Source organism: Muscardinus avellanarius, assembly GCF_963383645.1.
Source record: "Muscardinus avellanarius genome assembly, chromosome: 8".
Classification (NCBI taxonomy): Eukaryota; Metazoa; Chordata; class Mammalia; order Rodentia; family Gliridae; genus Muscardinus; species Muscardinus avellanarius.
In genome coordinates this window covers 3349236-3477752 of record NC_137794.1, presented here as the reverse complement: position 1 = coordinate 3477752, position 128517 = coordinate 3349236, and the positions used below count along the sequence as shown (strand labels likewise).

The 128517-nt window shown below is 49.1% G+C and overlaps 7 protein-coding genes across 13 annotated transcripts; 4 read left to right on the top strand and 3 right to left on the bottom strand.

Annotated features, from left to right (window-relative positions):
* Positions 1–5146: 5146 nt before the first annotated feature.
* Positions 5147–12908, top strand: GTPBP2 (GTP binding protein 2; the record flags this gene model as incomplete). 4 transcript variants are annotated; one of them, XM_080700705.1, is made up of 12 exons in its annotated part: positions 5147–5332; positions 7853–7879; positions 8163–8347; positions 8688–8796; positions 8942–9139; positions 9427–9601; positions 9774–9948; positions 10740–10875; positions 10976–11034; positions 11617–11788; positions 12369–12533; positions 12732–12908. In XM_080700705.1, 12 exons carry the CDS (start codon positions 5147–5149, stop codon positions 12906–12908), a joined length of 1764 nt encoding a protein of 587 aa, XP_080556831.1. The 4 variants fall into 4 exon arrangements, with proteins under 4 accessions (XP_080556831.1, XP_080556829.1, XP_080556830.1 ...); XM_080700703.1 differs by having other exon boundaries at positions 9729–9948; XM_080700704.1 differs by lacking the exon at positions 7853–7879 and having other exon boundaries at positions 9729–9948.
* A 5568-nt stretch (positions 12909–18476) lies between these two features.
* On the bottom strand, positions 18477–40312 carry POLH (DNA polymerase eta; the record flags this gene model as incomplete). 2 transcript variants are annotated; one of them, XM_080700600.1, is made up of 10 exons in its annotated part: positions 18477–19362; positions 23118–23287; positions 24590–24655; positions 26444–26567; positions 28159–28278; positions 30360–30463; positions 32887–33056; positions 37252–37469; positions 38562–38696; positions 40176–40312. In XM_080700600.1, the coding sequence occupies 10 exons, from the start codon at positions 40310–40312 to the stop codon at positions 18477–18479; spliced, it is 2130 nt and encodes a 709-aa protein (XP_080556726.1). The 2 variants fall into 2 exon arrangements, with proteins under 2 accessions (XP_080556726.1, XP_080556727.1); XM_080700601.1 differs by lacking the exons at positions 37252–37469; positions 40176–40312 and having other exon boundaries at positions 38562–38679.
* Positions 40313–44982: 4670 nt separating this feature from the next.
* Positions 44983–90184, top strand: XPO5 (exportin 5; the record flags this gene model as incomplete). Its single annotated transcript, XM_080700354.1, has 32 exons — positions 44983–45087; positions 46768–46889; positions 48490–48562; positions 49757–49894; positions 50053–50235; positions 54519–54545; positions 55061–55246; positions 56293–56369; positions 58260–58359; positions 60081–60164; positions 61720–61845; positions 62809–62899; positions 65129–65257; positions 67069–67202; positions 70049–70204; positions 71031–71072; positions 72027–72116; positions 73085–73284; positions 73400–73499; positions 74293–74474; positions 77947–78047; positions 82508–82604; positions 83324–83460; positions 84995–85092; positions 85898–85944; positions 86265–86362; positions 87021–87083; positions 88146–88228; positions 89195–89302; positions 89434–89571; positions 89713–89877; positions 90047–90184. The coding sequence occupies 32 exons, from the start codon at positions 44983–44985 to the stop codon at positions 90182–90184; spliced, it is 3618 nt and encodes a 1205-aa protein (XP_080556480.1).
* Positions 90185–92579: 2395 nt separating this feature from the next.
* On the bottom strand, positions 92580–97533 carry POLR1C (RNA polymerase I and III subunit C; the record flags this gene model as incomplete). Its single annotated transcript, XM_080700766.1, has 9 exons — positions 92580–92698; positions 92785–92901; positions 93720–93869; positions 93965–94117; positions 94206–94325; positions 94798–94930; positions 95101–95208; positions 97320–97391; positions 97465–97533. 9 exons carry the CDS (start codon positions 97531–97533, stop codon positions 92580–92582), a joined length of 1041 nt encoding a protein of 346 aa, XP_080556892.1.
* Positions 97534–97750: 217 nt separating this feature from the next.
* On the top strand, positions 97751–102099 carry YIPF3 (Yip1 domain family member 3; the record flags this gene model as incomplete). Its single annotated transcript, XM_080700590.1, has 9 exons — positions 97751–97831; positions 98145–98342; positions 98508–98614; positions 100837–100882; positions 100992–101084; positions 101222–101353; positions 101477–101590; positions 101756–101879; positions 101951–102099. 9 exons carry the CDS (start codon positions 97751–97753, stop codon positions 102097–102099), a joined length of 1044 nt encoding a protein of 347 aa, XP_080556716.1.
* A 1715-nt stretch (positions 102100–103814) lies between these two features.
* LRRC73 (leucine rich repeat containing 73) lies at positions 103815–106089 on the top strand (the record flags this gene model as incomplete). Of its 2 annotated transcripts, XM_080700598.1 has the most annotated exons (6): positions 103815–104086; positions 104511–104671; positions 104961–105083; positions 105443–105543; positions 105654–105873; positions 106019–106089. In XM_080700598.1, 6 exons carry the CDS (start codon positions 103815–103817, stop codon positions 106087–106089), a joined length of 948 nt encoding a protein of 315 aa, XP_080556724.1. The 2 variants fall into 2 exon arrangements, with proteins under 2 accessions (XP_080556724.1, XP_080556725.1); XM_080700599.1 differs by lacking the exon at positions 104961–105083.
* A 1097-nt stretch (positions 106090–107186) lies between these two features.
* TJAP1 (tight junction associated protein 1) lies at positions 107187–111951 on the bottom strand (the record flags this gene model as incomplete). Of its 2 annotated transcripts, XM_080700501.1 has the most annotated exons (8): positions 107187–108284; positions 108877–108960; positions 109046–109153; positions 109737–109766; positions 109921–109987; positions 110185–110346; positions 111059–111087; positions 111832–111951. In XM_080700501.1, the coding sequence occupies 8 exons, from the start codon at positions 111928–111930 to the stop codon at positions 107187–107189; spliced, it is 1677 nt and encodes a 558-aa protein (XP_080556627.1). The 2 variants fall into 2 exon arrangements, with proteins under 2 accessions (XP_080556627.1, XP_080556626.1); XM_080700500.1 differs by lacking the exon at positions 109737–109766 and having other exon boundaries at positions 111832–111930.
* Between the last annotated feature and the right edge of the window lie 16566 nt (positions 111952–128517).

Genomic DNA, 128517 nt, shown 5'->3' with positions numbered 1-128517 from the left:
AACTTAGTGAGAACCTGTTTCCAAATAAACAAAATAGGGCTGGGGGTGTAATTCGGAGGTAGAATGAATGCCCCTGGGTTAAAAAAAAGCAGTAGAAGACAAACTGGAGCCGGACCTTAAAGCAATGTTAAAGTTCATACTCGACCCTGTAGGGAAATGGAACATTCTTTCTTATTCTCCCCCCCCCCGTGCTGGTGATTGAACCCTGGGGGCGTTCTACCTCTGGACTACACCCCCAGCCCTCTTTTTTTTCTTTTTCTTTTCTTTTTCCTTTTTTTTTTATTTTTTGCGGGTCTGGGAATGGAATGTAGAGGCATTGGACCTCTGAGCTACACCCCCTGCCCAATTTTTTCTTCTTTATTTTGAAACAGGGTCTTACTGAGTTGCGGAGGGCCTCACTAAGTAGCTGAGGCTGTCCTTTGTTAACTGCGATCCTCCAGTCTCAGCCTCCGAATGATGGATTACAAGCGTGCGCCACCAGGCCCGGCTCTTTTTTTTTTTTTTTTTTTTTTTTTTTCAGGTCTGGGGATGAAACCCAGAGGCATTCGACCTCTGAGCTACACCCCTGCCCTGTTTTTTATTTATTATTATTATTATTATTATTATTATTATTATTATTATTATTATTGTGGTACTGGGGTTCCTGGAAACCCTTCTACCTCCGGGCTACACTTCCAGACCTATTTTATACTTTTTCTTTGAAAACAGGGTGTCTTAAGCCAGCGCGGCTGGCTTCGAACCTGTGCGATCCTCCTATCTCCACCTCTCAAGCCCGGGGATTACAAGCGTGCGCCATGCCTGGCCTTAGTCTTTATTTTTTAAACAGGGTCTCACTGATTTGCGGAGGGCCTCACTAAGTAGCTAAGGCTGGCCGTGAACCGCCATCCTTCGGGCTCAGCCTCCCAAATGCTGAGATTACAAGTGTGCACCACCATGCCTGGCTTGGGGCTTGGCAACTTCATGAGGCTGTCAGCAACTTAGCAAGACTTCTGTTTCAAAATTATTTATATATATATATACATATGTATATATATATATAATATACATACATATATATATATACATATACATATGAATGATATGGCTGGGGGGGTAGTTTAGAAATAGAACACCCCTGGGTTCAATACATGGCACTAAAAAATAAAATAAATAAAAAGCTGAGTTAGGCACTGTGGTGATGGCACACATCTGTAATCTCAATACATGTTGGAGACTGAGACAGGAAGATCATAGGTCCAAGAGTGGTGCTCAGTAACTTAGCAAAACCAGTTCAAAATAAAAAAAAATAAAAATAGGGATGTTCTACCTGCATCCCTGGCTTAAATCCCCAAGACCACAAAAATAAATAAATAAATAAAACCAAAGTACTAGCTAAGCATGGTGGTACACACTTGTAATCCCAGTATTTAGGAGGCTAAGACAGGAGGATCACAGTTTTTAGATCAGCCTTATCAGCTTAGCCAAACCCTCAGCAACTTAGTAGGACCCTATTTCAAATAAAATGTAAAAAAAAAAAAAAATAGGGCTAGAGACGTAGCTCAGCAGCAAAAGCCTCTGGGTTCAGCATCCAGTACCAAAAACAAAGTACCATGGATCCAGGCAAGGTGGCACAAACCTGTAGTCCCAGCTGCTCAGAAGCCTGAGGCTGAAGGATTGCATGCTAGAGGCCAGCCTGGGCAACTCAGATGACCCTATCTTAGCCAGGCATGGTGGCGCACGCTTGTAATCCCCACCCACCCCACCTGGGAGGCTGAGACACAAGGATCACACAGGCTCTAAGCCAAACTCAGCTACTTAGTGAGGCTCTCAGCAACTTAGTGAAACTCTGTTTCCAAATAAAATATAAAAATAGGGCTGGGAGTATAGGCTGAAGGTAGAAAGCCTCTGGGTTCCACCCCAGTACCACCACCAAAACAAAACAAAACAAAAAATCTGAGAATGTAACTCAGAATTTGAGTAACATACAGAAGGCTCTGACACCACGGATATTATCTCAGAAATAAATGGAAAAGAGTCCAGAAACATGTAGATCTTAGTATTTGACGATGATGGTGTGTGTGTGTGTGTGTGTGTGTGTGTGTGTGTGTGTGTGTGTTTTGTTGGGATTGAACCAAGGAGCTATCTCTGAGCTACACTTCCAGCCTTATTTTCATTTTGAAACAAGGTCATGCTAGCTTGATGAGAACTGAATCTCACTACTTACTGAGGCTGTCCTCAAACCTGCAATCCTCCTATCTCAGCCTCCCAAGCATTGGGTTTACAAGAGTGTACCACCATACCCAGCTCTGATGGTGACTTTTTTTTTTTTTTGGTAGTACTGGGAGGACAGGAGGATCGCAGGCTCGCGGTGAGCCTCAGCTACCTAGTGAGGCCCTTCAAATTTTAGTAAGATCCTGTTTAAAAAAAAATAGAGCTGGGGGTATAGCTCGGATGTAGAATGCCCCTGGGTTCAATCCCCAGTACCACACCACACACACACACACACACACACACACACACACACACACACAAACACACACCTCAAGCCAGGCATGAGATGGACACTTGTAATCCCAATACCTGGGGAGACTGAGATAGAAGGATTGCAGGCTTGAGGCCAGCACGCAGTAATTTATTAAGACATACCAGCTCCTTTTTTATTTTCTTTCTTTATTTTTTAATCTTGTGACAGAATCTCACTAAATTGCCCTGGCTGGCCTTGAGCCTGTGATCCTTCTGCCTCCGCCTTCGGAGTAGCTGGGATTGTGGGTGTGCACCGTTGTGCCTAGCAATGGTACAAGAATGTACTTAGCATGTACTATGGCCCCGAGTTCACTCCTCAAGGGCGAAAAGACCTATAAGAAATATTGGGGGATTTCAGAATCTAGAAGTGGGGTTGACTTGGGGATGACACAAAACCAAGAAAACAAAGGGGAAGGTTGCCTTATTTGAGTTTAAAACATAGGCAAAGTTACTATACACAAAAATAATTGACTAATTACAAGCCAGGAAAGATATTTGCATGTGATGTATGTATGTACCCGTGCTATATATATCCCGAAGCTGACCACCTCATAAGCAGCCTCTCCAGGAAATTAACCACATCTACCACATCCCATCCCCAGGACCCTGACTCCCTGGACAGACATCTGCATTCAGCCTACCCCTCTGCCAGCCTGCGCTTCTCTGTGGTAGGCCAGGGTGTTGGGAATGGGCTATCAAAATGGGTTATCCCATGCCAGGCATGGTGGCGCATGCTTGTAATCCCAGTACTTGGGAAGCTGAGACAGGAGGAGCCCACATTTGGGGCCAGCCTTAGTGAAGCCCTCCATAACTTGGTGAGACCCTGTTTCAAAATAAAGGATAAAAAATAGGGCCGGAGGAGTGTAGCTTGAAGGTAGAATGCCTAGAGCTTCAACCCCCCCGTACTGCAAAAAAAAAAAAAAGGGGGTTATCCTCTGCCATCTCTTAAAACAAGTTCTCCACGCAGGAGACAAGGGGTGAGACGATGGCTGGAGTAAAATGATGTGTATTGGGCTTGGCTACTGAAAGAACTATGGAGATGAAAGGCAGGTGTTATCAGTCAAGTGCAGTAACCCTGTTTAGGTTATCAAGAGGCCCAGAGCTGGTAGTAGTGAGCGTGCTGGTGAGTGGTCTTGGGAAAGTCGCATGTACTTTTCCAGGAGGCACTTCAGACCCACAATGGGCCCTTTTGCAGACTCTGGTCCTTCGGCTCTCACTGCTTAGGGGAGTTATGCCATCTGGACAGAAACTGAACGATCAGTAGACCTGCCCCTTCCCTGTGGCCCCAGGAAGCAGCCATGGACTCCTCCACCAGGTCTCAACTCCTGCAGGGATCGCCGGAGGTAAGCCTGCTGCTGCTTCTAGTTTGCCCAGGAAAACTGAGGTCTGGAGGCAAAGTCTGTGTTATTTCTTGGCTGTGTATGAACACCTCCTTGTTTGTGAAGAGGGACGTGTGAGCGGTGAGTCATGAGACAGCCATGACATTGGGAATTGAACCCTGGCGTCCTGACTCTCAGCCCAGTAATTCTAACTGCTTCTCCACCCTGCCTTTCTGGTGTTTTGTACACTGGGATGAATGTGTTTACTCGGCTGACTGCAAAAGCTCTAAAGTACAGGAGAGATGGCTTGGCAAGAAAGCCAAATGTCAACAACCCTCGGGGGCCTTTGGCCAAGTTTCTATTCGCACTAGCCCCGCCCTCCCGGAGGTTGATGTAACCCGAGCCCCAGCCCCGCCCCAAGCAAGGGCCCGCCCCTCCGACAGCCCTGACTGTTTTAAACCCGAATTCAGTTCTTCAGGATTGGTTGGGCGTCAAAACAAAGGGGAGGGGGCAAGCTCGCGGCGGGCCTCCGGCAGCTGGCTGGTTTATGGGTTCGGGCCTCGTGTCGGGGCCACTGCGGTGCCTGAGGCTGCTAAAACCAGCCCCTGGACGGTGCCAGCCCGGTAATAAAGCAGTGACTACTGTATATAGGTGGCGTAATTATCGCCACAAAACATCCGTAATTAGTCTAACCACCATCTGCCTCCGCCCTGGCGTTCTCCCTGACTCACCCCGACAGCACGCAGGTCATCGGGGAAGAAACTGAGGCAGAGGTGGGCCTGGCGGGCTGGAGGGACCAGTCACCCTACGTCCTGGAGTTCGCCAGGTCCCGGACCTGTTGCTGGGGGTCCGCGCTAAGGGGCCTAAGCCGAGGGCGCCCACGACGCTCGATTCTGATGTCAGCCCTGCGCCACAGGCCACCGTGCCCATCCTCAGCCGCGGGTTCTCAACTGCGCCCGCCCCGAGCCCTAGAAAAAGACGGCTCGGAGCGCGGGGACCGGAGCGGACCACAACTCCCGGCGGCCCTTGCGCGAAGGCGCGCTCCTGACCCGCGCCCCGAAGGTACCTGCGGCTCCTCGGCCGCGACGCCTGCTGGGAGCTGTAGGACGGCGGCGCGCGCTCCCGAGCGCGGCCGCGGGCGCGCGGACTCCATATCCCGTGGTGCCCCGCGGCTGTTTCTGACGCGCCCGCGCGGGCGGGGCGTGGCCTGCGCTGGGCCCGCCCTCCTCGGCTGGCGACGCGGCGGTGGCAGTAGGGGCAGGGGCGGCGGCGGCGGCGGCGGCGGCGGGGGGGCGGGTCGGGCGGGGGGCCGGCGGCGGCGGCGGATGGACTCGCGGGTATCTGAGCTGTTCGGCGGCTGCTGCCGGCCCGGAGGGGGGCCGGCCATGGGCGGAACCCTCAAGGCTAAGGGGGCCGGCGGCAGCAGCGGCTGCGGGGGCCCAAAGGGGAAGAAGAAGAACGGAAGGAACCGAGGGGGCAAAGCCAACAACCCCCCGTACCTGCCCCCCGAGGTGAGCACCTGAGAAGTGGCTGGGCGAGGAGAAACCACTCCTTCCCGTTCCGGGACTCCAGGCAGAAAATTAATTCCCCCTTCGACGTCAAGACCCCAGGGAGGAGGGGCCCCGGAGCAGAACCCCTCCTTCCGGTCAGGGGACCCAGCCAGGAGGGACAGAACCGGGACCTCCCCCCGGGGGAGCGCGCTCACCCGCCTCTCGTTAGTTCCCGGAGAAGTGGGGAAACGGGATCTCACCCCCTTGGGAAGAGCTGAGTAGAACGCCCGACCCCTTCCAGTGCTGCGACGAGGGAAGGGACATTGCATCCTCGGAGGAGGAGGCGGCAGAGTTATCACGACTTCTCTAAACTTGCTCCTCAGGAAGGAGGGGAGTAGCCGAGAAAAGAGCCGCTGTTCCCTCCCCATCCCGCAGTGTACATACACATAAAGCCAGAGGACAGTTAGACTCTGCCCTTTGCTCATCCTATGAGGGTGGGGAGAGAAGAGCCTCGTATACTGCTCCGTCTGTCCGAGTGGCAGAAAGTGCCTTGTCCCTTCCTCCTAAGATAGGACGGCGCAGGGCGGCTGTTACCCTTCAGCATGCACTCTGCCAGGGTCCCCGGATTGCTGGCCCACTTCGAGGATTTTTGATTCTGTGGGTGAGGGCTGGGCCTGGGAATTTGCACTGCATACAAGTTCCTGTGTGGTGCTAATGCTGCTGATGGCGGGAGCTTACTTTGAGAAACACTGGCCTAGACTCTTATCCCTTGGTCACACTTCTGAAGCTAACCATCCTAATTCTCCATCCACAGCAAAATGATAAAAAGGTTTCTGGGAGGTCTTTGTTGATGGGAAAACATCTCCCTTGCACTCCATGAAGTGGAGAGTGTGGGTAAAGCCCACCTTTTAAGGCTTTGAAGGGATGGAGTGGTAGCAGTCAGGGAAGAGAAGAAAATGGCTAGAAAGGAGTCCAGAAAGATACAATGGAGAGCAAGCAAAGTCCATAACCTTGTGCACCTGAGGGGGAAGGCTTAGACAAAAGGATCCTTCCGTGGGAGGGAGGGAGGGAGGATTCAGGATATCACCTCAGCTGAGCCATGATGATTAGGGGTCATGAGGTAAAAGCCACAGTGAGTCTGGTCTATGGAATCTGTCCTCTTTATTGTATTTTCTGAATAAAGAGAGGCGATTAAGCCAGGTGTGGTGGCACACACTTGTAATCCCAGCATTTGGGAGGCTGAGACAGGAGGATCAGCCTCCTGCAACTTAGTGAGACCTTGTTTCAAAATAAAGAATTAAAAAATAGGGCTGGGGGTACAGCTCTGAGATAGAATGCCCTTGGGTTACATCCCTAGTTAGTACCGCAAAAAAAAAAAAAAAAAAAAAGAGAGAGAGAGAGAGAGAGAGAGAGAGAGAGAGGTAATTACTCCTCAATCAGTTGGGGCTCCTCTCATAGCCAGCTTGTAGTGACCACTGCTGAGCTCACCTTTTGGCCCCGATCCAGAACCTCTTGCAGCCTCCAATGCTTAGTGACATCAGCCGAGAGGGGCGGGCAGGAAGGAAATGGTGTCTCCCAGGTCGATGGCAAAGAAAGGCTTCAACAAGACAGGCATGGTGGCACATGCCTGTAATCCCAGATACTCTGGAGGCTGAGGCAGAAGGATTGCAAGTGTTTTTGTTTTGTTTTTGTATTGGGGATTGAGCCCAGGGGCATTCTACCTCTGGGCTACACTATACCCCAGCCCTTTTTTTTTTTGTGGGGGGTTATTGGGGTTTCTGGAAACCCTTCTACCTCCGGGCTACACTCCCAGACACCTATTTTTTATATTTTTATTTGGAAACAGGGTTTCTTAAGCCAGTGCAGCTGGCTTCGAACCTGTGCGATCCTCCTGTCTCCGCCTCCCAAGCACAGGGATTACAAGCATGCGCCACCAAGCCTGGCTACTCCAGCCCTTTTTATTTTGTTTTTGAAACAGGGTTTCTCACTCCCTTGCTGAGATTCTCGTTATATTGCTCAGGGTGTGCTCAAACCTGTGATCCTCCTATCTCAGGCTCCCAAGTACTGGGATCACAGGCATGTGCCACTCGTAGATTGCTAGTTTGAGGCCAGCTTTGAGACTCTGTCTCAAAAAGGGCTGGGGATGTAGCTCAGTGGTAGAGCATCCCTAGGTTCCACACCCACACACAAAAACCCTCGATCGGGCACAGAGGAGGCCTAGGCATCTGGCATCTGGGGACGGCTCTGTAGGCCTTCAGGTCAAGGAAGGGTAATCTTGCAACCTGGGAGAACGCGCTGCCAGTGAACCAAGAGAGGGGCTCAGGAGTCTGCTCCTGGCTCAGGGAGCTGTGTTGTCGGCCTCTCCTTCTGAGGGCCGCGGTACGGCTGAGCTGCGGGCTTGTCTGCTGCTGGCCTCCTCAGGAACTGGCCTGGGCAGGTGCCACTGAGGCCTCCTGCTCTCTGCCTGGGCCCGTGGGAATGGAGGGGAAGCAGGGATTGGGCGTGGACGGTGTGTAGTAAACATTCCTCGTTTCTTTTCAGGCTGAAGATGGAAACATCGAATATAAAGTGAGTCTTGGGCTGAGGAGGAACAGGGGATGGGGTAGGTTCCCCATGCCAGCGCGGGGTGATTTCTCTGAGATCCTTCTCACCTCGTGACCTGTAGCAATTTCGGGATGTGGTTCAGCGTAAGAGCTCTGGACCTCTTTTCTGTGGGGAGGACCCCTCTTAGGGGTCAGGAGGAAGGGGTTTAAGGGGAAAGGGGAGGTCCTGGTCCTCGCAGTAGGATGGGGGACCACGTGGGTTTGAGGGAACACCTCTGATTTCACCTTCTCATGATACCCCACCTAAGCTGAAGCTGGTGAATCCATCCCAGTACCGCTTTGAACACCTGGTGACCCAGATGAAGTGGCGGCTCCAGGAGGGGCGCGGTGAGGCTGTCTACCAGATCGGGGTGGAGGACAATGGGCTGCTGGTGGGGCTGGCTGAGGAGGAGATGCGGGCCTCCCTCAAGACCCTGCACCGGATGGCAGAGAAGTACGCTTCCCCCTCTCCCACGCCCGCGTTCTCCTTCACCCGACTCCGGGATCTACAGGCACCCGGCCTTAAGGACCAAGGTGCTATGGTCTCTTGGCAAAGGGGTGAATAGGGTGGGTTAATGTTTTGTGCTTACGCTCTCTGGCTCCTTATTTCAAATGTGTTTGCTCGTTTGTTTTAGAGGAGCTGAGGATGGGGAATCGGTTAGAGGGAGGTAGAAAGTATAGCATAGTATAAGGCGGCGGGAGCGCTGTGCAAGGTGCAGGGAGGTTGGTGTCTGCGGCCAGGCGGTGAAGGACAGTACCTGTGAGATACGGCAGCCGCGGCCTTGCTGTGACAGGGTCGGGGCAGACATCACGGTTCTCCGGGAGCGAGAAGTGGATTACGATAGTGACACGCCCCGGAAGATCACAGAGGTGCTGGTGCGGAAGGTCCCTGACAACCAGCAGGTGAACACATGTCCTTCCTGCCCCATGCCTCCGCTCCTGGGGAGTGCCCTGGCCTGCAGTCCTGGGGTGTCCACAGTATTCCTTGACCCAAACTTCCATGAGAGGGAAGGGACTGGAGCCCTTACCTCTGGCAATTCATCCACAGTTCCTAGACCTCCGTGTGGCCGTCCTGGGGAACGTGGACTCGGGGAAGTCGACCCTGCTTGGAGTCCTGACCCAGGGAGAGCTGGACAACGGGCGGGGCCGGGCCCGGCTCAACCTTTTCCGCCACCTGCATGAGATTCAGTCTGGCCGAACCTCCAGCATCAGCTTCGAGATCCTGGGCTTTAACAGCAAGGGAGAGGTGCATGGGACCAACGGGACCCTGTGGGCCAGACTGTTAGGGCAGGGATGGTGGAGGTGAAGGCGGAGGCTGGGGACCGTGTAGAGACTTTCCAGAGTAGTACAGACGGAGGCCCTGAGAGTACTGTGGACAAGCTCTCTCCTTAAAAGAACAGATGGGGAGCCGCCTGAAGAAAATGGGGCTCAGGGTTAAGAGGCAGGGCTACCCAGGGACTGGTGTAGGTCCTGGCAACTGTTTTAGGGTTGGGGAGGCTCGCAGGGGCACTGAGAGCCCTGGGCCTGGGCTAGGTGGTGAATTACAGCGACTCACGGACCGCAGAAGAGATCTGTGAGAGCAGCTCCAAGATGATCACCTTCATCGACCTGGCAGGACACCACAAGTATCTCCATACCACCATTTTTGGGCTCACCTCCTACTGCCCCGACTGTGCCCTGCTCCTCGTCAGCGCCAACACTGGGATTGGTAAGAGGCCACAGGCAGGGCAGGCTGAAGGGAGGTGCCGACTCTCCTCCCTTCCGGAACCGGCATCAACTCTCTTCTCTCCCACATTCGCACTCGTCTCCTGCTGCCTGCCTTCTTTCTGAGGCAGCTGGCACTACAAGGGAACACCTGGGCCTGGCCCTGGCGCTGAAAGTGCCCTTCTTCATCGTGGTCAGCAAGGTGGACCTGTGTGCCAGGACCACAGTGGAGAGGACGGTGCGCCAACTGGAGCGGGTCCTCAAGCAGCCCGGCTGCCACAAGGTCCCCATGCTGGTCACCTCTGAGGACGACGCTGTCACCGCTGCTCAGCAGTTTGCTCAGTCACCCAAGTAAGCCTTCCTCACCTAACGCCCGGCCCACAGGGCCTGGAGCAGCGTGGCGTCCCCCTCCAGGCTGGACCAAGTCTGGTTCAGGTCTCTGGCGTTTTCAGTTGGGTTTGTGGGAGGGAATCTTTGTGAAAGGCTAGCTTGGCTCTCCCTGCCCCTAAGCCATCTGGAAGGGTTTTCTTGTTTTGTTTTGGTGGTACTGGGGTGGAACTCAGGGGCTTTTCTACCTCCAGGCTATACTCCCAGACCTATTTTATACTTTATTTGGAAACAGGGTCTCACTAAGTAGCCGAGGCTGTCTGAACCCGTGCGATCCTCCTGTCTCAGCCTCCCAAGCACAGGGATTACAAGTGTCCGCCACCACACCCAGCTCAACCTGAAGTTTTCCCTGGGACCCTGGAGACATTCACTATCTCCTTGGGCCTTGAGATGGGCCTTATTCTTTGGCTTGCGCAGTCAAAAGGAGGGACTAAGCTGGACGTGGTGGCGCACTCTTGTAATCCCAGTACTTGGGAAGGCTGACACAGGAGGATCACAGGTTCGTGAGGTCTTCTGCAATTTATTGAGACTGTTTCAAAAATAAATAATAAAAATAGGGATGGGAGGGTAGCTCAGAAATAGACTGCCCATGGGTTCAACCCTAGTACTGCAGAGAGAGAGAGGGAGGAAGGGAGGGAGGGAGGAAGGGGGCTCTTTGCTGCCCAGAGAAAAGTTTCCCTTTCTGTATGTGAGCCCCTGGCTTCTGCCTCCTGCTAGGACTTGCTCATGTCCCGACTCCATGCCTCCCTCCGTAGTGTCACCCCTATCTTCACGCTGTCCAGCGTGTCCGGGGAAAGTCTGGACCTCCTCAAAGTCTTCTTAAATATCCTGCCACCGCTCACCAACAGTAAAGAGCAGGAGGAGCTCATGCAGCAGTTGACGGAATTCCAGGTAGCGGGCCTGACGCGCTGGAGGCGGGCGGAGGGCTGCTCCGGGCGCGGGGCCTGCCAACTCTGCCTGGCAGGGCGCTGACCGGCTCCTTTGGCCCCAGGTGGATGAGATCTACACAGTCCCAGAAGTGGGCACTGTCGTCGGAGGGACCCTCTCCAGGTGAATGCCTTGTCTGCCCCACCCCACTCAGCCCTCATGTCCCTGTGTTGGAAGATGACCTGGCCCAGAGGAGACCTGGAGTTGAACGGAGCCCATCCACAGGATGTGCTTTTCTGCAGATTAGGCTTTCACTGGCAGACGCCATGGAGGAAGTTGTCTGTTGACTCACTGCCACTTGCTGGGACTCCAGGCCCCTGAGGGAAAAGTGTGTGTCATGGGCCCCAGGAAGAAACCTAGTATACTCAACTGACGACATCTCAAAGTAGGGAAATGAGAGAAACTTGAGGACCTAGGGTGAAACCCCAGGGGTAATTTGCTCCTTCCAGGGTCAGGTATTCAGTGTCATCAAACCAGCTCACTGAAAAAGGGCCCGCCAGCTGACGGCTGGCCTTTCGTGACGTTAGCCTTCTGATTGCTGGACGGGCTAGGCAGGCATCATCCCTGCCTCCAAGTGTGAAGTTAGGGCTCCTTTCCCCGACTCGAGGGACTCCATCTCAAAACGGAGAGTGCTCTGGGCGACCCTAGCAGAGGAGCAGGTAGGAAGCCTAGGCTGACGCGTGCCACCTTCCCTCTGGGCTGCAGTGGGATCTGCCGCGAAGGGGACCAGCTGGTGGTGGGTCCCACGGACGACGGCTGCTTCCTGGAGCTGAGGGTATGCAGCATCCAGCGCAACCGCTCTGCGTGCCGCGTGCTGCGAGCCGGGCAGGCCGCTACGCTGGCCCTTGGGGACTTTGACCGTGCGCTGCTTCGCAAGGTGAGGTGCATGAGTGAATGGGGGGGCAAGAAGTGCCCCACAGCCGGGCACCTGGATGAGGAATGGCCTCCTGTACTTGATCTTAGCCCAGGGGCTGAGAAGCGATGAGAAAGTCAAAGGAAACATGGTCTCTAACCCAAGAACCTTAAGGTCTGGATAGAGAACGCATATGAAAATGGCTTAGAGCCTCATCAAGCGCAGATCACTAAGTACGAATCACTGTGGTGCAGTGAATGTCCAGGGCCTTAAGACTACAAAGCTTTGAAGGGTTAGAGGACACGCGTGTCTGTGATTCCAGAGACCTGGGAGGCCGAGGCGGGAAGATGGCCAAGTTGAAAGTCAGCCTGGGCAATTTAGCAAGACCCCGTCTCAAAATAAAAGGGCTAGGAATGTAGCTCAGTGGTAGAGTACCCTTGGGTACAATTCCCACTACTGAAAACAAAGGGTACCTCTCAGGGGAGAAAGTGGAGAGTTGTCTTTGGAGTCTCCGCATTTGGTCATGTAGAGAAGGAAATGCAGGAGCAGGAACAGCTGTGGGGTGGCTGGGCAGAGAGGCTAACACCAGGGCTGCCCCCCCCAGGGCATGGTGATGGTGAGCCCCGAGATGAACCCCACCATCTGCTCAGTGTTCGAGGCAGAGATCGTCCTGCTGTTCCATGCCACCACTTTCCGACGAGGCTTCCAGGTGACAGTACACGTGGGCAATGTACGTCAGACAGCAGTGGTGGAAAAGATTCATGCCAAGGTGAGAGGGACCTGCCATGCCTCCAGGGCAGTCAGATTCTGACTCCAGAAAGGAGGGAGGCCCAGCGTCAGGCTTGGCAGAGCTCCCCGATTCCTGGGGCCATAGCAGCCCACCCAGAAGCCCTGAGGGTGGAGAGCCACGGCTGGTGGAGGATGGGAGGGAGGCTATGGCCAGAGCAATGACACGTATCTGCCGCAGGACAAGCTGCGGACAGGGGAGAAGGCAGTGGTACGCTTCCGCTTCCTGAAGCATCCAGAATACCTGAAGGTGGGCGCCAAATTGCTGTTCCGGGAGGGCGTCACCAAGGGCATCGGCCATGTCACCGATGTGCAAGCCATTTCAGCAGGAGAAGCCCAGGCCAACATGAGCTTCTGAGCCCTCCAGGCAGGAACAGCTCTGTTGCTGTCCCTACAATATAGAAGGTGACTCTGGCCATGCTGCCCCCTGCTGGCGGCCTTGTGTTTTAATAGGCTAGGGAGAGGGGTGCTCTCTGCCACCTGCTTCCTGCAGCCTTTCTGGAAAGGCGTCAAGCTTGGTGTGGCCAGGGAGGGCAGTCCTGAGGGAGAAGACTGAATTCAGGGCCATGCTCAACCTTGGCAACCCCATGTCTGGTCCAGCGGAGAAGCCGACTGCAGCCACCTTGCCATCAGGACCGGGTGGCTCACCAGTGAGGTCCTCAGGAATCGCCGCGGCGCAGGTGGCCCTGGAAAGCGCTCCTTTCTCTATACCTCTTCTCAAGGCCACATAAGCCGCCCGTCTACCCGACTGGAAAAAAGACATTGCTCTGGCCACCCATCGGGGGCCAGGGCCTGGAGGACGGACACAGGGACGGTGAATGGCAGTCTTCCGCCCTGCGCTGAGACCCGGGGCCTGCTCCTCAGCCGGGTCCCCGTTCTTCACTCAAGGGCCCCACGTCCCCAGCTCCTCCTCAAGGCCCCACAGGTGCTACTTGTTATGCTGGCCATGCCGAAGGCCAGCTGTGCGTCCGTCTGTCCGTCCGTCTGTCCTTGCCTCTGCAGTCTTTTTGGCTCCCATCAAATTGTTTTACTTTCCCAGACTGGTGGCCGGGGAGGCCTGACCCACAGCTCCGCATCCTGCCATACACACCCTCCTGCTCCCACTAAACCTTGTTTTAGTAAGTTGTTGTGACCATCCCCTTCCCTCCATTGCAGGGAACCAGGAGGAAGGGGAACCATTGCCACACTCCCCAACCCCTGGGCATGGGCGCTCTCCTTTCCCTGTTAGTGTCCTGGGTTCCCGTGGACTCAGGGATTTGTTGGTTGAGATTTCTCTGCATATATGTATGTATATGTATATATATTTAAATGCACATATATATTGTACAGAATAAAAATGTTTTATTGAATACACTGTGCTATGCTTAAGACCCGGCTTAGTTTCCAGAGCTAGATTCCTCTCCAGGATTAGACAAGTGAACCCCACCACTGCTGACCTCTGAATGGGGAAGAACTCGCCCCGGGCTCCCTGGCTTTTCTGGCACGCCCACACATGGACCAGGGTCAAGTTCTTGCCGTGCACATATTTCACAGTTCTAAGCAAGCAGAGCAAGGTGAAACCAAGGCCTTCTCAGCTCAAATAGCAGCTACCCTGCATCTGAGGAGACAAGGCCCTAGCAGACTTGGACATTTGCATTCCAGCCACTTAAAGATAAGTGGTAATCTGGTTATCATACTTTTCAGGTCTCTGTAGTCTAAACTGGACTCTCAGGGCTATTAAGGACCACTTGGCCAAATCTAAGTCCCTCTGTGTTCAGGCTACCCGATTATTACTTGTTACAGGTGCAGAAATAGGGCCCAAGACTACCGTTAACTGCAAAAAATCGAATGCATATTAAGCACTGACCCTGGCAAAAGAAATACAATACTCTAGCATTCTGCCTCTAGAGAATTAAAGTGATATCCTCCCTACCACTCAGGATCAGCTACTTCCAAAATACCACCAGTTTAACTTGTTACTAAGAACCTATGGTTAAAAAACTTCCTCTCTTAGGAGGTGTTTTACTTCCTCCTGCACAGTTGCTGATACACGGCTGTGAGGAAGGAAAGGATATACGCAGCCAGAAGAGACTAGCTTCCACCAGCGCTGACCGTGGCGGGTTGCCCCTTCAGGTGTTGGCAGTCTGCTGGGGTAGGCCTGGCAGTCCCAAGAAAACAGAAGGGCTGCTGCTGCTGGCTTTGTTAGCTACTAGCCCCTTGCCCCTCCCCTCACTAGTCTGGGCCTCCAGAGCCCCCAGATTTCCCCCACATTACTTTTCTGTACCACTCCTTTGTCCTCAGTGTCAAAAATGTATTCAACTTGATCTGCTGAGCAGCCAAAGATGGTAAATGCGTCATCCAGTTTCTTACTTTTTGAAAATAAAGGAAATGTTGGAAGATCACATCTCAGTACTTAGCCATCTTCAGGAATTGAGAGTCACACCGCTGCACTGGTGGAACTCTGAGGATTAAGGCATATAAAGCAGGCTCCCAAGGATTTTATCTTTTTATTCAGTTTTGATAGTCAGACTTAAATTTTTTCACTACATACATTTAGTCAAGGATTATCAAGCACCGGTTGTGTGCTGGGCACCGTGGAGAACTCTTGCTTTTAAGCTACAAGGCTAGTAAAGGCCATGTGCACGGTGGCTTATTCTTTAAGTGCTGTCAAAGTGGAAAATACTTTTTTTGGTACTGCTGAATTGAACTCACAGGCATTCTACCTCCAAGTTATGCCCACAGTCCGATTTTATTTGGAAACAGGGTCTAAATTGTGGTGGGCCTCGTTGAATTGCTGAGGCTGGCTTCTAGCCTGTAATCCTCTTGTCTCAGTCTCCCAAGTACTGGGATTACAAGCGTGCACCACCACACCCAGTGGGAGAAAATACTTGCGGGCCTGGGGGTGGAACCCAGGGGCATCAACCACTGAGCTACACCCCCAACCCTATTTTTTACTCTTTATTTTTTTGGTGGTACTGGGGTTCCTGGAAACCCATCTACCTCCGGGCTACACTCCCGGAGTGTTTCTTTGGAAACAGTGTCTCTTAAGCCAGGGAGGCTGGCTTCAAACCAGCGCGATCCTCCTGTCTCCGCCTCCCAAGCATGGGGATTGCAAGCGTGCGCCACCACGCCCGGCTGGGAGAAAATACTTTTGAGGAATAAAATAATTTCCTGCTAGACCCAGGGGGTATGGTTTTTTGTGTTTGTGGTCTTGGGAATTGAACCCAGAGAGCATTCTATCTTTAAGATATAGTCCCAGCTCTATTTTTATTTTGAAACAGGGTCTCACCAAGTTTTTGAAGCTGGCCACAAACCTGTAATCCTCCTGTCTCAGCCTCCCAAGTACTGGGATTACAAATGTGCACCACTATCCTGGGTTCCCAGTGGTTTTCAAATCATCCCCCACTTCTTCAAAGTATGTACAAACCTAATTTATAAATTTAGGCTAAAAAGCAGAAAACTTGTACATATGAGAAGAAAGATAAGGTACACTATTTCTCTCTACTTACTTAACGACCATCTGGCTTAGTTCATCCGTTTCAGTTGTTCCATGTGTAATTCAAGGATTCCCATGTGAGGACAGCCCAAAGAGTTGGCTTTCCACACATTAGAATGGAGATTAAAAAACAGTACCAGGACTGGGGTATGGCTAAGAGGTAGAGTGCTTGCCTAGAATGCTCAAAGCCCTGGGTTGGACCCACAACTCCCCTCCTCCACCAAAAAAAAAAAAAAAAACCAAAAAAACCAAAAAAACCCAAAAAACTAACAGTAGTACTATAAACACAGACAAGTGCAAACGATACAATAATGAATTTAAAACTGTAAACTAGATGTTCAAATTGCAATAAAGCAAAGAAAAACATACCAGTGGCCCTAAAGTCCCAAGCACTTACTCACCTCCTAAATTGGTGTTCATATTCAGTTTAAGAAAATGTCCTGTACAGACCTGGCCTTTAGGATCTTCTAATTTGATGTCTCAAAAGTTTTAAGTTAAACATTGAGAAGTATTGCTAAAATAGAGATTTTTTTCCCCTAGTACTAAAGTTGATGTCTCTAAAAGTTTTAAGTTAAACATTGGGAAGTACTGCTAAAATAGAGATTTATTTTCCAATTCTAGGGATGGAACCCAGGGGCATTCTACCTTCGAGCTACACCCCCAGCCCTATTTTTTATTCTTTATTTTTTGAAACAGGGTCTCACTGAGTTGCAGACAGCCTAAGTAGCTGAGGCTGTCCATGAACTGCGATCCTCCCATCTCAGCCTCCCAAATGCTGGGATTACAGTGTGCGCCACCACGCTCGGCTACTCCCAGACCTATTTTTTATATTTTATTTGGAAACAGGGTCTCACTAAACTGCTGAGAGCCTAAGTAGCTGAGGCTGGCTTTGAACCTGTGCGATCCTCCTGTCTCAGCCTCACAAGCGCAGGGATTACAAACGTGTGCCCCACGCCCAGATTTTATTCTTTATTTTGAAACAGAGTCTCACTGAGTTGCAAAGGGCCTCATTAAGTAGCTGAGGCTGGCCGCGAACCAGGATCCTACCATCTCAGCCTCCTGAAATGTTGGGATTACAAGCATGCGCCACCACGCCCAACCCTGAGCTAACTTTCAGGTTAGGTCTATAAAATGTAATTTTAAATCTTCAGTATCTGTAATTATATCAGTTTTACAGAAGAAAGTGACTAACTCAAATGAAGGGAGGTCTGGGATCAGGTCTCTTAGGCTCCAAGGTCCGCACACTTTTTATTACGACACTGCCTCCCTATACTCTAAAGATTAAAACAATCATCTGAGCGTGGTGGTAAAGGACTGTAGTCCCAGTACCTGGGAAGATGAGATAGGAGGATGACAGGTTGAAGGGCAACTTTAGCAACTTCATGAGATTCTCAGCAACCTAGAAAGACCCTATACCAAGACAAAAATAAAATAGGGGTCAGGGTGTAGCTCAGAGATAAACGTCCCTGGGTTAAATAACAAAAATCACGCCGGGCGTGGTGGCGCACGCTTGTAATCCCCGCGCTTGGGAGGCGGAGACAGGAGGATCACACAGGTTCGAAGCCAGCCTCGCTGGCTTAAGAGACCCTGTTTCAAAAAAAAAAAAAAAAAAAAAGTATAAAATAGGTCTGGGAGTGTGGTAGAAGGGTTTCCAGGAACCCCAGTACCACCAAAAAGCAAAAAACAAACAAAAAACACAAAAACAATATAACAAAAATCAATCCTTAGAGGATAGGTTTTATAATTCTATCAGAAATGAGATTAAAATCCAAAGGGAATAGAAAGGGTCTTAGCCCAGTCTCTAAATGGATTATGACATGTACTGGGATTGAATCCGGGAGCATCCCATCTCTAAGCTCCACCCCAGCGTGCGTGCGTGCGTGCATGCGTGCGTGTCACTGGGGAATGGGATTGAACCCAGGGGCATTCTTTCTCTGAGCTACACCTCAAGCACTATTTTATTTGGAAAGAGGCTGGACAAGAGTCTCACTAATTGCTGAGGCTGCCCTCAAACCTGCCGTGGTCCTGTCTCAGCCTCCCACGTAGTCATACTTCGCCATGCCTGGCCCCTTCCGAATCAGAGTCTAGCTAATTTACTGAGCTTGGTCTCGAACCTGTGATCCTCCTCTCTCAGCCTCCCAGGTACTGGGACTACGGGTATGCACCACCAGGTGCATTCCTACACCTCCAGTCCTATTTTATTATTTTATTTTGAAACAGGGTCTCATACTAAGTTTACAGAGGGCCTAAGTTGCAGAAGCTGGCTGCAAACCTGTGATTCTCCTGTCTCAGCCTCCCAAGTACTGAGATTACAAGCATGGGCCACCACACAGGGCTGGATTATTTTTATACTAAAAATTTCATACTATGGATTTCCTTGAGAAGAACACATTTTAACCCCCCAGGTTTTAGATAGAGTATTAAAGCCTGACAGCAAGACTGAGGGCAGCACTAATGTGTTACTGGCTTAAAAAATGATTCCAAGGTCTGCATGCCCTCAGGCCTAGGGCGTTTATTACTGGAGGCTGAAGGGCTCTTGGGATTTCTTTTACCTTGAGGAGACAAGGCAGGAACAACCTGAGGCTTCGAGGAGTTGGGCTGCAAAAAGGATTTCTGCAACTCCAGGGCAAAGTGATAGTCCGTGTGTTCTGGCATCTCCCACGCTAGGATGAGGGAGCCGCACTTCTCACAGGGCACCTGGTCCTCGGCCGCTAGAAGGCTCGGGGCAGAAGCTGCCTTTTGGGCCACCTCCGGGGACATGGAAGCCGACCGTGGAAGCCCGTCCGGCACACTCTGGGCCAAATCGCTCTCGGCAGGAGCTGCGCTGGAGGAGCCGCGCGCCGGTGCTCCCTCACAAACAGTGACGCCGTCCACATGTGCTCCCCGACAATGGCTTGGTGGCCCTGGAGAGTTGGCCTGTAGCTTCTGTAGCGGGAAAGGGACTGAAGAGTTAGGCCGTTTCTGCTTTAGAAGTAGACTTTTCTGCTTAAAGAAGGGCTTGGTTCTGGTAGCTTGCCTGGTTTGGAAAGGCAAGGGCTTGGATGGTGAGCTGCTCGTGGAGGCCTGAGCAGGGGCAGCAAGAGCTGAACATGAGGCTTCTTTCCCTTTCTGCTTCTCCGCAGCTTTTTGGAAGAAGGATTCCAGGAAGGTGGTTGCTTTCTTGGTGGCTGTCACTGCCGGGCCAGTTCCCTGGGTCTTAGCTTCTGAGCTGGCAATTTGCACTTTTGGCAGAGAACTTGAGTCGCTGCTCAAGAAGCTGGTAATGTCTGTGCAAGATGAAGGGGCAGAGGCAGAGAATTTGGTCGCACAGAGAAAAAGCATTGTGAGGGGAGGAGACCTGTACACAAAGTAAAAGAACAAGATCAGCAACAGGTAACAATTTCCTAGTTCAGAGCTTAGATACAGTTAATAAGTGACCGAGGCTCTAGTTTTGCCACAAGAAGAAACTATTCCCTAACATTGTTTCTCAAAATTCAATGTATATCATGTTAACATAGTCAGCTGGGAGGCAGAGACGGAGGATCGCAGGTTCCAGGCCACCTCAGCTACTTAGTGAGACCCTGTTTCCAAATAAAACATAAAATAGGTCTGAGAGTATAGCCCCGAGGTAGAAAGCCCCTGGGTTCCACCCCCAGTAACACACACACACACACACACACACACACACACACCCACAGTCAGTAGACCTAGGATGAAGAGATAAGTTGTGTTTCTACCAGTTTCCTAGGTGATGCTCAAACTGCTGGTCCAGGGCTGCCTTGAGAACACTGACCTACCTTTCAACAGCTAGTATTCTTCTCTTTCTTAGTGGTACGCGGGATGGAACCCAGGGGCATTCTACCTGCGAACTAAGTTGCAGATGGCCTCACTAAACTGCTGAGGCTGGCTGCAAACCTGTGATCTTCATGTCTCAGCCTCCCAAGTACTGGGATTACAAGTGTGTGTCACCACACCCGGCTCTCTACAAGTGTGTGTGTGTGTGTGTGTGTGTGTGTGTGTGTGTGTGTGTTTCCTGGGAATTAAACCTGGGGACATTCTACCTTCAAAGTAGGAAACAGGGTCTCCTTAAGTTGCCGAGGACCTCACTAAACCCACGAGACTGCATTTACACTTACGGGGATTACAGGTGTGGCGCCACACCACCCTGGCTTGTCAGTATTGTTTTTATAAGATGGCATTGTAGACGTTGCTGTAATTTGAGATCAACACAAGAAATACTACTCAGAGCAAAAGAAAAACTAAAATATTTAAATTAGAAAGACCTGAAAAATAAAAAAAATAAAAAGTCTCTTCTTCTGTTTTTAAAAGGGCATTACCTAACTATAACCCAGAAAAAAGTTCCTCTCTGTAATTTCTAGACAATGAAATACTATAAATGCTCTGGTTACTCGTTCTAGTTTCAGAAGCATTTGGAATCTCCCATACCAGTAACACTACCATACAGTTTATCAATGTCTATTACCTGAATAGAATTTTCACATGAGCAGAATTTCAGGAAACATGTTTTTATATAGATCAATTCCTCAATCAGACAAAGAATAATTGCTATTTTATTTTTCCTTTTTTTTTTTTTTTTTTTTTTGCGGTACTGGGAATGGAACCCAGGGGTATTCTACCTCTGATCTATACCCCCAGCCCTACTGTTTACTCTTTATTTTGAAACAGGGTCTCACTGGTTGCAAAGGGCCTCACTAAGTAGCTAAGGCTGTCCACAAACCACGATCCTCCCGTCTCAGCCTCCCAAATGCTGGAATTACAAGCATGCGCCACCACGCCCGGCTAATAATTGCTATTTTAAAGTAATGGCAGAAGCTGGGATGTAGCTCTGTGGCAAAGCACTTGCCTGGTAAGTGCACTGCCCTGCGTTTGATCATCAGTCTAAAAAGACAAAAAAAAAAAAAAAAAAAAAAAAGACCCCCTTTAAAGTAACGGCAGTGTCTCACTATCTGAGGTCTCATACTTTGGAACCATCTGAGGTCTCATACTTTGGAACCATCTTATAATCAGATAATATTGATGGTTCTCCAATAAATTTCACAGTAATGGTGAGGAATATCTGTTACAGTCTGTCAACTTAAGTTTTCAAAATCTGTTCAAAATTTGAAAATAAACATATTAAAATTAAATTAAAGTAAAAGTAAAAATAAACTAAGTAAAGAAGACTCTATTTTAGAGACCAAATCAAGTTACAGGTCTGTACATACAGTAATAGTGTACACACACACACACAGACACACACATATAGTTTTTTTGGGTGGTACTGGGATTCCTGGAAATGCTTCTATCTCCAGGTTACACTCCCAGACCTATTTTATATTTTTACTTGGAAACAGGGTCTCTTAAGCCAGCAAGGCTGGCTTCAAACCAATGGATCCTGTCTCCACCTCCCAAGTGTGGGGATTACAAGTGTGCGCCACCACGCCCGGCAATAGTACCAATATTTTATCTTTTCTGCAATACTGGGGAATGAACCCAGGGACAGTCTACCTCTGAGTTACACCCTCAGCCCTATTTTTTATTCTTTATTTTCAAGCAGAGTCTCACTAAGTTGCAAAGGTCTCACTAAGTAGCTGAGGCTTGCTTTGAACCTACCATCCTTGTGTCTCAGCCTTCCAAGTACTGGGATTACAAGCATGCACCACCTTCCCTAGCTTAGCAATAATATATATATTTGTTTATTTTGTGGTACTAGGGATGAAACCCATGGGGGCATTCTACCTCCAAGCTAAACCCCCTGCCCTATTTTTAATTCTTTAGGTTTTTTTTTTTTTAATATTCTTTCATTTTTCAAACAGGGTCTCACTGAGTTGCAAAGGGCCTCACTAAGTAATAGCCGAGGCTGTCCAGGAACTGTGATCCTCCTGTCTCAGCCTCCCAAATGCTAGGATTATAAAGCACGTACCACCACGCTCAGCTTAGTACCAATTATTTTTTTTTTTTTTTGGTGGTAATGGGGGTGGAACCCAGGGGCATTCTACCTCCAGACTATACTTCTTCTAGACCTATTTTATACTTTATTTGGAAACAGGGTCTCACTAAGTTGCTGAGAGCCTCACTAAGTAGCTGAAGCTGGCTTCGAACCCGTGTGATCCTCCTGTCTTAGCCTTCCAAGTGCTGGGATTACAAGCACAGGCCACCATGCCTGGCAATACCAATATTTTTAGATAAAGAGTAACATACAGGATGAACTGAACTTTTATATTTTTCATAATTTTCACTGTATACCCGTAAGTAAACCAATTTGTCTGTCTTTCATAATTTTGAATTTTTTTTTTTTTTTTGTGGTACTGGGAATTGAACCCAGGGGTATTTTACCTCCAAAGTATATTCCCAGCCCTATTTTTTATTCGTTATTTTGAAACATGAGTTGCAGAGGGCCTCGCTAAGTAGCTAAGACTGCCCTCAAACCGTGATCCTCTGTCTCAGTCCCCCAAATGCTGAGATTACAAGTGTGCGCCACCACACCTGGCTTGGAATACTTTTAAGAAAATGTACCAGGATGTATCGTGTGTATGCCTCTGTGTGTGTGTGTGTGTGTGTGTGTGTGTGTGTGTGTGTGTGTGTGTGTGTTTTACTAGGGATTAAATCCACCCTAGCCTGATTTTATTTCTTATTTGAAAACAGAGTCTCACTAGGTTGGTGAGAGTCTCACTACTTGCTGAAGCTGTCACTGAAACTGTGATTCTCCTGTCTCAGCCTCCAAGTACTGGATTAGAAGCCTGAGCCACCATGCCCAGCACCAGGCTGTGTATGCATGTATGTATATATGTATGTATGTATCATGGTACTGGGGATGGAACCAAGTGGCCATCTCCTTGGTGAGCACAAGCTGACATGGGCAGAGACAGTACTGGCTCCCTGTGCCTACTCTACCTTCCCTGAGGATCTGGAAATGCCAAATGTAATCAGAGAAGCTACAGCTCTGCTGGCCTGGCCTGGGGCTCTTCCCTGAGTGGTCGCCTCTTCCTGCTGTACCAGGCTGCTGGTCTGAGTCACAACAGCCTACCCCTTCTGAAAGCTTGGCTGATGACTAATTTTAGAGTGAAGACAGAGATGTCTCTTCTGAGAAGATGAGCTAGAAAAAGAACTCACCATTCAGTTTGGATCCCAGAAGCGTTACAGTTTCTGATCAGAGCAAATGCGTCCTGGCTCATCTTGTGAGCATCGTAACGGGTGAGGGGACAGCAGCGGCGCAGACTGCTGAGACGTTTGTCTCCCTGAACACGAACGCTGACCACCAACTGGCAGGCCACTCTGTCATTCTGTGGGTAGGAAAGGATTGAGACCAGAAAAAGCTATGAGGAGCAGCTGGATTCTGTGTACTAAGCTGCAGGAAAGATATGAAAGGAACAACAGTGACAAAATGGTTTGGAAACACTGAATTTCAAAACCAAGAATATATGATCAGTAAGCAAAGAATGAGCCTATTTATTCTATTAATCTATAAAAATCAAACATTTACCAAGTACCTGGTACGCACCAGGCACTGGGTTTAGTACTACAAAGGATATAAAGATATTTCCTGTTTTCACATAGCTCATGTGTTAACAGTAAAGATTTTATTGCTGCTTTGTTTTGCATCAGAAACGGTAACACTTTTGGGATCCAAACTGAATGGTGAGTTTTTTTTTCTAGCTCATCTTCTCAGAAGAGACATCTCCCAGACCTATTTTTATACTCTTTTTTATTCGGAAACAGGGTCTCTTAAGCCAGCGCGGCTGGCTTTGAACCTGAGCAATCCTCCTGTCTCCGCCTCCCAGGCACGGGGATTACAAGCGTGCGCCACCATGCACGGCATGATGACAATATTCTAAAACTGTAGAATATATAGTTATACAACTCTAGAACATTCTAAAACTGCATACTTTAAATGGTTGAATTTTATTGTATATATAGCATATAACAATAAAGCTATTTAAAAAGAGAGAAGAAACTGATGTCTAAAGTCTGGATTTCTATTCTGCTTTAAACTGCCACTACTCTCATGGACTACGTTTAAGTTCAATCTCTCAATGTCCCATTCAACAGCTATGCGCTCTGATGAAGGGCCACTACGTATTCATGACTGCATAAGTTTGATAAGAATATCTATAAAAGTAGAGAAAAATGATATTGAGAAAGAGTAGAGGGGAGTCAGATCTTAGGTCACACAGCCAGGCTTTCAAAGATCAAGTTGAGCCGGGTGTGGTGGCACACGCTGGTAATCCCAGTGCTTGGGAGGCTGAGACAGGAGGGTCGCACAGGTTCGAAGCCAGCCTCAGCTACTCAGTGAGCTCTCAGCAACTTAGTGAGACCCTGTTTCCAAATAAAGTAGAAAAGAGGTCTGGGAGTATAGCCCAGCACTTGGGGTAGAAGGCTCCTGGGTTCCACCCTCACCACAAACAAACAAACAAACAAACAAACAAAGATCAGGTTGAGTTTTCTGGGCCTATGTTGAAAGAAGATAAATAATATTTTAAAATGTCGTAGGCTCAAACTTTTTTCTGTTCCTGCTCCATAATGTGAGAAGCAGCTGGTATTTCCATCCCAAAGCCCACCAAAGGAATAAAAAAAGAAAATCTTACGTCACTTCGATCTTTGGTCAGTCTCTCTTCTAGTTCCTGGGCTAATTGCAGAAGCCACCACTGTACCTAAAAAAAAGTATTAAAACATGAATCTTGAGCTGGACATGGCAGCACACGCTTGTTATCCCAGTATTTGGGAGCCGAGACAGGAGGATGGCATGTTCACACACAGCCTCATCTATCAACTTATGAGACCCTGTTTCAAAATAAAGAATAAAAAATAGGGCTGGGAGTGTAACATGGAGGTAGAACACCCTGGGATTCAATCCCCAGTACCACAAAAACAAAAACAACTTTAATCTTTGTTTAAATACTCTGGGGGGTTAGGAGCATACAGCTTAGTGGTAGAGAGCTTGCCTGGTGTTTGCAAGGTCTTAGATTCGAACCTAAGCACTACAAAAAATAGTCTTTCAGTTTCTTTCTTTTTATTTTTTTGTGGTATTGGGATGGAACCCAGAGGCATTGTACCTCCGAGCTACACCCTTAGCCCTAAGTTTTGTCTTTTTTATTTTTGGAACAGGGTCCCACTGAGTTGCAAAGGGCCTTGCTAAGTAGTCGAGGCCGTCTGCGAACCGTGATCCTCAGGTCTTAGCCTCCAGAACGCTGAATGTTGAATGCTGGGATTACAAGTGTGTGCCACACCTGGCTTAAGTCTTCGTTTCTACCCCAGAATTGTGCACCAACAGCTCCCCCTGTGTACCATGTCCTGGAAACCTCACTATTCTGTGCTGCTCTAGGCTCAGGATTTTCATTTCCTTTTTCTGTTGGCATGCCATCCTGATGGATTTCAGTTATGTCCCAGCTCTGAGAAAAAAGGCCCCAAATTGAGGCATAGTAGCAGCACATGCTTTTAAAGTCTACTACGAAAACAGTAAGAAACTTCATTTGTGTGTGTGTGGAGGGGTACTAGGGGTGGAACCCAGGGGCTTTCTCCCTCTGGGTTATACTCCCAGACCTATTTTCTATTTTATTTGGAGACAGGGTCTCACTAAGTTGCTGAGAGCCTCACTAAGTAGCTGAGGCTGGCTTCAAACCCGTGTGATCCTCCTGTCTCAGCCTCCCAAGCGGGGAAACTACAAGCGTGCGCCACCACGCCCGGCTAAGAACCTTCATTTCGAACTACCTCCCAGCATCACAGGTTCAAGGACAGTCTCAGCAAGTAGCAAGACACTGTCTCCAAAGAAAATAGGGCTGGGGGTGTTGCTCAGAGGTAGAATGGTTTGTGGCCAGCCTCAGCTACTTAGTGAGGACCTTCACAACTTAGTGAGACCGTTTCAAAATAAAGAGTAAAAATCAGGCTAAGGGTGTACCTCGGAGATAGAATACCTCTGGGTTCAATCCCTAGCACCAAAAAAAAGAAAAGAATAAAGGGATATAGAATGCCCTAATACCAAAACAGATGTGAGTATAATCACTTGATTTTGGTAACATTGGAATGTTTACTATCTAAGACCTTTACTGTAAAAATTCTGAAGGAAGCCAGGCGTGGTGGTGCACGCTTGTAATCCCAGCATTTGGGAGGCTGAGACATGAGGATTGCGGTTTGCAGACAGCCTCAGCTATTAGTGAGGCCCCCTACAACTTAGTGAGACCCTGTTTCAAAATAAAGAATAAAAAAATAGAGCAGGAGGTGTGGCTCAGAGGTCGAATGCCCCTGGGTTCCATCCCCAGACCTGCAAAAAAAAAAAAAAAAAAAAGATAAAAAATTAAAAAGGCAGGGGGTATAGCTCAGAGGTAGAATGCTCCTGAATTCAATGCCTAGTACCAAAAAGAAAGAAAGAAAGAAAGAAAGAAAGAAAGAAAGAAAGAAAGAAAGAAAGAAAGAAAGAGTATCTATCAAGAATGCTTGCTTACCTGTTCCCGGGTCGCCAGAGCTGTTTTTCCTGGGAAGTTCTTGCTACAGCCAATGGTTTTGGGTAGTTGCCTGGGCTTAACTGGATCATGTTCAATCCCTCGACACATGGCATATAGCCATGACCTAACAAAACAAAACAAAAAAAACTTTATGCTTAAAGTAAATAATTATTCTTATTGAAACAAAATGAACTACTTATATTATTACCCCTTTATCCTTTTCATGAAAAAACACTCCCAAAATTTAAGTGTACCTGGCCTGAGAGAACCCTTGTCCTTCTCAACGAAGTGCATCAGCAAGAGCAACACTGACTCTACTTTGTTTTTCTTCAGTACTGGGGATGGAGCCCAGGGGCATTCGACCTCCGAGCTACACCCCCAGCCCAACGTTTTTATTCTTTATTTTGAAACAGGGTCTCACTGAGTTGCAAAGGGCCTCACTAAGCAGCTGAGGCTGTCCGCGAACCGTGAGCCTCCTGTCTCAGCCTCCCAAATGCTGAGATTACAAGCGTGCACCACCACGCCTGATTTTTTTTTGGGTGGGGGGGCAGGTCTGGGGATGTAACCCAGGGGCATTCGACCTCCAAGCTATACCCCCTGCCCTAATTTTTATTCTTTTTAATTTGAAACAGGGTCTCACTAAGTTGCAAAGGGCCTAAGTAGCTGAGACTATCCATGAACAGTGACCTTCCTGTTTCAGCCTCTCGAACGCTGGGATTACAAGCATGCGCCACCATGCCCGGCTGATTCTGCTTTCTAAAACCAAGTTCTCATTGGTGTTTTTGGAAAAGTGCCAACCAGGCCACCAATTCATATCCCAATACTTTGTGTTTAGTAGGACTGAAACAGAAGCATTTTTAAAGGGAACATCAGTAAATTAACATGAGTATCCGCACGTGAGCACACCACACACACACACACACACGCACATTATAGTAGATACCCAGGCTTTAAGGTAATAATTTCTATCTATCAACCACCCAGATATATGAAAATAAAAATACTTTAGAATGGTAGGTCATAGTGAACTAATATTTTATTTTTTGTTTTGTGGTACTGATAATTGAATCCAGATAAATTCTACTTCCAAATTATACCCTCAGCCCTATTTTTAAAATTTTCTTTTGAAATAGGGTTTCACTAGATTGATAAGGGTCTAACTACTTGCTGAGGTTGTCCTTGAACCTATGATCCTCCTGTCTCAGCCTCCCAAGTATTGGAATCACAGGCATGTGCCACCATGTCCGGTTTATTTTTTTTGTAGTGCTGGGGATCAAACGCAGGGCTTTGTCGGTACTGGGCAAGAAATCTACCACTGAGCTATACTACTAGCTCCACTGACTCAGTGTTTTAAAGAAGGACTAAGAGCTGGGCAGGGTGATGCACAGTTGTAAGCCCAGTACTTGAGAGGCTGAGACACAAGAATCACAGGTTCTCGGCCAGCCTCAGGAATTCATGAGGCCCCCGGCAACTCACTGAGACCCTGTTTTCAAATAAAGAATAGAATAGTGCTGGGAGTATAGCTCAGAGACAGAATGTCCCCGAGTTACATCCCCAGTACCACACAGACACAAGAACGATCAACCAGAGTGAAATTACCTCAAAGAACAAACATTAACATAAAGATAGATAATGGATTTTACTATTTTTGTCTGTTTGAACTTAACATCTCCATAGAGATTACTTATGATTGAAAAATAATACAAACGGCTTACCCATTCCTCTCTCCAAAATGATGCTGGAGCTGGGCTTCTGTGAACTGAGTCAGTTCACCCATGTATTCTACCCCTAGGGTTTCAATGACAGAGGCCCCCAGCTTTCCTCCAAGACTACGGCTGAGAACAAGAGGGACAAAGGAGTGAGAGGCCGTATTAAGTCATATAATAAGTATCTAGTTACCAGTAGACCTGAGTCACTCTGCTGCTACAGACAGCTTCTCCCACAAGGTTAAGGGCAAACGAGAGCATGCAGTAGACCAGAGACTCCTAACTCCTCAGCTGACTAGACTCTGGATTAAGATACTGTTCCCGGTTAGGGCCTGGGAAGAAGATTAGCAATAGCACAAACAAAAGATGACTCATTAATTAGCTAACAACACAACCATACATAAAAACTTCAATCCTATGTAGTCTGCTGATTCAGGGATTCAAATTACCTTTTATATTTTAGATACAGTCAAATCCTTCAGTCTAGCCTTTGAAGCACCCCATCTTTAAAAGTATTATTTCCATTACTTGTTTTCATTTACGTATACTACTTCATATGTAAGTTCACTGGAACTCTCTTACACTTCCCTGTCTTTGTGCTAAAAAATTCTCCAAATCAGCCAGGTGTGCTGGCACACACTTGTAATCCTAACATTCTGGAGGCTGAGGCAGGAGGATCACAGTTAGAGGGCAGCCTCAGCTACTACTTAGTGAGGCCCTTTGCAACTTAGTGAGATACTGTTTCCAAATAAAGAATAAAAAATAGGGCTGGGGGTGGAGCTCAGCTCAGAGGTAGAATGCTCCAGGGTTCCACCCCCAGGACCACACAGACACAGACACACACACACACAGACACACAGACCTCCAAATCAGCACTGCTTTTCTATTTTTAAATTCTCTCTACATTATGCCAAACCCCAAAACAAAACCCACAGCCATTTTCACAAATCTCTCTCTTGCTTTCTTTCCTTGTGAGTTTCGGTGACTGCCTGCACAGTTCATTAGCAATACTCCTCCTCGTACTGTGCTTGTGCTGCTCTGAATTGTCCTACCTGTCTCTTCAACAATACAATCCCTCGTAAGAACACAGTGGCAGGTACAACTTAGTCAACTGATTTATCTTCTTTCATGCATAGTTGGGGAGCAATTCAGCTGTTCTGAATACCTTGATTTGATATTAAATGAAAGAAAAGAAGTAAAATTCCTATCTGTTACTTATAGACTTAAATAAAAATTCTAGAGGGAATTTAAACATACGGCTGAAGCCCAGTTCTTTTTTGTTTATTTATTTTATGTACATGTGATGCTGGGGATTGAACTCAGGGGTGTTCAACCTTTCAGCAAAACCCCCAGCCCTATAGTGTGTGTGTGTGTGTGTGTGTGTGTGTGTGTGTGTGTGTGTGTGTGTGTTTATTTACGGCATTGGGAATTGAACCCAGGGGTATTCTACTTCTCAGCTATACCCCCAGCTCTATTTATTTTGAAACAGGGTCTCACTAAGTTGCAGAAAGCCTAGCTAAGTTGCCAAGTCTGGCTTCAAATTGGCAACTGTCCTGTCTCAGCCTCCCAAGTACTGGGATTACAAGTGTGCACCACCATACCCAGTTCTATTTTATTTTTTACCTGGAAACAGAGTCTCATTAAATTTCTGAGGGCTTCACTAAGTTGATGACGTTGGCCATGAGCCTGCACTCCTCTTCTCTTGGCTTCCCAAGTTCTGAGATTACAGGCATGAGCCACCATGCCCAGTTGTTGCTTTTTTTAATTTGAGGAGTAAGTATCTACCACCAATCACCCAGAATTGAAAATTTACTAAGAAAACAGGCAGTGTGTTTTCAAAAATTTCCACCTTGCCACTGTCTCTCTCCTAACTGAATTGGGCATCAATTTTCCCTGGCTCCAGTTCTTGTTTTTTTTGGTGGTACTGGGGGTAGAACCCAGGGGTTTCTACCTCCAGGCTATTCTCCCAGGCCTATTTTATACTTTATTTGGAAACAGGGTCTCACTAAGTTGCTGAGAGCCTCACTCAGTAGCTGAGGCTGGCTCTGAACCTGTGCCTCCTGTCTAGGCCTCCCAAGCAATGGGATTCCAAGCATGCACCTCCTCACCTGGCTCCCAGTTCTTTAAAAAAGAGGAACAAAATAAACTACACCCAGAGGACATCTTCACACGGATATGCGTAACATCTTCTAAGTTCTCTAAATACTTACATCTTGCGAATGGGCACCTGGCTGAAGAGCCGTGGGACTGACCCGTGTGAGACCAGGGTCTGGCGGTTAGGCTTGTTCAGCCCACAGGCCAGTTTTGCCAGGACCTGGAAACATAGCAAGTATGAACATCTGAGAACTGTCAATGCACCCACGTAGAGCTGATGAATACGGAAACACACACACACACACACACACACACACACACACACACACACACACACGTAAGCGCCCGAGGGCTGTAACTAATGGTTTCCACGTTAAAAACCACAGAAAACCAGAAACTCAAGAAACCTTTAAAACCCTGTTCAGCAAACACGAGCCACTGTCATGATCCTCACTGTTCTTTCTCTCTTCCATTCTCATCCCCTCTCCCCGTGCCGTCATTTTTTTCTTCCTTCATTTATTCCCTGAGGTCTTCCCATTTCAAGAGGTTTAAAAACTGGTAAGTTGCAGAAGAAAACCAAGATGAAATTCTCCATATTAAATATGCTGAAATTGAGCAGGGCATGGCGGCACACGCTTGTAATCCCAGCATTTGGGAGGCTGAGACAGGAGGATCGTGGTTCACGGACAGCCTCAGCTACTTAGGCCCTTTGCAACGCAGTGAGACAAAAAAAAAAAAAAAAAAGCTGAAATAAACTTGTTCTTTTTTTTTTTGGTGGTACTGGAGATGGAACCCTTCTACCTCCCGGCTACACTCACAGACTTATTTTATATTTTATTTGGAAACAGGGTCTCTTAAGCCAGGAGGCTGGCTTCAAACCTGCGTGATCCTCCTGTCTCTGCCTCCCAAGCGGGGAGATTACAAGCATGAGCCACCACACCCGGCAATAAACTTGTTATTAATTAATGATCAATTCGAGTTTCATCTTTAATATACATTACCATGATTTACTATTTGTAATAGAGATGAACTAGAAATCATCCTTTAATAGTAAATACTTTGTGATCTATAAGCAACACTTGAAAATAAACTAAAATCCTTAAGAACTCTTCAAATAGGCAGGTCAGTGATATCCTTTTAGAAATTATTAATTAGTATAAAAATACAAAATCTAAGCTGGGCATGTTGGCCTATGCTGTAATCCCAGTACTTGGGAGGCTGACACAGGAAGCACCTCAGCAACTTAGTGAGGCTGTCAGCAATTTATGAGACCCTGTTTCAAACTAAAATATAAAATAAGGCTGAGGGTTTAGCTCGGAGGTAGAATGCCTCTGGGTTTAATCCCTAGTACCACAAAAAAAAAAAACAACCAAACAACAAAAAATTTTTCTCTCAAATGATTTGATTCATTAAAAGTTTGTATTAAGCAACATTTAGTCTGGCTTAAACTACATTGGGCCAGGTAGTACTTGGGAGGCTGAGATAAGATTGCAGGTGTGATACCAGCCTCAGCAATTTAGTAAGATTCTTAACAATTTAGTAAGACCCTGTTTCGAAAAACAAAGAGGAATGCCTGTAATTCCAGGATTTGGGAAGCTGAGACAGAAGGATTGCAAGTTCAAAGATAGGCTTAGCAACTTAGTGAGACCCTGCTTCCAAGTAAAAAGTAAAAATAGTACCGGGGGTGCAGCTCAGAGGTAGTACTGATACCCTTGGGTTCAATCCCTAACACACACACACACACACACACACACACACACACACACACACACGTGTATGTGTATTTAAAACAAAAAAACCCCAAGAAGGTATGGGAGTTTATAGCTCAGAAGTTAAATGCCCCAGGGTTCAATTCCTATTACCACAAAAAAATATTAATTTTTTACTGGGTCTGCTGAGATTGAGCCGGGCATGGTGTTTCTCCTCCCTCCATCCAATCTGTAAAGCAAACATTCTCCTGGGCAGCTTGGTGTGTCCCTCCTCTTAGTGGGAGAAGGAGAGGTGGCACCAAGGACGCCCGGCCTCTGCCCAGCACCTGATCTTGCTCAGAAGAGTGCGAAGGCCCCATGCCCTCACTGCGCTGTCCTCAAGAGTTCCTCAGAAAACCAGTTTTTCTGTCCCAGGCCTATTGAGAATTGTCTGTTTCCTAAATTAAAACACTAATCCAAACTAATAAAAGATTACTCCTGTGGTTATCTCATTGCTCCCATTAGGTGGCACATGCCTGTAATTCCAAGACTTTGGAGGCTGAGACAGGAGGATTGCAGATTCAAGGACAACCTCAGCAACAAAGCAAGACTCTGACATTTAGCAAAATCCTGTTTCAGAAACAACAAATAAAAGCTGGGAATATAGCTCAGAAGTAGAATGGCCCTAGATTCAATCCCCTCTACCACAATAAAAATGAAAATAAAGAAGCCGGGTGTGGTGGCGCACACTTATAATCCCTAGGCTTGGGAGGCAGAGACAGGAGGATCGTGCAGGTTCGAAGCCAGCCTCCTGGCTTAAGAGACCCTGTTTCCAAATAAAAATATAAAAAATAGGTGTCTGGGAGTAGCCTGAAGGTAGAAGGGTTTCCAGGAACCCCAATACCACCAAAAAAAAAAAAGAGTGATGTTTCTCTTTGAAAGCTACTATTAGCACCTTATTGTGTGAAATCCCAGCTGAACACTGAAAACCAGTCTGCTTCTCGATGGCTGCCCTCATTTCTTCCACAATCACTGCCCCCACAGTGAGCTGCAGGTCTGGAGAGACGGGGTCATCAAGCCGAAGAGAATCTAGCCATTGAAGTAAGCCTTGTTTTCGCATTTCCTCTGAAAAGAATCAAAAGGTCACATTTAGATATTTTTTTTTATTATTATTATTATTATTATTATTATTATTATTATTATTTTGCTATACTGGGGATGGAACCCAGGGGCATTCTGCCTCTGAGCAACACTCCCCAGCCCTATTTTTTACTCTTCATTTTGAAACAGGGTCTCGTTAATCTGCAAAGGGTACCTCGGCCTCCAGGAAAAGGGATTGCAAGAGTATGTCACTGCATCTGGCCCACCCCGTTTATTTTTTGGCTTTAAATGTGGTGCTGGGGTCCAAACTCAGGGCCCCACAAACACTACACATGCACTCTACCACAAAACCATACCCTAGCCTCTCAGAGATACTGTCCATCTGTCTATATATGTTTTGCCTTATTCCACCTTACTACCTCCTCCTTAAGACAATGTGTCTTTATTTCCTTTGTTCCTACTCCTTGTATATATTGATGTTTATGTGTCTTTTCAGGCCTGTCAATTGTGAATAATTCTAAATTAGACAATATTTTCATATCATCATGGATACTTAATAGCATTCTCTATACACATTTTTCCACCCCCAGGTTACACTCCCAGACCTGTTTTATATTTTATTGGAAACAGGGTCTCACTAAGTTGCTGAGAGCCTCACTAAGTAGCTGAGGCTGGCTTTGAACCTGCGCGATCCTCCTGTCTCAGCCTCCCAAGTGCTGGGATTATAAGCGTGCGCCACCACGCCCAGCTCAAATTGTGCTATCTTATGGTTGAACTTATGAGTACATGTAAATCTTTATCTCCACAGTCAGGTGTGGAGGTGCATACTTGTAATCCCAGCATTTTGGAGGCTGAGACATGAGGATCCAGGTTCGTGGTCAGCCTCAGCTACTTAGTGAGAGCCTGTTTCAATATAAAGAATAAAAATATAGGGCTGGGCGTATAGCTCAGAGGTAGAATGTCCTGGGTTCCATCCCCAATACTGCAAATAACTAACTAACTAAATAAATAAATCTTAATCTCCAAAATTACTAAAGTCTAATCTTTTACCTCCTATATAATAACTTTTATTGAATATTTCATTGTACAAAACTTCAAACTGAACATAACTAAAATCAAAGTTACTCTATCTTGTCAGGTACAATGGTGCACACCTATAATTATTCTCAGCTAAAGAAGCTGAGGCAGGAGGATTGCAAGTTAGAGGTCAACTGTAGCAATTCAGTGAGACCCAGTCTCAAAACCATAGCAATTCAGTGAGACCTAGTCTCAAAAAAAAAATAAAAAATAAAAAAGTTTGAGCCAGATGTGGTGGCACACACTTATAATCCCAGCACTTAGGAGGCTGAGACAGAAAGATTGCAGGTTATCCATCTGCATAAAAATCAAGTTAAGCCGGGCGTGGTGGTGCACGCTTGTAATCCCAGCATTCGGGAGGCTGAGACCAGAGGATCGCGGTTTGCGGACAGCCTCAGTTACTTAGTGAGGCTCTCCGCAACTCAGTGAGACCCAATTTCAAAATAAAGAATAAAAAATAGGGCAGGGGGTGTAGCTTGGAGGTCGAATGCCCCTGGGTTCCATCCCCAGACCCGCAAAAAAATAAAATCAATATCAATAAAAATCGAATTAAACCCCAACCTTTCACCCTGCACAAAAGTCAACTCAAGATGGTGCAAAGACCTAAAAATTAGATCAGAGATTTTAAAATTTCTAAAAGAAGCTGGGAGTGGCGGCGCATGCCTGTAATCCCAGTAGTTGGGGGTTGACACAACAGGATCATAAATTGGAGGACAGCCTTAGAAAGTACTAAGACTCTCATCAACACAGTGAGACCCTGTTTAAGAAAAAAGTAGGGCTGGGGGTATAGCTCAGAGGTGAATACCTCTGGGTTCAATTTCGAGTAACACACACACTGGAAGAGGGCATAGGACCAACATTCCAACATATAGGTACTGGCAGAAACTCAATAAGACACCAAAAGCTCAGGAAATTAAAACAAGAATTAATAAATGGGATGGCATCAAAACAATGAGTTCCTATTAGCATAGGAAACCATCAAGAGTCTAAGGAGAAAGCCAGGCGTGGGAGCACACACGTAATCTCAGCATTCGGGAGGCTGAGACACGAGGATCAGAGTTCGCAGACAGCTTCAGATACTTAGGTCCTTTGCATGTTAGTGAGACCCTGTGTCAAAAATAAAGAATACAGCATTCCGGAGGCTGAGACAGGAGGATCGCTGTTCACGGACAGCCTCCACTACTTGGCAAGGCCCTTCATAACTCAGTGAGACCCTGTTTCAAAAATAAAAAAACAAGAGCCAGGCGTGGTGGCGCACGCTTATAATCCCTGCGCTTGGGAGGCTGAGACAGGAGGATCACACGGGTTTGAAGCCAGCCTCAGCTACTTAGTGAGGCTCTCAGCAACTTAGTGAGACCCTATTTCCAAATAAAATATAAAATGGGTCTGGGAGTATAACCTGGAGGTAGAAAGCCTCTGGGTTCCACCCCCAGTACCACCAAAAAAAAAAAAAAGACAAAAAAATAGGGCTGAGAGTGTAGCTCAGAGGTAGAATGCCCCTGAGTTCCATCCTCAGTACTATAAAAAAAAAAAAAAAAAAATTCAAACAACAACAAACGCTGAAGGATGTGGGGAAATAGAAATTCTTATACGCTGTTGATGGGATTGGAAACTAATGCCAACTGCTATGGAGGTCAGTGTGGACATTCCTCAGGAAGCTGGGCATGGATCCATCATACGATCCAGCTACACCACTCCTGCGGATCTTGCCAAAGGGACTGAAATTATAATATTATAGAGATACACATATATTCATGTTTAAAGCAGCTCAATTCACAACAGCCAAATTAGTGAATCAACCCAGGTGTCCATCACAGATGAATGGATCACAAAATTATGGGATATATACACGATGGAATTCTACTCAGCCACAGCAAAGAACAAGATTATGTAGGAAAATGGATAGACTGAGAGAACATTATGTTAAAAGTGAGATTAGCCAGTCACAGAAAATGAAGGGTTATGTTTTGTCTCATATGTGGAAGCTAGGAGTAATACAAAAGGGACTCGAGATAATGGAGGAGAAATCCCAGTGGAGCGATGGTGGGGATCTAGGGGAAGGCCTCACTTAATTGCTGAAGCTGGCCATGAACCTGTGATCCTCCTGTCTCAATCTCCCAAGTACTGGAATTACAAGCATGTATTATCATGCCAAAAAAAAAAAGATAACTGTTCTTCAGGGGTATGCTAAGTGGTAATGTGTTTTGCTTAACATGCATGAGGCCCTGGGTTTGAGCCCCAGTACTACAAAAAATGAAAAATGTACTAAAGATTACTATCTTCACCAAACACATAAATTCAATAAATGTTTTGAGCAATTAAATTAGTAATCAGAAATTGTCTTTGGCTTCCTTCTTTCTCTTGGCCAAGAGTTTAGCACACTCTGCAGCCTCTAGTTCTTCTTGGTACCTGTTTCTTCAGAACCATGCGCCAGCGTTTGTGTTGCAAATCTAGCTGGGTGTGTAGTGGTAGCGCACACTAGTAATCACAGTATGTGGAGGCTGAGACAGAGGATTACAGGTTCAAGGTCAGCCTCATCAGTGCAGAAGCCTTCTGAAATTTAGTGAGACTGTTTCAAAATAAAATTAAAACAAAATAGGGCTGGGGGTGTAGCTCAAAGATAAAACATCCCCGTGTTCAATCCTCAGCTTCAGTATCGCAAAATAAACACATAGATATGTAATAGCATGCGTGCTCACACGCGCGCGCGCACACACACACACACCTCTAAGAAAATATAACAAATATATCATTGAGGAGGGAGTGGTAAACACTGAAGGAGAAAAGTAAAATAAAACAAGTAAAGTCTCGCATAGCCCACTGAGAAGGAGCTATAAACTGAAGACAAATTTTAAACGATCCAACTCCTTACACCTGAGGTTTCCCTTTAAAAAGTTCACCGTTTACAGATGGAGAAACTAAGACTGCGCTATGATAGTAAAAATGAACACACAGATGATTTCCTTCGACCTATGAATCTGCTCTAGTCATAGAGATGTTTACGCATACAGACTTCACAGCCTCTCAACATGCATATACCTGGAGAGATAAGAGAACGTGCATATTCGTCCACGTGAGTCAGCGTGACCAAGCAAAGCAGGTTCCAGAGGCAGGAAGGAGCAATGTGACGCTGTGGAAGTACCTTTCTCAACAGTGTCTTCAGCTGCTGGAGGGCTCTGGGGCAGTCCTTCAATGTAAGTGCTTGGTAACAAGTCTGCCGAGACAGGCTGACCTTGCAGCTTGTGCATCCGCTCTTGAACAGCACTGGTCAGATCTATGTACGCTTCATCGATGCTGGCACGCTCAATCACAGCAAAACGAGACATTATTTCCATCACTTCAACACTGGCCTCCCGATACCTAAGAAGAATAAGGATCACACATGTAGGAAATAAACGAAGGCAACCTTAAGACTGCTGGCCCCACCTCTCCCTCTCAGAACACAAGAGCAACAGTAACATACACAGGAAGGGACAGCTCGGGCAACACACTACAAAGGACCCCAACTGAGTTGGTGGGCAGGCAAGGATCAAGAAAAGAATCAAGGAAAAGGAAGAACCATGGAGGCCAACACTTTAGAGCAGCACCACGACTGCTAAGGAAGAAAGCATGATCGTTATGCTTTCTACATTTCCACAGAGGAATCTCTCCACAAGGAAAGAAATGCTTCACCATAAAGCATCTTCTTAGGGTCACCCATTACTTTTGTTACTTTCACATACCCACCACAGTCTTTTGCTTCTAATTCTGTCTTCAAATAAGAGCTAACTTAGAGGGAACCCTGCACTGATCAGCAAACTAGAGTATCTGGTCTTTCTTAACACTTCTCATTAAAAATTAACAAACTGAAGCTGGGCTTGATGGCACACTATTTGGACAAGGAAAGAAAGAGCAATACACTAAGTCAGAAAAGGACATTCTCTCGTAGTTTCTTCAGTCTCTTCACTAAATTACAAGGTATTCTGAAGGATACTTGAAAAACATTACGTATAGTATTTAGTGTATATGTGTTTGTTTTTTGTAATGCTGGAGATTTAACCCAAGGGCATTCTACCTTTGGGCTATTCCCCCAGCCCAATTTTGTATTCTTTATTTTGAAACAGGGTCTCACTAAGTTGAGGAAGGCCTCACTAAGTAGCTGAGGATGGCCGCAAACCAGGATCCTCCTTCTCAGTCCCCCAGGTACTGGGATTATAGGCAGGCACCACCACACCTGGCTTAAAATATTTTTAAACTGCCCAAGTCCTATTAATTTTCATCTATACAGAGCTTTCTCTTAAATTTTCTAAGTCTTAAGCTGGGTGTGGTGGCGTACGTCTGCAATCCCAGTACTTGAATGCTGACCAGTACAAGATGCTGACCAAAGAGCATCTTCAGTTGTTAGAAAAACCAAATTTGAAACAACAGTTCAAATCCCTCTGCAATCTTGTTCCCAAGGCTCCTCTTTCTTACTTGGTGAGGTTGGCTTTCCCACGGCTCTCACGAACTTGTGCCAGCAGAAGATCTGGACATAACTTCTTAGCATCATCGGCCCACATGTTCCTAGTGACCCCAAATGCACGAGCTTCATAACTCACTGCGATTATTCTAAGTAAAAAGAGGGAACAGAAAAAATATTACATGCAACATCAATTAAAATTTAATAGGAGTAAGTGTTAACTACACATAAAAGTGGAAGAAACTGCCGGGCGTGGTGGCACTTGTAATCCCCGCGCTTGGGAGGCTGAGACAGGAGGATCACACAGGTTCGAAGCCAGCCTCAGCTACTTAGTGAGGCTCTCAGCAACTCAGTGAGACCCTGTTCCCAAATAAAGTATAAAATAGGTCTGAGAGTATAGCCTGGAGGTAGAAAGCCCCTGGGTTCCACCCCAGTGCCACCAAAAAAAAAAAAAAAAAAGTGGAAGAAACTTTCAATCATCACAGGTGCCACATTTTAATCCCAAACATGGAAGTTGAGAAATCTCAAAAATAAGGCCTGTCACAGCACCACTGTATTCCCATTGATAAAAATAGCAGGAAGCCAGGCGTGGCGGCGTACCCTTGTAATCCCCGCGCTTGGGAGGCGAAGACAGGAGGATCACGCAGGTTCAAAGCCAGCCGCGCTGGCTTAGGTAGAAGGGTTCACAAAGAGAGAGGGAGGGAGGGAGGGAGGGAGGGAGGGAGGGAGGGAGGGAGAAGGTCGAGGCCAAAGGATTGCTGAGCCTAGAAGTTTAAGATCAACCTGGGCAACATAGTGAGACCCTGTCTTAAAAATCAAAACAGAGCCGGGCGTGGTGGTGCATGCTTGTAATCCCCACGCTTGGGAGGTGGAGACAGGAGGATTGCGCAGGTTCAAAGCCAGCAGCACTGGCTTAAGAGACCCTGTTTCCAAATAAAAAAATATAAAAATTTGTCTGGGAGTATAGCCCGGAGGTAGAAAGGCTTCCAAGAACCCCAGTACCACCAAAAAAAAAAAAAAAAAAAAAAGCAGCTGGGTGGGTGTGGTGTCGCATGCTTATAATCCCAACATTTGGGAGGCTGAGACAGGAGGATAGTGGTTCGTGGCCAGCCTCAGCTACTTAGTGAGGCCCTCTGCAACTTAGTGAGACCCTGTTTCAAAATAAAGAATACAAAATAGGGTTTGGTGTAGGTCGGAGGAAGAATGCCCCTGGGTTCAATTCCCAGTACTAAAAAAAAAATAATAATTTAGCCGGGCGAGGTGGTGCATGCTTGTAATCCCTGCACTTGGGAAGCGGAGATAGGAGGATTGTGCAGGTTTGAAGCCAGCCTCACTGGCTTAAGAGACCCTGTTTCCAAATAAAATATAAAAAAGGTCTAGGAGTGTAGCCCTGAGGTAGAAAGGTTCCATCCCCAGTAACACACACACACACACACACACACACACACACACACACACACACACAATATATATAGAAGGGGGGAGATAGTTCTCCACAGACTGGATGTGGTAGCACATGCCTGTAATCCCAGTACTTGTAAGAGGCTGCGACAGGAGGACTGCAGCTTCAAGACCAGCCTCAGCAATTAAAAAAAATAGCAGGAGACTGGTATAGCAATGACACATACCCACCGCCTTTCCACGATTTATACTGTACAACTGCACAAGGTTTATTCCTCAAATGAGGATTCTGCCGCTGCTCCACTTGAACAAAAAAACAGTCCATGTCCACCAGAGCAACTACTCGATCCTGTCCAGTAGCCATTTTTTCTGTAAAACAACATTTTTGAACAGTTAGAAAGATACCTAAAATGCAAGGGAAAATTTTATTTTCTTTCGTTCATTTACGAGTTACCATAGCATGGGAACATGGAACTTAATAAAAATAAAAAGGATTTTTATATACTGCTGACAGGAGAATTAGAATTTTATGAAGGTGAAGCAAGGCACAGTGACACAGGCCCATAATCCCAGAACTTGGGAGGCTGAGATAAAAGGATTGCAGGTTTGAAGCCAGCCTCAGCAACTTAGCGAGACACTGTTTCCAAATATAATATAAAATAGGACTGGAAGTGTAGCTTGGAGGTAGAATGCCCCAGGTTCAAACCCCAGTATCAAAAAAAAAAAAAAGCTGGGCATGGTGGCACACGCTTGTCATCCCAGCATTCGGGAGGCTGAGATAGGAAGATTGTGGTTTGTGGCCAGCCTCAGCTACTTAGTGAGGCCCTCTACAATTCAGTGAAACCCAGTTTCAAAATAAAGAATAAAAAATAGGGCAGGGGGTGTAGCTCAGAGGTCGAATGCCCCTGGGTTCCATCCTCAGACCCGAAAAAAAAAAAAAAAAAGAATTTTATGAAGGTAATAAGTAGTAAATGCTTTAAAAATACTTATCTCCAGCAGAGCATGGTGGTGCACACCTGCAATCCCAGTACTTGGGAGGCTGCGACAGACAGGTTTGCAGCCAACTTCAACAATTTAGTGAGGCCTTCCATAACCTAGTGAGACCCCGTTTCAAAATACAAAATAAATTAGGGCTGGGAGTGTATGTCAGAGTTAGAATACCCTTTTGGGCCTCAACCCGCAATACCCCCAACCCCCCCCCCAATCCTCAAAATAACTGAACATTTCACAAAAGAACATAGGATTAGTGAACAGGTGCATAAAATGGGTTCAGCATCACTAGTCATAGGGAAATGCAAACTAAAACCAGTGTAAATCACTAGAGGAAGACGGCCAACAGTAATTTAGTTGATAGATCTCAAGCATGTAAGTTTAGGGGGAAAAGAAAAGCAGAAAATTGTATATTGTTAGCCCCACATTATCAGAGAGTTCCACACTAACCAACCTCAGAAAGAAAATATTCGGAAAAAAACGCACGTGTACTGAACATGTACAGACTTTTTCCTTGTCATTCTCTAAATAATACAGTATAGCAATAAATACATGTTATTTAATATAATTATTCTCTAAATACAGTATAGCAATTAATATATAAGACATATCAATATATAAGTTAATATATAACATGAGTACATAACATAGCATTTACAGACACTATAAATAATGTGGAGGTGGGGCTGGCTGTGGTGGCACACATTTGTAATCCCAGCATTTGGGAGATTGAGACCGGAAGACTGCAGGTTCAGGGCCAGCCTCAGCTACTTAGTGAGGCCCTTTGCAACTCAGTGAGACTCTGTTTCAAAAATAAAGAATAAAAAATAGAGCTGGGGGGGTGTAGCTCAGAGGTAGAATGCCCCCTGGGTTCCATCCCGCATACTGGGGGGAAAAAAAAAAAAAACCCCCGAGATGTTCCGAAGTACTTGGGAGGGGCTGTAGGTGTCCTTCAGTGGAATAAATTTGCCTAGCATTCTCAAGGCTGTGGGTTCAATTCCCAACAAAGAAAGACACAGAAAGAAAAGGAAGGGAGGCAGGGAACGTGGGAGGTCTATGCATAGATCACATGCCAATACTATGTCATTATCTATTGAGGACTTGAGCATCTTGGCTTGGGGAAGGGGGTGTCCTGAATCAATCAATCTTCAATTCTCCAGTGGATTCTGAGTAAAAACTGTATGCCATGATAGCATCCATGTCAACTTTCTATTTTGAAATCCTTTTCGATTAAGACCCTCCGGCACATCTCGTCATGTCTCCTTATTCTCCTGCAATCTGTGATTCTTACTCCATCTTTCCTTGTTTTCATAGCCTTTTTTTTTTCTTTTGGTGGTGGAACCCAGGGGTGTTCTACCTCCAGCCCTATTTATTTTATAGTTTGAAACAAGGTCTCACTAAGTTTGAGAGCCTCACTAAAGTTGCTGCAGCTGACCTTGAACCTGTGATCTTCCTTTCTCAGCCTCCCAAGTCCTGGGATTCAGTGTGTGTCACCATGTCCAGCTACCTTGACAGTTTTGATTGTACTGGTGACTTATTTTGAGACTATTTCTTAATTTGTGTTTGTAACATTTTCTCCTGATTGAGAGTATGCATATTTGGCAAGAATATCATGGAAGTGATGCTTTCTTCTCACTGTATCATATGAGAAAAGGGGTAGTGCCCTCAATATGTTTTACTATTGGTGATGTTAACCCTAGCTAATTGGTTAAGATAGTGTTTTGTTAAAATTCTCACTGTAAATTTGCTATTTTTCATTTTTTAACTAGTAAGTACCTAGGAAAAGGATACTTTGAGACTGTGTAAATATCCTGTTTAACTGTCTACCACTGAGCAACTAGCAGTGGATTCTGTCTGTAACAATTAGCTTATAGTTTTTTAATGGTGATTTTCCATTCATGTAAAATCTTTAACACACACTTGTGGTCTCAGTACTTGGGAGGCTGGAACAGACTCAGCTACTTAGTGAGATGCTGTTTCAAAATAAAGAATAAAAAATAGGGCTGGGGGTGTAGCATGGAGGTAGAATGTCCCTGGGTTCCATCCCTAGTACCACACACACAAAAAAAAAGTATTAGTAAAAAAAAAGTATTAAATAGTGGCTCCCAAACTTTGCTACACATTGGAATCATTTGGGAACCTTTATTTCTTTTATTTTTATTTATCTATTTTTGTGGCACTGGAGATAGAACCCAGGGGCCTTCTAGATCCAGGCTACACTCCCAGACCTATTTTATTCTTATTTGGAAACTGATTCTCTTAAACCAGCGCGGCTGGCTTTGAACCTGCTCGATCCTCCTATCTCCACCTCCACCTCCCACGCGCGGGGGATTACAAACAGGCGCCACCACGCCCCGCTGGGAATCATGATTTTTTAAAAGATTTTCAGGCCAATTCTAATATGCAGCAAAATTTGGGTGCAACTAGCCTATGTAAATAAGACATTTATGGAAACACCAGAAATTCATGATTTAAATATGATAAACACAGGTTATACAGTTGAGTGGGCATCCACCTGTTTTCTAAAATAAGTTTTTCAAAAATCAACATTCACTTTGAAAAAAGTTTTATACAACACAAAGGTAGATGATTAGTAGGAAGAAAAGTATTTAAGAAAATCACAGTATTCATGACAAATTCCTTATAAATTCCAACTGAACACTTACCTAAAACAGGCAGCATGTGATACTTTAAATAATAAGTTAAAACCATAACATGTCAGAAGTCCCTTTAGTGGAATAAATAAGGCTAGAAAATAGTAAATGTATTGTCACAAACGACAATAACACAGGATAGGTACTATATTAAATACAAATATCAGAGATGAAAATAGGAAGCCGATTTCAGGGCAGCAACATCCTTACTAAGCACAAAAATCACAAAACAGATAACGCAGATTTAAGTCGTAATAAGGCTCCGGAGGTTTTCAGTTTATGTATTTATTGGAGAAGACAAGAGTTTTGTAAAGATGGAAAATAACCTATTTTCTGGCAAAACCTTGCTTTCAGATAAGGATTACGTTACTCTGAAATCTAGCACTTGGCAAATTACCTCAACTGTACAACCATTCAATACCTGCGATTAATCGTGCTTAAATATCTTGATTTGGGGCACTCTGTGTATTAAACCTACGAGCATTCTACCTCCGAGCAACACCTCTAGCCCTTTTTACTTTTATTCTGAAACAGGGGCTCACTAAATTCTGAGGCTGTCCTCGAACCCGCGATCATCCCGTCCCGCAGAAACCCCTGGATCTGTCCCGACCTGCACAGGCAAGCCTGACCGGTTCACGCAGGGACACGCCAGGCAAGCAAGCACAGGCGAGGGGAAGTGAAGGGAAAATGGGAACATTGAAGGGAAAATGCCGTCTTTTCAATTTCCTTGGAGCGCCCTCAGGGCCTCGTCTCTGTCAGCACGCTCTTCACGTACTCCGGGCCAAAGTGTCACCGGCCATGACCTATCAGAAAATCAATCGCCAGAGCACACCGCATCTGCACACCGACACGGATCGCTTCTGAGGCTTGCTCACCAGGACCGCGAACTGGCCACGATGCTGGGCTGAGGGTCCCTGAACGGAAAGGGAAGGCGCCTAGGACGTGTCGTCGCTTCCCCGGGGGCAGGCCAGTGGGCTTCCGAAGAGGTCTAGTCCCGGTGGCGACGGGGAGTCCGCGCGGAAGGCGCTCGGGACACCGCCGCGGGAGCCGCACCGGCGCCCGCAGCCAACCAGCGAGTGAGGGCCCACTGCGCGCGCGCCGCCGGGGGCCGTTGGCGCGCATGCGCCCCGCGGCGCCTCCGCCCGCGCCCCGCCCACCGGAGGCGGTCACAAGGGCGCCGCCACTTCCGGCGGCGCGTGCGCAGTGGCGCGTCGGGCGCGTGCGCAGCGCCGGCTCCGGGCCCCAGCTCGCGCGCCTCCTCCCGCTCCCCGCCTCCCCCTCCGTCGGCCCGCCGCGGCCCAGGACTGGCGTGTGGGTCCTCCGAGGGAGCCGGTCGGCCTCGCGCTCCCGGGACGCCCGTACTTTGCGCTCGCGGCGCGTGGCGTTAGCCATGGCGATGGATCAAGTGAACGCGCTGTGCGAGCAGCTGGTGAAAGCGGTGACGGTCATGATGGACCCCAGCTCCACCCAGCGCTACCGGCTGGAAGCCCTCAAGGTAGCTGGGGGCCCCGGGCCGGCCCCGAGGCCCTCCCCTCGACCCGGGCGCCGCCCCGGCTGGCCACGGCCCTCGTCCACCCACGCGGCGCCCGCGCCGCCCTGCCAGCTCCCCGGGCCTTTCCTCGCGGCCCGGCGCCCCTTCTGCCCGCGCTTCCCGGCTGGCGTTTCTGCCCTTCGCCCCGGACTCTCGGGCCGCTGGCGCCCGGCTCGTCCTCCCTCCCCGCCCCTACTCTTCACCGTTGATGGGACCTCGGGCCTCCGCCCTGGGTGCCGCGCTCAGCCTCAGCCCGCAAGTCCTGGCCTTCCCTGGGCGCACGTGCGGGTCCCGTCCCACGCCAGCTTCGCGCTTCACCGTCTTCCCTGCTCACCCTGGACCTGATTTGTGCAAATCGACCCCCAGTCGCGCGGTCCCCTTCCATCCTTACACCTCAGTGATCTCAGCTCTTACACGCCTCCCAGGTTTTTATCAGGATGCGATGCTCGTGGGCAGTTCTGTGAAAGATGAGCTTCCACCACTTGCTTTGCATTTTCACAAAGGCGCTGTGGTTTCCTGAAAGTCGTTTTCTAGAGTCCCGGATGCTCTGCTCAGGGAACTGGTTCACGTGTTGCGACTTGGGAAGGCTAATACAAGTGGGGATGCTAATGACAATAGAGCTTATTCCCCCTAAACAGTGTCTCTAGGGTATGACAAAAGGCTCTTTAGGGGAAAATGCTCGTTTTGCACATATTTTAGGTGATGTAGCTTCATAGAGTGAGCGCCCCTTGGAGGAAACTTTTCAGTAAATACACTACGCTATACTAGTTGGTATCAGACACAATTAGGTTCTGATTCGCTTTTAATTACCATATATTTGAAGTAGACACAAGTAGAACGAATACTACGGTGATCTTGCATATGCGTGTCATCTACATTTAGCCGGTTATAAAGATTTTGCCACCTTTGCCCTTTTCGCTCTCTACCCCAAGTTTTTAAAACAAATCCCTAGAATTGACATTACATCCTAGGAGTTTATCTCCAAGAAACAATTTTACTCCTTTAGACCTAGGATTGAACCAGGGGCATTCTACCTCCAAGCTATACCCTCAGCCCTATTTTATTTTTTTTATTTTTTTATTTTTTTATTTATTTTTTGAACAAAGTCTCACAAAGTCGGGGGAGGAGGACAGGGGGAAAGACTCACTAAATTGCTCCTGTCCCAGCTTCCCCAGTACTGGGATTATAAACCTGCCTCACCACTCCTGGCTGGCCTAGTTTCTTTTAAATGTTAGTAAGGCTGTTATTGGCCACAGCATGACAAATTTTAAAGTACTCAAGGGCCCAAATGGAAAGAATGATTTATCAGTGTTTTGTTGTTGTTTGTGTGAGGTTCTGGGGATGTAAACCAGGGGCATTCTACCTCTGAACTACACTCTAGTCCTATTTTATTTGATATTGAAATAGGGTCTCACTAATTTACCTCATGCTGGCTTTGAACCTGTAATCCTCCTGTCTCAGCCTCCCAGGTACTGGGATTACAGGCAGGAGCCACCACATTTGATATTTATCAATTCTTCAGGTGTATAATGCTGATCTAGGTTTTGCAACTTAAAAATCCAGCTAAGGTTGGAGTTTCCTCAGTCTCTTTAGTCCCCACCCTCTCTTAGCTCCCCATGGTAATACGAACTTTTCTTCTTTCAGTTTTGTGAAGAGTTTAAAGAGAAGTGCCCTATCTGTATCCCCTGTGGCTTGAGGTTAGCTGAGAAAACACAGATTGCCATCGTCAGACATTTTGGTCTTCAGATCCTGGAACATGTTGTCAAGTAAGGAACTTTTGGAAATTAGCCACTAAAGTTTGTGAAAGTACAAGTCTTTAGCTCTTGTCTTACCTATAGAGATTTTTTTTTTTTAGGTAGTAGAAAACAGTAGTTCCTAGGAAAAAGGAATGATGCCATCAGAACCTCACAGGAGTGCTTGTTCAGGACTTTTTTGTGTGTGTGTGTTGTGTGTGTGTGTGTGTGTGCGTGTGTGTGGTACTGGGGTTTAAACCCAAGGACTTCTACCTCTGAGTTACATCCCCAGCCCTACTTCATTTTCTTATTTTGAAGCAGAATGTCACTAAGTTGCAAAGGGTCTCACTAAGCTGCTGAGGCTGGCAGCCAACCTGTGATCCTTCTGTCACAGCCTCCTAAGTACTGGATTACAAGAGTGGGCTACCATGCCTCGCTTCATTCAGGATTTTTTTTTCTTTTTTTTTTCTTTTGTGGGTCTGGGAAAGGAACCCAGGGGCACTCGACCTCCGGGCTACACCCCCTACCCTATTTTTTATTCTTTATTTTGAAACAGGGTCTCACTAAGTTGCAGAGGCCTCACTAAGTAGCTGAGGCTGGCTGCGAACCATGATCCTCCTGTCTCAGCCTCCCGAGTGCTAGGATTACAAGCGTGCGCCACCACGCCTGGCTTCATTCGGGATTTTTAACTGTTCAGTTTCTTCATGTAAACCGTATGGTACATGCTACACATTGAACAAAGACTGAGAACCACTTCCCTGTTTGTCCAGAGTATATTAAGCTCCTAGTATATGGTGGAAAACCTCAAGACCTTTTTAGAATATTACCGTGAGTAGGTAAATAAATCTTTTTTTCTTTTTGAGTGAATCTTTCTAAATGTACCTGCAAGGCAGGACTGTATGAGAACAACTGAAAACCCCTAACTTGAGTCTCCTACCTTCAAAGTCTAGTAAAAGAGTCAGCTTTTAAGACTTAGTCACAGTTTTTCTGGAATTATATAACCTTGTCAGCCTGACAAGAAGAAAATTAATAGTATTGAGATTTATATTTTCTGAGAAGTGGCTGCTTTGTTGCAATTGTCTTAGATGGATATTTGCTTTTGGCATATCAGTAAAATTTGGGGGAAATGCTCATTTGTGGGTACGCATCTGGTGAGTTCAGTAAGTGAACCACAGCATATATAAAGCCTTTTTCCAAGTTTTTTTTTTTGTTGTTGTTGTTGTTGTTTTTTGGCGGGTCTGGGGATGGAACCCAGAGGCATTCAACATCCGAACTGCACCCCCTGCCCAATTTCCAATTTTTTATTCTTTATTTTGAAACAGGGTCTCAGTAAGTTAAGGAGCTCCTCACTAAGTAGCTGAGGCTGTTTGCAAACTGTGATCCTCCTGTCTCAGCCTCCCTAATGCTGGGATTACAAGCGTGTATACCACACCCAGCTTCCAATTATTTTTTTGTTGTTAGTGTTTTGGTTAAATGTGAGCTGTTCTTGTCCTTTCTCTGAAGGATACACAATAAAAAATATAACATAATGAAATCTATGGCATAATAAAATGCAGGAATCAAAGTTAATCTCTTGTGAAAAGAAGACTTCTAATGTGTTCTTTTGATTTTTCTTACCTGTTTTGGCGGCCAGGTTTCGGTGGAACAGCATGTCTCGATTGGAGAAAGTGTTTCTGAAGAACAGCGTTATGGAGCTGATAGCAACTGTAAGGAAGGGGTAGTTGGGAGGCTTGTGTTGCTAAGGTAGTTTAAACAAAGTGTGATTTCTTCTGTGTCATATTTGTGTAAAAAATCACTGGTACAGATAGTATAACGTATGTTATCTGTACAAGCATCTCAAGAAATAACCCCACATTTTTTTTCCTGAGTTTAATGAATCACCCTTATGTTTTGACTTCTGCTTTTTAAATTATCAAGACAGGGCAACGGAGAGTAAATACTTTTCAGAAAATGAATAAGATGGTTAGATCTAAATTATATGGAAGCACTGTCTACTTGGTTTCCTTTTATCCAAACTCAACCATTTTGTGATACTTTTGATGAAAAAATGCGGAATGAATTTGTTTTTTGTTTTTTTTTTGTTGATACTGGGGTGGAACCCAGAGGCTTTCTACTTCTAGGCTGTACTCCCAGACCCATTTTATATTTATTTGGAAACAGGGTCTCACTAAGTTGCTGAGAGAGCCTTAGTAAGTAGCTGAGGCTGGCTTCGAACCAGCGCGATCCTCCTGTCTCAGCCTCTCAAGCTCAGGGATTACAAGCGTGCGCCACCACGCCTGGCTTGGAATGAATTTGTTTTGAATGTTAGAATATGACTTTAAACACGTTTAAAATCCAAAGCCTTGTTTTTGAACAGAGAGCATGAAATGAATGCCTCCCGTTTTCCTGCCTTTAATAGGAAAGAAAGGATTTGATGTAAAATTTTTAATTCACTTAGCTAGCTAGGACTTCTATTTTGCCTGTTCTGGGGAGACTAGAAGTCATTAGTCTTGACATCGAACTTCATAAGAGGAGTCAATGATACTTTCTTTGTATCCTCTGTTTCTAGAATTAATGACCAAATGGTCAGTTGCTCTGCTATACTCTTATTTTATCAGCCTTTGAATGTACACCTTATTTCTATACTCTTTCACGCTGGTCCTCTTTAAAAAATGAAGCAACATGAGACTTCAGTTGCTAAAAGAACAGTGATGGTTTCCTGACTCCGGGCCAGCCACTTAATGCCACCTCCACCAAGAGGAGTGGGAAGAACAGTGGGTGGGAATGCAGGACCAGTGACCCAGGGTGGAGAACAGGTTCGCTGGTTCTGTTTGGTTCCAAAGCAGGCCTCCTGGTGGGTTTTACAGCTCAGTTTTATGGTTTCAGTCTTGCAGACCTGTTTGTCTCTTGTCCTTTTTCAGGGAACATTGAACATTTTAGAAGAGGAGAACCACATTAAAGATGTTCTGTCTCGAATCGTGGTGGAGATGATTAAGCGAGAGTGGCCACAGCACTGGCCTGACATGCTGATGGAGCTGGACACTCTCTCTAGGCAGGGGGTACGGAGTGCGGCTGTTGTCAGCTCTGTGCGCTTGTTCTGGGAAAAGACTTCAGGGTTTGCTTTGTGGTAGTGTTGGTTTGTTGTTTCACCAACAGAAAATAGCCTTTGTTCGAAATACCTGCACGTTTAACCAGCTTATTTCTGTTGCTGGTGTAGGAAACACAAACAGAACTAGTGATGTTCATCCTTTTGCGACTGGCAGAGGATGTGGTGACCTTTCAGACACTTCCGCCCCAAAGAAGAAGGGATATCCAGCAAACGCTCACCCAGAACATGGAGAGGATCTTCAGTTTCCTACTCAATACGCTTCAGGAAAATGTAAACAAGTACCGGCAGATGGTAAGGATCCCCAGCTCACAGTCCTGTTTTTCTAATAAGAATGTTTTTTGGTTTTAGTTAATTTGCTCTTTCAGCAAGTTACTAGGGTGTTTATCAGTAAAACAAAAGGCCATTTTATAAGCAAAAATCTGGGAAATGACAGGAGAAATTAGAACTAATTTTCTCATGTAGTTCAATGGAGTTTTTCTAGAAAAAGTTGTGTGTGTGTTACTGGAGTTTGAACCCAGGAGAATGCTACCTCCGAACTATACCCCCAGCCCTTTTTTTCTTTTATTTTTATTTTGAAATAGGAAATGGAGTCTTGCTATGTTTTTGAGTCTTACCAACTTGCTGAGGCTGGCCTCACACCTATGATCTTCTTCTCTCGGCCTCCCAAATACTGGGATAACAGGCATATACCACCTTTTTTGGTACTCCGAGTGGAACCCAGGGGCTTTCTACCTCTGGGCTACACTCCCAGACTTATTTTATACTTTTTTTGCAAACAGGGTCTCACTAAGTAGCTGAATCTGGCTTCGAACCTGTGCGATCCCTCCTGTCTCAGCCTCCCAAGTGTGGGGATTACAAGTGTGCGCCACTATGCCTGGCTCTTAGTTTTCATTTTGAAACACCATCTCACTGAGTTGCTGAGGGCCTTGCTAAGTTGATGAGGCTGGTCTGGAACCTGTGATCCTCCTTTCTCAGCCTACCATGTATTAAGATTGCAGGTGAGTGCTACCATACCCAGCAAGTAATAGCTTTTATAAAAGGAAATTTTTTTTTTTTTTTTTTTTTGTGGTACTGGGGATTGAACCCAGAGGCATTGTACCTCTGAGTTACATCCACAGCCCAGTTTGTATTTTGGTTTAAAATAGTCTTAGGTTGCCGAGTCTCACTGTGTTCCTAAGGCTGGTCTTGAATCTGTGATCCTCCTGTCTTAGCTTCCCAAGTACTGGAATTACTGGCATGCACCACCACATTTAGCTTAGAAAATTCTTAAAATAGCATATAGGATAATAGTTGTGCTGGGATTGAACTCAGTGGCGTTCTACCTCCGAGCTACACCCCTAGCCCGATTTTTTATTCTTTATTTTGAAACAGGGTCTCACTAAGTTACAGAGTGCCTCACTAAGTAGCTGAAGCTGTGCTTAAACTGTGATCCTCCTGTCTCAGCCTCCCAAGTACTGGGATTACAAGTGTGCACAACCACGCCTGGCTAGAAGAACATGTTTTCATTGGAAAACCTATGTGTAGTTAGGCATGGCAGTGCATTCCTATAAAGTACTTGGGAGACTGAGACAGAAGGATTACAGGTTCCAGGCCAGCCTCAACAACTTAGCAAGGCCCCCTGCAACTTAGTGAGACCTTGTTTAAAAATAAAATAGTGCTGGGACTGTAGCTTAGAGGTAGAATGCATCTGGGTTAAATTCCCAGTACGAGCCGGGCGTGGTGGCACACGCTTGTACTCCCCGCGCTTGGGAGGCTGAGACAGGAGGATCGCACAGGTCAAAGCCAGCCTCAGCTACTTAGTGAGGCTCTCAGCAACGTAGTGAGACCCTGTTTCCAAATAAAATATAAAATAGGTCTGGGAGTATAGCCCGGAGGTAGAAAGCCTCTGGGTTCCACCCTCAGTACCACCAAAAAAAAAAAAAAATTCCTAGTACAACTAAAATAAATAAATGCATCTGTGAAGGGGATACACAGTGAGTGGGAGGGCTCTTTTCATTTTCCCTTAGAAAGGGAACAATTGTTCCTAAGGGGAACAATTGTCATACAGTAATGACCTGCCCATACCGTCTATGACATGGGTCAATTTTTGGAGGAAATGGGCAGAAACTCAAGTATATTCTATCCCTACGTTGAGTTATTTAACTATAGGAGTCAGGACAATTTTTCCTGAAGTACATATGTTTATTATCTAAGAAATGATAGTAGGTTAGTGGTAACTGTCAGTGTGTAAATATATATATTTTTTAAATTAGAGAAGAATCATTTTCATTGGAAAAGATAGCATTGCACAGGAAAGATGGTGTCTCACCTTTGTTAGGATATCAGCATCTACATAAAATCAACTGAGAAACTGATCTTAGGAAGTTATGAACACTAAAGCTGGGCAAAATAGTTCATGCAGCAACTCAGAGGGTTGAGACAGAAGGATTGCAATTTGTGGAGATCCCAAGAAAATTAGATTTTGTCTCAAAATAAAAATATCATAAAAGAGGCCAGAGGTGTACCTCAGTAGTAGAATGCCCCTGAGTTTAATTTCCAATACCTTGGAATAAAAGTTAGGAACACTGGTACAATGTTCCTGAATATTGAGGTAACTTTCTTGGCTAAGTTAGGACCTTTACACCTATACTGTAAGCATTTAGTTATTTGCATCTTAAAAGATGCCCAGCCATGTATTTTATATGAGAAGCATTATAGCACTGTATCATTAAAAACAGTCTTCTGGCTAGGCACAGTGGCACACAGTTGTATTCCCAGTACATAGGAGGCTGAGACAGGAGGATCGCAACTTTGCAGCCAGCTTCAGCAATTTAGTGAGGCTCTCCGCAACTTAGACAATAAAGAATAAAAATTAGGGTTGGGGTGTATCTTGGAGGTAGAATGTCTCTGAGTTCAATCCCCAGTACTGCAAAAAAAAAAAAAAAAAGCAACAGCAACAACAAAAAACTTTATGTGCTTTTTTTGTTTTGTTTTGTTTGCGGGTCTAGGGATAGAACCCAGGGGCATTCTACCTCTAAGCTACACCCCCAGATCTATTTTTTCTTCTTTATTTTAAAACAGGGTCTCACTGAGTTGAGGAGGGCCTCACTAAGTAGCTGAGGCTGTCCACGATCTGCGATCCTCCTGTCTCACCCTCCCAAATGCTGGGATTACAAGCGCGCGCCAGCACACCCGGCAACTTCAATGTTTTTTGTTTGTTTGTTTCTGTGGTGTTGGGAATGGAACCCAAAGACATTCTACTTTCAGCCTTATTTGATTATTTTTTTTATTTATTTGTTTATTTATTTATTTATTTGCAGTACTAAGGATGGAATCCAGGGGATTCTACCTCAAAGCTACACCGCCAGCCCTATTTTTTTATTCTTTACTTTGAAACAAGGTCTCACTAAGTTGCAGAAGGCCTCGCTAAGTAGCTGAGGTTGTCTATGAACCCAGATTCTCCTGTCTAGGTATATATAGTACTGGGTTTGAGCATGTGCCACCATATCTGGCCTTATTTGATTTTTTATTTTGAAACAAGGTCTCAGAATTAAGGAGGGCCTCACTAAGTTGCTGAAGCTGGTCTCCAATTTGCTGTTGTCCTGCCTCAACCACTCAAGTGATGAAATTATAGGTGTGTGCAACCACACCCAGTTCATGCAGCATTTTTATGGAATTTGTAATACAAAAATAAAATTCAGTGGCGTTTGTACATATTTATATTAAACAGCTGAACCGCCTTTTTTTTTTTTTTTTTTTTTTTCTTGTGTGTCTGGGGATGGAATACAGGGGCATTCAACCTCTGAGCGACACTCCCCTGCCCTTTTTTTTATTCTTTACTTTGAAACAGGGTCGCACTAAGTTGCAGAGGGCCTCACTAAGTAGCTGGGGCTGGCCACGAACCATGGCCCTCTGGTCTCAACCTCCTGAATGTTGAACGCCCGGCTAACAGCCATTATTTTGATGTAGTTAGCATCTCATTTCTTTGTGTATGTGTTATTTGTATAGTTTTTGTGGGGTTTTGTGTATGTGATTTCGTGTAGTTTTTTTGCAGCCCACACTTGCATGGTAATAAATTGTACTCATTTAATTTTGCTTCTTACTCTAAACTGCTCTTAGGTTCTTAGTAAAGTTGTCTTTCTCAAGGTTAAAGGTTGCATATGTCTTTTCATTGTTTTTGCAGTGTTTAATGGTTGAACCCCGAGCCCAGTGTATTCTAGGCAAGCACTCTACCCCTAAATTATACCCCAGGCGCCTTAAAGGTTTGCTTCTGTAACTGGGCATTGTGGCTCATGCCTGTAATCCCAGTATTTGGGAGGCTGAGGTAGGAGGATCAAAGCTCCCAAGCTAGTCTCAGCAATTTAGCAAGACTTCAGAAGCATAGTGTGACCCTGTTTCAAAGTAAAATAGTGAGGTGTATCTCAGAGGTATGTTGGTACTGGGAGCTTGTTACTGGGTTCAATCCCCAGTACCAAAAAAAAATTGCATTTATATTTAACAGTCATTACTCAAGGCCCTTGACTATTGGGGTAAAAAGTTATTATGTAGCTTTTTGCTCATTAAACACATTGAATCTTTATCATTTATTTTTTCAGAAGACAGATACTTCTCAAGAGTCAAAGGTAAGAGTTCTTCCTGCAATTGGAAGGTGGTTTCTTGAAGGCTTTCAGGTATGGGGATGCAAAGACTTAGTGACCTCAGCCTTTTTTTTTTTTTTTAACTGAACTATAATGGATGGGAGGAAAGGGAGGTAAATTAGAATATTTAAGATATTTGGAATTTCTTGAAAAAGATAAAATGGGCATGTATGCCAGTATGGTCTTTTTGAAGGATACTGAGGAAATGGTTGCATAACAGAATATTTTGGGGGAGTGGTGAGTTGGCCCGGGCCACCCTCCCCCCCCCCTCATGCCATTTTGGCATGGGGCTGTAACTATTTTCTGTATTTCTGTCTTTTTAATAAACTTCTTTAAATCTTAAAAAAAAAAGAATATTTTGAGTTCTCTGTCAGCATCTGTTATATGAATACAGTTTTTAGAAAAAAAGTCTTTTCCAAATTAGAAAATCCAAGTTCAGTTATAAGCACAGTATCCTTAACTTTAGGACTTCATGACCAAAGTGATTTCTTTTCAAGCAGGCTCAAGCAAACTGTCGAGTAGGAGTTGCAGCACTGAATACCCTGGCTGGCTACATTGACTGGGTGTCTATGAGTCACATCACTGCTGAAAACTGTAAACTCCTAGAGATACTGTGCCTGCTCCTGAGTGAGCAGGAGCTGCAGTTAGGAGCAGCAGAGTGCCTTCTCATTGCAGTCAGCAGGAAAGTAAGTTACACTTCAAACTCTTTCATTCAGAGGCTCTGAGTTAGGGAGTGTGTCTAATACATGTTATGGTAGGAAGACATTGAAAGGCTTGGGATTTAGTCTTTGAGGCCAACATACTAGCTGCGTACAACCCCTTGGGACAATAGTTTGCAACATTCTAGGGGTCCATTGACAGACCATACGAAGATTTGTCAGACTACTTTGTTCTTTAAACAGCCATGATTCTTGGCACTTTGCACTTAGATAAAAGTAATATTAGGCTGGGCATGGTGGCACACACTTGTAATATCCTGTACTTGGAAGGCTGAGACAGGAGGATCACAGGCTTGTGGCCAGCCTCAGCAATTTATCGAGGCCCTGTACAACTTAATGAGACCCTCTTTCAAAATAAAGAATAAATAGGGCTAGGGCTGTAGCTCAGCGATAGACTGCTCCTGAGAAGCCAGGCGTAGTTGCACACACTTGTAATTCCAGCATTTGAGAGGCTGAGCCTGCAGGATTGCAGTTCGTGGGCAGCCTCCACTACTTAGTGAGGCCCTCTGCAATTCAGTGAGACCCTGTTTCAAAATAAAGAATAAAAAATTGGGCTGAGGGTGTAGCTCGAGGCAGAGTACCAGTGAGTTCCATCCCCAGTACCACAAAAAAAAAAAAAAAGAATGCCCCGCTCCTGGTTCAATCCAGGAGTTCCAATCCCCAGTTCCACACACAAAAAAGAAAGGTCATATTAAAGTTTAAAGCTCATTGTTATGTCAAAGAATCTTAAATGGTGGCTTTACTGGCATAAATTGTCTTGGCTAACAAATGGGACTGTGAATCTTGTCTCCATAAGAATGTTATCTTCAGATGTGATTTACTTTGCTATCGTATTAGCATTCATCGTATTAGCATTCTTGCCCAGCACATTTAAAAATATAAATTTTATCCAGTCTTGATTTTAAACACTTGGCTTTTTTCCCGGTGTTCAGTAGCCCTATAGAAGATGTTAGTACTTTGAGGCTTTCAGTGTTAGTATGTAATGACTTGTGTTTCCCTGAACTTGGGTCTAGGGCAAGTTGGAAGACCGCAAGCCCTTGATGGTCTTATTTGGAGATGTTGCCATGCATTACATACTTTCTGCTGCACAGTGAGTATCTTTTACCTTTCAGTGTGATGTGGCATGTTGGGGGTTGGTTTGGTTTGGTTTAGAGATGAACCCAGGGCATCCTAAGCACTGACTCTACCACTGAGCCACACACCTCGCCCTACAGTGTTTTCTAATGCCTTCATTTTTATATCTTATTTGGATATGCTTTAAATTTCTACATAAATGCCAGCAGTTAGTTAACAGTGTTTATGGATAAAGTCAGACAATCTTAAAAGGACTGTTCAAGCTGTTTGAAAACTTTTCTGGACACAGGCTGTGGCCCCTGACCCAGGCCTTCACCTTCACACTCTCAGAGAGCGGCGCTCCTGCACTCTTCCTCTGCTTCTGGTGTTGGCTGGGCCTCTGAGCACCTGGCCCCTAGCCTGACGATGTTTTGCTCTCTGGGCCAGCGTCCGTCCTCGGGCCATCCTGAGTGCACGGACCCAGATGCTCCTCCCTGCTCTCCTCAACACAGTCAATGCACAGCGTGCTGAGGCTGAGGAGGCAAAAGTTAGAGATGTGTACATGATACACATGCTGTGTGCTGAAGTAATGGCTTTGTCTCTTTTCATCCATTTGCGCTGGGAAATATGAAAGCATTTCCTGGTATGTGCTTCTTACCACAGAGTCAGGTAGACCTGTGTATTGCATGTAGTTGAGGTTGTCGCGACACCCTCTTTTGACCCTCTTCATTTACTCTTGGTCCCAATGACTAGCGAAAAGGTGTGTGAGGCACGTGTCATACTTAGTATCTCTGGCCAGTGACACTGCATTTTTTATGACCTTCTTTTCTAAGGAGAATAGCTTATCTTTTGAGCAGTCACGGTACTCACTGCTTCTTAGGTCCAGTTGGTAGTTCTGTAGAGGCCATGAGATTCACCTGAAGTGTCCTGCCTCCATTGCACCGTAGGCACGTACCACACCCTCGGTTAGTAAAGCTATATGATCCAAATCCGGAGAATCAGGTTCCACAGCCTGCAGTGGAAGCCGTAGCATTGTGCCACCTTCAGTATCACTGCTGGGCGTGTTGACCCTGAGGCCGCTGCAGTCTATTATGCTGCTTTGCGGTGCCGGCCAATATGGCTGCCCTTCACATCTGTAATCATTTCTCTTAAGTGAATAGTCCTATGTCTTTTCAAGTCAGGTTTTGCCACCAAATAAGTTACATTTTTTATTTATTTGTTTATTTTTTTGTGGTACTGGGGATGGAACCCAGGGCTTTCTACCCCTGGGATACACCCCCAGCCCTATTATATAATTTATTTGGAAACAGGGTCTCACTAAATTGCTGAGAGCCTCACTCAGTAGCTGAGGCTGGCTTTGAACCTACGCGATCCTCCTGTCTCAGCCTCCCAAGTGCTGGTATTACAAGTGTGCACCACTACACCCGGCTACACATTTTAATTTTTTAATTTAGCAGACCTGTTTGGTTTCTGTAGGGCTGTAGGCCCAAACCAAATGATGCGGAAAAGTGAGACACAGTCTGATTTTTGTTTTAGTCCTTTTTACTTTTTCGGTGAAACAAGGAATGGTTACCTGCTCCTGAGGGATCTCTCCAAGTCTTCCCTGGGTATCAGAGTCTTTGTGCGTCTACTCATAAGGAGTTGCGATGTTTCATGCAGTCATGCAGTAAGCTTACAATGTTATGCTCAAGTATGGAGGACGATGTGGTGCGCAGAACTAGAGGGTCCAGTGACAGAGAGGATTGCACTGAACCAAAGACTGGTTCTGAGTCTTTCAGTGTAAGGTTTTTGTTACTTCTTGCTGTATGCGTGTGTGTGTGTGTGTGTGTGTGTGCCAGTATTTGAATGGTGAGGCACAAAGCAGACAGCTGCGTTTAATGGGCATCCCACTGCTTTTCTGGATTCACACTATTCTCTCATTGTGCAGGACTGCTGATGGAGGAGGCTTGGTAGAAAAACACTACGTCTTTCTGAAGAGACTCTGTCAGGTGCTGTGTGCTCTGGGCAGTCAGCTGTGTGCCTTGCTGGTAAGTGAGTGGCTACTTTCTGTAATGTTTCAGGCTATTTGGGGAGAGTATTTAGAAAATGGTATTTTTAAAGGAATCTGTAGATTTCATTAATGGGTTAGCCTGATGGGACATTGCCTGTGGGTTATTTCATATGACTCTATAGATTAAGTTATTTTAACATAATAAGGATTTAATGGTGGTGTGTGTGTGTGTGTGTGTGTGTGTGTGTGTGTGTGTGTGTGTGTTGCTGAGGATTGAACCCAGAGGCATTCTACCTCTGAGCGACATCCCCAGCCTTATTTTTTTATTTGGAAACAGGGTCTCCCTAAGTTCCTTTCTGAGGCTAGCTTCAAACCTTTGGTCCTCATGTCTCAGCCTCCCAAGTACTGCAGTAACAGGAATGCGCCACCACGCCCAGCTAAATGGTAAAAATGTAACTAGCCCATTATTAATATCAGCAGCGAACAGCCACATCTGTTGTGTATAAAATGAGTGTTGCCATTCTTGTGAAATGTGGTACTTATTGGATATGTTTCCTGATTGCACTGCCTGTTTTTCTAAAGTTGGCCCAAGAAACATGGCTTAATTAAAATACTCTTCCCAGTCTAAAGGAAATGTTACTGGATCATAGAAGAAAGCTTTATTTAGTCTGATTGACCTTGAAAAATCTGCCATTAGGGAATGTTATTTTATCTTATTTATTTATTTATTTATTTATTTATTTATTTATTGGTACTGGGAATGGAACCTCAGGGGCAATCTACCTCCAAGCTACACCCACCAGCCTTTTTTTTTTTTTTTTGTAGTACTAGGGATGGAACCCAGAGGCATTCTACCTTCGAGCTGCACCCCTAGCCCTATTTTTTTTTTTTTTTTTTTTAGTCTTTTTGTTTTTTAAAACGATCTCACTGAGTTGCAAAGGGCATTGCTAAGTATCTCAGGCTGTCTGTGAACCGCAATCCTCCAGTCTCCTAAATGCTGAGATTACAAGCATGTGCCACCACTAATTTTTAGTCTTTTTTTTTTTTTTTTCCCCAGTACTGGGGATGAAACCCAGAGGGATCTTACCACTGAGCTACACCCCCAGCACTATTTTTTATTCTTTATTTTGAAACAGGATCTCACTGAGTTGCAAAGGGCCTAAGTAGTATCTGAGACTGTCCACTAACTGCAATCCTCCTGTCTCAACCTCCCAAATGCTGGAATTACAAATGCGCGCCACCACGCCCAGCTTTTTGTTCTTTATTTTGTTTGTTTGTTTATTATTGGTGGTGCTGGGGGTGGAACCCAGGGGCTTTCTACCTCCGGGCTACACTCTTAGACCTATTTTATATTTTATTTGGAAACAGGGTCTCACTAAGTTGCTGAGAGCCTCACTAAGTAGCGGAGGCTGGCTTCGAATCTATGGGATCCTCTTGTCTCAGCCTCCCGAGTGTGGGGATTACAAAAGTGTGCTACCATGCCCGGCTTATTTATTTATTTGTGTGTGTGTGTGTGTGTGTGTGTGTGTGTGTGTGTGGTACTGGGGGGTGGAACCCAGGGCTTTCTACCTCCGGGCCATGCACCCAGCCCTATTTTATAATTTATTTGGATACAGGGTCTCACTAAGTTGCTAAGAGCCTCACTAAGTAGCTGAGGCTGGCTGCAAACTTGTGATCCTCCTGTCTCAGCCTTCCCAGTTACTAGACTAAGAAACGTGTGCCACTCTGCCTGACTAATATATCTTTTTTCTCCTACAGGGTGGTGATTCTGATGTAGAAACACCAGGGAACTTTGGAAAATATCTGGAATCTTTTCTTGCTTTCACAACTCACCCAAGTCAGGTAAACTTTATGCAGATAACTTCAGGTCGTTTTAATTAGGTAAACCACAATCAAGTACTATGCCCTTAAGTCTTAGTACCTCCTAAGTCTTAGTACCTCCTATTTATGATGTGACTCCTGCTGGGCGTGGTGGCGCACGCTTGTAATCCCCGCGCTTGTGAGACGGAGACAGGAGGATCACGCAGGTTTGAAGCCAGCCTCGGCTGGCTTAAGAGACCCTGTTTCCAAATAAAATATAAAATAGGTCTGGGAGTGTAGCCCAGAGGTAGAAGGCCCCTGGGTTCCATCCCCAGTACTACCAAAATAAATAAATAAATAAAATGTGACTCTTTAGGCCCTAGAGAATGCCATAGGGATCATCTCATTAGGAGAATTACTGGGTCTTCTCCCAGAGCCACACATTGCGGTAGGTGAGCAGCCCCCCTGGGTAGTAGCCTGGTAATGCTTAGTGAGGTGTGACTGAGTACTCGGGATTTTTGTGGGGAATTGAATCCCATTACTTTTCCCCTGAGCTGTGTGCTCCCTAGCCCAATACTTTTTACTTTTTATAAAAATTTTAAGTGTGTGTGTGTGTGTGTGTGTGTGTGTGTGTGTGTGTGTGTGAGAGAGAGAGAGAGAGAGACAGACAGACAGACAGACAGACAGACACTGACTTGAGGTTGAGGCCAGGGGCTTTCTTTTCCAGCTACACCCCAGCCCTGTTTTATTTTTATTTTTAATACAAGATCTCACTAGGTCAGTGCTACCTGCTGAGGCTGTCCTTGAATCTGCAATTCTCCTGTCTCGGCCTCCCAAGTACTGGAATTACAGGCATACACCACCATACCCTGCTATATATTTTTACTTTGGAACAGGGTCTCATTAAGTTCCTGGGGGCCTCACTAAATTGTTGAGGCTGGCCTTGAACCTGTGAACCTCCTGTCTTAGCCTTCCAGTTACTAAGATTATAGGTATTTGCCACTATGCCTGTCTTATTCAAAAGACTTTAAACAAAAAGATTTGATTAATTATATCATTTTTATTTGTTTTTGTATTTTTTTTTTTCTTTTGGCAGTGCTGGGGATGGAACCCAGGGGCATTCTACCTCCGCGCTACATCCCCAGCCCTATTTTTTATTCTTTATTTTGAAACAGGGTCTCACTGAGTTCCAAAGAGCCTCATTAAGTGTAGTAACTGAGGCTGTCCTCAAACCGTGGTCCTCCGGTCTCAGCCTTCCAAATGCTGGGATTATAAGCGTGTGCCACCACGCCCGGCTGATTAATTATCTTATTATAAAATTAATGTCATCAGTTAGTGGGTTTTCTTCTGTCACACTAAGATTCTAGTATTCTTTTTTTGCATATAAGAGAAAGTGGTAGTTCAGCCCACACTTCAGGAATTATACCTGACCACCGGCCTGTCCTATTAACAGGGATGCACTGAAGTAGAGGTGATTTCAAAGTGCTAAAGAGAATTATTTCTCTGAAAAATATAGTTGATAACTGCATGGCTACGTGATAATGTTAGTTATATAGAATACAAGTCTTTAACATTTTGTTTATTTTTTTTATTTTAGTTTCTGCGCTCTTCAACTCAGATGACATGGGGCGCCCTGTTCAGGCATGAGATTCTATCTCGTGATCCTTTGCTATTAGCAATAATACCGAAGTATCTTCGTGCCTCTATGACTAACTTGGTCAAGGTATATGACAGGAATCAAACCCTGCGGTGTGGGTGAATACACACAGTCAGACCTTGGCATCATTAGCAGCCCTGTACTGGTCACTGATATTTCTTCCTTGGGCAAATTTTCTTATTCTTCAGGGAGAAAGCAATCCATACTGGTTATTATAATTGCTCTCGCATATTTTAGAGCACTTACATACCAAGTACTGGTCTAGACACTAGGAAAACAATAGTGACCCTGCAGATTGATAGATGCTCTTCAGGAATTTGGCAGAATGCTTTGGAAGTACGTAGGCAAGTGGAGGTGGGAAGGTTCTAAAAGGAGGTGACACCTAGCGATCGTTTCCAAGGTCAGGTGCAAAGTCAGGAGGGTGAATAAACAGGCAGCAAGAGTGGGAACAAAGATTGTTCCTCCCTCGGTAGGAACTTGATTGTGAGTCCTCTGGGAGCTCGGGAGCTGCTAAGAGCTTTTGTAGCTGACAGACTCTTCATCTTGATTTGGAAAACAAGAGCATGGGACCCATCAGTGTCACCATTTTTTGCTCAAATAACTCGACACATACAGTATTCTAATTATCTACCACGACTATGGCCTTTAGCATGTTTTTAATAAGACGTGTAGTTCACCACATTTATTCCCAGTGTGCAGCGCCTAATGCCAAACAGGTAGTTGTCAGTATTTTTCTTACTTATTGTGTGGTGAATTATTTTGTCTTGGGATGTCTTCATAGACCCTAAACAAATCCCAGAATTTAATTCTCCCTAAGTAACTTGGAAGAGGGTAGCAACTAAAAGTGTTTTCTACCACTCTTGGGAATATTGGAGATGGGAGCAAACTGTAGGTTTGGGGTAGAAGAGAGGTAGCTAGTTATGAAATATCTCACACAAGCTTTAACTCCCTTTAGTCCTTGGGTTCCTTGACTTCAAGCACTCTTAGTTTTGCTTCCGTCTTCTACCCTAACTGCCTTTCTCTTTCCAGATGGGCTTTCCTTCTAAGACAGACAGTCCTAGCTGTGAATATTCTCGATTTGATTTTGATAGTGATGAAGACTTCAATGCTTTCTTCAACTGTAAGTGGTGTACCAGCTGTATAAATCATTGTGCATGGCAGTTGGTTTCTTTTGTTTTGTTTTGTTTGTGGTACTGGGAATGGAACCCAGGGACTTTCTACCTCCAGGCTACACTCCCAGACCTATTTTATATTTTATTTAGAAACAGGGTCTCACTAAGTTGCTGAGAGCCTCACTAAGTAGCTGAGGCTGCCTTCAAACCTGTGCGAGCCTCCTGTCTCAGCCTCCCAAGCACTGGGATAATAAGCATGTGCCACCATACCTGGCTGCAGTTGGTGTTCTTATTAAAGATTCCAAGTCTGGATGGCCACCTGATAAAATTTAACTTCTCATCAGAAGGCTGCGGGGACTGATTTTAACAGTATATTTTCTCTTTTCACCCAATTAATACACTGATGCAAGAATTTGAACACTCATGCTTAACGACAGTAACCATACTCAAGATACTCTTGAATTTTTTTCATACTTAGAATTAAATACCAGAGCCAAACATAGTGGCGCACGCTTGTAATCCCAGCATTTGGGAGGCTGAGACAGAAGGATCCTGGTTTGTGGCCAGCCTCAGCTACTTAGGCCCTCCACAAGGAACTAAAAAATAGGGTTGGGGGTGTAGCTCGAAGTTAGAGTGCCCCTGGGTTCCATCCCCAGTACCACTAAATTAATTAATTAATTAATTAAATACCATCTTACCATTGAGGTTTTTCTTCTCAGAAGGAGTGGAAAGATCCAGTGTATTCTGGTGTCCTAATTGTGTTCCAAGGTTTCTATAGCCTGCTTTGCTTTTCCCCCCCCCCCTCTTTTGTATGGGATTGAACCCAGAGGCATTTTACCTCTGAACTACTCGCTCAACCCTTTTTTATTTTTTGTTCTGAAAAGAGGGTTCTCACTAGGTTGCCAAGAGTCTCACTAAGTTGCTAAGGCTGGTATTGAACCTGTAATCCTCCCATTTCAGCCTCCCAAGTACTAGTATTATAGTCATGAACCACCATGCTCAGCTTCTTTCTTTTTAAAATAACTTTATCAAGATAAAAATAATTTACCATATACTCTGCCCACTTATATAACAGTTGCTTTAAAATATTCACACGTTTGTACAATCGTCACCACAAATGAATTTTAGAATATCTTTATAACTCCTGAAACTCTGAATTTATTAAGAATTATGAACCAGTCTCTTCATCCTTAAATCCCTAGACAACTATTAATCTCCTTTTTTCTCTATATTTTGCCTCATCTGAACATTTCATAAAAACAGAATTTTTTTTTTTTTGTATCTTGAATTGAACCTAGAGGCATTCTACCTCTGAGCTATATCTCCAGCTCAGTTTATTTTTAAATAGTCTCACTAAATTGCCTAGAGCCTTACTAAGTTAGAGAAGCTGGCTGCAAACCTGGGATCTTCCTGTCTTAGTCTCTCAAGTACTGGAATTACAGGCATGCACCACCACTCCTGGCTCAGAATCTTAATGTACAATCTTTTGTGACCGTTCTCTTTCACTTAGCATAATATTTTTAAGATTCAACTATGTTGTAGCATGTATCAATACTTTATTTTTAAATGCTAATAATATCTCATTGTATATATATGCCACATTTCATTAATCTGTCAGTTAATTGACATTTGATTTATTTTCACCTTTTGACTTATGAATAATGCTGTGGTGACCATTTGTGTACAGGTTTTTGTGTGAACAAAATTTAAAAATTTGAGGAACTACATTCTTACCAACCTGATTTTCGTGTGTGTGTGTGTGTGTGTGTGTGTGTGTGTGTGTGTGTGTGTGTGTGTGTTTTGCTGGGAATTGAACCAAGGAGCATTCCGAGCTCTACGTCCCCAGCCCTATTTTTATTTTTTACTTGGCAATAGGGTCTCACTATGTTGATGTGAGCCTCACTGAGTTGCTGAAGCTGGCTTTAAACCTGTGATCCTCCTGTCTCAGCCTCCCAAGTACTGGGACTACTGGCATGCACCACCATGCCACGATCTGATTTTCTTTTAATTCCAATAGAAATGGGAACCCAATTTTAGTTTTCTACTTATAACATTTAGGGTAGGACAGCTTTCAGAAATCTTTTTTCTTTTTTCCTAGATTGATTAGCTTAGCAAAACTGTCAAAACACAAGTCCACAAAACATTTTCTTTGAAAATCCCCCTGGGGTGGGTAAGTGAATCAGCATTAACTAAGCACCTGCTGTATGCCAGTTACCAAGTCCCATCCTTTCCCGCAGCCTCCCGAGCCCAGCAAGGAGAGGTGATGAGGCTGGCCTGTCGCCTGGATCCCAAGACTGGCTTCCAGATGGCGGGGGAGTGGCTCAAGTATCAGTTGTCCAGTTCTGCTGAAGCTGGGTCTGTGAACTGTAAGTTTTTTTTTTGTTGTTTTTTGTTTTTTTCATTATTAAAGATTAATGAAGTAATGTATCAAAAAGTGTACGTAGGAAATAAACCTGAGTCACGGGTCAGGAAAATATACTAATAAGAGAGCTGTGTTTGCTGCCTAATCCATTCTGTGGAGCTAGCGTTTTCATTTGCTCCCCCAGACCAGATAACCTATACTGCATTGTAGATCTGTTAGATAAGGCCAGTCCATATAGATGTAAGCTTTGCCTTCGTTTTATTTTTCTAAATGTCAGTTCGTTGTTTGTTGTTGGTTTTGTTACTTCATATCTTAATAATTGCTTGTCTAGACATAAGTTTTGAGAACTTTTCAACCACGTATGCATGGCACTATTCCTAAGTTCAGGAAGAATCTCCTGTTAAGCATAGCAGGAAAAGTATTGGGCTTTCCTGTATTTTCCAGACACCTTAGAACCTCCTTCTACCCAAATGAATCAGTCAGTTAACTTCTCTCTACTCATTAATGTGTTTTGTACGTGACAGGATTGACAAAGCAGGAAACAGTAAATTAACTAGTAGTGCAAGTCACTATTTAGAAAATCTCCGTTTCCAAGTAGACCAAATGTTTAACCTTTGTGGGAATTAACATTCAATTGCATACTACTTATAATCAACTCTGGATGTCTTTTACAGCTGGGTTTTTGTTTGGTTGTGTTGTTGTTGTTGTTGTTGTTGTTGTTGTTGTTGTTGTTGTTGTTGATTGAACCCAGGGGCATTCTACTTCTGTGCTACACCCCAAAGCCATATTTTTTAGGGTTTTTTTATTTTTTATTTTTGGTGGTACTGGGGTTCCTAGAAGCCCTTCTACGTCTGGGCTACACTCCCAGACCTATGTTATACTTTTTAAACAGGGTCTCTCAAGCCAGCGTGGCTGACTTCAAGCCTGCGTGATTCTCCTGTCTCCACCTCCCAAACGCGGAATTTACAAGCTGCCCGGCTGTAGGCTTTATTTAGAAACAGGGTGTCACTAAGTTGCAAAGGGCCTCACTAAGCAGCTGAGGGTGGCTGTGAACCTGTGATCCTCCTGTCCTCTTTTTAGCCTCCCAAGTGCTGGTATTACAAGCGGGCACCGCCATGCCTGGTGACATCGGGTATCTTGAAAGTGTCCGTGTGCCCCAGCGAAGCTAGTCAGTGGCAGCGCGGATGGAGCGAGGAAGTGAGCCCGTCGCTTTCTTGGCGCCTTGCTCTTGCTCTTGCATTGCTGCGCTCTGGTAACATCTCCACACAGAGGGTGGTGCCGTTCACTAGGCGTAGCCCTAGCCTGTCCTGAGGCTCTTGTGACACAGGATTTCGTAGCAATCGTTTCTCTGTTGAAAGAATTCTTGTGGTCTTAAATATCTTTATTATTTGAATTCTCGTGAATGGGTTTTAAAGTGGGAGGAGGGGAAAGTTAGTATTACCAAGCGCCTCTATTGGGCCAGGCACCGCTTGATGCTTACGTGCCCATTCTCAACAGCACAGTTTATATGGGTGAATTCACATAGTTCATTTTTAGAAGCAGGAGCCCTGCACATGGTCTCTCTGCTCACGTTAAAAGGTTAGATCGTGCAGGTGTGGTGGTGCATGCTTGTAATCTCAGTACCTTGGAGGCTGAGACAGGAGACTCTCAAGTTCAAAGCTAGCCTTGGCAACATAGAAAGACTCAAAAACCTGATGAGACCCTGTTTCCAAATTAAGAAATAAAGTCAGGCTAGGGTGCAGAGCTTGCAGGTAGCATGCCTCTAGATCCAATCCCAGTACCAAAAACAAAAACAGTGTTGGTGTGTCTCAGCAGCCTGTTCTCTTACAGCTGGAACAATAGACAGTGGCCTCTGCTCCATCTTCTCGCCTTCATTCGTGCATTGGGAGGCCATGACCTTCTTTCTGGAAAGTGTGATCAACCAGATGTTTCGAACACTAGAAAAAGAAGTAAGTAGCTTTTCCATGCTGACTACATAATTCCCATCTTTTGTAAATTGGTAGAGGGATAGGAAAATCTGTGGGTGTGTATTTTATAGAAGAGGAAATTGAAATTTAGAGAGATTAAATAACATACTCAAGTTCAAACTGCCAGTAAATGGCAGCGCTGAGGTTAAAATTCGGTGCCTCTGACTCTGAGCCCTACAGCATTCCCTGTCCTGTGGAGAGGATGGTAAGTTGATCCCAGCAGTACCGGGAGCCACAGGTTGGGTATCTACTACAGGGAGAACAGTGATGGAGACTGAGACGAGGTTGTCATAGAGCTTCCTTTTCAGTTTAAGACAGGCCAACCAGCAGGTTCACGTTGACTGATCACTCTTCCTTTTCCCTGAATAACAATGAATACACAGACTTGTTTTTCTGTAGTTCATGTCACCTTTTACCCTTCTCTTATAAATTTACCTCAGCTGAAGCAACAATTAATTGGATTATAGCACACGCTGTATTAGCCATTGAGTCTTGGTGTATTTGAGGGAAGTTCTAAAATATCTCTGAGTCCCATGAAAATATAGTGTTTGCTTGTTGTTTTTTGTGAGTTTTTGTTTGTTTTTCCTCTGAGGGACATGAGATCTACTTAATTAAGTAGACCTCAGGGTGATTACCTTCATCTGGTTGTGTGTGTGTGCGTGTATGTGTGTGTGTGTGGTTTTGAGCCATTCTATCTCTGACCTACTCTCCTAGTCCTTTTTTATTTTGAAACAGTCTCATTAAGTTGCTTAGGCTGGCTTTAAACCTGTGATCCTCCTGTTTCACCCTCCCAAGTACTGGAATTATAGACATGTGCCACCACACCCAGTTCTTACTCTGCTTTTACAGTGATTCACTTTATTTTGAAATCATAACATTCTGAATTTGTCCCAAAATGTAGGTGAAAAACCCTACTTGACTTCTGTTTTCTATTAAGTTGGATATTTTATAAGTCAGGGTTCCACTTACATAATAGAGAAATGAGGTGTGTCAAGAAAACCCCTTATCAAGTCAAGGGAAGTAGCCTATTTTTTTCCCTGACATTTAAGTTAAACACCTTTAATAGATATAAACATATGATCTTGATCTTGCAAGAGAATGAAATGATTAGAGTTTGTCTAGTATTTATCTTTAAGCATATTGGCGGAGTGGCAGTATTTGAAAGGAGGAATGTGCCTACTTGGCACAGGCATGGTGGCGCAGACCTGTAACCCCAGCACATGGGAGGCTGAGACAGGAGGATCACAGGTTCACAGCCAGCCTCAGCTACTTAGTGAGGCCCTCTGCAACTTAGACCCTTGTTTCAAGCTTGGTGTAGTGGCGCATGCTTGGCACAATTGGGAGGATGAAACTGGAAGATTGCAGGTTCAAGGACAGCCTCAGCATTTTAGTGAGACTCTTAGCAACTTAGTGAGACCCTGTTTCCAATTAAGAAATAAAATCAGTCTGGGGTTATAGCTCAGAGGTTGAATACCTCTGGGTTCAATTCCTAAGATCACACAAAAAGAGAGACCCTGTTTCAAAACAAAGAATAAAAAATAGGTCTGGGAGTATAATGCCCCTGGGTTCAACTCCCAATACCAACAACAACAACAACAAAAAAAAAAAGGAAATCGATAGGTGTCAAGACGGTTGGAAAGAAAAACAAATAGAGCTGGGCGTGGTGGTGCACACCTGTAATCCCAGTACAAGGGAGGCTGAAAGAGGAGGATCACAGGCTTGAGGACAGCTTCAGCAAGTAGTGGGAGTCTCAGCAACCTAGTGAGACTCCGTTTGAAAAACAGAAACTAAGAAGGCCTCGCTAAGTTACTAGAGTTGGCCGCAGATTTGCAGTCCTTCTGTCTCAGCCTCCCAAGTACTGAGATTACAAGCTTCACTACCACACCTGGCTAAAACAAATCTTATTTATTTTTTATTTATTTTTTTTTTGGGGGGGGTGGTGGTGGTACTAGGGGTGGAACCCAGAGGCTATCTATCTCCAGGCTGTACTCCCAGACCTTTTATATATATATTTTATTTGGAAACAGGGTCTTACTAAGTTACTTAGAGCCTTACTCAGTAAGTGAGGCTGGCTTCTAACCTGTGCAATCCTTCTGTCTGAGCCTTCCAAGCGTGTGCCACCACGCCTGGCTAAAACAAATTTTAAAAAGCAGATTTGGACCAGGTGTGGTGGCGCACACTTGTAATCCCAGCGCTTGGAAGGCTGAGACCAGAGGATCACGCAGGTTCAAAGCCACCAGCCTCAGCTATTTAGTGAGACCCTGTTTCCAAATAAAATATAAAATAGGGCTGGGATGTAGCCCAGAAGTAGAAAGCCCCTGTGTTCCACCTCCCAGTACCCCCCACACACACACACACACGCGCGCGCGCAGACTTGGAACAGTATTTACAGCAAATATGGATGAGACTGATATCCATAGAAGAAGCCTGTTTCTTTTGTTGTGGTGGTGGTGGTGGTGGTACTGGGAATTTAACACAGAGGCATTCTACCAGTGAGGTATACCCCAATCTCTTATATTTTATTTTGAATCAAGGTCTCTCTGGGTTGCTGAGAGCCTCACTACGCTGTTGAAGCATTGTGCTCAACCTGCGATCCTCATGTCTCAGCCTCCCAAGTACAGGGATTACAAGTGTGCACCACCAGGCCTGGCTCAACAAAATTCTTTAGTCACATAGGGTAGTGCTGAAAATTAAAAGGCAATATATAAAATTGCATATGTTAACCATATAATGTGTCTCTAATCTAGTGCCTAAGGGAAATTTAGTAGAAGTGATTTCTTTGTAAGTCATGGCATCCATGTGAGCAGACCTTTTTGTTTCTTTTGTAGGACATTCCAGTTAATGATGGAATAGAGCTATTGCAAATGGTCCTGAGCTTTGACACCAAGGATCCCCTCATTCTTTCCTGCGTCCTCACTAATGTCTCAGCACTCTTTACATTTGTTACATACCGGCCAGAATTTCTGCCTCAGGTCTTCTCTAAGGTAAAGTCCATCTTCTTTATAAACTTTATTTTGACATTTCTATTTATTTTTGTAATTTTTGAAAGTATCCGAGGCAAACTAACAGGCACACAAAGGATGAGAAGCTCCCAAAGAACCAAAAAGATAGCCAGGGAAACCAAGAAACGCATTGTCACAGGCCCATAGGATTTCAGAAAAGTGGATTTAATATTTACTGCAGCAGAAATTCTCCTAACAATTGGAGAATGCCCCGCGGAGGTTTTTTTTCCTTCCTTCCTTTCTCCTCCTCCTCCTCCTCCTCCTCCTCCTCCTCCTCCTCCTCCTCCTCCTCCTCCTTTTTCTTCTCCCCTTCCTCTTCCTCCTCTATTTCTCTCTCTTATTTTTTCTTTATCCTGGTGATAACACCTAGGGCCTCAAACATGCTAGGTAAGTGCTTTACCAGAGCTATATCCCAACCCTTCCATGGGTTTCTTCATGAGATCTTCTTCCAAGTCTCATGGCCAAGGAAAAGCAGCCGTACTGCATCAGGTTAAGGAAGAAATGGGAAGTTACAAAATGGACTCAAGGAAGATAGAACCTACTGATAACAAGTAGAGAAGAGAGGTGCGCCACCACATCTGGGCTGTTAAGGGACCCTTGACTTTTGTAAAACGTCTGGTGGGAAAATTGTGACTCTCAAGCCTGTTACCAAGGTATCTGAGAAAATGGACATCTGAAACCTCATAACCCAACAGAGCGCTTTTTGTTACCAGTTTGTTACTGAAAATAGCCTTCTGGGATTTTGTTGGGAATTTCTTGAGAACTACCATTTAAAAACTTGAGTAACCTTTTTCCCTCCTTCCCTTAGCTCTTTTCATCAGTCACTTTTGAAACTGTTGAAGAAAGCAAGGTAAGGCCATTAATTAGACCAGCTTCTAGCTTCTTGGAAGCAAAAGTCTGAACACCTAATTCGTGTGTGTGGGAGGGGTTGGTAAAGGCAATAGGTGGTCATATGATGTTTTTCCTAGAAAGATTCTTATTTATTTATTTATTTATTTATTTATTTATTTTTTGCGGTACTGGGAGTGGAACTCAGGGGCATTCTACCTCAGAGGTACACCCCCAGCCATTGTTGTTTTTGGCAATATCGGGGATGGAACACAGGGGCATTGTACCTCTGAGCTACACCCCCAGTCCTATTTTTTAGTATTTCATTTTTTAAATTTTTTTTGGGGGGGTGGTACTGGGGTTCTTGGAAGCCCTTCTACCTCCGGGCTACACTCCCAGACCTATTTTATATTTTTTATTTGGAAACAGTGTCTCTTATGCCAGCACGGCTGGCTTTGAATCTGCGCGATCCTCCTATCTCCACCTCCCAAGCGCAGGGATTACAAACGTGTGCCACCACACCCGGCCCTAGTATTTTCATTTTTTGAAACAGGGTCTCACTGAGTTGGGAAGGACCTCGCTAAATAGCTGAGGATGTCGTAAACTGCAGTCCTCCGGTCTCTGCCTCCCAATGCTGGGATTATAAGCGTGCGCCAATACACCCGGCCTTCCCAGCCCAAGTTTTTATTCTTTATTTTGAAACAGGTTCTCACTAAGTTGCAAATGGCCTCACTAAGTAGTAGCTGAGGCTGTCCGCAAACCATGACCCTCCTGTCTCAGCCTCCCAAATGCTAGGATTACAAGCATGCGCCCCACACCCGGCTCCCTAGAAACATTCTAGACAAATGTGAACAGATGGGCTCCCCGTGATTCTAAATGTCACTCCATTATACTGTTCCGGTCGTGACAATTGGTTGTGACTTTCATCTGTACCTCCTGTGTTTCCGGCTGAGTTTGTCGAGCTCTCTCTCTCCAGGCTCCCAGAACGCGGGCAGTGAGGAACGTGAGGAGGCACGCCTGCTCCTCCATCATCAAGATGTGCCGTGACTACCCCGAGCTCGTGCTGGTAAGCACTGGCCCCACGGCCTCTCGAGGTTGTTAGGATTTCTGTGCAAATCCAGCGTAAACTCTCTGCGGTGCACTATCTGCTGCCAGATAGTATGCCTGACCTTGAGAGCATCCAGTTGCTCTCACTTCTTTCTGAAAGGTTTCTGTAAGGAATTTAGCATTACTCCAGATAACAAATTAGAAGTTTTTTCTCTCTCTCACTCTTTTTTTTCTTTTCTTTTGTGTGTGTGTGTGTGGGGGGGGTGTTGCTGGGGATGAAACCCAGAGGCTTTCTACCTCAGCTGCATTCCTACACCTATTTTATATTTTATTTAGAAGTAGGGTCTCACTAAGTTGCTGAGAGCCTCACTAAGTAGCTGAGGCTGGCTTTGAACCTGCGCGATCCTCCTGTCTCAGCCTCTCACTGCACCCAGCAATTTTTTTTCTCTGAATGCACAGCAATTGTGTCCTTATAGATGACAGACTAAAGCTGAGCATGGTGGCGCACGCTTGTAATTCCAGTACTTGGGAGGCTAAGACAGGAGGATTGCATAGGTTCGAAGCCAGCCTCAGCTACTTAGTGAGGCTCTCAGCAACTTAGTGAAACCCTGTTTCCAAATAAAATATAAAATAGGGCTGGGAGTGTAACCCGGAGGTGGAAAGCCCCTGGGTTCCATCCCATACCAGAAGGAAAAAAAAAAAGATGACAAACTAGTCTTTGCTTGTAAAAAATACAGTGGATGTAGAAAAAGGATCGTTTCATTGTTGCTGTATGAGATAAGTGAAGGTACCCGGATACCTCAGAGAAGACCTGTCTTCGCCCAACTTGCCTGGTTATTCAGGCAAAGGAAGAACATTACACCAGAATTCCTAAGTGACTGCCCGTGGGCCTGCCCTTCCTGAGACTGTCTTGGTTCGTTCGTTCTTTGACTCACCTCTCCCTGAAAGTCAGGTCTTCACCGCTGGCTTTTTGTCTTGGATCTGCAGCCTAATTTTGACACGCTTTATAACCATGTGAAGCAACTCCTCTCCAATGAGCTGCTCCTGACACAAATGGAGAAGTGTGCCCTCATGGAAGCCCTGGTTCTGATTAGCAACCAGTTCAAGAACTACGAGCGCCAGAAGTTGTTCCTCGAGGAGCTGATGGCACCAGTGGCCGGCATCTGGCTCTCGGAAGAGATGCACAGGTAGAGGGCAGCCTTGGAGACCCGCGCTCACTGCACTTGACCCCGAGCCTCCCCTCGTGGGAGGACTTGCCCCAGCTGGAATGGTCACGTGACCTCTCTCCCCTCCGCCCTTCAGAGTGCTGTCAGATGTGGATGCGTTTATTGCCTATGTGGGCGCAGACCTGAAAAGCTGTGACCCAGCCCTGGAGGATCCCTGTGGCTTGAACCGTGCACGAGTAAGGCTTTCCTGGGAGTGGGAATTTGCATTGACCGTGGGGAGGAATAGGATGTTGCCATTTTCAAATTTCTCATAGATTTGTTTTGTCTATACTGGTGAGGAATCCAGGGGTCTCCACTTCCCTAAGCTTCTTTTTTATTTTCTTCTTTATTCTTGAATTCTTGAGTTAGTTCCCACAGCACAGTGGATGGTCTTTTCTGTGCAGTCATTATTTGGGCACTAAGAATCTCTAAGTATTTCTGAAGACTAGGGGTGTAATGAGGAAGTAGGTCAGAACTTGGTCCACAGGGTGAATCCCCTGCCGTTGCTCTGTGGCATGCAACGTTCTAAGTTATGGCCTCGCTTGTAAACCTGAGATCTCTCCACTCTTTGCTGTTCAAATAAGCAACGTTCTGACTCCCTTACGGCTAAAGTCATGGTAATTAGCCTGACGAGTGGTTGAAGGTGCCACGAAGGGGGAATAGGGCAAAAGCTGCCGAGCTGGAAGGCGCAAAGTGTGCAGCCATGGCAGCTTAAGCCCACTTGTGGAGCACGTCTAAGGCACTCCAGGTTCTGTGGAGCAGTTACTGAGCCCTGGAAGATGTCCTAATGAGAGCGGAGCCTCCAGTGTGCCCTCAAGAACTTCCAGTGAGAGGACCCCCCTTGGACTTGACCTTGAAGAAGGGGACAGGCATCTGTGGAGATGGGAGGAGCAGAGGTGCCACGCTCCCTCCCTCTGGCCTCCGTCTCAGACCCTGCCGTAGCTCCGAATGTGTCTTAACTGCCTGTTTATGTCGACCTCTCCTCTGCAGATGAGCTTCTGTGTGTATAGCATTCTGGGTGTTGTGAAACGAACGAGCTGGCCTGCGGACCTAGAGGAGGCCAAAGCTGGGGGATTTGTAGTAGGTTACTCATCCAGTGGAAATCCAATCTTCCGCAATCCCTGCACGGAGCAGATTCTGAAACTCCTTGACAATTTGCTTGCCCTTGTAAGGTGAGGTACAATATGGAATCTGTCTCTTGCTTTTTGTCTTTTTTAGCCTCCAGAACCTAATACTTGCGAGGCTGAGATGGGAGTATTGCAGTATAGGACAGCCTCAGTAAGTACAGAGAGCGCAACCTGTGAGGTCCTGTTTCAAACAAAAACGGAGAGGTATAATACTCCTGAGTTCAGTCCCTAGTACCACCAAAAACTAAGTAGATAAATATGTCTTATCATGGTAGTGATTATGAGGAATTATTTCTTGATTCTTTGTAGAGGGGTCTCCTCTTACTGAAAATAAAACCTGTAATGTCAGCAACTTGGAGGCTACAGCAGGACTATCTAAATTTGAGGCTGGTCTGGGCAACTTGGCAAGACCCTGTCTCAAAATTAAAAAAGGACTGGGGATGTAGCTCAGTGGTAAAGCATCCTTGTCCATCACCGTACTTAGAGAAACGGGGATCTGATTCTTGATTGTATAAACCTTGCATTCCACGTAAGCCTGTGGGGCCTAATGGCAAAATGGCTTTTCATTTTGAGCTGCCTCCATGTTCTTTTCCCATTTCTTTATACTTTATTTATACTTTAGCTTCTAAGTTTTATTTAGTCTAAACTTTGCCCAGTTTATTATTATTCACTGGGAACAGTATATTTGGTCGGGGGGGGGAGGGTAGCAGTAGTGGTAATTGACCCCAGTGGCATTCTGCCTCGAACTATAACCCCATCTCTTCTTTTTTTTTTTTTTTTTTCTTTCTTTCTTTCTTTAAGAAAGATCTTACTTAGTTGCTGAAGCTGGCCACAAACCTGTAGTGGTCCTCTCTCAGCCTCCCCAGTACTTGGTTTTACAGGAATGCATCACCACAGCCAGCTTTATTTTTGTTTCAACAGAATCTCCCTGAGTTGCTAAGAGTCTTATTAAGTTGCTAGGGATGCTCTCTAACAGGGGACCCACCTGTCTCAGCTCCCAGGTGCTGGGTTATACAGGGTGTGCCACGCCCAGCCTCAGTGGCTTATTTTGCTCAGTGTTATATTTGCAAGATCTGTTTATGTTATTACATGTAGTTTCAGTATTTTCATTCTTGTTGCTAATATGATATTCCATGGTGATATACTATCTCTTGCCCATTCCACATTGATGGGGGCAGTATTTGGTTGGTTTTTTGTTGTTGTTTTGTTTTTTCTGGTACTAGGGATTGAATGCAAGGGCATTCTACCTCCAAGCTATAGCCCCAGGCCTATTTTTTATTTTGAAACAGGATCTCATTAAGTTGGAGAGGGCACCATTAAGTAGCTGAGGCTGGCAGCCAGGTGTGGTGGCACGCGCTTGTCATCCCAGCATTTGGGAAGCTGAGACTGGAGGATGGCAGTTTGTGGACAGCCTCAGCTACTTAGTGAGGGCCTTTGCAACTCTTTGAGACCCTGTTTCAAAATAAAGAATAAAAAAATAGGGCTGGGGGTGTAGCTTGGAGGTATAATGCCTTTGGGTTCAATCCCCAATACCATAAAAAAAAAAAACCCAAAAACCTAAACATATCCATTAGGTGAGTCTCTTTGACATCGCTAACTTTCACCTTCATATCTCGTCCACTAGAAGGTATTTAGGGGCAGTAATACTCATGGAATAGTCATGTGATGGTAGGCCTCTTCTGGAATCCTTTCTGAAGGCCCTCCCTTCAGCTATTAGAGTTGACTTTAAGTAGAAGGAATATACTCTAATGGTAAAGGTGTTTAGTATATAAACTACTAAGATAGTCCTTTATCATCAGCAAGTGCTATGTACTAGACTTTGTACATGCTATACTTTTTTAGAGAGTGGATCTGGGCACTGAACATAGCATTCTACATCTGTAAACTACACCCGGCCCTTATTTGTCTATTTTATTTATTTGTTTATTTTTTGGTTGTACTGGGGTTCCTGGAAACCCTTCTACCTCTGGGCTACACTCTCAGACCTATTTTATATTTTTATTTGGAAACAGAGTCTCTTAAGCCAGCAAGGCTGGCTTTGAACCTGTGCGATCCTCCTGTCTCCGCCTCCCAAGCGCGGGGATTACAAGCATGCACCACAACGCCAGGCTTTATTCTCTGTTTTTGAAACAGGGTCTCACTAAGTTGCAGAGGGCCTCACTAAGTAGCTGAGGCTATCTGTGAACCGCGATCTTCTAGTCTCAGCCTCCCAAATGCTGGGACAAGGGAGTGCCACCACAACCGGCTCTATTTTTATTTTACTTATTTATTTTTATTTTATTTATTTTATTTATTTTTTTTTTTTGGTGGTACTGGGGGTGGAACCCAGAGGCTTTCTATCTCCGGGCTATACTCCCAGACCTTTTTTATATTTTATTTGGAAACAGGGTCTTACTAAGTTGCTGAGAGCCTCACTTAAGTAGCTAAGGCTGGCTTCGAACCCATGTGATCCTCCTGTCTCAGCCTCCCAAGCACGGGGATTACAAGCGTGTGTCACCACGCCCGGCATATATTTTTATTCTATTAACACTGTCTCACTAAGTTGCTGAGGCTGGCTTCAAACCTACAATCTGCCTGTCTCGGCCTCCCAAATACTGGAATTACAGGTATGCACCATCATGACCTAAGGATGCTTGTATTTTATAATTCTGGCAGTTTATTTGGTTTGTTTATGTCAGTATTACTACAAGCACATGAACAAACATATTGCAGTGTCATAGCAACTATATCCCTAGGTCGTGATACTAATATTTCAGCTCCATTATAATCAGTCTTATAGCCGGGTATGGTGGCACACGCTTGTAATCCCTGCGCTTGGGAGGCAGAGACAGGAGGATCACGCAGGTTCGAAGCCAGCCGGAAGGCTGAAAAACTGCCACCAGGTTCACATTAGACGGAGGCAGAATATTGAAAAGTTAGGGTTTGGGTGAGGACCTGCTCAGTGTCCTGCTTATGAAATCTATACATTCACCTGATATCACTAGTACTCAAAAACGTCCTGCCAGAGCACAATCTCAGGGTTGGCTTTTGTGTATGTGTGGTACTGAGCATTGAACCCAGAGCATTTTGCCTCTGAGCTACAACCCTAGTCCTATATTATTTATCATTTGAAACAGGTTCTCACAGAGTTCCTGGGGCTGGCCTCAAACCTGCAATCCTCCTATCTCAACCTCCCAGGATTGGTATCATAGGTGTGCACCTGACTTAGTTCAGGTTTAAAAGAATTTGGCTTTCCAGTTGTGTCCCCCTTATTGGCCTGCTATCTCAGGGTTTGGTTCTTGTGCTCACTTGTCCTCAGTGTTGTATACTCTATGTCTACGTTAATAACTTAAGTCTGTGCTGCTCTTTAGGAAACACTCAGTATGTTTATGCCTTCTTTATTGCCCTACCATGGAAGTGTTGGTGGGAATATTGTGTCTATGTTGAAGTGTGGAATTGCTGAATGACAAGGCGAAACTCCATCTTTCCTTCAGCAGCAGACTAGGAAATGTTCACATAACACCCTTTTTTCTTTCAGAACCCACAATAGTTTGTATGCACCAGAAATGCTAGCCAAAATGGCGGAGCCTTTCACTAAGGCTTTGGATATGCTTGAAGCGGAAAAGTCTATTATCTTAGGTAAGAAATCTAACCCTTCTCCCCCGAGTTCCCCTTGTCTCTCATGGGCTTCTTCAGTAGCCTTGTGCCTCATCCTTCTTGTCCAGCACGTCCTTGACCACCTATTTGTTCAGAAGTACATTTGTGGAGTTCCTACAGGCTCTACAAGAGCAAGTGTTTTCTTTTTCTTTTTTTTTTCTTTTTAATTTATTTTTATTGGTGCATTGTAATCATACATCACATTGGAATATAAGACTTGAGAGGATATATAAGCACACATCATCCAATTAGCCCTCATCCAGTCCCCATCCCATTCCCTCCCCCTCCCTGATCCCATGCTTGTTTGGTGATTAACTTTGATACATATGTTTATGTACCTCCTGCTTTTTAAAGAGGCTCCATCCTCCCCTATTCCATACCCTCTGATTGGTCACCTTAATTGCTTCACTATAGGGCCCTTTCTATAGCTCGACCACTTCCTGTTGCCCCTTTCCTCCTAGTTATTGCTGACTAGGGGAAGCATCTGGTTTTAATTTTCTGCGATATTTCTCTGTGCATGCCGTGTTGCAAATACCGATTCCACTCTTGATGGCCCCAGTTGTGGCCTGGCTACCCGGTGGACTGATCCGGACCTCGCTGGCTCAAGCAGCGGCCTTGCCTCATGGGAGGCCCCAGTTCTGGCCTCACTGGCCCCGACACCGGCCTAACCCCTCAGCTGGCTCCTATCCCGGCCTCAGAGGCCCCAGCACCGGCCTTCCTCACGGCAGGCTCCGATGTTAGCCGATGGCCCTGGCATCGGCCTAACCCCTCGGCCAGCTCTGATCCAGGCCTCGGAGGCCTCAGTAGCAGCCTTGCCTCACGGAAGGCTCCGATGCCGGCTAGTGGCCCCAGCACTGGCCGAACCCCTCAGCAGGCTCCGATCCCGGCCTCAGAGGCCTCAATAGTGGCCTTGCCTCGCGGCAGGCTCTGATCCCAGCCTCGCTGGCCCCAGCACTGGCCTAACCCCTCGGCAGGCTTTGATCCCGGCCTCGGAGGCCTCAATAACAGCCTTGCCTCACAGAAGGCTCCGATGCCAGCCGTTGGCCCCAGCACCAACCTAACCCCTCGGCAGGCTCCTATCCCGGCCTCAGAGGCCCCAGCACCGGCCTTCCTCACGGCAGGCTCCAATCCCGGCCTCGCATCCCAGTACCGGCCTAACCCCTCGGCAGGCTCCGATCCCAGCCTCAGAGGCCTCAATAGTGGCCTTGCCACACAGAAGGCTCCGGTGCCGGCCAGTGGCCCCGGCACCGGCCTAACCTCTCAGCAGACTCTGATCCTGGCCTCGGAGGCCCCAGCACCGGCCTTACCTCATGGCAGGCTTTGATCCCATCCTCACTGGCCCCAGCACCGGCCTAACCCTTCGGCAGGCTCTGATCCCGGCCTCGGAGGCCTCAATAACAGCCTTGCCTCATAGAAGGCTCCGATGCCAGCTGTTGGTCCCGGCACCGGCCTAACCCCTCGGCAGGCTCCAATCCCGGCCTCGGAGGCCCCAGCACCGGCCTTGCCTCACGGCAGGCTCCGATCCCAGCTATGCTGTGTCCATCGCTGGCCTCACCCCTCAGCAGGCTCTAATCCGAGCACCCTCTTTACCCAACTATTTGTCCCACGTTCTCGAGGGTGCGTGGTGGTGGTAGCATTCTGCCTCTGGGGTCATTACTTCAAAGGTTCCAGGTGTAATGCATCAGATCTCTGCCTCCCCTGAGTACTGGCCACTGCCATTGCCACTGCCTCCACCATTTCAAATCTTTCCCAAGCTCTTTTTCCACTCTGAATGTTGTCCAGTCTTCCTAAGCATGCACGACGGTAGCATTCAACCTTTGGTGTAATTTCTCAAAAAAAAAAAAAAAAAAATAAGGTTGGTAGTCTCCAATTTCTGCTTCTCCTGAATACAAGTCTCCACCGCCAACGTGGAGACCGCTTTCAGCACCGCTTTTCTCCTTGGTCTCCGCTAAAGTCTCTCTCCTTAAAGGTGATGTCCAAGATTCTTAACAATGTAGAAAAGCAGCAGTTCTCCTTAGTGGGGAATTTTTCCAGTAATTCCAGTTCATTAGGATAAGTTTTGTCTGCATCTCCAGTATCCTGGCATCTGCCACCTCCTTGACCCCTCTCCGATATTTTCCTTTTTCTTTTTCTTTTCCTTTTATACAGGGTCCTTCTTGATGGAAAGGGGTTTGCCTAGGGGTGCCCCGTCAGCACCTGCCCACCCGCCCAGGGTCGGGGCCAGGGGCCCGGACCATGGGGTCCTTCCGGGTGGAGAGGGGGGTCGCCTAGGGGCGCCCCGCCAGTGCCTGCGCACCTGCCCAGGGTTGGGGCCAGGGGGCCCCTACAAGAGCAAGTGTTTTCAAGAGCAAGTGTTTTTGTGTTATTATCTTAGTATACATAAGAGGTCATCACAGATAAACCACCACACACACACACACACACCATAAACCCCTCTTTCAATATGGCTAGCAGGTAGTGGGGTTAAGCTGAGAGAGAGAGAGAAAGGGGGAGAGAGAGAGAGAGAGTGAGTGTGTGTGTGTGTGTGTGTGTAGGATTGAACCCAGAGGTATTTTACCTTCGAGCTACACCCTCAGCCCAGTTTTACTTTTTATTTGGAAACAGGATCTCACTAGGTTGATAAGAGCCTCACTATTTGCTGAGGCTGTCCTTGAACCTGTGATCTTCCAGTCTTAGCCTCCCAAGTACAGAGATTACAGCCTGGCAAGCTATTATATTTTAAATAAACCATTATTTTTAACCTTGAAAAATGTTAGCACACCTTCCTCTCTTTTGTATACATACCACAAAAAAATTTTCAGTAGTAGATTATAAATCATGTTTCTCATGTGTTATCTTGATTAGAATATTCCATTAGCTGGGCGTGGTGGCGCACGCTTGTCATCCCAGCATTTGGGAGGCTGAGACAGGAGGATCGCAGTTCCCGGACAGCCTCAGCTACTGAGTGAGGCCCTTTGCAACTCAGTGAGACCCTGTTTCAAAATAAAGAATAAAAAATCAGGCTGGCTGTGTAGCTCGGAAGTATAAAGCCCCTGGGTTCCATCTCCAGTACTGAAGAAGAAAAAATAAAAAAGAATATTCCTTTAACTCATTTTTCCCACCAACAACTAAGTATGAAAGTAGATATACTGTCATAATTGTGATATTTGCCGTGAAGGAAAGTACAGGATTCTGAGTATTGGGAGACCTAACCTAGTCTTGGATAGGATTCAGAATTTGCCTCCCAATGGAGACATGAAGAATGACAGAAGGGAAGAGGAGATAAGGGACTGCTAGAATGCAGGTGTGAGGTCCCCAGCTGGGCAGGAAAGAGCGTGGTATGCCCAGGAGGGAGAGAGGGAGGACACAGCCAAAAGGCCAGGGCCAAGGACACATTTAGAAGTTAGAGCTGGGGCATCAGAATTGTCCACACTTTGCGCCTATCTCTGGAGTTTCAGGCTGGGCCACCTTTACAGTCCCCACAGTGTCTGTTAGTTCTCAGCCATCACCTCTTCATGGGTCTAACTTTGGTCAAATGATCCAGCGAGTATTCCTCATGTGTAAAGTTGCCAAAGGAAGAAAGTTGCTTTGCCTTTCCAAAGCTCATTTCTGTTTATCTCAGCCTAGATGCTCCTAGATCCTGTCCTTGGGCATCAGTACACTTGAGGTCTGTGTTGCAGACACCAGTTAAAATGGACTGTTAAAATGTAGAAAAATGTTTTTTTTTAACACACACACACACACACACACACTCTTTCATTATTCAAGTTCATGTAAAAATATGTCCAACCAGATATGCTAGGACAAAGGGTTCTGACTATTAAAATAGAAAACTGTTTTCTTTTTTTTTTTTTTTTTTTTTTGTGGTACTGAGGTTCCTGGAAACCCTTCTACCTCCGGGCTACACTCCCAGACCCATTTTATATTTTTATTTGGAAACAGGGTCTCTTAAGCCAGTGAGGCTGGCTTCAAACCAGCGCAATCCTCCTATTTCCGCCTCCCAAGCGCAGGGATTGCAAGCGTGCGCCACCACGCCCGGCTTAATAGATCTTCTAAGGCAGTTACTTTGAAATAAGTGGATTTCATTTTGATCTGCTATAATTTGGGGGTTTTGCATAAGATTTTGTTTCATAAAGAGGTCCGACTACTTGAGGTGGGCAGGCATCTCTCCCAGTTCTTCATGGAGACATTCTTTTGCACAGTCTCTGTTTTGGTATGGATCCTAGGTAGGAAAGCCCGGGTCTAACCTAATGTCCTGGGTCCTTAAATAGCGTCTAACTGTCCCTACCAGGAGTGTTACTACCACCTTAGAACAGTTTTAGCACCTGCAGCTGGTAAAAGATGTGGCCAGCTGCTTTCAAGATGCACAGGAACATGCGCACACCCAAACCGCGTCTGCCTGCGGAGGGTGTCTCGCGGCTCCTGGCAGTGGAGCAGTGTGTTCCTGGTCTGTCTGTCTCTAGGGTTACCTCAGCCTCTCTTGGAGCTCAATGACTATCCTGTCTACAAATCAGTCTTGGAAAGAATGCAGCGTTTCTTCAGCACCCTCTATGAGAACTGGTAAGGAGCTAACACAGTCGCCGTGTTCTCTTCCTAAGAAGATACTGTTAGGCATGGCCGTCCCTTAGACTTTTGATCTGGAATTCTAATGTAAGGTGAAAGTGAGGCAAGGATTTGAAGGGAAACAGCCTGCTTTCCTGCATGCTTCGTACCAGCATCACAGTCTTAGCCACGGCTTCATGTTTGCGCCTAACTCGTCTGCATTTCTGGTGCAAAAATGACTGCCAAGGGCAGGCAGAGTGCGGCTGCCTTGGCTCCGATCCCTCAACGCTACGGCCTTATTCCAGTACATGGGGCAGTGGGAAGCAGCTGACGAGGGAGTTCGTCTCTGGGTCCTGTTTGGGGATGGGGTAGGACTTGGCTCGCTTGCACACCGCACCCGAGGCTTGGACCTCAGTTAACGCAGGGTGCTTGTCAGTCAAGCCAGTGAGTTCTTCATGGTAAGTCTTCATTACCCAGTAGCGAAGGATCGTGTTGATTCTGGCTGCCAGTATCTGTCTTTTAATGTTTGCTGCATGTGCTGCCAAGTTGTTTCAGTGCAGGGTGTGCCAGGGGAGGCATTTTTATAAGAGAGCCAGTCCATTTCTTCAAAGATAAATATTCCTTATGGAGTAAATACAGTCGCTGAAAATCTTAGTGTACTAGAAATGGAGTCGCTGCAGCAGGGAGGGCTGGCAGGGATAGACTTGAGTGTCGTTGCCAATGGTTTTGCCTTACAGCTTCCACATCCTAGGGAAGGCGGGCCCTTCCATGCAACAAGACTTCTACACCGTGGAGGCCCTTGCAACCCAGCTCCTCGGCTCAGCCTTCGTCAACCTGAATAACATCCCTGACTACCGACTCAGGCCCATGCTTCGTATCCTTTCAGAAGTCCCCGGATACCTCAGAATATCTAGAAATTACGGACACGAACACGGAGAAGAGCTGCAGGAAAGAAAGAGGATTATCTTTTCAAGGGCATCACAATCTTATTAGAGACGAGAAGATTGATGTAAATATGAAAAACAGGAAGATAGTCCAGTAGGCCTTTGAAGCTCTTTTGGATAGCAAGAGCTTTTCTTTGGGGGATGAATCTTTATCTTCCCACTTAGAAATATGGCAAATTAAGCTTTTATCGCTTCTCTATTTTTCAGGTGCTGCTGCTTTTTTATTTATTTTTCCCCCCTCTTCTTAGGACAGGATTTCACTCTGTTGCTTAGGCTAGCCTCAAGTCCCTGGGCTCAAGCAATTCTCTGGCCTCGGTCTCCCAAGCTAAGACTATAGATGTGCACCACTACACCCAACAATTTGCTTCTTTTTTTTGTTGTTTTTGTGGGGTTTGTTTTGTTTCTTTGTTGTTGTTTTTGCAATACTGCGGATGGAACCCAGGGACATTCTACCTCCAAGCTACACTTCCAGCCCTATTTTTTTATTTTGATACGGGTCTCATTGAGTTGCAGAGGGCCTCACTAAGTAGCTGGGGCTGTCAGTGAACTGGGATCCTCCTGTCTCAACCTCCCAAATGCTACGATTACAAGCGTGGGCCAGCATGCCCAGCTAGTTGCTGCAGTTTAAAGAACTTTTGTAAGCCGAGCATGATGGTACCTGCCTATATTCACAGTACATGGGAGGCTGAGATAGGAGGATCACAAGTGTGGGGCCAGCTTCAGCAACTTCAAGAGGTCTTCCACAACTTAGAACCTATTTCAAAATAAAATTGGCCAGGCATGGTGACACACTTGTAATCCCAGCATTCGGGAGGCTTGCGATTTGCGAGACAGGAGGATTGTGATTTGCAAACAGCCCTTTGCAACTCAGAGAAACCCTGTTTCAAAATAAAGAGTAAAAATTAGGCCTGGGGTTGTAGCTCGGATGTAGAATGCCCCTGGGTTCCACCCCCAGTATTGCAAAATAAATAATAAGAAAAAAAAATTGAGCTGGGTTTTAGCTCAGAGACAGTATGCCCCTGAGTTTAATCCCTAGTAACCAAAAAAAGAAGAAGCACTTCTGTGGCGCAGGCTTGTCATCCCAGCATTTGGGAGGCTGAGACTGGAGGATCGCGGTTCGTGAGCAGCCTCAGCTACTTAGTGAGGCCCTTCGCAACTCAGCGAGACCCTGTTTCAAAATAAAGAATAAAAAATTGGGCAAGGGGTGTAGCTTAGAGGTCAAATGCCTCTGGGTTCCACCCCCAGACCTGCAAAAAAAGTAAAAAATAAAAACAAATAAATAAATAAATAATAATGGAATTAGATAGTATTTTAGGGAAAGAACAGGAAACTCCCCTCCCTTTTTTTCCTTCAGTGCAAATCCATTAGGAGTGGACTTTGCCCAGAGGTGGGTCCCACTTCCTGGGAAGTGGGCGGTGGACTGTGGACTTGTGTGTGCTGCGACTTCTTAACTGGCTGCTGCAGGGGTCTTCGTGAAGCCTCTGGTGCTCTTCTGTCCCCCAGAGCACTACGAAGCCCTGGTGTCGCCCATCCTTGGGCCTCTTTTCACCTACCTCCACATGGTAAGAGATGAGCAGGAAAGGCGGGCAAAGGCGCTCTCGGGGTGCACGGCCACTCCTGAGGCCTGTAAGTGCAGAGCTCCTAAAAGTGCTGTCTCCTGGCCCTACCAGGCCAGCTGCCCAGAGCTCCCACCACGGCCGGCTCCTGTTGCTGCAGAGGATTGAGCAGGCCCCAGAGGACTACTGACCCAGTTGCCCACAGTGCAGATTCTGCTCCTAATCTGCTGAGAAGAGGTGGTCAGGGAAATGGCTCCCCCTAGGCCTGTGTCCCTGACCTAGGAGGCCAGCTGGGCAGAAAACCGATGTGCTCTGAGGCTCGGGCATTCTGCAAGTGATAACCTTTCTAAACAAGCTTTTGATAGGCTGCCTCCATCCCTGACAGGAGAAACTTTATAGAAGCCAATGTCTGATTTTTTTTCTTTAAGTTGCAGGGCCCATCAAGACCCTGTCATTAATACTTCAAATCACCCATGGCCAGATTTAATCAAAAAGTAGGTCACAGCCTGGCGTGCTGGCCACACTTATAATCCCAGAGGGTCATAGGTTTGTGGCCAGCCTTGGCAACTTAGGCCCTGTTTCAAAATAAAGAGGATTTGGGGGTACAGCTCAGAACATTCCTGGATTCGATCCCCAGCACAAATAAATAAATGATTAAATAATAAAATTTTAAAATAGAGCTGGGGTATAGTTCAGCAGCCAGAAGGCCTTGGTTTTATTCCCCAGCACTAGAAAAAAAAAGAAAAGGTAGGCCTCGGGTATTGGTGTTCTAGCCTTCTCCCCAGCCCCAGCTTTTCCTTTCTCTTCCCAGAGGCTTTCCCAGAAATGGCAAGTCATCAACCAGAGGAGCCAGCTGTGGTAAGGAACTCCCGTTCTCCTTGGCACGGGGCGGGGCGGCGGTGGGCTCTCGTCATTCTCAGCCGGGATGGCTGATGGAGTGTCTGGACTGGCGGTGTCAGTAGGCAGACTTCAGTGGAGCCTTCACCTTTCCCGGTTGGGCAGGGTCACAAGTACTGATGCCCCTCAGTGGGCCACTGCTCCCCACTTCCAGCATCGCACAGACTTGGGTCTGAAGGAAGCGAGGGGAGGGGTGGGCGGGCTTTCTGGGCACCGCTGCCGCTTTCTCTGCCCTTCCCTCTTTGCACTCTTGTGGAACTTGGCTCCCTGGTTTTCGGCAGTGGAGAAGATGAAACTGCAGAAGAAAACCCAGAGTCTCAAGAGATGCTGGAGGAGCAGCTGGTGAGGATGCTAACCCGCGAAGTCATGGACCTCATCAGTAAGTGCAATGTGGGGATGGGGCACTAGAGGAGCTCTTCCTAGACAGAACTCCCGGCACCTCCGGCAAGACCGAATGGAGGCAAAGGTCCAGGTTTGCAGCAATATTGACGGGTTGATAAGAACTAACCAGATGTAAGCAGCAAGTCCTTAAGTCAACATTAAGGACATTTTATTGAGTTGTGAATTAAATTGTACCAAGGCCAGAATATGAAGGAGTGGTCTAAAATAAGAGAGGTTTGGATTAATGTCACGGATAACTTGGTCAGAGGAGGGAAAATTTCTAGTTCTTGGGCAGAGAGGTTGTTAATTTTCTATTTTTTTGAAATATTGAAGAAAACAGTACTTGCTTAGTTTGTTTATTGGTGAGCCAAAGTTTTAGCCACAGAAATAGAAGTCACCTCTCCTGGTTGTTTGCTCTCAGAAGATTCTCATTTCCCCCTAGTTAATTGAACATGAAGAGAGACCAACCAGAACACATCCTGGTCGAGGCCATCATAGCCTCAATTTCTATTATTGAAACTGAATTCCATGCTTTAGCCTACCTTTCCTCCTCCCTCTTCACCTGACCAGACAGTTCGGGATCCGTTGGCCTGAGGTGACTGTTGTGTGTAAGATAAAACCCTCCCTTGCCCAGTAACCCTGCTTTTGTGCTTTAGCGGTTTGCTGTGTATCAAAGAAGAATGCTGAACATAGTACTGCCCCTCCTGCGGATGGAGACGGTGAGTGGGCCTGCTGGCCGGCCCTCAGAGGTCTGCTCTGAGCGGTTCCTAAATACGATCTGTCTACACCAGCTCCTGTAGAAGCTTTCCTTAGGAGGCTGCTGGGGTACGTCTGGCTCTCATCTGTCTAGGCCTTGCTGTTTTCTCCAGCACACAGCACACTCCCGCTACAGATTCTTTGTACTTAGTTCCCTCTGCCAAAATGATTTTCTTCTAGCTACACACATGGCCTATACTCTTGCTGTATTCAGCACTCTCCTAAGACGTTACCTTTCTTATGAGGTCTTCATGAGTAATCAAAAATAGAAACCTCAGCCAGGGTGGCTCACGCTTGTAATCCCAGTACTTGCCACAGGTTTGTGGCCAACCTCAGCTACTTATTGAGGCCTTCTGCAACTTAGACCCTACTTCAAAATAAGAATAAAAAAGAGGGCTGGGGGTGTTGCTCGGACGTAGGATGTCCCTGGGTTCAATTTCCAGTACCACAAAAAAATAACAATCTCAGGTCAGTTATGGTGGCCCATGCCTATAATCCTAGTACTTGGGAAGCTGAGATAGGAGGATCAAAAGTCCAAAGCCAGACTAGCAACTTAGCGAGACTGTTTCCAAATAAAAAATAAAATCAGAATGCCCCTTGCTTCAATCACTAACACCACTAAAAAAAAGCAACCTCAGCCGTTCTGTAGTCTTCTCTGCTTTGGCATTTTTCACCACCTGCCCTTATGTTTTTACTTATGTATTCATTTATTACCTGCCTCCCTCACTAGAATGCAAACTTCTGTTAGGGAAAGAACTCCGTCCTATTCCACAGCTGAATGGGTGCCAGTCACGGTGGGCGTTCCTACAGTGGTTGACCGATGGGACCCTCAGTATCTATAGCCGGGTGCTTCTCTAGCCCTGCCACCATCGTGGCTTCCGCCTCCTTTCATGGGGCTGGGATGTCCCAATACTTAGCTTCATTTGGATAGGGACATTCAGCTTTGCTTGGCCTCATGGGTTTCTGTGAGAACAGGGTGTTCTGTGTTCCGAAAGGATGGAGCTTAACATTTGCTCTGCTTACAGATGAAGAGATGATGGCCACAGAGGCAGCCCCTTCACCGATGGCAGAGCTTACAGACCTGGGAAAATGTCTGATGAAACATGAGGTGGGTTGAGGGGCAGGTGAGGCCTTTTCTCCTGGCCCAGCCAGGGAACCAGCTGTCCTATCCTTACTGAGCTACAGCTCTCAGACGGACCAGGCTCATTGCTGTGAATCTTGGTGCTTGACCTTCCTCAGGCCTGACTTGTCTCTGTTCTACACACAAGTTTTCTCTTATATTTTTTGCTTTTTCTTCTTTTTTACTGCCTGAGAAATAAAAATAGAGAAATCAAAAGTTCATCAATAGCTTTTATTATTTTTCGGTTTACATATTAAAATTCCAGCTCCTGATATATTAGTAAGAAAATTGAGCCAGTCATGGTGGCACAGGTCTGTGATCCCAGTACTTGCGAGGCTGAAACAGGAGGACTGCAGGTTTGAGGAGAGCCTCAGCCAGTAATGAGACTCTAATCAACCTAGCAAGACCCTGTTTCAAAATAAAATAGGGGGAAGTAGCTCGGGGTAAAGCACTCCCTTGCACATGCAAGGCCATGAGTTCGATCCCCAGTACTTCAGGAAAAAAGGGGGCAGGGGATTGCCAACTGCTGCCATTACAAAAATAGCCTTGCCAGTCCTGATCCAGGACAGTGCCATGAGTAAGAGTCTTTCCTCCAAAATGATAAGCAGGTAAAAAGGGATAGGAAAGATGAGTTGATTTTAGAGCTGGGCGTGGTGGCACACACTTGTAATCCCAGTACTTGGGAGGCTGAGACAGGATCGCAGGTTTGTGGCCAGCCTATTGAGACGCTGTTTCAAAATAAAGAATAAAAATAGGGCTAGGGGTGGAGTTGGGTGGTAAAATGCCCTTGGGTTCCATCCTCAGTGCCACCCAAAAAATAATGCATTAATAAAACAGGACTGGGGGTGTAGCTCAGAGGTCGAATATCCCTATGTTCAATCTCAGTGCCACAAACGAGAAGGCAAGGAAATTGTGCCTGTTTTCCCATCGCAGTCTTCCTTCCTTTCTGTTCAGGACGTTTGCACGGCATTGTTAATCACAGCCTTCAACTCCCTGGCCTGGAAGGATACTCTGTCTTGCCAGAGGACAACCACACAGCTCTGCTGGCCTCTCCTCAAACAAGTATGGTTACTCACCCCTCTTCCCTGAGCCTCACAGGAGGTTTGGGTCAGGCAGTCGCTGAGTCAGCTGGAAGAACTGGGGCACTGGGGCCTCCAGAACCCTCTGTGGCCCTGAGCACAGCTGTCCCCCAGGTGCTGTCGGGGACACTGCTCGCAGACGCCGTCGCCTGGCTCTTCACCAGCGTGCTGAAAGGCTTGCAGACACATGGGCAGCATGACGGGTGCATGGCTTCCCTGGTCCACCTGGCCTTCCAGATCTATGAGGCACTGGTGAGTGGAGAGCACGCGGGCAAGGGCGCCGCCCGCGGCTTCCTCAGCCGGCTCCTGCCATCTTGGACCTTGTGCCAAACTGCTAGCGCTGCGGGGAGGCGGCAGGGTCCAGCCTTACCCAATGAGAATCTCTCCATTTAGCGCCCCAGGTACCTGGAGATTCGAGCTGTGATGGAGCAAATCCCAGACATACAAAAGGACTCTCTGGACCAGTTTGACAGCAAACTTTTGAACCCCTCCCTGCAGAAAGTGGCTGACAAGCGAAGGAAGGACCAATTCAAACGCCTCATCGCAGGTTGCATCGGGGTAGGTCGTGCCCCTCCACCATGCTTCAAATCCACAGGCCTCCTGTGGCCTTCTTAGACCCCGCGTGTGTGTGAGCGGTGAGCCCGCGTGCTGTTGACCGTTGATGGTAGGACTATCTAACCCACGACCCAGGGCCTAGCCTTAGTTCATTCTCATTTGTTTTCTATAGAAACCTCTGGGAGAGCAGTTCCGAAAAGAAGTTCACATTAAGAATCTGCCCTCGCTTTTCAAAAAGACAAAGCCCATGCTGGACACAGAGGTGCTGGACAATGAGGGGGGCAGCCTGGCTACCATCTTCGAGCCTTGATCAATCTTTGGGGCATCCTTCCTCGGCCTCTGTCGTCCTCTCCTTCCCCTCCGTAGCTCATCTCTAGGCCCCTCTGTGCACTGCCCTCACTTCCCACTGTGGTCAGCTTGGAGCCAGCCAGGTCTGGAGCTGGAGAAGAGGGGGTCCTGTGCAGGGCCAGAAGTCATTTTACTCATCAAGAAAGGGAGTCAGGGCTCACTGTCCAGGTGTGCCCAGTACTTCCCACTCTACTTGGTAGTTTTGGCTTTCCAAGGAAAGCTAGAGCAGATGGCCATTCTCCCCAAGCCCTCCGGCCCCCAAGCAGCCACACCTGAGCAGAAGGGGATCTAGGGGTGCTGTGCCGGGCTGGGCTTGCAAAGGGCTCAGCCCTCCACCACTCATCTCGAGGGCTTCTCCTGGACCATGGCAAGTCCCGCTGAGCCCCTGCCTGTCAGCAGGACCCTTCTCCACCCCCAGTGGATTGTCTGGCTTAGGTGCTAAGTGCTGAACTGAATCAGTCCAGTTCTCTCATCTTTGAGCAAGTCTGGTCACCTGATGGAACCCATGGTACAGGCTACTTGTGTCCAGGCACAGCATCAAGTGTAGTGCCTCCAGGGCTGGGCGGCCTGGAGTAGTGCTAACGGCCCCCTTAGAGCTCACACATCTTCCCCTTCTGTGATGGCCTCGAGGGTTTCCCCGTCTCTGGGTCTACTCAGGCACAAGAGCCACGGTACACTATTCAGTGTCACGTAACACCATCATCATCCAAAGTTAACTAGGCTTCTATCTGAGACAGACAGCTAGCAAAGCCACTGGTCTCCTAGGACTGAGTCTAGGTGCCTTTAAAAATCTCATGGTCTAAGTTTGAGGCCAGCCTCAGCAACTTAGGAAAGTAAGGAGTGGGAGCCGGGTGTGGTCACACATAATCCCAGTGCTTGGGAGGTTGAGACAGGAGGATCTTGCAGGTTCGAAGCCAGCCTCAACAGCTTAGTGAGGCTCTCAGCAACTTAGTGAGACCTGTTTCCAAATAAAACATAAAATTGGCCCACCCTCAGTACCGCAAAAAAAAAAAAGGGGATGTAGCCCAGCAGTAAAGTGCTTCTGGGTTCAGACCTAGTACTTAGGGCAGGGGAAATCTTCATGATCCTTCAGGTTCACAGTAGCTCTTCTCAAGAGCCATTTTCAAAAGAAAAATTATGCTTTCCCATTAAAACCTGTACAGTCCATCCCTAAGGTCACTGGAAGCCAAGGGACGTGGAGATGTGGAGCGTACCGGAGGCTTTTCTAGTAGGGCAGGTTGGTCCATGTTCTGCATAGGACAGGCCTGCGCCCAGCCAGCCCACTGACACGGGCTTGTGACAGAGCAGACGGACCGACTAAAAGGCTGCAGCTTTAGGTGGTGCGAGTCACAGGTGCTGAGGCAGAGAAGCCTCGAGGCTGGGGAAGCAGGGCTGTGATGTCGTCTCTGCTGCGCAGCTCCCTCTTCCTGCTAGGTGCTTGGGGTTTCTGTTGATTGTGAAGGCGATCTCAAAGAGTATTTCCCTCCAAGCTACATAGCTGCCTACTCTGTCTGGTTGGGGCTGTGGAGGGTATAGCTGTATTTATTATGTTGTAATATTTTTAACATCCTGTGACTTCATGCTAGAAATTTTCTATTGTTTATAAAACCTTTTTGTAGAGATGTTAACTCTAAAGCACATCTGCATGTCAGTAAAAACGTCAGTTTCATACAAACAGGGCCCTTTCTTTCCTCTGTGGCTTTCGGCCTGCCAGTCAGTCTGCCAATCTTTGTGGCACTGTCAGTACCAGCAATGTCTGGGCTAGGCTGCTGTGGACAGCCCCTTTTCCTATCAGGAACTTCCCTGGCAATCCAGGAGACAGACAGACGGTGTATGTAGTGTGTTTGGCTTTTCTCAGGAGGCCTTAGCTGGGCGTGGTGGCACACGCTTGTAACTTCAGTACTTGGGAGGCTGACACAGGAGGACCACACAGGTTTGAAGCCAGCCTCACAGCCAGCCTCACCTACTGAGTTTACAAATGAGATCTAAGATAGGTCTGGGAGTGTAGCCTGGCAGTAGAAAGCTCCTTGGTTCCACCTCTCGTGACACAAGGGGGGCTTGGCCTTCACATGAACCACTAGTGCAGTAAACTCTTGCTGCTGCCAAACACATGCAGCTGGATCTGTCTAGTCAAGTAGCAGTCTGAAAAAAGGAACTTTGTTTAGACATGATTTATTTACATAAAAGGCCTTACAAAGGCCTGAAAAGTCTTATCCTGTGACACATTTAACAAAATGTATTAGTTGAAAATAAAGCTGGAATTGGACCACTAGGAACCGTGGGCACAGCAGTCCTGTGGGGACAAGTCAGCAGCCGGGAAGAGCCAAGCCTGGCCAGCCCAGGGAGTGGCGCAAGCCTCAGTCCATCTGGACTGCATCCAGTTCATCCAAGAAGCGCCGGCACTTCCCCATCAGCACCTTGATAGCCTCACTCACCAGCACATCTGGTGGCAACACTCCTGTTGACTCCACAGAAACTAAGGACCAAGAGAGGTACTTTAGACTCTGCAAGGAAGCTGCCGCATTGGAGTGCTCCCCCACACCGCCGCCCATTTGCACTCACAAATGTAATGGTCACGAACACGGGCCAGCTGCACAATCTTCTTCAGCTTCTCATTCCGGAAGATTTCCCTGCTAAAGGTATCTAGCCGGGGATTGGCAACTCGGGCTACTTTTTTACCTAACAGGTAAAAAAATGTATTTTATCTATTAGGAGCCCAAAGCTTTTGCTTCTCTACCACTTTCAAAGAAAACTCTTAGGCACAGGCGCTGGGCATGGTGGCGCACACTTGTAATCCCCGTGCTTGGGAGGCAGAGACAGGATTGCGGAGGTCCGAAGCCAGCCTCTCAAGCTGGCTTAAAGGACCCTGTTTCCAAATAAAAATATAAAAATAGGTCTGGGAGTGTAGCCCAGAGGTAGAAAGCCTCTGGGTTCCACCCCTAGTACCACCAAAAAAAAGGGGGGGGGGCTAAGGCCGGGTGTGGTAACCATGCTTATAATCCAAGCATTCAGGAGGCTGAGACAGAAGGATGGTGTTCATGGACAGCCTCAGCTACTTAGGCCCTCTACAGCTTAGACCCTGTTTCAAAATAAAAAATAAAGGTTTGGCATAGTGGCACACACCTGTCATTATAGCACTTGGGAAGCTGAGACAGGATCCAGGCCAGCGGAGACCTTCAGCAACTTAGCAAACTAAAGGAGGTGGGCGTAGCAACACACGCTTTTAATCCCAGCATTCAGGATGCTGAGACCAGAGGACTGCAGTTCACGGACAGCCTCCGCTACTTAGTGAGGCTCTCCGCAACTCGGTGAGATCTCATTTCTAAAATACAGAATAAAAAACAGGGCAGGGGGTATAGTTCGGAGGTCAAATGCCCCTGGGTTCCATCCCCAGACCCGCAAAAAAAATAATAATAATGAATAAAAACTTGGGGCTAGTGTAGCTCGGAGGAAAAATGTCCCTGGTCCTCATCCAAACAGCCTCCCATATACTATACCTTGCACTTCCTCCACCTCAATGACGCCTGGTGAGAAGCAGCGGCTCAGCTCCTCAGCTGCTTCCCCTTCCACAGGTGCAAGCAGTGTGATGTCTGGCAGGAGCCTGTAGCTGGCTGTAGCCACTGGTGAGAATTTGGCGTGATCCTTGCCTGGAGGAGGGAGTCTGCCTTGACAGGGCCCGTGTGCTCCTGTGCCCCACACAAGCCCACTGCGGCCAGGACATGCGCGAGGCAGGCCAACTTACCAATGCCCTTGACACAGTGCATGAGCAGGTCAATCTCCTGGCCAGGCCGCAGCTGAGCAATGAGGATGTCGTCGTGCACCGGGCGGATCGTGCCCTCGGGGAAGACGTCGGCCTGGTTCCCCAGCGGGACCCACGTCATGTGCCTGGTATATACTGGAGAAAAGGCATGTCAGAAAACCCCACTCCCTAAAAACAGCAGCCCCAGCAGGTAGGCCCTCTTCCTCACCCAGCCACCGCTCACCCTTGTGGTTCACATAGAGTTCATTGGGGTCTGACGAATCCTTGGCAGCGTGGGGGTTCCGGGTGCACTTGACCTGCAGCCGAAACTGCAGGGTATCTATCTCTGTGCCTTCTTCATCCCCTGCGCAAATGAAGGAGGCGGCTCTTAAAGAACCAGTGGACACCTGAGCACCGCGCTCTGCACTGAGTTCTCTGTTTCTCACTTTCCTCCTGCCAGGCTTAGGAGGCCGTGTTCTCAGAGGAAAGCTGACTCTCCAAAAGACAAGCAACGTGCCTCGGGTCATGGCAGGCAGTCTAGGGCCTGGGTCCTGGCAGCCTAATTCCAGAACACACGTCAGAAGAGAGCCACTCAAATTCTGGCTGGGCATGATGGCACACATTTGTAATCCCAGCATTTGGGAGGCTGAGACTGGAGGATCACGGTTCACCGCCAGCCTCAGCTACTTAGTGAGGCCCCTTGCAACTCAGACCCAGTTTCAAAATAAAGAATAAAAAGTTGGGCTGGGGGTGTAGCTTGGAGGTAGAATGCCCCTGGGTTCCATCCCCAGTTCCGCAAAAAAAAAAAAAAAAATTTTATTTTCTTGGACCCTCACCTTGGTTCCGATATTCAAAAAGCCGAGGGTCAGCACGGATGGGGACGAGCCCCAGGCGGTGAGCGAGGATCTCATCCTGGACCACGGACGTGTTGGCATACACCAGGACCTTTTCCACTGCCATTGTGGGTACCTGCCCAAGGAGACAAACACCATCTGCTAGACCCCATGCGCCCGCCCCGAGGCACAGGAAGAAAAGAAAGCTCAGTAAAATACCCAGGGAAATAAAGCTGGCGAGGGCCGACGTTACACACGTCGGGAGGCAGCACCACGGTTCCCTTTGCAACTCCAGCCCTGTGATACCTCAGCTAATAGAATCCGTCGAAAAGCATTGGCAATGGCTGCGTCGATTCCCACCATGTCAAACTCCAGTGCGTTTTCATCCATGTGCACCACGTCCACACGGAAATTCTGAAAGGACAGAAGAAACTTTAGGTGCCCCTGGCTGTTTCCCTCCTAGTAACATCCTCTCACCCCAGAGCCTCCCTCTGCCTGACTGCCCCTCAGCAGATGTTCTTTCTACACTCCCTTCTTTTGTTTCTCAAGAAGTCTCCCTGGTTTTATCCTCCATTAACTGGAAACCCTCTGCAGTACGGCTTTTTTTTTTTTTTTTTTTTTGAGGGTCTGGGAGTGGAACCCAGGGGCATTTGACCTCCGAGCTACACCCCTTGCCCTATTTTTTATTCTTTATTTTGAAACCGGGCCTCACTGAGTTGCAGAGGGCCTAGTGCGCTACTGTCCGCGAACCGCGATCCTCCAGGTCTCAGCCTCCCAAAATGCTGGGATTACAAGCATGCGCCACCATGCCCGGCGTGGTCCAGTTGTTTCTCTGCCATCCTGACTCAACTGCTCTCTGTTGTACTGTGTTGATGACAAAAACCTCTCCTCTTTCAAATGAATCCCTTGGTTTCTGAGCACCAACCTTGTTCTCCCTTTCCCTGGTGGTTCCTTCTCAAGCCACTGTCTTCCACCCACCCCGTAAACGTGCTCTGTCCTAGGTTCTTGTCTCTCACAGATGACCTCAGCCACACTCACTTCTGCTACTTCTGCCAATGCAGTCTCCTAGCCTGCCTGATTTCTAACCAAAAACATCACCCCTGTTCCCCAAGCCATTTTTCCTTATCAAAAAATGTCATGCCGGGCGTGGTGGTGCACACTTGTAATCCCTGTGCTCGGGAGATGGGGACAGGAGGATCGCGCAAGTTCGAAGCCAGCCGTGCTGGCTTAAGAGACCCTATTTCCAAATAAAAAGTATATAATATGTCTGGGAGTGTAGCCCAGAGGTAGAAGGGTTTCCAGGAACCCCAGTACCACCAAAAAAATAAATGTCACCACTACCATCAAAATGGTTCCCCAAACCAAGTCAATATACACACACCCTCAGCCCTTCCTTATTGAAGCAATCCCTGGTTTACCTGACACCGCCCCCTCCCTGTCCATCAAAGCCTTAATCCAGGCCTTCAGTGTCAGCTGCCCTATAATACTAAGCAGATCTGCCAGTCTGATTGTCCTCAAATTCCTTCTCTCCTAGCCGTCAAGGATGCAGACATGATCATCACCTATGGGGCTAAGATGTACTCTGGTCTTGTCTACCATTCACACCAGACCCCTCACATTCTAGTAATAAACTGCTGAAATTCTCAGCAAACGCCTTACCCTGCCTTGGTAACTTAGTTCCTGCTCTTAGACCCTTCACTGTTCTTAAGTTTTACTCATTGTTCAAGGTGTCACCTCATTTGCGAAAAAAAGAATTGTTTTTCCCGTACTGGGGATGGAACCCCCCAGGATTACTCTACTGCTGAGCTACACCCCCAGCCACCCATATTTTTGTTTGTTTTCCTGAGACAAAGTCTGGCTAAAGTGCCCAGCTGGCCTACTTCAACCTCAGTGGCTAGAATCATTTATGAAATTTACCTCTCTTTGGTTCCCTTCCCAGTCTAGATGAAGTACCTATCTCGGCAGGAGGCACCCACCCTATCCACACCTTCCTTTGTTCACTAGGACTGGGCCGGGCGTGGTGGTGTAAGCTTGTACTTGGGAGGCTGAGACAGGAGGACAACAGGCTCAATATCAGCCTCCGCAATGTAGCGACTCTCAGCAACTTAGGGAGACCCCGTTTTAAAACAAAATCAAAAGGGCTGGGGCCGGGCGTGGAGGCGCACGCTCGTCATCGACCTGAGGATCGCGGTTCGCGGACAGCCTCGGCTACTTAGGCCCTCCGCAACTTAGGCCCTGTTTCAAAATAAATTAAAAAATAGGGCTGGGGGTGTAGCTCGGAGGTTCCAGACGTGTTAAAAAGAAAAGATGGGGCTGGGGGTGTGTGGTTCGAAGGTGGAACGCCCCTGGGTTCACTCCCCAGTACCTCTCACACACAAGGACCGAACAAGTTCCTAACTTGGCCTGGGCACACGGAGCGACTCGCACTTTGCTCGGAAAAAAGTGTCGGGAATGGCGCGACCCCCGGGAGGGGCCTCTCACGCGCGGTCCGGCCTCCGCCCTCCGGACACTCCGGCCCCACTCACTTTCTCGAAGCGGTCCTGGTCCCAGGCATCGTCGTAGCCCGCGTAGTTTCCGGGGAAGTCGGTGGTGTGCACCTGGGGCAGAGGGCGCCGTCAGCCCGCCCGCCGCCGCAGCCCCGCTCCCGCCCCCCGCCTCGCCCCGGCTTACGTTGCGAACCCCGAACTCGCCTAGAACCACGCGGCTCCGCATCTCCTCCACCGCCCGCGCCGCCGCCATGCCGGGCCGCGCCACGCGCCCCGGCTCGCCCTCCTCCGTCTCCGCGGCAACGCCCCCCGCCAACTCGTCCTCTCGCGAGACTTCGCGCCGCGTCCGTCCACGTCGCCGGCTTCCGGAAGTTCGTCTGCGCCAAACATCCGGGCTCCTCGGGTCGGCGTTCCGGCCCGCGCCCCGCGCCCCGCTCCGCTCGGCTCCGACGACCGAGCCCTCGGGGGCCATGGCGGCCACGGCGGCGCCGGCCGGCGGCGCCCGAAGCGGAGCCGGCCCCGAGTGGGGCGGGTTCGAAGAGCCCATCCAGGTGAGGCCCGGCGCCTGGGGTCCCCGGCCGTCGGCGGGCCGGGCGCGGGCTCTGGCCGGGGCTCTGGCCGGGCTCCGCCGGGCCGGGCCGGGCGCCTTTGCAGCCTTGAGCTTTGACGGGGAAGGCAGGAGACAGGCACGGAAGCCAGCAGGTGCCCGGCGTGGACAGCGGGCGACACCGGCAGCCAGAGCCCCGAGAGCGAGCGAGGGGAGCGCGGCGCGGTGTGCGGCGATCCTCGCCGTGTGCCCGCGGAAGGACAGAGCCCCCGAGGACGCAGAAAGGCCCCGCACTGCAGGAGCCCTTGTCTCCACAGGGCGGGGGCTCGGCCGTGATCGACATGGAGAACATGGACGACACCTCCGGCTCCAGCTTCGAGGACATGGGCGAGCTGCATCAGCGCCTGCGTGAGGAAGAAGTGGATGCTGATGCGGCTGCTGTGGAAGAAGAGGACGGGGAGTTCCTGGGCATGAAAGGCTTCAAGGGACAGCTGAGCCGACAGGTGGCTGATCAGGTGAGAAACGTCTAATACCCGGCGGGTGGAAACGTAGACGCAGGCATGTCGGTGTTGGTAATGTTCGCCCCGATTGTGCGGTTAGAACCATGTAGAAGTCCAACAGGAAGAGGCACGGGGTCTGGAGCAGAGCGGCTCCTCACACCCACCTCCGTCTCCCTTCAGATGTGGCAGGCAGGGAAGAGACAAGCTTCCAGGGCCTTCAGCTTGTACGCCAACATCGACATCCTGAGACCCTACTTTGATGTGGAGCCCGCCCAGGTGCGAAGCAGGTGAGGATTCTCCTGACAGAAGCTTCCCTCCTCACACCTGATCTTCCATCCACACCACAGCCTCTGCTGGGCCTCCCCGCTTCAAGACCCTCTCTCCACTGAGCCCACAGCCTGGCAGCGGCACTCGCCTTCCTCTTTCCCCTCTGGCCTCCAGGCCTCCTCCTCTGCACCCCCCACCCCCACTTTGTTTTCACTGGCTCCCGTGCTTGCTCCTGGAGGGCGGCCCTTCAGCACTGCAGTACGTTTATTACGTTTACTCCGCAGGTGTCCCCCAGAGACCAGTACCTCCTCAAAAGCAGGGGCCTTCTTTATCTTTTTACTAGCACCAGAAGAGTCTCTGAACCAGATTAGCAGGTCTTAGTTGTTGAGCAGCTTCCCACTGGAGGGAGTGTGGGGTGTGTGTGTGTGTGTGTGTGTGTTGCTGGGGATTGCACCCAGAAGCATTCTACCTTCAAGCTACACCCCTAGCCCTATTTTATTTTTATTCTTATACAGAGTGTCACTAGGTTGCTGAAAGTTTCATTACTTGCTGAGGCTGTCCTTGAACCTGTGGTCCTCCGGTCTCAACCTCCCAAGTACTGGGATTGCAGGTGTGCGCCACCACACCCGGCTCCCAAGAACTGGATTTAATCTTGGCTTGGTTCTTTATCTTTCCATTTCACTGGCGCTTATTAAATACCCAGGCCCTCTCGGCAGGCATCTACTAATCTTTTGCTGTGAGCCAAGCCTCCAATAGTGTGATTCAGCGGTGAGGCTAGAGGCAGCGAGTGCAGTTGAGCGGCGCACTCCTCTTCGTGGAGGAGATTCACGCAGGGGCACCTAAGCCTGAGCAGGTTGGTGGTGGGTGGGGCAGGCTCTCCAGGGAAAGAAATGTCTACCTAAAAAGCGAAGGTATCGTTAGAGCTAGCCACTTAAAGTAGATCAAGTGACTGTACTTTTATTTCTTTTGTGTGGAATTTCCATTACACTTCAAATAGATCTTTTTAAGAAAATGCTTAGAAAACAGACAAGGTGGTGCATACCTTTAATCCCAGTACTTGGGAAGCTGAGACAGGAGGCTCACAGGTTCACAGCCAACCTCAGCACTTTGTTAGAGCCTTTAGCAACTTAGTGAGACCCGGATTTAAAATAAAAAATAATAAAGTAGGGCTGGAGGTTTAACTCAAAGGTAGAATACTCCTGGGTTCTGCCCCCCGTTACACACACACACAAACAGAAAAAAATGCTTCCTGGTTCCTGGAGGAATGGTGTGCGGGAAGAGGCAGGAGGCACTCTGGGTTCCTCACTAGTGACACTTTTCCTCTTTATTTTTATTTCCGAGGGGAGGGGGATTGCTACTGGAGATTGAGCCCAGGGGTACTCTGCTTTTGAGCTACCCCTGCCTCAGTCAGTCAGCAGGGTTTGCTCAGTTGCAGGGCTGGCCGGCCTTCGATCCTCCTGTCTCAGCCTCCCGAGTGCTGGAGCTGGGGGCTGGGTTTGTAATACCTTTCCTTCTAAAGCTTAGATTACCAAAGCCAGCAGCACAGCTCCTGCCCTGCCCAGGACCACTGGACGATCCGGAGAGGCAGTGCTGGCCTCCGGTTCAATCCGGTGTGTGGGATAAAAATGAGGGGGTGGGAGAAACACCAGGGGGTGGCTGAAGGTTTTTTCTGAAAAGGGGGACTGGTGAGCCTGTAAGTTTGGCAGTCCGTCGCAGCCTTCCCAGGGCTGCCTTCACAGCCCCGGTTCTGGGTACTCTGCCGAGGGGGACAGGTCAAATAGATAAATGGTCAGGCCCTCGCCCAAGCCCCAGCTGGGCTCTTTGAGTTTTTCAAATAGCTACTGTTTTAGTGAGCTCACTTTCAGAGGATTGTCCTGGAGAAATATAATTATTGTGTGTGACACACACACACAGAATTGATTCGAGGGGCATTCTGACGCTGCGCTCACTCCCGGCCTTTTTGTTTGGAAACGAGGTCTCCATAGCTTGCAGAAAGCCTCACTCCATTGCCGAGGCTGTCCTCAAACCCTCGCTCTTCCCACCAGCCTCCCAAGTACAATATTTGAGGTGTGCACCTGGCTGAGAAGGACTTGTAGGTAAAGGAGAGATTTCCTTATTGTCTGTTCGCTGTCATCCAGCGTGAGCCAGGCCCCATTTCCTGGAGTCACAGAGACGAGTGAGACCAGAGCTCGTCCTTAGAGCCTCACAGCACAGTGCTGTCTCCTTCTCTCCTCTCTCTCAGGCTCCTGGAATCCATGGTCCCCATCAAGATGGTCAGCTTCCCCCAGGTAAATGGGATGGCGTGTTTGGAGAGGCGGGGGCAGGGCGGGGCCGCCACGCCTGTGAGGCGTGAAAAAACATTAGACCTCCCACCTGAGTGAGTGGCTGTATTAACAGAAAATCGCCGGAGAGCTCTACGGGCCCCTCATGCTGGTCTTCACCCTGGTCGCCATCCTCCTCCACGGCATGAAGACGTCAGACACCATTATTGTAAGCAGGTGGGGGGCGGGTGGGGGCTGAAGGACACTGACCGCCTCCAAAGGACTCACTGTTGGAGTGCGCCCCAGCCCGGCCCTGGTGAGCGGGGGTTAGAAGCCTCGGCACTAAGCAGAACCTTCGCCCTGCAGCGGGAGGGCACCCTGATGGGCACCGCCATCGGCACCTGCTTTGGCTACTGGCTGGGTGTCTCGTCCTTCATTTACTTCCTGGCTTACCTGTGCAACGCCCAGATCACCATGCTGCAGATGCTGGCCCTGCTGGTAAGCCAGGCAGGGTGGCGGGCCAGGGTGACCTCTGCCCTAGGCTGGGGGAGCAGGCCGGCGGACCGAAGATTTCCCAGAGGCTCCCCCTGAGTGGCTCTCCTTCCCCGTCCTCTTCCCCAGGGCTATGGTCTCTTCGGGCACTGCATTGTCCTGTTCATCACCTATAACATCCACCTCCACGCCCTCTTCTACCTCTTCTGGCTGCTGGTGGGGGGGCTGTCCACCCTGCGCATGGTAAGCTGAGCGAGAGGTCTCTACGGGGGTGGGGAAGGTGGCCCAGGCTGTGCACCCCACAGAGGGCTCTGAGTGGGGAGGGAGGACCCACAAACTGCGCTGCCCTGGGTGCGGAGTCTTCCCACCCCTTCCTTTGCACCTCTGAGCTGTGTTCCTTGGCCCTAGGTGGCAGTGCTGCTGTCTCGCACGGTGGGCCCCACCCAGCGGCTGCTCCTCTGCGGCACCCTGGCTGCCCTGCACATGCTCTTCCTGCTCTATCTGCATTTTGCCTACCACAAGGTGGTGGAGGGTAAGTGACAGGACGCCTGCGTGGAGGACGGGCGGGGAGGGGGCCTCCCTCACCTTCCATCCTTCCTTCAGGGATCCTGGACACGCTGGAGGGCCCCAACATCCTGCCCGTGCAGAGGGTGCCCAGGCACGCTCCTGCTGTGCTCCCCGCTGCCAGGCTGCCCACCACAGTGCTCAACGCCACCGCCAAGGCTGTCGCGGTGACCCTGCAGCCACGCTGACACGCCCGGAGTCCTCAAGCAGCCCTGTCCCCAGCTGCGGCATGGAGGAAGCGCAAAGGACAGTACTGATGACTTGTCTCTGACGGGCTCTGCAGCTGCCACTGAGCTCAGCAGCTTAAGCACCTGCCCCACACCTGTTGGGGCTTCTGAAGGGCACAAGGCCAGGAACTCCTAGTCAGGCCTGCGGGGCCCTGCTACCGGTGCAGAAAGTGGGCCAGCTCCCCTGAGGCCCTACCACCTACCCCTTCCTTCCTCTCCACCCCCCCTTGCTAAATATAGACTTGGTGATTAAAATACTGAAGTCCAGAGCTGTTCCAGTGGCCCTCCCTAGCAGCCTGCCTCCCGTACACGGTTCAGTCAGCAGTGGTCACCCATGCGGCTCACCCAGGAAGGATGGGGTGGGACAGGCCACACTCCCCAGCAGCGACTGTCCCTGAGGGCAGGAGCACCTGGCCCACAGGCAGCGGGGAGGCGTACAGCACCAGAGCTCTAGGCTGAGGGACCCTGCGCCCGCCCCGGGAGCCTGGGCTCAGGAGCCGGGCCGCCACAGACACACAGCCACACAGCCACAGCCGCAGGTCGGTCCCAGACTTCCTGAGCCTGGGCCGGTGTGTCCTTGCCTCTACTGTGGAGCCAAACTTGGCTCTTTGCTGTGTGTTGGTGCTGGGGTTGCACTCCAGCATTCTGTGCCTGAGCTACACCCCTATTTTAGTTTGAAGCAGGGTCCCACTAGGTTGATGAGTCTTACTACTTGCTGAGGCTGCCTCCAACCTGTGATCCTGCTGTCACAGCCTCCCAGTGCTTGAGCCACTAAGCCCCACCTTCTCTGGCTTTAGAGCCAGCCCTGGTTTCTGTGACTTGGAAAACACAGTACAGAGCTGGGCGTGGTGGCGCACGCTTGTAATCCCCGCGCTTGGGAGACTGAGACAGGATGATCGCACAGGTTCAAAGCCAGCCTCAGCTACTGAGTGAGGCTCTCAGCAACTTAGTGAGACCCTGTTTCCAAATAAAATAAAATATAAAATAGGTCTGGGAGTATATCCCAGAAGTAGAAAGCCTCTGGGTTCCACCCGCAGTACCACACACACACACACAAAAAAAAAAAAACAGTAAAAACCACCACCCCTAGCACAGCGTCATCCATCCCCACGCCTTTAAAGCGCTCCTCGTAGATTAATTCAGACGGTTAGTGGTGCCCCTGACCTCACTACTGTCAGTGCTTTTAGTAAACCTGGGTCGGCAGCACCTTGCCTTCCCAGTGGAGGGACTAACAGGTGCCCTTCGTTTGCCCTGTGTTAAAGCCCCCATCCCCGGTGCCCAGGACTCCAGCTGCAGTGTGCGCCGGGCTCGCGGCACCTGCCCGCCCCCCGGGCCGTCGTGGGCCTGGGCGGCCGGGATACCTGCGTGCGGCGGGGCGGGCGGGCCGGGGAGGATGAGCTGCGCCGCGCGCCATCTCGGGCCGCCTGGTCCCTCCCTCCCGCCGGCCGCGTGGGCCGCGCGGGGCGGGGCGCGTGACGCGGCGTTGCCATGGGAACCCGCCGCCCGCTCGCTGCTGGCGCAGGGGCCGGGCCGGGCCGCGGGCGCGGGGCTCTCGCCGCGCGGGGCCGGGGGCGGAGGGCGGGCGTCCGCGCGTCCTGGCCGACGACGCCGAGCCGCGAGGAGGCAGGAGCGGCGGCTTGGCCCCCGCGCGGCCCCGCGGCCCGGCCGCCGGGACGATGCTGCCCAGCTCCATCCAGATCTCCGGGGAGCCGCTGTCAGGCGCCGAGGTGCGGGACATCTGCCGCGGCCTGCGCGACAACGCCGTGCGCCTGCTCTCCCTGCGCGGCTGCCGCCTCTGCGACCGGGACTTCGGCCGCATCTGCCGGGCGCTGGCCGGGGCCACGTCCCTGGCGCAGCTCAACCTTAACCTGGGCGTCGTGTCCAGCCCCAGCCGCATCAAGCAGCTGGCCGAGGCGCTGCGGACCAACCGCTCCATCCAGTCCCTCTTGTGAGTGCGCCCCCGCCCGCGCACGCCTCCACACTCCTCTGCCGGGCCTCTACCCCTCCCAGCACCTGCTCAGCGGAATCCCCAGCGCCCCCGGGCTGTCACGCCTCCCTCAGCCTTCCTCGCCACCCACGCCTGCTTCCTGGAGCAGCCCCTTAGTTCCCAAGGACTAGAGCCCTGCCCTTCAAATTGTGCCCACCGAAGAATCCCAATCCATGGCCCACATACCACCTCTCACCCTCCCTTGTACAATGTCCTGAATCCTGGTCTCTGCCCCAGAAAAGAAACCAAGTTCTCCTTTCTTCTGTGTCTCTGAGAATCTAGAATTTTCATTCTTCCTCCCAGGCCTCTCTCCGGGAGGTGCCCTTTGCTGAACTGTTAAGGCTGATGACTCGGGTAACTCTGCTCTCTCCCTCACCCCGCCCAGCCTGCACGGGAGCCCGCTGACAGACGCGGGGCTGGCCTTGCTGAATCCAGCCCTGGCCCTCCACCCTGCCCTTGTGGCTCTGGACCTGGGGGACTGCATGCTGGGTGATGAGGCCATCAACCTCATCTGTGGCCTCCTACCCCCAGACGGGGCCAAGTCTGGTGAGCAGGGCTCTGCTGAGCAGGGCTGGCATGGCCTGTGACCCTGGGGGTGTGGGCGTGGTGACCGGGCCTTTTGACTCCTCTGGGGGGACACTGGGAACTGAGCAGGGTGGCATCTCTGGGATCAAGCTGGCCAGCAAGGGGAGGCGTGGGCCCCCCATTACCTGGAGCTCTGTGGTTGGAGTGGAGTAGCTCCCAGACACTAGGGACGCCCCAGAAACCTGGGGTGGGGAAGGAGCTTAGGAGAGTCTGAGCCTCCCCACCTGACCTCCCATGTGGTGCTGCCCAGGCTTGAAGGAGCTGACGCTGAGCGCCAACCCTGGCATCACCCCCAAAGGCTGGAGCCGCCTGGCCATCGCCGTGGCCCACAGCTCCCAAGTGCGCGTGCTCAATTTGGACTACAACCCGCTGGGTAAGGCTCAAGACCACCCCTCAGTTCTCACTGCTCTGTGACTATTCAAGAACCTGGCCATCAGTTGTCATGGTAACCCTCACACTGGGGAAGGGAAGAGAAACAAGAACCCCCAGGTCAAGGTGGTAAGAGAGGAGCCCTCCTGTGTGGAACGCCAAACGACCAACAGATAGACCACAGCATCAGTCAGCACCCCTGGGCGGAACGCGCTTTCTCTCCACGCCCTAGTCAGTGCTTCCCGTCCTCCCTCCGGGGCACCCACTGGTGGCCAGGTCTCCTGGCCAGGGGCTGGGGCTAAGGTCATCGGGAAGACGTGGAGGCCGAGCAGGGTTGAGTGTGTCTGCGTGCTGTCTCCCCAGGTGACCATGTGGCAGGGATGCTGGCCGTAGCTGTGGCCTCCAGCCGTACCCTGGAGGTCCTCGACTTGGAGGGGACAGGGCTCACCAACCAGTCGGCACAGGTGAGCAGCAGAGCGTTGTGGGGCGGGGTGGCTGTGGGCAAGGGGTGGCAGGTGAGGTCGAGGACCCGTCTTCACCCCAGCCATCCTTTTCATACACTTCCCATCTCCAGACCCTGCTGGACATGGTAGAAAATTACCCCACGGCTTTGCGGAGCCTGGTGTTGGCTGAGAACAGCATTAGCCCGGAGCTGCAGCAGCAGATCTGTGACCTCCTCTCTGAGGGGGAGGAGGAGGAGGAGGCAGGAGGGGCCGGCGACACTCAGGAGTGGGAAGGAGGGCGGGAGCCTGCCACCCGCCGCAAGGGCAGCAGCTCCTGGAGGTGCCCCAGCGGTAAGAACCCAGGGCGTGGGTCAGGTCCAGCCTGGAGTTCAGGGCGAGGGAGAGCGAGCGGGTGCGGACAGCGCAGGCCGTCTCATCTATTTGTGGTCCCCACTGGAGAACGGGCAGTGTCTGAGCGCCCTCTGCCCCTCCACAGATCCCGGCCCTCAGATGGTGCTAATGGCGTCAGGACTGGGGGACAGTCTGCTGGCAGAAACCGAGATGTGACTCCGGAGGCTCAGGCTTCTGCACTGGGGCTTGTGCACTGACCGCGATTGCCCTCGCCCCAGGGCTCCGGCAGCTCTGGCAGCGTGGAGGAGGCTCTGGGGGCTGTGACGGGGCATCGGCGTGGGGGGCACTTGACCCAGGGCAACGCCTCTGGACTTGTTGGCAGCTCTGCTGCACCCGCTGGCTCGGAAGAGATTGTATAAACTCCACAACCTGGCTGTGGCTGTGGTCACTGGGGGCAGGCCGAGGGGAAAGACCAGAACTACCACTGGGCGCCACGAGGGGGCAGCACCGCCACAGCAAGCTCCAGCAGCAAGTTCCCCCCCAGCCCCCAACAGGCACCTGGGGTTCTGGGTGAAGTTGAGCTGCACTGAACCCAGCCTGAGGGGAGACTCAGGAGCACTCCTCTCCTGCCAGGGAGGCCCCAGGCAGAGTAGGACAAGGGGGGGTCACTGGAAAAGACTAGGAAAAAACTAGGACTGGAAATATTCAAGAATGGGGAGAAGAGTGGGTGAGGGAAATCATTAAGGCAAATACGGCCGTACCAGTAAAATAGTTTTATTTTATTTTAAAATAGCCATCAGTGTGAAGTTCCCCAAAGCTGGGAGTAACAGTCTAGAGCCAAGGTTAAGAGGGAGGCCAGGCCTCACCTAGAGCCCAGCCTGAGGCCCCGAAAGCCCCCCTGGGGAGGGGAGAGGGGAAAGAGCTGAGGGGCCCTGAGTCAGTCCACCCCCGCGTCCCTGGGGCCGGCTGGGCCAGGCCCCAAGAAGGCAGCAGCTCGTGCAGAAGAAAACAGAAATTAAGACGTTAATTATCTCAGTGATACCCCGACACCCCACCCCCGAAAAAGCAAAAAAAAAAACAAAACTCATGGAGGATATGAAAGAGGTGGAGGGTGAACACTGATAAGGCCCTCAGCCCCCAGAACAGCCCAACCCGTGTCGGCTGGCTGGAGGGAGGGCTTGAGCTCCAACCGCGCTACCTTGGAGTAAGTATTCCAAAAAGAAAAGGAAACACAAGCGAGGCAAGCTAGCAGCGGCCGGCCACTGCAGCAGAGGCCAGCACTCAGGGCCGGCCTTCTGCAGGCCCGGGGCGGCCTAGCTGAGTAGCGTGCCCTGCTCCTGGGCCTGCGTCAGGCTGTCCTTGCGATGCAGGTGGTGCACCCCCATCCTCTTGGGGCTGCGCTGGGGGCGGCTGGAGCTGGGCAGTGGCCGGGCTCTGCCCTCAGCGTGGGAAGTACCAGGCCCCTCCTCGGTGCCTCTGACACCAGGCAGCAGGCTCTGGCACTCCTCCTCAGGGCTGCCGGGAAGGTCCAGCTCCTCCTCCTCTTCCCCGGGAGAGCCAGAGTCAGGCTCGGCTGGCAGCAAAAGCCCACTCTCGTCAGGTGGGGAAGAAGGCGTGGGAGCCGCCTCAGCTCTGTCAGCGAGGCCAAGGGTGAGATGGCGCTGCAGCTCGGAGAGCACGTCGCGTCCAAAGGCCGTGCGCTGGGCCACGGCAGCAGGTGGCGGAGTGCGGTCCACAAACGCGCGCTGCCAGCTGGCCAGCAGGTCCTCCTCAGAGCTGGCAGAGCTGGCTGGGGCACTGAGCGCTGGGGGCACCGGGCTGGGCTGGTGGTGCGGGGAGGCCTGGGTGGAGGCAGGGCTGCTCGGCGCGGGGCTGGGCCGGGCCCGCTCGCTGCCCTCCTCCACCAGGCTCAGGGAGATGGCCTGGCGGGTGGCGTAAGTGCAGTTGGGCAGGGGGCTGTTGTGAGGGATGCGAACCTTATCCTCGGAGAACTCTATCACCTTGCGGCCAGGATACAGTGGGTGCGGTGGAGATGGGGTGGGGTAGGGGCTCAGCTTCTCGAAGGCCGGCAGGGGGGACTCCGCCTCTGGAGAGCCCCCTGCTGTACCCCGAGAGCAGCACTCCCCATTTGGGCGGGGAGTGGGACTGCCAGGGACTGGGGGACTTGCTGGGTCCCCAGGAGCACCCCCACTCATGTCCACGTGCACAAACACGTCCTCAGCCAAGGGGCGCGCAGCGCTGCCGGACTGGTCTGAACTGAGCAGCAGAGACTCCGGCTTCTCCAGCACCCGGGCGATGACCGAGGTGGGAACTACCGCCCCCGGGGCCAGGATGGGGGCAGGGCCTGGGCTGGCAGCCTTCTGATCACTCCGCAGGTGTTTCTGAACCATGTCCTGGAGCTCGCAAGGCAGCTGGGATGAAGGAGCAGGAGAAGGAAGAGTGAGTGGGTGGTCTGGCTAGAGACAGCTTGACTTGAGGTGAAAATGGCTACCACACACAGCACGGCTGCAGCCTGCCGCCTGGGCTCTCCCTGCATACACTCCTTTCACAGGCAAACAGGTGCAGCAGAGGGGAAGGACGCCACTTTTGATGAACACAGCCGGATTTGAACCCAGACACTGCTGAGGCCTGGCACTCAAGACTTCTGCCTCCCCACCTTGGTGCGGCTTCTCCCAAACCAGCCTCAAGTCTGCAGAGTCTGTGGGACCCGCAGCCCCAGAAACACTGCTGCTCCTGCGGGCGGCGTCAGCACTGGGCCTGAGGTGCCTGGGCTCGAGCGTGCCTCTGGGTCTGGGGTAATGGCATCATATGGGCCTGATCCCGTCTCCTGCCGTCAGCGCTGACCACCCCTCCCTTCCTGCACAGGAACCTCAGGCCGCGGCCTCGCAGGGTGCTCAGCACCGGAACACCAGCGCATGCAGGCAGGAGGAAGGCAGAGTGGAAAGGGGGAAAGGCAGGAGGGAGGAGAGACCCGAAAGGCTGGGCTGGGGCGGCTCTACTCACGTCAGCAAGCTTGTGGTTCCGGAAGTGGGACTTGTTACACTTGAGGAGCTGCACGGCCAGGTTGCAGTCCAGCCGGTACCGCTCCTACACACAGACCCCGCTTGAGAGCCCGGCCCATTTTTCCCGCCCGACCGGGGGCGCTCGGAGCAGGCAGGGGACACGCACGTACGTTGAGCTCCTCGAGTTTATTGATGGTGTTCTTGGCGTCCAACAGCCTGTTGGTCAGCTCCACGATCTCCCAGTCCAGGGTCTTCCTGTCCATCTCAGCCTTCTTGATCTGAAGCAAGACTCGTGGTAAACCCACCCCGGCCCCCATGGATCCTCCCTCCCCTCCCAGAGACACAGGCCACAGGTGCCAGGGCAGCCAAGGCGGACAGAGTAGAGACATGACGGACAGACAGAAGGAGACTGGGCACCTCTCCTGCAATCTGGGCTGGCTTTTGGCGGGGGTTTCTGAGCGTGACTACTGCCATGGGCTCCCAGGTCAAAGGCAGTCTTAAGAGCTGCCACTATTCGAGGGAGCCTGAGGGGCTGGAGACGGCTGGTACTAAACCGGGCACGCGCGCAGCTACTTCCAGGACAAGGCAGGAAGCAGGAAGCGAGGCACCCCGGCCGGCTGGGCAGGGAGGGAGCGCATGGGCTCCATCTGCGCCTCGCCTCCTGCGGGTGGCCTGGGCTTGCTGCCACCTCAGCCACGGGCTAAAGCGCTCTGTGGTGACATCACCAGCTGCAGGACCAAGAGCCCAGGCCTCTCCCAGGAGGGACGCGATGCCTGAACAGGCCTCACAGGAGGACAGGAGTGGGGGCTCCAGGGCAGAAGGGACGGTTGGGGCAAGGGGGAAAACAAACTCAGACGCAACTGCAAAGATCCAGGTGTGGCTAAGAGAGGCCTGAGAGGAGGCGGCGGCAACGGTGCAGCGTGAGGGAGGCCAGGAGAGAAGAGAAACAGTGTGAGCTGAGATGGCCGCTGCATAGCACACTGCGGCCCCCCCGGGCGGTTGCCCTCCCCAAAGTCCCTGCTACGCTGCCCCCCAGGCTCGTTACCAGCGTGTGCAGTCTGTCCTCCAGCTCCTGGTTGGCCTGCTGGGAAGCCGTGTAGCTGTTCTGCAGCCTACGGGGAACATACGAGGTAGCTCTCATGAGCCCACTCCCCAGGCCCTCCCAGCTCCTCCACACCGCACCTGGGGCAAGCCAATGTCCTACAACTTCTCCCAGAACATCAGTTTCTGATCAGAACCAGGTGGTCTAAGAGCGCCTCCAGCTAACCGCCTATGAACCAGAAGGTGCTGTGTGGCCCCTCGCTCACACCTGCGGAATCTGTCTTTAAACTTGTCCAGCTCCTCGCGGCTCTGGCCTAGCTCGAGCTCCAGGCAGTCCTGCCCCATTTCCAGCTCACGCTCCAGGGCTTCCGTGCGCCTGGTGGCTGAGGCCAGGCGCCGGCGCAGCTCTTCATTCTCCTGCTGCAAGAGCCTGGGGAGGGGTGGAGGGCATGAGAGAGGACAAGGTAAGCCCGGAACCAGGCGGGGCTCAGGGAGGAGCGGACGCGAGCACAGGCAGCTGGGGCCGGGGCTCCTGGAGCCTCAGCCTGAGCAGGGTGGCAAGCCCCAGAGGCCTGCTGGAGGGAGAACACAGCCTGGGCTGGAGGCTGAGGGAGGCCCGAGGGGCAGGGGACAGCCGACCTTCCCCAACTGCTGGAGAAGAACCACAGGACAGAACTGGAGGGGGCACAGCTCCCAACCTATCTCTGGTTACTGCCCGAGCCTGCCAGCCACCAAATCCCCCAGCTCCAGTTTCCCCGCTGTACAATCAGGCTCTCCATTATTAATCCCCTGGGCTCCAGCCTGGCGCTGTCCTCTTCTCCAGAGGCCTCACATGGCAGAAAGAGCTTCAGCGAGGCAGCTGACAAAAGGGTCATCCTGTTCTCCCTGGAGCCAGGAGCTGGGGAAGGGCTCCAGGCCACAGCAGGCCTCAGAGCTGTCCACCAACTTGGGCCACTGCCCTTGGAGCCCAAGGGGCAACAAAAGCCCTTGCTCCAGTCAGAACTGCTAAGTCCACCACCCCGAGCCTCCCCCGCGGTGCACCTCCGTGCTCCCCGAGGCCAGCCGTCCGTGCCGACAGCCTGTGTACCTGGAGCTAGGAGGGAGAGCAAAGCAGGGCAGTGCCGCACGAGGCAGATACTCACTTCATCCTCTCCGCATCGGTCAGGGACTCCTGAGCAAAAAGAACAGAGCGGGAGGCTCAGCGCTGCACCTCCGCCTCCAAGCAGCCCTGCAAAGGGCCACACCTGGAGCCGAGATCCTCACAGCACAGAGGGCTCAGGCTTCAACAGCTAGGCAAGGAAGGCAAACCCGGAGGGTCGACTTCGGGATAGTGAAGAGCAGGTGCTTCTGTGGGAAACAGCTCGAGCCCTGCCTCTCTTGGAGGGGGGGACCATGGTGAACCCAGGGCATCCTACCACCAAGCTACACGCCAGCCCATTTTTGTTTTGAAACAGGGTCTCACTAGGTTGCTGAGGTTGGTCTCAAACCTGCAATCCCGTCTTAGCCTCCCAAAAACTGGGATTACAGGCGTGCGCCACCACGCCCAGCAAGCCCTGCCTCCTTACAGCCCCAGCAGGGCACAGGGTGAGAGGCTGTTCTACAGAGTCCCAGCCTCCAGCAGCCCCACGCTCTAGCGGGGTCTGGACCCCATGTCGGGCGCACTACCTCTTGCAGAGAAAGCGATGCTCCATGGGACCGCTCCTGCTAAGCTCTGAAGACTCTGGGTTCCCTGACACGTGCTTCCTGGTGGCCCTCCCTGAGCCCACACCACTGCAGCTAGGAGGCCCCAGGCCTGCAGAGGCGGTGCCACACCGTCACCCTCACTCAGGGGCCAGCACCAGGCTACACAAGTCAGCCAGACGCCCAGCCTTGGGGCCTGCGCTTGCCTGGCAGGACTGGGGTACGTCTTGCTGACCTCCTGCTCAAGCCGGGACACAGAAACTTCCAGCCGTAGCTCCCGATGCTCTGGCGGGGCCTTACGATAGGGCTTCTTGGCAGGGGCTGCGCTGGTCATTCTGGGAGGTGTGGGTTCCTCCACCTGCTGAGGGCAAGCCAGGAAGGAAGAAGCTCAAAGAGGTGGTCAAAGTCCATCAGCCTGGGGGAGGGGGACGATCAGAGGGGACGTATAAAGGACTAAGGGGCAGCAGGCGCAAGCCCTGCTGAGGTCATTAGCAGGACTAGACATTGCTGTGCTGGCCTCCAGGAGCCAGGGCAGCACTAGTGGGGCCAGGCCCTGTGCAGACAGAGGGCAGAAACACACTGCCAGGGCCTGCTCGTGGAGGGCGCAGAGCCCAGCCATCACCCTTGAGACACGGGCCGCATGCGGCTCCCTGCCCTGTGTGCCATCTCCTCGGCTCTCACCAGGACAAGAGCAGCATTAACCTCATAGGGGGGCTGTGAAGACTGTGGAAGGTACTGAGAACAGTGCCCAGCACTTCAGAAGTGCTCAGTAAACGTACATGTTTTAAAAACTCAAAAGTTGCCGGGCGTGGTGGCGCACGCTTGTAATCCCAGCATTCGGGAGGCTGAGACCTGGAGGATCACAGTTCGCGGACAGCCTCAGCTACTTAGTGAGGCCCTCTGCAACTCAGTGAGACCCGGTTTCAAAATAAAGAATAAAAAATAGGGCAGGGGGTATAGCTCGGAGGTCAAAAGCCCCTGGGTTCCATCCCCAGACCCGCAAAAAAAAAAAAAAAAAAAAAACTCAAAAGTAGAGCCGGGCGTGGTGGGCACGCTTGTCATCCCATTCGGGAGGTTGAGACAGGAGGATCGCGGTTCACGGACAGCCTCAGCTACTTAGTGAGGCCCTCTGCAACTCAGTGAGACCCTGTTCCAAAATAAATAATAAAAAAATAGGGCTAGGGGTGTAGCTCGGAGGTCAAATGCCTCTGGGTTCTATCCCCAGACCCGTGAATGAATAAATAAATAAATAAATAAATAAACTCAAAGGCTTGAGAGTTCTCGCCAACCTGGGCTCCTCGGTGGGTCTCCAGCCTGAGGGTCCCTGGCTGCCGCCCCCTGGCCTCTGGAGCTCCCTCTAACCAGCCTCCCCAGAAGAGAGCAGGGCACGGGCCGGTCAGGGACATACCGTCTGTGCGTCAGCAGCTCCCTCTGGCCTGCCGTCCAGGAGTTAGCCCTCGGCTCTCTGCATCCCACGGCCCCTCCGCTTCCTCTGGCCAAGAGCTCCTGAAACCAGAGAAGGGAAGAAAGTGAAACCAGGTGATGGCTGCCTGGCCCGAGCCCTGGAAGGGCCCTCAGGGAAGCCAACAGGAGGTCATGGAACAGTGGGTCTGAGGGGAAGCTCAGAGGGAAACGACTGAGGTACCGCATTCTTGGCCTTTCTCCAGAGACACGCGTCCACACACAGGTTCACAGGCTCAGCCTACCACATGCCCGACTCTGGACTGGCCCTGCTTCTGTCCTGCCCTGTCCCTATTCCCACCTCACATGTCCTGTTCATCTCTCAGGGCTCTGAGTCTGGAAGCAACTAGGAGATCTGAGGAACATGGGCTACAACTGACACCGCCAGGAAAAGGCTTAGTAGAAATACGAGGTAGGAGCAGAGAAGATTCTGGAAAGGGGGCTCCTGGCACTGTTCCCACAGGGGCCCGAGACCGTGGCTGTGTAGTGATGGCCAGTGGACTTGGCAGGGCAAGGGAGGTCCAGAGAACAGCTGGGAGCACTGGGACAACGCTTACCCAAGCACAGTTCTGCCCACCCTTCTCCCCTGGGGACAGCTGGCAAACACCTGCAAACATTAGCTGTCCAAAGCTGGGGGAGGGCGCCACTGGCATTTAGTGGGTAGACGCCATGGATGTGGCCACTCAACTACGATGCACAGGACAGCCCCAAACAGATTATCAATGCAAAAGGCAAAGGTGCCGAGGCTGAGACACAACCAAGGCTGAGACACAACCGTATACACACACAGCCCCGGCCCGGCCGTGAGGGCTGCTCGGGGGCACTGCGGGGCCTGGCCACCTCCCTCACCGCATTCATGGGCTGGGTCCCGGGGGGAGGTCCACCCACAGCCCTCCAGCTGCTTGTAATGCACCGGGATGCAGCACGGGGGCAGCAGCTACCACGGGGAAGCTTGGTGGCCTTCTGGGCATAAGGAAACCTCTTCCCACCCCACCAACCTGAACAGAGCTGGGGGCAGGGAGCCCGGTAAAGCATGTGCTCCTGCTGTCAGGACACGTCCTGGCCGCGACTCCTGTCACATTCCAGCAGGCCCGGGTGGTGGGGGCGGGAGGGCGGGAACGGGAGTCACCTCCCTGCCTGGTCCCCAGCCTTAGGTCTGGGAGCTGGGGCGTGGCGGCACCGGCACGAGCTGGCGGCCAGCCTCCACCCTCCGGCTGAGCAGAACGTGTCCCCACAGGGCAAGAGCAGCAAGCTCTGTGGCTGACTCCCTGCGCAGGAATCCGGGCAGGCCTGAAAGGACCGTACATTCCTGGGTGTGGGGGGCAAACAAGTCACTGCCACAGTCCCCTGGACGGCCCTGAGGCCCCGGCCCAGAGAACCCCAAACCAGCCTGCACATGCGGGTTCTCCCCGACCGTGGATGTGTGGGTATCAGGAAGGGCCGGGGCCCGGGGCTGGTCATGCTTTCCTCCCCTCTGCCCTTAGCAGAGAGGCCCTGTCTGTCTGTGGGCCTTTGGTCCTCAGCCTCTTCACCTCCTGTCCCGATTCCCACCAAGGCCCACACTGGCCTCTAGACACCAGGGCGCGGGTGAGGGTGGGCAGGAGGGGGCATGGTGCTCGGGCATCTGGCACTTCGCCTGTGAGCAGAGCCGCCTCCCTGCACACGCCACTTCTGACAGCTCATTCCGCCTTGCCCTGACCCTAAGTCCCACCTCCTGGGTCAAAATGCACACATGCAGCTGGGTGTGGTGGCGCATGCTTGTAATCCTAGTATTCAGGAGGCTGAGATTAGAGAATCGCAGTTCACAGCGAGCCCCAACTACTTAGTGAGGCCCTCTTCAAAATAAAAAAAAAATAGAGCTGGGGTATAGCTTGGAGGTAGAATGTCCCTGGGTTCCATCCTCAGTACTGAAAACACACACACACACACACACACACACACACACACACACACACACACGGGTACCCTGAGGGAAGCTTGCCGAGTGGGGACCACACGGGTCCATGGGTGCCGATGGGTGCTGGGGAGCCGGGAGGGGTGGAGCTCCAGGTCACTCTCCCAGCCAGTCCACTCTTCACAGTCACAGGGAGGGGACACGGGGAGCCACGCTGCGGCGGGAGCCTACAGTGCTCTCCAACCCAAGTCCATGGGGAACCCCGTGCCACTCTCTGCCCCGTGTTCATGAGCACCAGGGTGTGCCAGGATGCCGGGCCCTACTGCCAACTCCTGAAATGTGCCAAGTGTCCCAGATCCAGGAGGGCTCACAATTTCAGCACTAAACAGAAACAGCGTGAGCCCAGCCCACTCCTGAACTGGACAATGGTTCGGGGAGAAGTGGAGAGTGGTGGGACACGGGCCCAGAAGGGAGACAACGGAGGGTGAGCGGGAAGGCACAGGACGTCCGCCAGGGAACTCGGTGGCCAGGGGCCGCATCCCCTTCACCTAGGTCTCCCAGGTCGCCGTGGAGTGCTTCAGCCCAAGGACTCCCACTTCTGAGGAGAGGTCCCCAGGGAAAGCAGCTGACAATACAGGCCACAAGGCTACAGCCAGGCAGGCGGCCGTGGGCGTCGGGACCCCTGGGAGCCGGTGGTCTGCCGGGAGAAGGTCTGACAAGGAACAGGCAAGAATTTAGGGGCAGACGCCGCAGCGTGGGGCCACCAGATCCCCTGGGGGAGGGCCGGGCCTTTCCAGATGGAAGCCCTGGCTGGCCTGGCCCGGGCTCCTCGGGCTGGACTCACTGGCACTGTTGAGGGAGAAACCCGGAGCAGCAGCCACTCCGCCCCGTCCCACGAAGTGAGCACCCGTTCCCACCTAGCTCCGCTTCCTTCCTCGGCCACAATCGCTCGTTCCTCACCTACTCAAAATCAGCTGGGGCCTGGCAGGGGCAGGGCAGGGCAGGGGGCGAACGCTTCCCGACTGCCAGGCTGCAATCGCCTGCTGCCGCCTGCCCTGTATTAAATACCTTCTCCCTGATTACAGCCCCTGGGGCACGACTAGTTGCCTCCAGAAAACAAAGTCCACTTTCATTAGGAACAGCACGCAGCACACAGAGAAGCTGCACTGTGAACCCACTGAGCAGTGTGGACAGAGAGAGATAAGGTACAACCTGCACCGGAAGCCGGCCGAACAGCGTCCTTTACTCGGGGGACAGAAAAGCGTGCAGAGCATCACTAACCGGACGGGCCGGTACCGGCCCTGTGGTGGGTATGCGCGTGCAGCCAGGCTTCCGCCGTGTGAGGGCAGCTGCTGGAGACCACGTGGGAAAAGAGAAACCTCTCTCCAAATCACTCTCCTTATTCCTCCTCCCAGCAAACACCCACGGGAGCCAACAGCAAAAGGTTCAAGCCCAAGAGGCAAGGATGCCCTTCTACGACCTCCTGCCCCAGCCTTTCCAGAGTCTGCCCGAGGCCCAGTAGTCGAAGGGGAGGAGAGGAGGCCCAAGCGCCCAGCTTTCTACCTGCAGAGGCCTCAGAGGACCCCCACCCGCCCCCACACCAGTCAGGAGCGGGAGACAGGACTGAATCCATAAGAACATGGCTCTGGTGTTTGGGGCCTTCACCCACCAAACATCTGTGCCCCACATGGACACACCATCTCCCTATTCCCCACTTCACCAACACCGCCTTTAAGAAACTATGTCCCAGCCAAGCGTGGTAGAACACACCTGCAATCCCAGTATTGGGAGGCCAAGATAGGAGGATCATAGGTTCAAGACCAGCCTCAGCAACTTCATGAGACCTTATTTCAAAAACTAAAAAAACGAAATAGCCAGGCACAGTATCACACACTTGTAATCCCAGTACTTGAGAGGCCGAGACAGGAGGATAGCAGATTCGAGGACAGCCTCAGCAATTTAGTTAGGCCCTCCACAAGGTTGTGAGACCCTGTTTCAAAATAAAAGAAGAAAAGTGGGCCGGAGGTTATAGCTGGAAGGTAGAATGCCCCTGGTACAATCTACAGTACTCCCCCCCACAAACACAAATTAAATTAGAACCGGGCGTCGTGGCGCACACTTGTAATCCCAGTACTTGAGAAGCTGAGACAGGAGGACCAGAAGTTCAAGGGCAGCCTCAGCAAGTAGTGAGACTGTTTCCAAAAGAAAAATAAAATAGGGCTGGAGGTATAGCTCAGAGGTTGAATGACTCTGGGTTCAATCCCAGGGCCACAGAAAGATTTTATCAACAGATGAACGGATTGCAAAACTCTGGGAAATACACACAATGGAATTCTATTCAGCCATAAAAAAGAACAAAATTATATCATTTGCAAGAAGATGGAAAGTCCTGGAGAACATCATGTTAAGTGAGATCAGCCAAGCACAGAAGGAGAAGGTACATATGTTTCCTCTAATATGCCCAAACTAGGGAACACAGAGGATACCAGTGGGACTCCAGGTAATGGAGGGGAAATATCAGCAAAGCTTGAATGGAAAGATAGGAGAGGAGGAAAGCTGATCTTGATTAGTGAGGGTCTACATCTGAATATGTGTAAAATTATGAATATGACATGGTTAACCTGGACAACCATTGGTGGGAGGGGGGGCGGGGGGAGAGGGCACCAAATATAGTTTAAATGTATACTATTTATGTTCAATAAAAAAACTGTTAAAAGAAAAAAATAAAATAAAATAGGGCACCAAATATAGTTTAAATGTATACTATTTATGTTCAATAAAAAAAACTGTTAAAAGAAAAAAATAAAATAAAATAGGGCTGGGGGTATAGATCAGAGGCAGAATGCCCCTAAATTAAAGTTTAAGCCCCATTACAGAAAGAAAGAAAGAAAAAAATAATTATTTCCTAGCTAGGAATGCTGGTACATTTCTATAATCCCAGCTACTCAGGAGGCTGAGGCAGGAGGATCCTAAGTTTGAGGTCAGCCTCGGGAACTTAGTGAGACCCTGTCTCAAAACATAAAAAATAAATATAAAGGGCTGATGAAGCCGGGCGTGGTGGCTCATGCTTGTAATCTCAGTACTTGGGAGGCTGAGCCAGGAGGATCGTGGTCTGCGGACAGCTTCAGCTACTTAATGAGGCCCTCTGCTTAGTGAGATCCTGTTTCAAAAATACAGAATAAAAAATAGGGCTGGAAGTGTAGCTCAGAGGTAGAGTGCCCCTGGATTCCATCCCCAGTACTGAAAAAAAAAAAATAAAGAGAAGGGCTGGCGTGTGGCTCAACTGTAGAGCATCTCTGAGTCCCATCCCCAGTACCACACACAAAAAGAAACAATTATTTCCTGAAAGTTTATCTGGGCTCAGATATTTCCACACCTACTGATAAATCTCTCTGCTCATAGTACCAGTGACCTAAGTGAGGAACCCTAAGGGCTCAGTGAACCCATGCTTCGGCCTCAGGGGCCTCACACCACCACAAAAATCATTAAAACTCTTCTGAATAATTCTTTTCCAAGAAAAGTCCAACAGAAGTTATTAATCACTACTGCTGTGTGTGTGTGTGTGTGTGTGTGTGTGTGTGTGTGTGTGTACACGTATAAGCGCACCTTTAAATTGAACCCAGGGGCATTCTATCTTGGAGCTACACCCCCAGCACTTTTTATTTTTTTGTTTTAAAACACAATCTCGAGCCGGGCGTGGTGGCGCACGCTCGTAATCCCAGCATTTGGGAGGCTGGGACAGGAGGATCACAGTTAGCAGACAGCCTCAGCTACCTAGTGAGGCTCTTTGCAACTCAGTGACACCTTATGTCAAAAGAAAAAATAAAAAATAGGGCTGGGAGTGTAGCTTGGAGGTAGAATGCCCTTGGGTTCCATCCCCAGTACCGCAAAAAAAAAAATAAATAAATAAATAAATACACGGTCTCGTTAGCCAGGTGTAATAGTGCATGCTTGTAATCCCAGTACTTGAGAGGCTGACACAAGAGGACTGCGGGTTCATAACCAGCCTCAGCAACTTAGTAAAGCTCTCTGCAACTTAGTGAGACCCTGTTTCAAAATAAATAATTCAGCCAGGCGTGATGGCTCACGCTGGGAGGCTGAGACAGGAGGACTGCATAGTTCAAAGCCAGCCTCAGCTACTTAGTGAGGCTCTCAGCAACTCAGTGAGACCCTGTTTCCAAATAAAGTATAAAATAGGTCTGGGAGTATAGCCCGGAGGTAGAAAGCCTCTGGGTTCCATCCCATAAAGGATTTAAAGATGGCCAGTGCGCCTCACTATGGCAACTCCTGCTTTTGTTTTTATTTATTGAATTTGTACTGGGGACTAAACACAGGGGCATGCCACCTCCAAACTGCACCCCAACCCTATTTTATTTATTTTCAAACAGGGTCTTCCTAAGTTGCTGGGAGCCTCACTAAATCACTGAAGCTGGCTGCGAACCTGCGATCATCTTGTCTCAGCTTCCCAAATGCAGGGATTACTGGCATATGCCACCACATCTGGCCAACGATTGCTTTTAAAAGGACCACTGGGCATGGCGGCATGCACTTGTAATCCCAGCATTCGGGAGGCAGAGACGAGAGCAGAGGATCATGGTTCGCGGGCAGCCTCAGCTACTTAGCTACTTTGCAACTCAGTGAAACCGTTTCAAGAAATAGGACTGGGTATGTAGCTTGGAGGTACAATCCCCCTGATTTCTATCCCTAGTACCGCCAAAAAAAAAAAAAGTAAAGGCACACTGGCTTGTTGCAGAACATACCAGCTGTGCCGTGTGCCGTGTGCCGTGTGCTGCCTTAATACTAGCAACAAACGCCAGCTCTCCCAGAAGCCCCTCGTCAGCCACTAAAACACAACTGGTCTGATCACACCAGGGATGGAGCTTCCCCTCAGGGACTGTCCTGAGCCAGGAGCCCTGGGTGTGGAATCTCTGAACTCTGCGGGCTGGGGAGCAGCAGGCCTCTGGGGGAGGCCATGCCCTTGCCACAAAGGCTTGGCTGCTTCTTAGGCCTCGGGAATCCAGGCTCCGCCTCCAACTCAAGCCCAAGAGATGCAGCCCCTACCATGCAAGGGCCAGCCTTGCGTGAGCGGCCCAGCGGTGGCCTGCAGAATCCACCAGGATCTCCACGGCCCCGCGCCTGATCCAGTCCCTCCCCACCCTGGCCTAGGAAGGCAGATCAGTCCCCAGCACCGCAGCCCCCGGCCCCCCAGGGGCTCTTCCCGCTGGGCCCCCGGTTTCCGGCCTGCAGCTGCTCCTGACACACATGAGCAAAGCCCTCAGCAATCCCGGGCGCGTGGCAGGCAGGCAGCCAAGAGCGTGTGGGTGGGGCCTGGGCAGAGGACTCGGCTGAAAGACGCTAGTCTGTGCCCAGACCAGCCCTACTGCCCTCCAACAACTGTGCCTGCCACCCCTGGGCAAGTGCAGCCTCACCCTCTCTGGAAGCGCTGCCTGCAGCTTGACCTGGCCCCCTGCCTGTTCTAAAGGGAACAGACTGACAGGTTTTGAAAGTCAAAAATGGTGGGAGCCGTTCTGCCCAGAGCGACCCTGAGGGCTCAGCACCAGCACCCGCACCTGAGAGAGCTCCCCCTGGCTCCCACCTGGGCAAACGCCCGACTCCCCGCCTGCCTCTCAGCAAGAGCACATCTGACAGGAACACGGCTGAGGACTGCCGGTGATGCTCTGAGCCAGCCATCCTCCCAAGAAAGGGAGAGCCGAAACGTCCCCGAGTCCACGGCTAGGGCTATCCTTGACACCAGACCCAAGCCCTCTCCTACAGAGGCAAAGTGAAGGAGCGCCCGGGTCCCGGCCTCAGAGCTGGGCCAAGCCCTACAGCCTGCCAACTGCCTCCACCCTCTCCCACCCACACCCACCCACCTTGCTGTCAGTCAGGCCCCTGCCTTCTCCCTGCCCAGCAGAAGAGAATCCATTGTAAGGGCCTGCAGTCTCAAGTTCCCGGCCAGCCTGCCCAGGACTGCTCCATTCCAGAGCCGGAGACACAGTCTTTCTGAAGAGCTACCCGAGCCTGGCACAGTGACACATCACCTATAACCCCAGGACTTGGGAGGCTGAGACAAGAGGATCACAGGTTCAAGGACAGCCTCAGCAACCTAGTGAGGCCCTGTTTCAAAACAACAAATAAAAAAAGCTTTGGCAGTGTAGCTTGGAGGTAGAATGCCCAGCACTGGTTCAAACCCCAGTACTAAAAGAGAGCTACTCGCCAAGCGTGTGGTGCACACTTGTGATTCAAGAGGCTGAAACAGGAGGATCACGGTTCATGGACAGCCTCAGCTACTTAGCGAGGCCCTGTGCAACCCAGTGAGACCCTGTTTCAAAATAAAGAATAGAAAATAGGGCTGGGGGTATAACTCGGAGGTAGAATGCCCCTGGGTTCCATTTCCACTACTGCCAAAAAAAAAAAAAAAAAAAAAAAAGCTACCCAAGTGGACTCCAGGGAGTGCTGGCGACCAGCCTCCTGCTACCTTAGGCCCCCTTTCCCTCCCCAGCCTGCAGGAGGAAGGGCTTGGGGCACCTCCATGCCCAGCTGCACTCACCAGTCTCCTACTAAGGCCAGGCAGGACCTTCTTGGCCCAGCGTGGAGTCCAGAGGCAAGTCCTGCCCCTCTCTGGCTGAGGCGCCCTTCCCAGCTCTTCTGGCTAAAGTCCACCTGGAGCTCTGGGCCTGGAAGGGCAGGGGCCTCAACTCCACCCAATCCACCTCCCCGCACCACGGTCACCACCAATGAGGCTCTACCTCAGATGGCTCCCTGGTTCTGGGCTCCAGCTTTCAGTTTCTGTAGCTTATCTCTCCTGCCCAAGGATGCCCCGGAGCCAGACCAAGGTTCTCTGCTCCCACCCCAGAAAGATCCGGCCCGCAATGGATCCTAACTTCTCACCCTAGGGGTAGAGTAATGGGAACCCCAGCCACTTCCGCTCCTCACAAAGGGAGGAAGCGCTCTGGTCGAGAAGAAACGCGCCTCCCACCTCGTCCCCCTGCAGCGGCCAGCAGAAACAGAAGCAGCACGTTAACCCAGAGCTAACCCAGAGTCGCAAACTCCAAGCGGGAAAGCTCAGACTCACAGAAAGGGAGGGCAGAGGGGGGCTGGCGGTGGGCGGGAGGGGAGCCCCACGCACCGCGGGAGCCTGGGAGGAAGGGACCCAGGCTGGCGGCACCCCAGGGGGCTGGCTGCTGAGGCCACTCACAGGTTAGTGTCTTCTCCCCAGCCAGCCAGCTCTCCTGGTTAACGCTGTTAGCGTCAGACTCATGGCAGACACCGTCCAGGCTCTCCATACAACAGACAGCTTGCTTTGGGAGCAGCCAACTCCGGAGCTGCAAAGAGAGCAGAGGGAGGGCCGAGCTGAGGGACCACAGGGCCTGCTGGACTCTGCTGTGGGGAGGCACTCCAGATCCAGGGCGCACTCAGCTCTCCTGCCACCCAGGACGCAGGCCAGGGAGCGGAGCACTCCACCCCGCCCGACCCCGACCCCAGCAAGGCTGTCTTGCTTGATCAAGAGCAGAGCACAGTCGCTGTAGAAGGGGCCAAGCTGCACCGGGCTCCCAGTGCTGGGTCGTAAGCAAGCCCCACAGCCGCGGCTGCCACCCAGCCCGTGCCTGTGCCAGCAGGGCACGTCCCACCACCTCCCCTGGCCCAGGGAGGCGCCACAGAGACCCAGCCGGGGGTCAGAGGCTGTGACAGAGCTGTCGGAAAGCAGAGCACAATGGAGCAACGTGACCCAGACAAGAGAAGGGCGACCCGCTGCCACCTCCCAGGTTCCAAGAGGGCCAGTGAAGGCTGTGGCCAGGCTCCCCAGACTCCAGCCAGGACTACTCCACGCTCACAGAATGAGTGCCCAGGGAGGCTCGCTCTCCATCACAGCAGCCCTGGGAACAACAGCGACTGTCCTGAGGCTTCCGGAGGGAGGAAGTGGCACATCCCAGCTTAGCGACTGCAGGCACGTGCCACCACAGCTGTGGAGTTCCACAGGACGTATGCCCGGGGACAGCAGAACAGGAAAAGCGCAGCAGGGCGGGAGGGGCTCTCGCCTTTCTGGGAAGCCCTGTGGGCTCTGTGGCGACTTGGAAAGGGGAGGGCAGTAGCCAGCCTGGCCCTGCACGTGGGCTTTCTCCCCAGCCCAGACCCAAGGCTCACACAGGCAGGAAGCCCTCCACTGCGCTCCCCAGGTGCCACTACTGGGCTCCCGCATGCTATGACTACAGACCCGACATCCAGAAGGGCAAGCCCGGCCAGCGTGGGCACCACAAGCACCTAGGGGGGAAGCAGCTCCTCCTGGAGGCCGGGCCTCTCCTAGACTGGTGAGAAGCTCAGCCACTGACAGGCAGCCTTCAGAGCTGTCACTCACAAAATTTCACACAGCTGGGTCTGGTTTGCTTTCAGAGCTGAAGCAGGCAGCCGGGTGTGGTGGCGCACGCTTGTAATCCCAGCATTCTGGAGGCTGAGACCAGAGGATTGTGGTTCATGCACAGCCTCAGCTACTTTAGTGAGGCCCTCTGCAATTTAGTGAGACCTGGTTTCAAAATAAAGAATAAAAAATAGGGCAGGGGGTGTAGCTTGGAGGTCGAATATCCCTGGGTTCCATCCCCAGACCCGCAAAAGAAAAAAACAAAGAAAGAATAAAAAATAGGACAGAGGGTACAGCTCGGGGGTAGACTGCTCCTGGGTTCAACCTCAGTACTGCAAAAAAAAAAAAGGGCTGGGGGTGTAGCTCAGAGGTATAACACACCCTGGGTTCAATCCCCAGCACTACACACACACACACACACACACACACACACACACACACACACACACACAGTAGAGAAAAAGAAAAAAGCTACCTCCTCTTTTAATCCCTCTCTGCTGGCTAGTATCCTGTTATTAGATAAAAAGTCTAAAAGCACCTGGACGATCATTTAACCACATGAATTCAAAGCTGGAAAATAATTAGCAACGCTATTGTTAACACTATCACCTTTTGTTTATGCAAGTCCTTCCTTTCTGAGTTAAAAAGGTTTTGCCAAAGAGATCCTGCTTGCTTTAATTTTGGAAAGATGGGTTGGGTCACATCACACAGTAACCAGGATTGCTCAGCACCAACCACACAAGACCTAAATGCTCAGGTTTTGGTTAAAAAAAACAAAACAAAAAAAAACTTGCCCCTAAGAAACTTCAGGCACAACCTTACCCTGAGCAGGGGAGGACAAGTTAACAGCAGTCTCCACTACAGCGAAGCAAATGCTTTGGGATCCCAGAGGAGAGGCACCTGGCTGGGGAGGGTTAAGGATCAGACAAGAAGGCTGCCCTCCACAGAACGCAGACACATCTTCCTCATCTGACTGCACGCTCTCAATGGAGTATGGCCTTATACAGTACGAGGTCTAGCTGGGCACTGTGGCACATGCCTGGAATCTCAGCTACTCAGGAAGCTGAGGCAGGAAGATCGCAAGTTCAAGGCCAGCCTGGACAACTTAGCCAAAAAAATAACAGCTAAAAGTAAAACTAAGCCGGGCGTGGTGGCGCACGCTTGGAGGCTGAGACAGGAGGATCGCACAGGTTCGAAGCCAGCCTCAGCTACTTAGTGAGGCTCTCAGCAACGTAGTGAGACCCTGTTTCCAAATAAAATATAAAATAGGTCTGGGAGTATAGCCCGGAGGTAGAAAGCCTCTGGGTTCCACCCCCAGTACCACCAAAAAAAAAAAAAAAAAAAAAAAAAAAAAAACAACTAAAACTAAAATAAAATGGAGCGAGGTGCAGTGGCACATGCTATAATCCCAAACCTGAGACAGGAGGGTCATAGGTTGGAGGCCAGCATGCAGTAATAAGACCCTATTTCTTTCTTTTTTTGCAGGTCTAGGGATGGAACCCAGGGACATTCTACACTCCCACCCCTATTTTTTTATTCTTTATTTTGAAAAAGGTCTCACTGAGTTGCAAAGGGCCTCACTAAGTAGCTGAGAATGGCTATAAACCACGATCCTCCTGTCTCAGCCTCCCAAGTACTGGCATTACAAGCGTGCCCACCATGCCCAGGAGCAATACCCTATTTCAAAATAAAAAACTAGGGCCGGGCGTGGTGACGCATGCTTGTAATCCCCGCGTGTGGGATATGGAGACAGGAGGATCGCGCAGGTTCGAAGCCAGCCTTGCTGGCTTAAGAGACCCTGTTTCCAAATAAAAAAATAGGTGTCTGGGAGTGTAGCCCAGAGGCAGAAGGGTTTCCAGGAACCCCAGTACCACACACACAAAAAAAAAACTAAAAATAGCTAGGAGGTCTTGTTCAATGGTAGAATACCCCTGGGTTTTTAACCCCTAGTTGCCACAAAAACAAAACAAAAAACAAAACAAAAAAAACAAAACAAACAAACAACAAAAGATATATATATATATATATATATATATAAATAAGTAAAGGGCTAGAGCCAGGCGTGATGGCACACGTTTGTAATCCCAGCATTCGGGAGACTGAGACCGGAGGATCGCGGTTCGCGGACAGCCTCAGCTACTTAGTGAGGCCCTCTGCAACTCAGTGAGACCTGGTTTCAAAATAAAGAATAAAAAATAGGGCAGGGGGTGTAGCTCAAAGGTCGAATACCCCTGGGTTCCATCCCCAGACCTGCAAATAATAATAATAATAATAATAAAGAATAAATACTGGGCATGGTGTCGCATGCTTGTAATCCCAGCACTTGGGACGCTGGGACAGGAGGATCATGGTTTGCAGCCAGCCTCAGCTACTACTTAGTGAGGCCCTCTGCAACTCTGTGAGACCCTGTTTCAGAAGAAAGAATAAAAAATAGGGCAGGGGGTGTAGCTTGGAGGTAGAATGCCCCTGGATTCTATTTCCAGTACCACAAAAAAAAAAAAAGTAAAGGGCTGAAGACGCCGTCAGGTGGTGGGCACTTGCCTGGCATGCGTGGGGCTCTGCACCAGTCCTCAGAACTGGGGGTAGGAACAACAATCAAGTCTAATGCTCTGCAAACAGGTCTGTGTGTTTGGGAGCTGGCACCCTGAGGACTAGCCCCTCAGCAAATGAAGGAGCAGAAGCAGCGCCGGGCTCTGCGCAGGCTGCCGGCTGCGGGGCTCAATCTCCTCTGCGCAGGCTGCCGGCTGCTGGCTCCCGTTCCCTTCTGTCATTGCTTCACCGTTAGAAGAACTCTCTGAATCTACTCCCACCTCAAAAATGTTCCGGCTGCATGGCAGAAATCAAAAGGCTTATTATTCTAGCTTGAATAAAACAAAGCCTTTTCTTACGCACAGAGTTTTTTTTCTTTTTTTTTTCTTTTTTTTTGTCTTTTCTTTTCTTTCTTTCTTTAATTTTGTTTTTTGATGGATTGAACCCAGGGGCATTCTACTTCTGAGCTACATCCCCAACCCTATTTTATTTTTGTTTATTTATTTAATTTATTTATTTGTGTGTGTGTGTGTGTGTGTGGTACTGGGGGTGGAACCCAGAGGCATTCTATCTTAGCATTACACACCCAGCCTGTTTCCTTATTTGGAAACAAGGTCTCACTAGGTTGACGACAGCCTCAGCAAGTAGTGAACCTGCAATCCTTCTGTTTCAGCCTCCCAAGTACTGGTATTACAGGTGTGCAACACTACACCCAGGGTCTTGCTACGTAGATCAGAGTCTCACTATCAGCTGAGTCTGGCCTTGAACCTGTGATCCTCCTTCCTGTTTCAGCCTACCAGGTACTGGGATCCCAGGCCTGTGCACCACACCCAGCTCCCACAGTTCCCTGAACTGGAGTTCATCCATTAACTATTTACTGAGTCGCCTTCATATGCCGGCACCATGCTACGTACCATGATCTGATTTCTAACCCTCAATATTCGTGCAAAGAAAGATAACGTCAGGATCTAAACCAGGTTTGCTTAGCTCCAAAACCAGTCTTTGCTGTTCACGGTATCCTACACCAACTTCCCTACTCAAGTTCAGGAAGGATTCCTGCTCTGCAAGAGGCCAGCCCACTACAAGAGCCCAGTGAAAGAGACAGACAAGTAAACAGAGAGCTCACCACACAACATGGTACATGCCAGGGCAGAGCTTCAAAACAGGCGTGGTGGGCACGCCCGTCATCCCAGTATTGGGAGGCTGAGACAGGAGGATCACAGGCTCTCAGCCAACTTCACATACTGAGTGAGGCCCTCCACAACTTGGTAAGACCCTGTTTCAAAATAAAACAGTAAAATAGGGCTGGGGGTAGAGCTCAGAAGTAGAATGTCCCTGGGTTCAATCTCCAACACCACAAAAAGTAATCTAGCCAAGCATGGTGGCACATGCTTGTAATCCCAGTACTTGGAAGGTTAAGACAGGAAGATCACAGGTTCTCAGCCAGCCTCAGCTACTTAAGGAGGCCCTTGGCAACTTAGTGAGACTCTGTTTCAAAATAAAATAATAGAGCCGGGTGTGGTGGTGCACAACTGTAATCCCAGTATTTGGGAGGCTGAGACAGGAGGATCGCACAGGTTCAAAGCCAGCCTCAGCTACTGAGTGAGGCTCTCAGCAACTTAGTGAGACCCTGTTTCCAAATAAAATATAAAATAGGTCTGGAATGTAGCCCAGAGATAGAAGGCCCCTGAGTTCCATCCCCAGCACACACATAAAAAACTATAAAAATAAGCCGGGCATGGTGGCGCACTCTTGTAATCCCTGCGCTTGGGAGGCAGAGACAGGAGGATCACACAGGTTCGAAGCCAGCCGCACTGGCTTAAGAGACCCTGTTTCCAAATAAAAATATAAAAAATAGGTCTGGGAGTGTAGCCCGGAGGTAGAAGGGCTTCCAGGAACCCCAGTACCACCAAAAAAAAAAAAAAAATATATATATATATATATATATATGAATATATATATATATATAAAAAAAAAATATATATATATATAAAATAAAATAGGGCTGGAGGTGCAGTAGTTCAGAAGTAGAATGTTCCTGCGTTTAATCCCCAGTATCACAAAAAAAAAAAAAAAAGAAAACAAGAAAACAAAAATAAAACTCCAAACAAAGGGCTGCTGGGGACACCAAGGAAAGCAAAGCAAAGCTAGCAGGTGACAAAGACGCTGAATCTTGGCAGCGAGCAGCCTGGTGATACTGTGGACCAAGTGAAGAAACAGGCAGAGGGACAGAGTAAGCGACAGGCGGGGCGGCGGGCAGTCAGGGGTCACGAAGCACAGGCCGGCGCGTGCGGCATGAAGGCAGGGAAAGGGCTGGGCTCCGACCAGTGTGGGGAGCCTTTTACAGCCAAGCTAAGAGTGCGACCTTCAACGCAAACAAAGGAGAACCCACAGTTATTTCTTTGTATTTATTTTTTTCCCCACAGGTCTGGGGATGGAACCCTGGGGCATTCGACCTCGAGCTACACCTCCAGCCTTATTTTTTATTCTTTATTTTGAAACAGGGTCTCACTGAGTTGCGGAAGGCCTCACTAAGTAGCTTAAGCCATCAGCGTACCACGATCCTTGATCCTCGTCTCAGTTTCCCGAATGCTGGGATCACAAGCGTACGCCACTACGCCCAGCTAACCCACTGTATTTCTAAGTGAGAGGTTTCTTTGTTTTGTTTGTTTTTGTGGTAC